This window comes from Suricata suricatta, chromosome 16, assembly GCF_006229205.1.
Source record: "Suricata suricatta isolate VVHF042 chromosome 16, meerkat_22Aug2017_6uvM2_HiC, whole genome shotgun sequence".
Lineage (NCBI taxonomy): Eukaryota > Metazoa > Chordata > Mammalia > Carnivora > Herpestidae > Suricata > Suricata suricatta.
In genome coordinates this window covers 11,691,685-11,801,728 of record NC_043715.1, presented here as the reverse complement: position 1 = coordinate 11,801,728, position 110,044 = coordinate 11,691,685, and the positions used below count along the sequence as shown (strand labels likewise).

The 110,044-nt window shown below is 46.0% G+C and overlaps 2 protein-coding genes and 1 pseudogene across 2 annotated transcripts in view; 1 reads left to right on the top strand and 2 right to left on the bottom strand.

Annotated features, from left to right (window-relative positions):
- RFWD3 (ring finger and WD repeat domain 3) overlaps positions 1-10,541 on the bottom strand; it is a 45,294-nt gene extending 34,753 nt beyond the window's left edge. The window contains exons 1-2 of the mRNA XM_029925780.1: positions 10,431-10,541; positions 5,444-6,017 (exon numbers count right to left, since the gene is read on the bottom strand). Coding sequence (XP_029781640.1) covers positions 5,444-6,015 — 572 coding nt within the window. The 5' untranslated portion in view covers positions 6,016-6,017; positions 10,431-10,541. The remainder of the gene's footprint in view (positions 1-5,443; positions 6,018-10,430) is intronic.
- Positions 10,542-36,874: 26,333 nt separating this feature from the next.
- FA2H (fatty acid 2-hydroxylase) lies at positions 36,875-89,115 on the bottom strand. The gene is made up of 7 exons (XM_029925321.1): positions 88,806-89,115; positions 62,015-62,107; positions 50,700-50,842; positions 49,791-49,897; positions 41,682-41,854; positions 39,980-40,232; positions 36,875-37,911 (listed from the first exon to the last, which is right to left on the bottom strand). The coding sequence occupies exons 1-7, from the start codon at positions 89,073-89,075 to the stop codon at positions 37,832-37,834; spliced, it is 1,119 nt and encodes a 372-aa protein (XP_029781181.1). The 5' UTR covers positions 89,076-89,115; the 3' UTR covers positions 36,875-37,831.
- LOC115281342 lies at positions 66,278-66,481 on the top strand (annotated as a pseudogene).
- Positions 89,116-110,044: the final 20,929 nt, after the last annotated feature.

The following is a 110,044-nucleotide window of genomic DNA, read 5'->3' as shown; positions in this document are numbered from 1 at the left end:
AAAAGTAAATAAAAAACATTAAAAAAAATTTTTTTTATTTTAAAAAAGGAAAAGTTTAAGTCTCCATTGTTGTCTTCTTTTGTGTTAAATATTTTCAAGTGCACCATTTTAATCCTCTCATTTCTTTTACTACATATTTTTAGAGTTCTTTTCTTGGTGGTTGCCCTTAGGATTACAATTAACACCTTAATTTATATGATCTAGTTCACACTGACACCAACTTCATTTCAACAACATACAAAAGCTTTGTTCCTATATAGTGCCAGTACCTCTCTATTTTTGCTGATGATTTATGTCCATCAACACAGACTTAGAGCTATTTCTTTATGATTTTTCTAAGTCAGAAAGAAAAAAAGAATTATAAACAAAAAATACATGTGTGTCACCTATTATATTTACCTACATAGTTATCTTTGCTAGTGCTCTTCATTTTTTCATGTGGATTCAATTTATTTAGATCTGGTGTGCTTTAATTTCAGCCTGAACAACTCTCTTTAGTAATTCTTGTGGGACAAGTTTCCTCTGAGGAAATTCTATTGTTTATACACACACACACACACACACTTAATTATAATTAATTTTAATGCAGGCTTCATGCTCAGCTCAGAGCCCAATGCAGGGCTTGAACTCATGACCCCAAGATTAAGAGCTGAGCTGAGATCAAGTCAGACGTTTAACTAACGGCATCACCAGGTGCCTGAAATTCTGTTTTTTTTTTTTTAATCCTAGAATGCTTCGTTGCGCCTTCATTTTTGTGGGATAGTCCTGCTTGACGTGAAGTTCTTAGTTGGAGTTTTTTTCCTTTTAATACTCTGAACTGGTCATTCAACTCTGCTGACTTCCACTGTGATGATAAATCAGCTGTCAACCTTATTGAATACCCTTTGTATGTGATAAATCAGTCACTTCTCTCTTGCTGATTTTAAGATTCTCTCTTTTCTTTTTGGCTTTTAAAGTCTGTACTAGGTGCGGACCTCTTTGAGTTTATTCTGCTTAGTTTGTTAAGTTTCTTGTAGACTAATGTTTTTCATCAAATTTGGCAAGTTTTTGTCATTTTCTTCCAATATTCTTTCTGCCCCTTTCTCTTTCTACTTACCTGCAAGGACTACCATTATGCATATTTAGCATATTTGATGTTCTACAGTTCTCTGAGCCTGTTCATTATTCATTCTTTTTTCTTTCTGTATTGGACCAGATAACGTCAATTCAAAATCTTCAATTTTGCTTCTTGACTATTCTTATTTTTGACTGTTCAAACTTGCTGAGACTTCTAGTGATTTTTTTCCCATTTATGGTACTTGTCAATTTCACCATTTCTAGTTTGTATCTTTTTATAACTCCAATCTCTTTATTGAAATTGTCTACTTGCTTTAGTTCTCTGAATAATAGTTAAAAAGCAGATTTAAAGTCTGTCTGGCAAGTCAAACATCTTGGCGTCTTCATGTACAGTTTGTTTTGGGGCCATATTTTCTTTCCACATCTTTTCATTTTTTTTCAGTTTCTTAATTTATTTCGAGAGAGAGCAAGCAGGGTAGGGACAGAGAGGGGGACAAAATCTCCCGATGTGGGGCTCGAACCCACAAACTGTGAGATTATGACCTGAACTGAAATCAAAAGTCAGATGCTTAACCAAGTGAGGCACTCAGGCACCCATTTTTTCTCGAAAACTGGACATTTCAAATATTATAACGTGGTAACTCAGGAAATCAGATTCTTCCCTTTGTCAGGGTTTGTTATTACTATCTCTTATAGTTGTTACTTTTTGTTTAGTACCTTTTCTGAAGCGATTCTATAAAGTGCCTTCTGTGTTGTATGTGGCTACTAAGTCTATCTGGTCAGCTAAGGGGTTCGTTCATCACTGGACAGAGATTCGCTTAACCATCTGGAACCAGTAAGTTTCCTAGTCTTTGCTGAGTGTGTAACTGTGTGTGCTGGGACACACTTTCAGTCATCAGCCAGGCAGGTGACAATTTTTCCTGCTTGTGCAGAGCCTCAAGGTCAGTAAGAGTTGAGAAATCAGTGCCTTCTTAGGTGTTTCCTGGGTGCTGGCACAGCTGTACACAGCCCCTGGCCTATGTGTGGCCTTCTAGATTTCTAAAAATATGTCAGAGCTTTTCAAAACCCCTACGATCTCATCCCTTAACTTTTCCTTTTAAGCTTGCTGGTTAGTTTGCCCCAATCCTTATGCACCACCTTGGGCGGCCTCTGGGGAAAAGGCTTTAGGCCTTTTAGAGTGGACCTAAGTGCTAAGTCAGCAATAGCCCTGCAAGTGGGATCTTCCAGGAAACCACCAAACAGGACAAAGAAAGAGAATTCTCTGGGAATGAGGCTTTGAAGGAGCTCCCATTGCATTCTACTCCCTCCAGGGGCTGCCAGGCCACTGGCTTTCACTGGGATGCAGGCAGCGGGTATTCATGTTATCACGGAGCCGCAGAGGCATCTGGGGACACGAATGCCTCGAAGTTTACTGTTCTCACTGACATTCAGCTGTTTTGTTTTCTTTTAATATTCACTCCATAAAAATGCCGTAAGTATCTGTTTAATTTCCAGAGTCCTGCAAGTTGATTCTGATAAATTTTGCCAATTGTTTCAGAGATCACCCATTTTTGCTGATGCCACTCAGGTTTTCTTTTTAAGAATGCTAATAAGCAAGTTTATCAACTTACTTTTGGGAACTGTGTGTGAACAGCAGCTATAGCTACCATGAGAAGATAACATAAGAACAGTATTTCCTAAGAACATTTTAATCAAATGAAATCCACACTAAAGTCAGGCTAACAGGCTACGGGCATGCATACTGAGCATTTTGCATAAAAACTGGTAAAACACTAAGTGATTTTAAAAAACGTAATAACATTGTTTTAAGATAGTAAAAGGCAATTCCAAGGTGAGATGGGGACACAGGAAAGGGGACCAGCATCATGAGGAAGTGCTAGGGTGTCTTTGGGAGTATAATCTTGAAACCCAAGAAGTCCTCTTTCCCTGCACTTACTGTCTCTGAATAAAAAACCAGCAGAAGAAGTTCCTGCCCCTTGCTTGCCCTCTGTCATCCCAGATTCTACACGCTCCATGCAAACAGGTGCCCTGATCTGTCCTGTTCACAATGCGTCTCCGAGGCAAAGTTCAGCCTCTCACAGAGCAGAGTGTTAGAAATATTTGATGAGTGAGTGATGACGTGGACAGCCAGAATCAGAACCAAGCGCCTCAAAGAAATAGGAAAGGAGTTTGTGGCCTTGGCTGAGAAGCATGTGGGTAAAATACCTCATTACTCAGCTTTCTCCGACTTTGGCTTGTCTGTGGAGTCTGAGGCAAAACTGCTCACTCTGGCCCAGGATCTCAGTACCTGGCCCAGAGATGGTCTGTCAGGCGGGTAAATGCCAAACACCACAGTGAGAAATTCATGTTAAGAAATTCAGAAGGTATAATAAGCAATCGGTCCCAGAAAAGCTCATATTTTCATGTGAATTGAGTGTGGCATTTGCTTACAACGCAGTATTCAGGGGAACAAAGTTTTAACCCCACGTTTATCTGGGTCCAGAACCCACGTCCTCTCCGCACGACCACACAGTCCCCGGTACCTTGGATTTATTCCCTCCGTGCAGACAAACGTGCAATTGTCAAAGAACGCAACTAACATCCTTCAACATCTAGATTCTGTAACCCAGTTCCTGAGCACAGAAGGAATCTTCTGATCAGAGTGTAGTTTCTATGTGTAAATACCTTTTAGGAGAATGATGCTAACTATGCCAGCAAGAGAATTTGGTCTCTGGGTTATTTCCACTTCTTTCTGTAAGTTGGCATCTGGTTTGTAAGTGTCACTCTCCTGTGAGTTGGTTAACACGAATAAGTATACCCCAAGAGCAACCAACTCTGCCCCCAATTCCCCTCCCCCAAGTGAGTATATGAACTAAGGCTGGGGAATGCTGTGAGGCCTCTTGGCAGCCAGCCAGTTCCTGGGGACAACACTCTCAACTCTCAGCCCACTAACTCTGAAAGGGTCCCCAAGCTGCACTACACGGTGCCTTCCCCTATGACGCAAACATATGAAATCTGCCTTCTGCCTTCACAATCAGCGGGAATGACACTTTAAAATAACAGTAACATGCATTTGAAACTCTTGTCAACACAAAACGAAGCACATCATCTCTGATGGGTCACCGAAAAGACCAGGCGCTCCAGAGACTAGATCAGCTGTAACAGAGGCACCCTCCCCTGACCCCAACACAGTACTGGCCAGAACCCACACAAAAGGAGGCCGGATCCAGGACCAGAAGACGCCATTCCGATTCCAGAGTTATCACGGTCAACACGCAAACTATCCCATCAGCTTCCTCATTTGTAAAGCATAGTAAACTGCTTGTTTCCATAATGTTACGAAAAAAAAAACGGACCTGACGAAAGCTTCCTCTGTCTGTCTGTACAGAAAACAAGTCCGATCAGGGTTCCAAAACCACCTCAACTTCACTCTTGCTGTAGCTATGAGACCCTGAACAAAACAAGTTTCCGTCTCATATAAGATGAAGATCTTCAATTCAATCTATGTGAAATAAAGTGTTTCAATAAAGGAGGAAGTTAAAAAAACAACCAAGGCGTAGACAATGGCTGCTTTTCATAATAGCCCTGTCAGCTAAGGTCTTCAAGAGGCAAGTTCAAACAAAAACTTATAAAAGAAAATTATTTCCAACTCTGCAACATACTCTCGGGTGAGGAGGGGTAAAATGTTTCCCCACTTGGTGAGATAAGTTCTAAACTGATTCACATTTTACTTTTCAAGTCTTCTTTAAATCCTGCCTGCCTGCCTTCCGAAGTCTACTACCCCATGACATGGAATGCCAATGAACAACAGACCCTGGGAAACTGAGGTGTGGACTCAGAAGTTAAAAAATACTTTTTCAGGGCGCCTGGGTGGCTCAGTCGGTTAAGCCTCTGACTTTGGCTCAGGTCAGATCTCAGGTTCGTGGGTTCGAGCCCCGCGTCAGGCTCTGTGCTGACCGCTAGCTCAGAGCCTGGAGCCTGCTTCCAGTTCTGTGTCTCCTTCTCTCTCTGCCCCTCCCCCTCTATGCTCTGTGTCTCTCTCTGTATCAAAAATAAATAAAACATTAAAAAAATAAATAAATAAAAATAAAACTCTAGTAGTCTTGATTTAAAAAAAGATACTTTTTCAATATGCCAGTGATCTGAAGAGCCAGGCTCTACAGAAGCCGCTGCCAACAAACCACCACCTAGTTTCCTAAGCACATCGGTATAACTCAGTCTCTCCATTACTCTGTGAAGTAACGGAGGCAAGCACTTTTATTTTCACCTAACTCCCGAGAAACGGGGGTTCAGAAAGGCTACCTGACTTGCCAAAAGATATAGCGGCAACCCTCAGCAGCACTAAGGGTCTAACCAACATTTCTAATTCCCAATCTGGCATGAATCCCGAGATTTACACAGATTTTACCTGGCACGGTCGGTCCTCTGAGACCCTCCGGGTCTTGACCTGCGTGAAGCAGACCCCCTCGTCCTCCTGGCTCTCAGTGGCCCCACAGTGTTGTCTGAAGGGGGCCTCAGGAATTCCAGCATGCCGTGAAGTCTCTGCAGCCCACTGATGAAGCTGTTCATGGAGTCCAATGACGACACTTGGACGGGGCGGTTAACACCAGATCCCTGCCCGTGCTCCTCTGCAATTCCTGGATTAATGTTCCCCACACCATCTCCCAGTAGCCCCACTTCCTCTGTCCGGTCAACAGACACCTGTGGAGCAGGATGGAACAGTGGCGGTCCCCCTTGGCTGCTGGCCACTTCAGCGGATAGAGGCTGGATCAGGGGCGGTCCCCCTTGGCTGCGGGCCACTTCAGCGGATAGAGGCTGGATCAGGGGCGGTCCCCCTTGGCTGCTGGCCACTTCAGCGGATAGAGGCTGGATCAGGGGCGGTCCCAGGGGGCTGCTGGCCACATCAGCAGGAGCAGGCAGTTCTGCAGCATGATGCTCTACTTGCATCTGAAGACTATACTCCATTTCTTCATGAGCCATCACTGAAGAAGTAATTTTTGTAAAAAGTATCAGTAAAGTAGAGAAAACATGTCAGGTAGCTGATATAATTACATCTAAGTCTTGTAGATCTTCTGTTTAAGATCATTCTTGGCAAAACTGAGAATCTTCAAGAGAAGATTTTAGTTACTTATTTTATGTCAGGAAGTATTCAGTAATCATCAACTCTTTTCCTCTGTAACATGTACTTAGGTAACTAGCTTTCCGGCTTACTCTTTGAAAATGTGAAGGCAGGGGTCACAGTACTATCTTCTAAAACAGAAACACCCATGAAATAAGGAGACTGAACTACCGTATCTGAACCTCCTGCAGTTCTTTGTCAGGACCTGAATACAGACATTTACCAAAACAATTGCATATAATGCTACATACGATTTTAGTAGGCAATATTCATCTTTCACACCACCAAGTTACAAAGGATAAACAGAGAAAGGACATTTTCACACTTGCGAAATTAACTCAATACGAACTCAAAATAGAAATTTACCGGAGTTCTCCAAAAAGGCTGAGCAACCTTTATTTGCTCCATCCTTGTCATTATTTTTGTTTCTCTTCTCTAATGTCATGTTAGTCCATTTAACAAATATTTATTAAGTGCCTGTCATGTCCCTTTCATTATTTGTCTCTAATTCCATTATGTTAATCCATTCGAGAAATATTTATTAAGCACTTGTTAAGTAGTCAGATATCCCACAGAGGTGATGACAAGATAAAACTGTATAAGGATAAAACTGTATAACAGAGTTTATATATCCTAGCAAATGTGAGGATAATCAATGTGGAAATTATACATTGTGATATTTGGTTTTGGGAACAGGCATCACGGAGTACCACTTCAGGCACTCTTCCAGAAAGAGTGAAAATTGAGCCCAGGCATGAAGGACTAAAAGCAGCCAGCCATATGAAGAGTCAGGGAAGAGTTTCAGAAGGAAATCCGCGCACAGGTCCCTGATGAGCACAGGTTTGGGAAAAGAGAGAAACCAGGCAGATGTAAGGAGCACAGTAAGGAAGAGTGGAAGTGTGCGATGAGGCTGCTGAGGGAGAACACTAACACTAAAGGCTTTAGTGAGGAGTTTCTTCTCTCTCTCCCTCTTTTTTTTTTTTTTTTTTTTGGAAAGAGAGAAAACACTAGCAGGGAAGAGGGACCGAGGAGAGAGAGAATCTCAAGCAGGCTCTAGGTCCAGTATGGAGCCCAACACGGGACTCAGTCTCACGACCCTGGGATCATGACCTGAGCCGAAATCAAGAGTCAAGTCGCCCAGGCGCCCCAGGAGTTTCTTCTAAGTTAGGAATGGATTGTAGGGGGAGGCAGATTGCAAGCAAGCTAAGCAATTTACAGGCTGCTTATGGGAGTGCGAACTAGTGGTCCAGAAGCTTGGGCAAGAGTGGCAGCAGTGGAGATGGGAAGCAGGAGACTGCTGTAAGAACTCTCAGGATAGACATGCCACTTAAAATCATACGTTAAACTACCTAAGAAGGAGAGAGAGAAGGAAAGGGGCCTTGAAGGACTCAAAACCGAGAGGTTACCATTAAAAGGTTAAGTTACAGGACAAAGAGCCCAGAACAAAAACTATGAAGGAGGAGAAAAGCTGGGAGAGCATGGTGTCTTGGAAGAATGTTTCTAAGAGAGAATGGTCAACTGTGTCTAGTGCAGAAGAATGGTCACTAGATTTAACAACGTAGTAAGGACACATAACCTAGAAAAGAGCAGTTCCCACAGTGTTGGGGCCGGAGGCCACACTGGAATGGGCTGAGTAAACAGATGAATTACAATAAACATGGTGGATGAAGCTCATGTATCTTCCTTCTTCTAGTTATTCCTGAAAACCCTTGAACACGACACCCCCCTTCCTACCAAAGGCATTAAAGGATAAATCACAAAGACAAAGCAAACTCAAACAGGCCTTGAGATAATGCAATTTTTATTGCAACTGGTAACTTCTTGGTAGAGCAGAAAAGATGAAACCTCAGCGACTGCAAAGGGGGTTATTGTGCGCCGAGAAGCAAGTGGACTCCTGAGGGGCTTGGAGATACCAGGCTCCGCCGAGGACAGTGTTGAAATATGGAGCTGAAAAACAGGATTGGTTGAAAGCCTGTCTCAAACGAACAATAGCCAGTCAAACACCCCTCCACCTCTGCCGTAGAAAACTGGACGTTTGCACCAGACAGGCTCGCGACCAGCATGGGTGACAGCCCAGCAGTGAAAATAAGCCTTTAAGTGAAAGTCTACAAACTGAACAGTGTGAGACTCTTCCAACTCTTCTCTTCACCTTTTGCCCCTGCACAAATCCAGGACACAAAAATCTGGTTTATATTCCTCCTCTACCAAAGCAGGAAATTAGAGGACTGTTCTCTAGAAAAAACCAGCAGAAGAAAAAAGTCCTAAAAATACTGACAGTTGTGAATCCCCCAAGAAAATGGGTGAAGCTCTGTCCCTCTATCTAACAGTAAAAGCCTATTGCTTGATAGCTTGATAGGATTCAACCACTCATAGAGTTTCCAAACAGCCTCATGGGGGAGCATGGGGGCTCTCCTTAAAAAGGAACAAATAGACAAGGATCAGTTGACATTCTGAGTAAAGCCTCCACACGAGGGAAAGATCAGAACTGATAAACAGAAGAAACTTGGAGGGGACAAAGGGAAATCAATGCAAGAAACTGTAAAAAACAAATGAAAATAAAAAGCAAAAAAAAAAAACAAAACCCCACAAAAACAAAACACACACACACACACACACACACACACACACACACACACAAAACTCCTCCTCAAACTTACAAGAAAAGAATGCCAGGGAAGAAAAAAAGGACAAATAGGAAAATGAGGAAGAGCTCTCAGAAATGAAAAATGACAGATAACAGCCAAAATGAAATATTTAATGCAGGTATCAGAAGATAAAATTGAGGAACTCTTCCAGAAACTAGAAGACAGTCAAAAAAGACAATAATAAAATTAAAATGCTAAGCCAGGATATCTGATTAACTGAAGTCCTGGACAGAGAACTTAGAAAGTGTTGAAGAAAGTAAAACAAAATCTCTGGTCAAGATGGGAGCATAAGCTCTCTTCCCATTAAGAACTTCAGCACAGTGGATTTTCTTCAAAATCGTATCAGACAAAAAAAAGCAGATTATAAAGGAACCCACAATAATGCCATTTTTAGGACAATGAAAAACCACACTACTATCTGGACTTCCAAAAATACAGTAGTAGTAGAAAACAAGCCTGGGCATGGAAAATATCAAATTCAGGAGAGTTCAGAGGCTTCAACTCTATATATACGTTTTTTATTTCTTAAAAAAAAAAAAAAAACAATGGATGCAATCACAGCAAAAGGTTAGCTGAGATGGTGTGAACGCAGGTTTTTATTATTCTTTGTACGCGTCAGTATGATTAAATATTACAAATGAAATTTCTTCCCATCTTGTGTCAGTTCTCATTAAAGAACAACCAGTTTTGATTAGAAAAGTAAAGCAGACAGCTGAATCCAACCGATTCATCACGGTATACTCCATCACGGTATACTCCGTAGCATCAAGTACACAGCAGGTGCTAACTACCTAGTGAATTATCCACCACACACCTAACTGGCAGTCTGGAGCAAAGCTTCCCAATCAGTGAGCGGAAATATATAGCCCCCAGCCCTTGGGCTAAGGCAGAAGTGACCAGAGCCAAAAAAAGAAAAGATAAAGCCACCCCAAGCCTTGAGCAGCCTGTCCTTGACCTCAGCATGCCATATAATGCCACATTTTCTATGTGTGACTTTAGAGAACGTTAACTTCCCACGTGTCATCTTTCCAAGCTTTGTTACCCAGATAAAAGTCCATAACAGGTGGGGCGTTGGCCGCCAACTACAGGGTAAGTCGAGCCGATCTTGGCTCAAAGCCCCGTACTACTGTGACACCTTAGGCGGGGTTCTTAGCCTCTCTGTTCAACTTGTTCATTTCTAAAACGGGGAATAACAAAAGTATTTACGTCACAGTGTCGTTGTGAAGTAAAGCTGGATAAAACCAAAGATCAGGATCCTCCCTAAACTTGAAAATAGGGCAAGTAAAAGGCGCCGAACGGGAAAGCACTTCTATTTGCACAAGAAGTGCTGGAGGCTCGGCACCCAGGATGGAGAACGGCCCGCGGCGAACTCGTCTCCTGCCTTCCCTGCCCCTCACGCCACCGCCGGCGCCTCCCCAAGCAAGCCCGAAAGAGGGTAGGTTCGGTGCCCTCAACCCCGACCGTTGGGGCAGCCGGGAGCTACCGAACCTTCCCAAGCCGCCGGGTTCTGGGCCTGCCCGCAGCTCCCCTCTTGCGGGCGTCTCCAGGCCCTGCAGCCAGGGATCCAGCCCGGGAAGTTATCCTGGAGCCAGAGCCCCAAGGCCTGGGTGAAAAGCAAGCGCTCGCCTTACCTAAGGCCGGGGGAGTACACTGTGGGGCTTGGAAAATCGCTGCGGTGGCGGCCGTTTCTTCGGAAGAAGTCACACGCACCCGGGCTAGCAGCCCCTTCCTAAGCAGCTCAAGCTGCCCGCCCGAGTTGCGAGCGCGGGCTGCTCCTACTGGACAGCAGTCTTAGATGGCAGCCAATAACCTCTCTTCTTCTTCCTTTGGTCTCCGCTGGCTGAAAAAGCGGCACTCTCATTGGCTGGTCCTTCGTAAACTGACTACGCAAGACAACGCAAGAGAGGACCTTGTACAATTGGTAGACACCTTCGTCCATCACCTCGTGCCCACCCCACAAAGAGAAGAACCCAACTAGGGTTTCCCCGCTCTTCATTTGAACTTTCTGGCGGGAGAAAGTTGTATGAAGAAGATCTCTCGGATCTTTCCGGAGCCTGAGGCGTGGGACAATCCCGTTCATATATAGACTTTTTTGAGGTTGAAGAGCTCATGAAAAAGAATTTGCCGGGAGGGGGGAAAAGAGGTGGTGGGGATGGAGGAGGGCACTTGTGGGGAAGAGCACTGGGTGTTGTACGGAAACCAATTTGACAATAAACTACTTAAAAAAAAAAAAGAATTTGCCAACACCATCTCTTAATCCCAAACCATTGCAATAAATTGCTTGCTAATAGTAGCAAACTACTGTAACTGTGTAACTATGGTCACATTATTTGACAGCAAACATTTTTGAAGAATCTCACTTAAAGTTGAAATCTCACTTTTTAGAAGAAAGACCTAAAAATCTAACCTTTGGGCAGAGACTGCACATTGCCAAAATTTTATTTACTCAGCTATCAATTTTCAGTGGAATTGGCAGAGGAGAACATAAATAACTGAAAGTTATGGATAATCCAAATGTTTTCTCCTCTGAACCTGTTAACCAAAGTCAGTATTAGCATTTGAATTTTTTCTTCTTTTCCTGCCACCTAAGGGAACTGCTACTGAGCTATGTAGCATGGCTGAAAAGAGGAGAAAGAAACTTTATTTTGTAAACAAACATGAATGAAAAACGTATGTACTCATATACATCCTTCATGTTCAATGCAGCAAAATTAAAGGATGCAGAGAAGCAAAAAAGAAAAATTGTCTCTATCCAGAGAAGTCAATTTTAACTTTGTTTAAAATTTTCATCTAAGTATATACACTGAGATACAGATGGGATAGTGTTTTAATCTTAAAATATATTTTTTGAATTGGTTGCCATGTTAATAAATACATAGGCACATCATCAAATACTGGGTGATTCTTTGAAAATTTTTTTTCCATAATATTTTATTGTCAAATTGTTTTCCACACAACACCCAGTGCTCTTCCCCATAAGTGGAAAATTTTTTTTAATAAAAATTAATAGGTAACATCACGTGATAAAATTTGGACAACACAAAGAGCTACTTAGTGAAAAGTATACAGAATGTTTCTAACTGGTTCTGATATTCATTCATGATGGCCTGCTGGCCATGTTTACTAGTTAGGAGAGAAACAATAAAGACACAAGTCAGAAATTTATAGTCTTGGGCACCTGGGTGGCTCAGTTCATCAACCATCTGACTTCGGCTCAGGTCAGGATCTCACTGTTTGTGAGATGCAGCCCTGCGTAAGAGGCTGCTTGGGATTCTCTCTCTCCCAATCTCTGCCCCTTCCCTGCTCATGCTTGCACTCTCTGTCTCTTCAAATAAATAAACTTAAAAAAATAAAGTGCAGCAAATCCATAAAACTACAATATGCTGCAGATTTCAAAGCAAGTTGGGAAAAAGCAATCTCCTTTACCAAATATTGACAACTAGAACAGTGTTAACCTGCAGTCCTTTTGCTAATTCCCATAGCAAAGAGATCATAGACTTAAATGTAAATTCTGAAACTATAAAACTTCTGGGAGAGAGCAGGAAAAAAATCTTCCTGACCTTGGGTTAGGTAAAGATTTTTTAGATATGACTCCCAAAACCATGATTCATAAAAGCAAAAATTGATAAATTGGTTCATATCAAAATTTAAAACTCTACTCTCCAAAAGACATTGTTTGGAAAATGAAAAGATGAACTGCATACAGGTAGAAAAAATTTGCAAATCATGTATCTGACAAAGCACTTGTATCCACACTATATAGGGAACTCTCAAAATTCAATAATTGGTAAAACAAACTACCCCACTTAAAATTTGAACAGACAGGGCCCAAGATTTGAACAGACACTGCATCAAAGAAGATATATGGTTAAATTAAATGAAAGAATCCTCAACATTACTAGTCATTAAGGAGATGTAAATTAAAGGCTCAGTGACATACCACTCATTATATAATTATTAGAATTGCCAAAATTTAAAATCCTGGCCATACCAAATGATAGATAGGATACAGAGGAACTGGAGCTTACACTGCTAGTAGAATGGAAAATGGCACATCCCTTTTGGAAAACAGTTTGATAGTTCCTTAAACAGTTAAATGTGATCATATGATCACATATAATCCAGCTATTTGTTTCTAGATATTTACCCAACAGAAAGGAAAGCATATATTCAAATAAAAGACTTGTACATGAAAGTTCGTATCAGCTTTATTTGTAATAGTCAAAAGCAATAAAGAACTCAAATTTTCATCAAAAGGCGAATGGATAGGGGCACCTGGGTGGCTCAGTCGGTTAAGCGTCCGGCTTCGGCTCAGGTCATGATCTCACAGTTAGTGGGTTCGAGCCCCACATCAGGCTCTTTGCTGACAGCTAGCTCAGAGCCTGGAGCTTGCTTCAGTTTCTGTATCTCCCTCTCTCTCTGACCCTCCCCTGCTCGCGCGCTCTCTCTCTGTCTCTCAAAAATAAATAAAAAACATTAAAAATTTTTTAAAAAAAGGTGAATGGATAAATAATGTGAAATCTATGGTGCAATTGTTTTCAACAGTCAGAAGGAACGAATTAGCAATATGCAAGCACATGGATGAATCTCAAAATAATTATACTGAGTAAAAGAAAGCAAACCTTTACACACCATATGATTTCAGTTATATAAAACCTTAAAATGGAAACGAATCTGTAGAGGCAGAAAGTAGGTCAGTGGTTGCCTAGGGGGAAAGAGGAGTGGTAGGCAGTGATTATGAGCATGAAGACTTTGGGAGTTGATGGGTATATTCATTATGTTGATTGTGGTGGTGTACACATACATCAAAACTTATCAAATTGCATTGGGGCACCCGAGTGGCTCAGTTGGTTAAGCCTCCGACTTCGGCTCAGGTCACGATCTCCTAGCTCGTGGGTTTGAGCCCTACGTTGGGCTCTGTGTTGACAGCTCAAAACCGAGAGGCTGCTTTGGATTCTGTGTCTCCTCTCTCTGCTCCTCCCCTGCTCACACTTTGTCTCTCTCTCTCTAAAATAAGTAAAACATTAAAAAAGTTTTAAGAACTTATCAAGTTGCACACTTTTAAGTATTACAGTTTATTGTATGACAATTATACCTTAAAAATGCTGCTAAAAGTCAAGATTATGGGGCAGGAGTGGATTGCATGGGCATAATGGAACTTTCTGGCATGATGATAATGTTTATAATCTTGATGGGGTTTGAGTTACTCATGTGTATACATTTGTGAAAACTCTTCACATGCTATGTTTAAGATTTGTGCATTTCACAACATGGAAAATTTATCTGCTCTCCCCCGCCCCCCAAAAAACCCTCCTAAACAAACATTGAACTCCAGTTCATGATAGAAATGCTGAAATGTTTAGAAACGAAGTATGCTGATGCCTGATATTTTTTAATTCATTAAAAAATAAGGATGATTAATGGATATAAAGATGCATGGTCATACGAGTATGTGATGAATATATATGTACATTGTTGTAGAATTTAGGTGATGAGTACACAGGTGTTCGGAGATAACTCTACTGACATTGTTGTATTGAAATTTCTCATAAATTGTGTTGGGGAAAAATTAGGTACAAGGCCTTAGAGGATATCCTGTGCCAGAGAGGGACCCAGAAGATTAAGTGTTATTAGTTTTACAGTGAATCCACTTCTTCCTGTGGGTCTGTCAAAGTATAAATAATTAATCTACAGGAAAAACTTTTTGTTATACCTCCCACAGCAAAGACAACAAAGGATTTTAAAGTACCTGATAAACTCTAGGAAAAAATAGTTTTTTTCTAATGTTTATTTATTTTTGAGACAGAGAGAGACAGAGCATGAGCAGGGGAGGGGCAGAGAGAGAAGGAGACACAGAATCTGAAACAGGCTCCAGGCTGTGAGCTGTCAGCACAGAGCCTGACATGGGGCTCGAACCCACAAACCATGAGATCACAAACTGCAAGATCATGACCTGAGCTGAAGTCGAAGACTTAACCAACTGAGCCATCCAGGTGCCCCTAGAAAAGAATAGCTTTAAAGGATTGACTTATTCATGTTTATTCTTCTCCATTTTTTTATTTATAGAAAAAATATGTTCTAGGTTTTTAAAGAAACAAAAATAAGTAAAAAGTAAAAAAAAAAAAAAAGAAATAAGCCATAAGTTTATTTCTCAGGGATGATTATTAGACTATAAGCTCCAAGTGTATTTTTCTATTGTCTCTTTGGTGTTTTGAACAATACCCAGCGCATTTGCTATTGAATGACTTGGGATGAGTTCTGGGGGGAGAAAAAAAGCAATATGTGGAGGTAAGTGTTAGTGTGTCCTAGGTAAAGCATACACCATGAGCAGAAATGTAAACATTCAGGACAAACGGGCCACATGCAGGAGACACAGTGCTGAGTCTGTCAGGGTTTAAAATCTTAGAACTTCCAGGCTAACATACTGTGCTTGTCCTCTACAGCACGAATTTTTAATAGATGCCAACCTTCAAAAAGATGAAAACTTTACAGAAAAATATGAATTTTCAGCACCTTTTTTTTTGGCAAAATGGAAAACTCTGGAAACACTGGAATCCCATTCCTATGTGATAAAAATAGGCTGGAGCAGAGTAGAGGCTGTCCTTCTTCACAAAGTTTATCTGTTTGCTGAAGTCCCCTCCAGTCCCAACTTAATGCATTTAGACCCCCCCCACCCCCACCCCGCCAGACCCTTTAGATAACCAGACTTTGCAATCTCTAGTAGGAGAGCTCTGGGACCTGATACTGGAAGTCAGGTTTGGGTCAGAGATACAAGACCATGGGTATCCAGTGAAGAGTTTGTACCTATTTCTATGGGCAAGAGGAAGGATTGAACAGTGTTTACTCAGTTAGTACCCTTTGAACTCTATAGTAACTTCAGTGGAAACACTTCATTAATCCAGGGATGCTCTTCTCTGTCTGGAGCTTTGTGGAAATTCTGAGAGATGTGGATCTGGAATGGGAGAAGGAGACATTCCCAGGGACGGAGATGGTGGGAGGAAACTACGGAAAAACACGATGAGATAAAAATCTGAGTAGGAGAAATTATCCCAGGGATACTGGAAAATGGAAGGAAGGAAGGAAGGAAGGAAGGAAGGAACGAACGAACGAACGAACGAACGAACGAACGAACGAACGAACGAAGGTAGGAAGGAAGAAGAGAGGGAGGGAGGAAAAGAGAGAGAAAGAATATAGACTGGAGTAAAGTAATCGTCCTTCCTAACTTTGAACTAAGCAGTGGCCTTAGGGCAGGGTTTCTGAACTCCAATCCTAATGATGTTTGGGCTGGATAATTCCCTGTTGTAGGGGGCTCTCCTGTGCACTATAGGATGCTAAACAATATCCGTCCACTAGATGTCAGTAGCATGCCCTACCAGGCCCCACCTCCCCTGAGTTGTGAAAACCAAAAATGTCTTTGGATATTGCCAAATGTCCCCCGAGAAGCAAAACCACCCCTGGTTGTGGTCCACAAAGGAAATCTTTCATAAATGTGAAGTAACACGTGTGGCTCATGTTCTTCAGACCAGAAGGAGCCCCACCGTTAACCGAGAGCCACCTGGAGGGCTCATATGCCTGGAATCATCAAGGATCTCCTGCAATGGGGAAGGGCAATCATCACCCAGTGGCTCCTGGTGCTGGTCCACAGATACCAGCTGGTAAATTCTAGAATCACAGACTGGCATGGAAACAATGACATGAGAGGCTTAAAACACTGCTCTGGCACTCACATACCTCTCTGGATGCTAATGGCTGGCATCAGAGCTAGGGAAGAAACAAGAAACAAGAGCTTCCAGTGACCCCACTGACCAGTCCAGGCAATGCCCACATTGAAGAATGGAGCTCCCAGGACAGCACTGATGGGAATCTCTAGTCCATTGAAAGGGAACCCAAACCCATGTGAGCCAGCCTTCACTCTGGTTACTTTCAAACGGGATCTTCCCAGTGACAATTGCCTAGAGGACAATTCCAAAGCCAAAAGAAAACCAAGAAACTGAACAACCATACAGTGTCCCTTTTGCCAAACCCCTCTATTTCCATAAACCTCTGAATTTTCTCATTACCACCCAATTCCACTCCAAAGAGTTGAGGTATGAGGGTCCTCAGAGGTTTGACTTGAGCTTTCCCACTCGGATCAGTGAGTTAGAATCTTCACAAGAACATGGACTTAGCTGTATATTTAATCTTTTATGGCATATCTATCATATATGTTTTCCAGTATCTGAGGTGAGAGGTATAGTGCAAAATTGACTCTTTTTGTCTTCTTTCTCTCTGTTTCTTAACTGATGGAAGTCTGTGATTTGCTCAATTGAAATCCTACAGGCTGGATTAGAAAGGTGACTTATGGACAGGAAGAAATAGCAGTTTGGGGTGGGGGGGGTAGAGGACAGGAGGTTGGGGCTACACATGATTGTCAGGGCATATTTCCAATGGTGCCTTCTACCTGCGTGGCTACTCTAGTAGCATTATTGGTTCCACTTACTCTAGTGCAGCAACCAAGAGAAACACAGAGGGGTTTCTTTTGTATAAAATGGGGCAATGCGGATTACTTGAGATAATGGCTATAAAGTACTTCTAAGACTCGGTAAGTTGTAGTTATCCTCACGTTACTCTGTTAGATACAAGATTTTCTCAGTTGAGGACTCAGCTCCACTAAGTGAAGGTGGATATGGTGCAGGGAGCCACCATATGGCTTGCTTTCTCTCTGAAGCAGATGAAAATAGAGTGTATTATGCTAAGCGAAATAAGTCAGAGAAAGACCAATATCATATGATTTCACTCATATGTGGAATTTAAGAAGCAAAACAGATGGACATAGAAGGGAAGGGAAAATGAAATAGGATAAAAACAGTGGAGGCAAATTATGAGAGACTCTTAAATACAGAGAACAGACTGAAGGTAGCTTGGGGTGGGGGATGGGCTAAATGGGTGACGGGCATCAAGGAGAGCACTTGCTGGGATGAGCACTGGGTGTTGTATGTAAGTTATGAATTACTAAATTCTGCTCCTGAAACCAATACTATATAATAACTAACTTGAATTTAAATTAAAAAAAAGATGATATGCCTAAACCAATTTTGCACGATGTTATTTACAGTTTGTTGCCTATTATAAAATTAAAAATTGTTGTTCTGCTTTCAAAAAAAAAAATCATGCCCTGCATCTGACTCCATGCTGACAGCTCAGAGCCTGGAGCCTGCTTCGGATTCTGTGTCTTCCTCTCTCTCCCCCTCCCCTGCTCCCACTCTGTCTCCCTCTCTCTCTCTCTCACAAATAAATAAACATTAAAAAACTTTTTAAAAAGCAGCAGATGAGAAAATGATGTGGGGGCATCCCTCATCCCCTCTGCTCTATCTGCCCCTATAGAATGGCCAGACTGTGCCTTTGGGTTTTTTTTAATGTTTATTTATTTTTGAGAGAGAGAGAGATAAAGAGAAAGAGAGAGAGAGAGAGCGAGAGGGAGAGGCAGAGTATGAGCTGGGGAGGAGCAGAGATAGAGGGAGACAGAATCTGAAGCAGGCTCCAGGCTCTGAGCTTTTAGCACATAGCCCAACATGGGGCTCGAATTCACTAGTGTGAGATCATGACCTGAGCCGAAGTCGGAAGCTCAACTGACTGAGCCACTCAGGTGCCCCGCCTTTGGATTTAATACGACAACTGTGAGTTATCCCATTGACCCTGCTTGGCCAACACCATGACTTTAAAGAAGCCACAGCACAACTGATGCTCCCTTTGCTCCATGCATGCTGGGCATTAGTGCCATGTGTTAGTGCAGCGGACTGCCAGCCCCAAACTCAGCCAGACATCCAACTCGAGGGGCAAGGTCAGGAAAAGGAGTAGACACTTAGATGGCTCATTCCCCTTTCACTCACATGTTTACTGAGCACTGACATCCTGATATCTAGCACCCCGCTGGATACCGGGAATGACAGGCTGAGTAGCTCATGTTTCAATCCGGTGAGGACCGCGAGAGTGGTGTAGGCATGGTGCTTTGAGAGCACTTTTATCGTACTGGTGAGGGTGAAAGGCATCCGAAAGTCAGGAAAGATCTATCTTGTGCTATTTAAGGGCTGGCCCAGACACTCATAAGGCTGGAAGAAAGAAAATCATCTGTGGATGACAAAGAAAATATTATTTTAGCATTTGGGAATTGTGGACATTGAGTTAACAAAACGCTTTCCTCTTCTGTATGAGGATCTGACTTTCAGTTAACTTAAAAAAATTTTTTTAATGTTTATTTACTTTTGAGAGAGACAGAGCATGAGCAGGGGAAGACAGAGAGACAGGGAGACATAGAATCTGAATTGGCTCCAGGCTCTGAGCTGTCCACATGGAGCCTGACATGGGGGTCAAACTCACAAACCATGAGATCATGATCTGAGATGAAGTTGGACACTTAACCAACTGAGCCACCCAGGCGCCCCTCAGTTAACTTTTTAGCTCCATTCCCCAGAGAATGTGATAAAGGCAGATGGCCATCTATGCACCCAAATAATATTGCTGATGATTAAAAAAAAAGACCGCTGATTGGTCAATCGCTTGTGAACGAGGGGTTGGGAAGGTATGGGAACTATAAAGAAATGAGGATGCTGGGCTCTGTGGCCACTCTCATTACTGACATGCCCTTTGTGGGGACACCTGAAGGCATGCCCATGGAGCTGTTACAAGAGAGTATTGACTCCTGTGTGTCACGAGGCTTCTAAGCCTGGCTGGCCCCTTGCCCACCAGTGGGGAACCTCTTTCTTAGCACCTGGGGTGAGAGCAAAGAGAACCCATCCTGGTGGCTGTGGGGACAGCTGTGGGGACAGCTGTGGGGACTCCCACTGGAGAGAGGGGTGCAGTGCTGTCCTGCTGCAAAGCCATGTGTCCTGCAGGTTATCCTTCGAAGTGACTCTCAATGCCAAGTGTGGCTTATGGTTGTCCCATGAGTCTGAATGCCTACTCGGATCTAGAAAGATCCTTCTGCAGGGACACTGCAGTGGTGTCCAGGTATTTAAGTGGAAATGACTCTTAGCCCATCCCTACTAAGCAGGTGGTGAGGGAAGATAGGCATCAGAACAGCAGGCAGGACTGAGCTAGCCTGTGGTGGGCACACGGAACACTGTTCAGGCAGGTGTAGAGGTGAGCCCCGTTCTAAGGTTAAGGCAGAGAAACAAACTGGCACACCCTTACCGAGAACCCGTGTCCCTTTCCCAGAATTAGTGACACGGGTTGAAATCAAAGAGTCCCTTGGAAGACTGCGCTCGCCATCACTTTGTAGTCAGCCATCACTGGGAAGCTCGAGCTCCTGAGGTTTCCGTGGAGTTCTGCAAGTGCTTCCAAACGCAGTGTGACACGACCAAAGGTATCATGTACTCACATCAGTTGTTTGATGGCTATGGACTGAGGGTGAGGGGCCCTGGGACAGGATATGTGGCTATTAAACTTTTGGGCACTTTCAGCCCTAAGTGCCAAGGGTCTTCAGGGCTCATGGGTATTTGCCTGTAGGTGGCAGCCTTGAGCTGTTAGCCGCAAAGCCTGCCGATAGGGGCTGAGCACGCAGAGCTGGTAGAGGCCCTGTGGATGAGGCAGTAACGGTGTCTCCTGCAGTCCAAAACCACCCCTCATAAAACCTGCTAGTTGTAGAGAGTCAAGAAGAATGAACTTTATGATAGCCACAGCAGTGTTGCCAAAAGTATGACATGAGAGAGATGCAGGATGACCCCGTGAGAAAGGTGTTCTTCCTTCAGTCGATCTCAGTCTCTCTGATCACATCAAGGTTGTAAAGTCTCAGGATGGTGTCAGGTGTCTTTAATACTTCTTTAAATGTGCTAGTATCTCCTTTGTATGAAGAGAATGTGGGTCTGGATTACGGACCTTTGGGCAGGTGGCATCATCAAGCCAGAATTTAGTAACATTGTTTTGATTTCATTTATGGTCACTTATTTGTGGCAAGTGATTTGGCTTCCCAATTTATGGTAGTAACAGAAAATGCCCTTTCCCTTTACTTAGGTTCTTAAAAAGTGAGCCAATTTAAAGAAACAAGGTTAAGTAAATCATACCGGGCAGTATGGTAGATACATTAAAAACCATGGAAGTGGGGCGCCTGGGTGGCTCAGTCGGTTAAGCCTTTGACTTCGGCTCAGGTCAGATCTCATGTTAGTGGGTTCGAGCCCCATGTCAGGCTCTGTGCTGACAGCTAGCTCAGAGCCTGAAGCCTGCTTTGGATTCTGTGTTTCCCTCTCTCTCTGCCCCTCTCCGGCTCGCATTCTGTCTCTCTTTCTCAAAAATAAACATAAAAACATAAAAAAAAAAACAATGGAGGAATAAGGTTACTAAATTTAAAAATAAAAAATCTTAAAATGGAAGTAATAATAGTCCATAAAGAAGGGGCCCGGGCCGGCTCAGACGGTAGAGTCGTGGACTGGATGTGTGGGTGGTGAGTTCACACGTTGGGTGTAGAGATTACTTAAATAAAACTTCTAAAAAATCCGTCAAGAACGCTAATGCCTTCTCCGCTCCAAAAGTCTTATCAGACATCCCTTTACTGAGGAGACATTTACAAATTTTACAAATTACTCTCCCCGTGCCTAAAATGGGCCCCAGAAAAAGGAAGAGGGCACTTGTCCAGGGCGACCCGCACCCCGATCCCCACTCCCCACCCCTCCCCCACCGCTCCCCGTCTTCTTTGGCAGAAGACGGACCCGAGCCGGCAGCTCCAGCATCAGAGCGGAGGAAGGGACACCACGTCGGTCCCGGGTTCCAGGAAATGGGGCTGCGGGTCCCTCCCGCCTTCCGTCCCCGCGTCTCCCCCTCACTGCCCAGGAATCCCGCTACGGCCGCCCCGCCCGGGGCCGGGACCGACCCGCCGACTCACCTCGTCCCTCCCGAGGGCGGAGGGCGTCCGATCTGTCCCAGGCACGGGTCAGGAATAGCCTCCGGCTCTTCCAACTGCCGCCTCCAGTGAGGCCGCCAACGAGGTTCAAGTTCCGGGGCCTCCTTCGCTGCGCGCCTTAGGGCCTGCGCCCGCGGCTGGTCGGGCGGTGACCTGGCGGTCAAGTTTCTCCCGGAACTTTTGTGCTTGGAAAATAGGCTGGTGTGGGTGTGAGGGAAGAGACACACACTTGAGGGTGGGTGGGGGAAGATCATTCCTCCTCTTATGTTGGTCCCTGGCTTTCTCTTATAGTGAGACCTGTTATATTGAAGTTACTTGTGTTTCCAGCTAGGAAGTCTAAATGAGGTCGTTCGTTTACTCATCAGACTATTTTCCTCTGCAGAGACACAATAGGATTGCAGCTTGGATCTGGGAAGGCAGAGGTGGAGGATGTGTGGGGTGTCTGTTTTTTCATCTATTGTTTCTATCTATGTGTCATCCATGTCCTTCTTATCTGAGGTTTCCTAGAAGCAGAATCTGAGAAAGAAACTCAGGTACCTGTGTTTATGGAAGGGGGCTCTCAGGATAGAAGTTAGGATATGGCTGGGGGGAAAAAGAAAGCTAACCAAGCATGCGGTCTCAGTGGAGACTAGCTTCAGTCAGATTCCATGAGAAGGTCTGGAGCCTGAAGCTCTTAAAACAAGAGACAGCTTCTGTTCTGCTCAGCATAAATCTCGTGTTAGGTTGCAAAAAGTCTAAACAAATGTAAGAAGATTGAAATCATACCAAGTATCTTTTCTGACCACAATGGAATGAAACTAGAAATCAGTAGCAGAAGGAAAACGAGAAAATTCACAAATATGTGGAATTTAAACAACTATTTTTTATTTTATTTATTTATTTAAATGTTTTATTTATTTTTAAGACAGAGAGAGACAGAGCATGAGAGGGGGAGGGGCAGAGAGAGAGGGAGACACAGAATCTGAAGCTGGCTCCAGACTCTGAGCTGTTAGCACAGAGCCCGGTGCAGGACCCAAACCCACAACTGTGAGATCATGACCTGAACCAAAGTTGGAGGCTTAACCGACTGAGCCACCCAGGTGCCCCTCAACTCTTTTTAAAAATTTATTTTCATTTTTTAATTTACCTCCAAGTTGGTTAGCATATAGTGCAATAATTATTTCAGGAGTAGAATCCACTGATTCATCCCCTATATATAACAGCCAGTGTTATATACTGTGTCCTCCTTAATAACACTTAACCCTTGTAACAAGTGTCCTCTTTAATGCCCATTGCCCTTATGGCCCATCCCTCACTTCTTTGGTTAGACTTATTCCTAGGTATTTTATGGGATTTGACGCAACTGTAAATGGGACCAATTCCTTGATTTCTCTTTCTGTTATTACTGGTGTATAGAATTGCAACCAATTTTTGTGTACTGATTTTATATCCTGCGACTTCGCTGAATTCATGGATTAGTTCTAGCAATTTTTTTGGTGGAATCTTTTGGGTTTTCCTCACAGAGATCATGCTATCTGTGAAAAGTGAAAAGTTTGACTTCCTCCTTGCTGATTTGGATGTCTTTTATTCCTTTGTGTTGTCTGATTGCTGATGTTAGGACTTCCAATATTATGTTGGATTACAGTGGCGAAAGTGGACATCCTTGTTGTATTCCTGACCTTAGGGGGAAAGCTTTCAGTTATTCCCCTTGAAGATGATATTGGCAGTGGGTCTCTCATACATGACTTTTATGATCTTGAGATATGACCCATCTATCCCTGCTTTCTTGAGGGTTTAAAAAATTTTTTTAATGTTTTTTATTTATTTTTAAGAGACAGAGAGAGACAGTGTGAACAGTGGAGGGTCAGAGAGAGAGGGAGGCACAGAATCCAAAACAGGCTCCAGGCTCTGAGCTAGCTGTCAGCACAGAGCCCGATGTGGGGCCCGAACCCACAAACCATGAGATCATGACTTAAGCCAAAGTCGGACCCTCAACTGACCGAGCCACCCAGGCACCCCATTGAGGGTTTTTATGAAGAAAAGATGATGTGTTTTGTCAAATGCTTTCTCTGCATCTATTGAGAGAATCATGTGGTTCTTGTCCTTTCTTTTATTAATGTGATGTAGCACATTGATTGATTTAAGGATATTGAACCAGCCTTGCATCCCAGGTATAAATTCCACTTGTGGGCATTATTCATGGTGAATCATTCTTTTAATGTATTGTTGGTTCTTCTTGGCTATTATCTTGTTGAGAATTTTTGCATCCATGTTCATAGGGAAATTGGTCTGCAGTTCTTCGTTTTAGTGGGGTCTTTGTTTTTGGAATCAAGGTAATGATGGCTTCATAGAATGAGTTTGGAAGTTTTCCTTCCATTTCTATTTTTTGGAACAATTTCAAAAGAATAGGTGTTAACTCTTCTTTAAATGTTTGGTAGAATTCTCCTGGAAAGCCATCTGGCCCTGGATTCTAGTTTTTGGGGAGCTTTTTGATTACTAACTCAATTTCTTTACTGGTTATGAATCTTTTCAAATTTTCTAATTTTTTCCTGTTTCAGTTTTGGTATTATATATGTTTCTAGAAATTTGTCCATTTCTTCCAGATTGTCCAATTTATTGGCATATAATTGCTCATAATATTCTTTTATTATTTTTTGTATTTCTACAGTCTTGTGATCTCTCCTCTTTCATTCTTGATTTTTTAAATTTGGGTCCTTTCCTTTTTCTTTTTCATCAAACTGTCTAGGGGTTTATCAATTTTGTTAATTATTTCGAACAATAATTGGTTTCATTGATCTGTTCTATTGTTTTTTTAAAATTTTGATAGCATTGATTTCCCCTCTAATTTTTATTATTTCCCATCTTCTGCTAGTTTGGGGCTTTATTTGTTGTTCTTTTTCTAGGTCTTTAAGGTCTAAAGTTAGGTTGTGTATCTGAGACCTTTCTTCCTTCTTTAGGAAGGCCTGGATTGCTATATACTTCCTTCTTATGACTGCTTGCTGCATTGCAGAGGTTTTGGGCTGTGGTGTTATTATTTTCATTGGCTTCCATGTACTTTTTAATTTCCTCTTTAACTTCTTGGTTAATCCATTCATTTTTTAGTAGGATGTACTTTGGTCTCCAAATATTTGTTTCCTTCCAAATTTTTTATTTTGATCTTTTTGTATTTGCTTTTTGTATTTGCTTTTTGTATTTGATTTGTGTCCCAGTATGTGATTTATTCTACAGAATGTTCCATGTTCACTTGAGAAGAATGTGTATCCCACTGCTTTAGGATGAAATGCTCTGAATATATCTGTTAAGTCCATCAGTCCAGTATGTCATTCAAAGCCATTGTTTACTTGTTGATTTTCTGCTTAGATGATCTGTCCATTGCTATAAGTAGGGTGTTGAAGTTCCCTACTATTATGGTATTATTGTCAATGCATTTCCTTATATTTGTGATTAATTGATTTATATATTTGGGTGCTTTCACGTTAGGGGCATGAGTGCACACTTGTTAGATCTTCTTGGTGGATGGACCCCTTAATTATAATGCCCATCTTCATCTCTTGTTACAGTCTATTTTAAATCCAGATCGTCTGAAATAAGTATGGCTACTCCAACTTTCCATGATAGATCGTTCTTCATCCTCTTACTTTTAATACGAAGGTGTCTTTTGGTCTAAAATGAGTCTCTTGTAAACAGCATATAGATGGATCTTATTTTCTTATCCATTCTGTTACCCTATGTCTTTTAATAGGAGCATTTAGTCCATTGGCATTTAGAGTGAGTACTGAAAGATATGAACTTATCGTCATTGTGTTGCCTGTAAAGTTGGAGTTTCTGGTGGTGTTCTCTGGTCTTTTCTAGTTTGTGTTGCTTTTGGCCTTTTTTGTTTCATTTCATCTTTTCTCCCTTCAGAGAGTCCTCCTTAAAATTTCTTGCAGGGCTAGGTTAGTGGTTATGAACTCCTTTAGTTTTTGTTTGTCTGGGAAACTCTTTATCTCTTCTTCTATTTTGAATGGCAGCCTTGCTAGATAAAGAATTCTTGGCTGCATATTTTTCTGATTCAGCACATTGAATATATCCTGCAACTCCTTTCTGGCCTGCCAAGTTTCTGTGGATAGGTTTTCTACGACACAGATCTGTCTTCCCTTATAGATTAAGGACTTTTTTCCCTTGCTGCTTTCACAACTCTTTTTGTCTGTGTATTTTGTGAATTTGACAATGATATGCCTTTTTAATGGTCAGTTTTTGTTGAATCTAATGGGAGTTCCTTGTGCTTCCTAGATTTTGATGTCTGTGTTCTTCCCCAGGTTAGGAAAGTTTTCCCCTATGATTTGCTCATATAAAACTTCTACCCCTTTTTCTCTCTTCATCTTTTGGGACCCTTATGATTCAGATGTTATTCCTTTTTAATGAGTCACTGAGTACTCTAATTCTTATATCGTGCTCTTTTGCCTTAGTGTGCCTCTTTTTTTTCTGCTTCATTATCCTCCATAAGTTTGTCTTCTGTGTCTCTGATTCACTGTTCTGCTTTATCCATCCTTGCTGCTATGGCATTGATTTGAGATTGCATCTCAGTTATTACATTTTAAATTTAATCCTGACTAGATTTTACTTCTTTTATCTCCTCAGAAAGGGCTTCTATGTTTTTTTCAACCCCAGCTAGCATTCTTACTATCGTGATTCTAAATTCTGGTTCAGACATCTTGTTTACATCTGTGTTGATTAAGTCCCTGGCTGTCATTTCTTCCTGTTCTTTCTTTTGGGGTGAATGTATTGATTTCATCATTTCAGAGGAAGAAAAAGAATTAATAAAATTAAAAAAGTAAATTAAAAAGATTAAAAACAACACCAAAAAATCAAATAAAGGAAGCTAGATCCTAGGTGTGTTTTGTTCTGGTTGTTGAATGAAGCTTTATAGAATAGAGAAGAAAGGGAAAAGAAAGAAAAGTAAAAAGAAAAGAAAAAAGTAAGAGAATGTTTAAAAATCTAAAAAAATGTATATAATGAAAGAATATAATGAAGAAAGTAAAATAGACCAAAAAATTTTACAAAGAATACAGTAGAAAAAATTAAAGAAAAATCTTTTTTTTATAAAAACGGAAAATAAAAATAAAACTTTCTCTTTCTGCATTCAAGAATAAGAAAAGGAAAAAGAATGAATAGATGGACCAGCAGACAGCATGAAATCCAATAGAAGTTACATCCAGTTTCCCCTAGAAGTGAAGCTATGAAGCACTTCATAGTCCATAAACTAAGCAGGTAGAGAGTCTGTTGGTGGTTCTCTAGGGCTTGGTTGGCACAGGTGGATGGGGCGAGGTGTAACTGTTCTGTTCTCTACTAGGTGACACTGCTTAGCTGACTGGAGTGGATCGACGCGGCTTAACTACACATGTATGCAAGACGCGAAAATGGCATCACCCAGCTCCCCAGTCTCTCGTAAACCAGCAATCAAGCATCCCTCCTTTGTTTCCAGCTTCTGTCCACTCCCTGCTTCTACACTGTCTGTGACCAAGCTGTCAGTCTGCCAAGTGGTACATTCCTCCTGAATTTTTTCTCAGATGGGGCTATTTCCAAACCTTTCACTTCTGAGGGCCCTGCAGTTTGGACCCAATCTGACCCTCTGGGAAAGGGTCTTGCCAATCAATGACTGGGTACCAGCCCATCCCCGGGGAATTCTCATGGGACTGTGCTGCTGAGAGGCCCAGAGACTGTGGCCGAGCGCCAGCCTGCCCCAGAAAACTTTCACATGATTGTGTAGCAGCAGTGGTTCGTGGACTATGGTAAATCACAACATACTTGGCACCAGGCTTCACCATACCCTAGTGTCCTTGTTCCAACACTAGCAAACATGGCTGCAATCTGGGGTCTGCTGGGACCTTTGCCTGGGGTGGCTGCACGGCCTTTATCAAATGTCTTCCCATGTGGCCTGAGGACCCCTCAGACCCCTGCTCCTGGGGAGTCACCCTTCCCACCAGGGCACCACCATGTACCAAGCTATGGAGTTTCCGACTCTGCTCCCCTGTTTACAGAGTCCAAACGGGATTGAAACCTTCTCCTTTCTCCTTTCTCCCTTTCTTGTTTAGTTCCTTGTAAGTGTTTCCACTCTTTCTCTTTCTCTCCAGCTGCTTTTGGGGAGGAGTGCTTTTCCTGTACTCTCTCCCCATCCCTGTTTTCTCTCCACAAACAAAACTGGCTCCCTACCCTCCTCGGCTTCTCTCTCCCCCAGTTTGCTTCTCTGTGCCTCATACCTGCTGTGTTCTGTGGCTCAAGTTATGCAGATTGTTGTGTTAGTCCTCAGATCAATTTTCTAGGTTTGCAGAAGGGTTTGGCGCTGATCTAACTGCATTTCAGGGATGAGAGAAGCAGAGAATTTCCATGCTGCTCTGCCATTTTGACTAATTTTTAAAATGTTTTATTTATTTTTGAGAGAGACACACAGAGTGAACATGGGGAAGGGGCAGAGAGAGGGAGACATAGAATCTGAATCAGGCTCCAGGCTCTGTGCTTACAGCTCAGCGCCTGACACAGGGCTTGAACTCACAAACCGTACGATCATGACCTGAACCAAAGTTGTATGCTTAACTGACTGAGCCACCAAGGTGCCCCTGTGGAAATTAAACAACTCCTGAACAACCACTGTGTCAAAGAAGAAATCAAGTCAAAAGAAAACTAGAAAATTCCTTGAGACAAATGAAATGAAATACAACATGCCAAAACTTATGGGATGCAGCAAAAGCAATACTAAGAGGGACGTTCACAGTGATAAGTATGTACACCGAAAAGAAAAAAGAATTCAAATAAATAAGCTAAGGAACTAGAAAAAGAAGCACTAAGGCCAGGAAGGAAATAAATATTAGAGGAGAAATAGATGAAATAGAAAATAGAAAAATAATAGAAAAAAAATCAGTGAAATCAAGAATTATTTTTTTAAAGAAAAGACAAACAAAATGGCAAACCCTTAATTAGACTAAGAAAAGAAGAGAGAAGAGTTAAGTAAATAAAATTATAATTAAAAGACATTGTAATTGATATCACAGAAACAAAAAGAATCATATAATACTATGATGAGCAACTATACACCAACAAACTGGATAACCTAGAAGAAATGGATAAATTCTTAGAAACAAACATCTCACCAAGACTAAATTATGAAGAAATACAAAAAGTCTGAACAGACCTGTAACTATTGAGATTGACTCAGTAACCAAAAACAAAGTAAAGTCCAGGGCCAGATGGCTTCACTGATGAATCTACTAAACAGTTAAAGAAGAATTAACACCACTCTTCAAATTGTTACAAAATTCATTTTTTGAGGACAGCATTACCCCAAAACCAAAGCCAAAGATATCACAGGAAAACTAAAGGAAATATACCTGATGAGTATAGATGTAAAATTCCTCAATAAAATATTAGCAAATCAAATCCAACGGCATAGTAAAAGGACCATACACCTTGGCCAAGTGGAATTTATTCCTTATGCAAGAATGGGTCACCATTTAAAAATCAATTAATGTGATATACCGATATACCACATTCACAGAATAAAAGGTAAAAACACATGACCATCTCAATAGATGCAGAGAAAACATTTCACAAAATTCAACACTCATGATAAAAACTCTCAACAAGCTAGAAACAGAAAGAAATTATCTCAGGGCAGCTGGATGGCTCAGTCAGTTGAGCATCTAGCTTTGGCATAGGTCATGATCTCACAATTCGTGGGTTCGAGCCCCGTGTCAGTCTCTGTGCCGACAGCTAGCTCAGAGCCTGGAGACTGCTTCAGATTCTGTATCTCCCCCTCTCTCTGACCCTCCCTTGCTCACAATGTCTCTCTCTGTCTCTCAAAAATAAATAAAAAACATTTTAAAAAATTAAAAAAAGAAAGAAATTATCTCAAAGACCATAGATGACAAGCTCATAGCTAACACCATACTCAATGGTGAAAAATTCAAAGTTTTTCCTCTCAGATCAGCAATAAGGCAAGTATGTCCACTCTCACCACTTCTATTTAACATTGTAATGGAAATCCTAGCTGGAGCAATCAGGCAAGAAAAAGAAATAAAAGGCATCCAAATGGGAAAAGAAGAAGTCAAGTTTTCTGTTTGCAGATGATATGATCTTATACATCGAAAACCCTAAAGCCTCCATTAAGAAAAACATTGTTAGGGGTACCTGGGTGGCTTAATCGGTTGAGGGTCCAACTTCGGCTCAGGTCATGATCTTATGGTTTGTGGGATCGGGCCCCATGTCGGGTTCTGTGCTGACAGCTAGCTCAGAGCCTGGAGCCTGCTTCAGATTCTGTGCCTCCCTCTCTCTCTGACCCTCCCCTGCTTGCGCTGTCTCTCTCTGTCTCTCAAAAATAATAAAAAACATTTAAAAAAACCAACACTGTTAGAAAAATGGATTTAGTCAAGTTGCAGGATACAAAATCAACATAGAAAAATCAGTTGTATTTCTACACACTAATAACTATCTGAAAAAGAAATTAAGAAAACAATCCAATTTACAATTACACCAAAAAAAATACTTAGGAATAAATTAACTAAGGAGGTGAAAGACCTGTATACTAAAAACTACAAAGTATTAATGAAAAAAATTTAACAAGACATCCTATGTTCATGGATTAGGAAACTTAATATTGTTAAGATGTCCATACTACCCAAAGTGATCTACACATTAAATACAATCCCTATCAAAACCCTAATGGCAATTTTTACAGAAATAGAAAAACAAGTATAAAATTAATATGGAACCAAAAGACCACGAATAGCTAAATTATTCCCAAGAAAGAACAAAATTGGAGGTATCGCAATTTCTGATTTCAAAGTATATTACAAAGTTACAGCAATCAAAACATGGTATTGACATAAAGGCCAACATATAAACCAGTGGAATGGAATAGAGAGCCCAGAAACAAATCCACACATCCACATCTGATCTTTGACAAGAGAGCCAAGAATACATTGTCGGGGCCGCCAAGTTTTCTGTCTGCCTCAGGCAAGGATTATCACTCCGTTGAGTGAGCCAGTAAACAAGATTTGCATCTGGAGGCTGGAGATTGCCATTTCCAGGTCAAAATAACTTTGGCGACTGTCTTGCTGAGCTAGACGTGAGTGGCCAAGGCACACAAAAGATCAAAACCGTATTCAGTGTTAGTTCTCCATCCCCCAAGATTGCTGAGGCAAAGTCGGGTGCTTCTTTGATATGCATTTGACTCTAGCCTGCCTAGGTCAGCTTGCCTTGTGTTCCCCCCCTGAAGACTATATAAAGAACAGTTCTTTGAATAAACGCTCTCTTTCACCTGATCGGAGAACCGTGAGTTCTGTCTTTACTCTTTGCGTCTCCCTCTCCTGCCCCCTTTTTCTCTCCCTCCCTCAGGAGAAGGACCCGCGACGATTCTCCGCCCTGCCGGTGGGGGCAGACAAAACAGGTACCGGCTGCGGCCCTCGGGTTACAATTGGCACCTCAACGCGGGGCTCAGTAAAGTAACGCGCGACCCTGAGCACGGGTTACGACAATACATAATAGGGGAAGGTTTGTCTCTTCAACAAATAGAATTGGAAAAACTGGATAACCATATGCAAAATAATTACATTAGGCCCTTATCTTATTACATCACAAACAAAAATCAACTCAAAATGGATTAAAGACTTAAACATGAGACTTGAAACTAAGACTTCTGGAAGATCTTGGGGAAAGTCTTTGTGACATTGATTCTGGCAATGATTTCATAGATATGGCTCCAAGAGCACAGGTAACAAAAGCAAAGAAGTAGGATTACATTAAGCTAAAAAGCTTCTGCACAATAAAGCAAACAATCTTTTCAGAAAATGAAATGGAGAGAAAATGTTTGCAAACCATATATTTGATAAGGAGTAAATATGCAAAATATACAAGGAATTCCTACAATTAAGGTAATCCGATTTTTTAAAAGTGGGCTAAGGACTTGAATAGACACTTCTCCAAAAAAGGTATACAAAAGACCAATCGGTATATGAAAAAATGCTCAACATTACTAATCTCAGGGAAATGCAAGGCAAAACCACAATGAGATATTATCTCAACCTGTCAGGGTGGCAGTTACCAAAAAAAAAAAAAAAAAAAAGACAAGTATTGGCAGAGATGTGGAGAAATTGGAACCTTTGTATATTGTTGGGAATGCAAAATGGTGCAGTCACATTGAAAAATAGTATGGAGGTTTCTCAAAAATTAAAAGTCGAACTACCATATGATGCAGCAATTCCACTTTGGGTATTTATCCAGAAGAATTGAAATCAGGATCTCAAAGAGCTAGAACTCCTACGTTCATGGCAGTACTATTCACAATAGCCAAGATATGAAAAAACTCTAAATGTCTATTGACAAATGTATGCATAAAGAAAATATGGTATATACTTACAACGGAACACTTTTTGGCTTTAAAAAATAAAGACATTTGGGGCACCTGGGTGGCTCAGTTGGTTAAGCATCCGACTTCAGCACAGGTCATGATCTCACAGTTCATGTGTTTGAGCCCCCACATTAGGCTCTACGCTGACAGCTCAGAGCCTGAAGTCTGCTTCAGATTCTGTGTCTCCCTCTCTCTCTCTCTCTCTGCCCCTCCCCTGCTCATGCTCTGTCTCTGTCTCTGCATCTCTCTTTCTGTCAAAAGTAAATAAAATTTAAAAAAAGAGAAAAATCTGCAACATGGAACAACATGAATAAACTTTGAGCTAAGTGAAATAAGCCAATCACAGAAAGACAAATACTGCATGACCCCATTTATATGAGGCATTTAAATAGTCACATTCATAGAATCAAAAAGCTGAATGGTGGTTGTTAGGGGCTGGGTTGAGGGGGGAAATGGGAAGTTACTAATTCAGGGACATAAAGTCTCAGTCAAGTAAGGTGAATGAGCCCTAGAGATGTGTTGTACAAGAGTAACATATTATACACTTAAAAAATTGTTAAGGAGTAGATCTTATATTAAATGTTCTTTCCACAAGAATAATAATAAAAAGAAATAAAAGGACTATAATATTATGAACAAGAGGGTGCAAAACAGTTAGATGACCTAGAGACACATATTCCTTGACACACAAATTACCTAACAGACTGAAGAAGAAATACAAAATCTGAACAGACCTATAAAAAAGTAAAGTGAATAAGTAATTAAAACTCTCTCAGTGAAGAGAAGGCCACATCAGTGACTTCACTGCTGAATTCTACCAAACATTTAAAAAACATTTAAAAATGAATTAACAGTAATCCTTCTCAAATTCTTCCAAAGACAGAAGAGAATACTTTATAACCCATTTTAAGAGACCAATCTTACCCTGATATGAAAGCCAGACAAAGACACAAGAAAGAAAACTACAAACCAATATCATTGATGAATATAGATGCAAGATTCTTCAACAAAATTTAGAAAACTGAATTCCAGAACATAGTAAAGGACTATATACTAATACCAAATGGGTTTTATTCCAGGAATGCAAGACTGGTTCAACATATAAAATCAATGAAATACTCTATATTAATAGAACAAAGGTAAAATAACTCACATGATCATCCCAGTTGAGGCAGAAAAAAAAGTTGACAAAACCTAACACTCTTTCATGATGGAAATATTCAGCAAACCAGGAATAGAAGGGAACTTCCTCAATATGATAAAAGGACATTTATTTTTATAGTTTATTTATATATTTTGAGAGAGAGAGAGAGAGAAAGGGAGAGAGCATGAGTGGAGGAGGGGCAGGGGTGCGTGTTGGGGGGAGAATTCCAAACAGGCTCTGTGTTTTCAGCATGGACCCTGATATGGGGTTTGATCTCATGAATCATGAGATTATGACCTGAGCTGAAACAGAATTGGATGCTTGATCAACTGAGGCACCCAGCCACCCTTATAAGTGACATTTATGAAAAACCAACAGCAGACATCATACCTAATGGTGAAAGACTGGAAGCTTTCCCCCTAAGGTCAGGTACAAGGGGCACCTGGTGGCTCAACCAGTTAAGTCTCAGACTTCCTCTGAGGTCATGATCTACCAGTTAGTGACTTCAAGCCCCACCTCGGGTTCTCTGCTGTCAGTGCAGAGCCCACTTCAGATCTTCTGTCCTCTCTGCCCCTCCCTTACTTGCCTTCTCTCTCTTTCTCAAAAATAAATAAACATTAAAAATTGAAAAGAAAAAGGAATAAGACAAGGAGGCTGGGCCTCACCACTGCTATTCAACACTTTGCCACAAGTTTTAGCCAGAGTAATTAGTCAAGAAAAAAAAAAAAGACATCCACATTGGATAAGGAGATGTAAAACTATCTCTGTTCACAAATGACATAATTTTGCATATAGAAAACTCAAAGAAACTCAGTCAAATCTCTACAGCCATCATATCTTCATAGAAAATTAGAACCAGAAACTCATGAACATAGTTCCAGGTTTCCCTCAAAAACACCAGATGAGACAAAACAGTAAGTCAAGAGAACACGTAAAGTGGGAAGCGCTGGAATTTTACAACCACTGACATCTGATTCGGACACAGTCACTGAGAAGGCAGTCATAAAAGGCAGAGCCCCATGCTGTCACCAGAGGGCAATAGAGGCCAGGGGACAGAGGGAGAAGCAAGGCTCAAACACTGTACCCCATCGTGATCGGACAGAGAGAAGACTAACATTGAGGCCTGTTACAAGTTGGGCATTGTGCTGGGCACAATAAGAAATGGTACAAAGTTCAAAGACAGAGAACAGGAGCCAGAGCCAATGGAGGAATGGAAAGGGGTACAATCAGGAGGGCAGCTCTCCAGGTCAGCCAAGAAACGCCCAAAGATGCATATCTACCAGTAGGGGCACAGTGCCAGAAATACATATAGTGACTACAGCCCTGTCCTCTGCCAGGGCTGCTGGCTTGTTGGTACAGAATCAGATAAGGTAAATTGCTCGGATCACTGAATCAGTCAGCCTGGGTATTTACACCAATCAGAATTTAAATGGCCCTTTGCCTGAGCAAACATTAAACTTTCTTGGTGGTTTTGTGTCTTCTCCCACTATAGAAATAACCACAATCATGTGCCATGAGTTCCAGGCTTTGTGATCATGCTAGCTGTGTTGGCATTTAGATAATGCCCCCTGCTTGCTTTAGAATCTGATCTCTGACTCGTGTCTCATGCACATGATGATAAATGCCCTACTCTACTAGTCTCTGAGTAGAGAATGCACCACAGGTGCCGGTCTGCTTGAGGTTAAGGGCCTCATAGCACTTATATATTTATTTTAAATGTTTTCTTTATTTTTGAGAGAGAGCGAGAGAGACAGCATGAGCAGGGGAGGGTCAGAGAGAAAGGATGACACAGAACCTGAAGACAGGCTCCAGGCTCTGAGCTGTCAGCACAGAGCCCGACGTGGGACTTGAACCTATGAACTGTGAGATCATGCCCTGAGCCGAAGTCGGATGCTTAACTGACTGAGCCACCCAGGTGCTCCATCACAGCATTTATATTCTTTTCTGTACAGTGAGGCTTACTGTCTTCCAAAGGCTCTGTGGAAATTCCTAACCCCCTGGAAACTTCTAGTGGGCACGGGAAGAAGCTCTGGGGGAGTCTGTCCAATGTTTGCTGAGTAGACCTTTTCCTTAATAGGTTGGCTTGGTTTTACTATTTTTCCCCCAAAACCTTACTATCATGCTATAAAGTCACTTAGATTTTCAGTGTTCCTTATGAGTTCTGTTTCAATCTTTTTAAATGAGCTTTTTCCCGAAGATATTTTTCTCAGACTTGCTCATCTTAGACTGTTCTCCGATGGAGTTGCATGTTTACACCTACGCAATCTCTTCGTCTGCTCTTCTGGTTTCTTCCTGTTCCTTGGGTGTGCTGCTTTGTGGTCGGAGGTCCACACCATTGAGGAAACAGGCCGTGATTGCTGCGGCTTGGATGGGCCTGATTCCAGGAGCTTGTGGGACGGGTGGCTCAGACAGCTCACACGTATCTCCGGCTGGGAGCCCCACGAACAAAGCCACTGCGTGGCTGCTGGAGCAGGGACAGGCAGCAGGGACAGGGGCTCTCGCCTTGTCACCAGGGTCTCACCAACATTAGCTTGCTTCTGCTTCCGCTTCTGCACCTTTAGGCAGGCAAATCCAGAGCCCACCCTGCCGGACCTATTGAATTAGACCCTGAGTGTTGAGGACTTGGATCTGTGCTTTGACAGGTTCTCCGGGTAAGAGCTGATGTGGCTGGGAAGGCATCCCAACAAACTATTTTATCTAGATCAAGCTGGCCTGAAACTCTAGTTCCGCTGTGGGCCTTTGTTGTTAGAGCCTCTTCCTCTTCGTTTTAGGAAAGTCAATTGGAATCTCAGTTGGGATCTGATAAGTTCCAGAACGCCTCCCCAGTGCTGTATCAGGGCAGCTGGTAAGAATGTCAACCCTCCAGCTCCACCCCAGGTCCCGGAAGTGAGGGGAGATGTGGTCTGCAGGGAATTTTAAAGCAGTAATACGACTGAATAAGAGGATAAGAGTTGGTAAGCTTTATGGCATGGAGCCTGCTTGGGGTTCTCTCTCTCCCTCTTTCTCTCTTCCCCTCCCCTGCTCATGCCTGCTGCCTCAAAATAAACAGAATAAACTTAAAAAAAAAAAAAAAGAGTCGTAAGCTTTTTATCATCAGTGTGTTCCAGTAGGTCTACACAGCCTGGTCAGTGATAACAGAAACACTCCGCCCTGCCGGACCAACTACCTCCGTGCCCTAGCCTGCCAGCTGCTCTCCTGCCCCCCTGCCCCCCCAGCCCCCCCCACCCCGCCAGCCATGACGTCTGGTGACGCTCCAATCAACAAGTGCCAACAACCTTATGTTGATTTCTTTTTCAATGCTTTTATTTTGTCAAAATATACAATTTATTTACACCTTTATTTCACAACTGTAGTTTGTATATTTATTCCAAAATCTTTAAATAACTCCACAGTAAACAGTACAAATCACAGGATCCCTCACGATGCTTCTCTTTAGCCTTTACACTCCTCGAGATTCTACAAAGTTTCAAGTAGTAACGGTTTGTGGGTAAGAAGGGAACAAAAATAGGACAAAATTTTTTTACATAAGCTTGACAGGTAGGAGTAGGTGGGGCAATCTGAGCAGCTACTCGGCGGGGGGCCAGACTCAGGGCAGGGCATTTATATAGTTTATAAATAAGACCCTCTCGTGAGCAGTGAGGGTTTTGGTTATGAGGAAGAGGGGTGGGAACCTCATCTGCTGGGGGGGAGGGGCAGGGAGGCAGTGGCGGGGGGGGGGGGGGATAAGGCACCGCATGAAGGCTCCTTCTTGGCACAAGGAGGGGCTGGCTGGAAGGGTCCTGAGTGAGGCGGCAGAGGCCGGCCTGTGACCGGGGGAGGTCAAGAACAGCCAGAGGTGGGCTGGGGCTCCTGCCCACAGAGAGGCCTCGTCAGCCTCCCTTGGGGGAAAAGCTTTGTGATTCTGAAGGCAGGTGGGGAGGCAGCTAGAGAAGCTGGCGGCTCTTCAAGAAAGGGGTCTGGGCTCCCGCCAGCCGCCTGAGGCATCTGGTGGTACACCTGGCATTTGTGATTCGCAGGGGACAAAGGCACTGTCCTGGGTCTGGAGGTGGCCTGTGGGAGGCATCATATTGTCTCTCTCTTTGTGAGAGCCCTTCATCCACCTCAGTGTTCTCCACTCATCAGGAGAACAGCCAGAGCCACCGCGCCCTCCCCAGGAAGGGAAGGGGAGGAAGATGAGGACCACGGGCCAACACACCACTCTTGGCTTTTAACACCAGCAGCTCCTCCAATGGGGGGGTTGTCTCCCAGGGAGCCCAAGGTGCTAAGACAAAGGTGGGTCACAGGCCTGGCCCTAGGGGTCAGTTTCCTTCATTCCCCTTGGGAAATTCCCCCTTGCCCAGTCCTGAAGTAGTCCTGTGGACTAAGGCTCTGGGCAGGGATGCTAAAGGAGGGTCCAGGATGCTCTAGGAAAAGGCTCGTCCCTGAGAGCCACTTGACTGCCTAGTGGACATGACCCTCCCGCGGTGGGTCAGGAGGGCAGTCTTAGGGTCTGTCTGAGTCTTCCAGGCCTCCCCAGCACGCCCCCACCAAGCCCAAAGGCTGGACAAAGCCTCTCCTGCCTGGCCAAGCAAACCTTCTTTGCAGGGTCTGGGTGAAGGGTAGGGGTGAGGCACGGGCCATGGCTGGGCTGAGGGCAGGATGGCGGGGTTGGGAGTTGTCACTGCATCTTCAGGTGGGATTCTTCCGGCATTAGGGTGTGGAAGAAGTGATCCCAAAATTTAGTGCTGATGCCAAATCCTAGAGAGGGAGACACATGGGCAGAAGATGAGGGACCAGTGAGGCGTGGGAGAAATTTCCATGGGAAGGGAGCCTGGGGAGGGCTAGAACGCAGGCAGGTTTGACCATCTATCCCTGCTGGTCTTCCCAGCTCTCAGGGCCATCCTGGCAGAGGTCAAGAGCAGAGTACTTGTGTTTCTAGTCTCCCAAGAATGCCCTCGGAATAAACCCACGTTCCTTATCCAGCCTGAGTTTCTGGAGAGCCTGCCCCCTGCCTGAACCTCTTCCCCCCGTCTCATACATCAGCTTCTTCCTTCTCTTTGCAGATGCCAAGTTCATTCTTCCTGCAGAGGCTGGAACAGAGGCTTTGCACCTGTTGCTCCTGAGGTGTTCTTTCCCCACACATTGGATGCTGGCCTCTCTTAGCTTACACCTCAGCTGTAAAGGCACCTCTGCAATGATACCTTCCTGGACCACTTTACCTGCGAAGTGCCATCCAACATGGTAGCCACTGGCCCGTGTGGCTGCTGAGCACTGAGAACTGAGCACTGAGAACGTGGCTAGAGCTATGGAGGCACTCAATTCCTAATTTCATTTAATTTTACTTTACTTTACTTTTATTTTATTTTTTAAGTGTTAAAAAATGTTTGTTTATCTTTGAGAGGAAGAGAGACCGAGACAGAGCACCAGCAGAGGAGGGGCAGAGAGAGAGGGAGACACAGAATCTGAAGCAGGCCCCAGGCTCTGGCTGTCAGTGCAGATCCTGACGTGGGATTCGAACCCACAAGCTGCAAGATCATGACCTGAGCTGAAGTCAGATGCTTAACCGACTGAGCCACCCAAGTGCTGGCCTTACCCCCACTTTTTTAAAAGTTTTAATTTCATTTTATTATAATTAACTTTAATTCCAACTTAAAAATGTATAGTTGATTGAGTTACTGGCAAACTTTTTAAATTAATTTACTTTTTAAATTTATTTATTTATTTTGAGAGACAGAGAGAGAGAGAGAGAGAGAGAGAGAGAGGCAGGCAGGCAGAGAGAGAATCCCAAGCAGGTTCCCTGCTGTCAGTGCAGAACCCCACATGGGCCTTGATTTCCCAAATTGTGAGATCACGACCTGAGCTGAAATCAAGAGTCAGACACTTAACCAACTGAGCCATCCGGGCACCCCTATTTATTTATTTTGGGAGGGAGACAGAAGGAGTGAGAGAGAGAATCCCAAGCAGGCTCTGCACTATAAGCATGAAGCCTGGCTCTGGGCTCAAGCTCACAAATTGAGATCACGCCCTGAGCCAAGATCAAGAGTTGGTTGTTCAATCAATTGAGGCACCCAGAAGCCCTGAGCTACTGGGAAACTTTTAGGCATGTTTAGGACAACTCACATAATATGAATCTTCTTTTTCAAATAGTCAATTAAATATATATCTTTATATCTATAAATATATATCTATATTTAGATCAAGTATTTCTAATGAGGGGCACTGGGGTGGCTCAGTCAGTTAAGCATCTGGCTTTGGCTTAGTTGTTTTTTTTTTTTTTTTAATGTTTCTTTATTTTTGAGAGGGAGAGAGACAGAGACAGAGACAGAGCCTGAGGAGGGGGAGCAGAGAGATGGAGACATAGAATCTGAAGCACGTTCCAGGCTCTGAGCTGTAAGCACACAGCCTGTCGTGGGATTTGTAACTCATGAACTTCAAGATCATGACCTGAGCCAAAATCAGATACTTAACTGACTGAGCCACGCAGGCGCCCCCAAAATATATTATTAAAACTAACTATATCTGTTTAATTTTACTTGTTAACATGGCTACTAGAAAATTTTAAATCACATCTGTGACTTGCGTTATATTTTATTAGACAGAGTCAGACCCTCCTCCACATCTTGTTGGTTTCTTTTCTTTGTGGCACTTAGCACTGTCTAAAATTATCTTTGCTATTTACCGATTTTCTTGTTTGTCCCCAGTGATAGGTAGGACCCCCCAGGCTTGCCTTGCAGTGTATCCCCATATCCAGAACGGTAGCGGCCCTTGGTAGGGGCTCAGATAAATAGGAGAACAAACGAGGGAGGCTGGGGGGTGGCGGCCTCACCTGACTTCTGATGTGCAAAGTGATGCTTGACGTGGTGGGCCTTCATGCTGTACAGGTAGGAGCCCTTGTGCGGTGAGCCGAAGTGCAGGTAGTAATGTGTCATGTCGTAGAGGATGTAGCCCAGGAGGCCGCCAGCGAACACGGTGCCCCCCACCGCCTCGGGCAGGAGGAGCTGCAGGCACATGTAGAAGAAGGCAATGGCCAGAGACGCGGGCACAGGGGGGAAGACCAGGCGGGACTCATCGAAGGGTGCCTGCGGATGGAGAGGCTCAGGCGTCAGCAGACGGCCGGCCCGCCTGACCGAGGTCACGGCACAGCAGAGGACAGGGCAGGGCGGCCTGCCCGGTCCGGCGAGGCGGCAGCCACCTGTCAGGCGGGCTTGGCACCTTTGGTGGCTTTGGGGAGGGCAGGCCACCATGCTTGAAAGCCCTTGAGAGACTGTCCTGCTCCCAATTTTGAAGCCAGGGCGGGCCCTGGAAACCTGTCCACGAACACGGTGGCGGATGTGCTGCAAGTGGCATGCTCTCGGCTCACGGGGCCACTTTGGCTCGGGAATTTGTTAGGTGCTAGAGAGGAGCCTGGCCACGAAATGCCAGGCAGGCGGCCTGGACGGAGGCCGGACGGTGTCTGGGAGGCCAGCGCACCAGCAAGAAGAGGTTAATGCAGGTTCACAGGGCACCGGAAGTGTTAGTGGCTCCCGTAGGTCTCCCCATCCCCACATCCTAATGAAAGCCCCTCTTTGTTCCAAGGGGCCGAGGTCACAGTGATCCAGGTAAGAGAGCCAAGCCTGAGACTCTGGAGTTCAACAGCCAAGGGCCTGGCAGAGAGGGAAGGTTTTAGAGACTGCTTGTGAGTGCTCTGAGAAGGGACAGACCCTCCCTGGGCTGGAGAAGAGAGACAGAAAGCAGGTGACAGCCCTAGAGCAATGTGCGGGTGTGAGCCTCCCCCAGCGCAGGTCCAGCTCCTGGAAGAAAAAGGCAGGAAGGGAGGGAAAGGAGAGGGAGAAAAGAACAGGATGTCCTGGGACAGGCTGAGACCAGCACAGCGCAGGAACAGACAGGCAGCCAGGGGTGTAGCATCCTCGGGCAGCCTTGGCTTCGACTCCTGGCCTCTGGATGACCTGCTGTCCCTGAAGCACCCCAGGGTGGTGGATGGTTGAGAGCACAGACTCTGGGGTTCACAGAATGGGGCCCAACATCCTGGCTGTACCAGGTGTGACTTTGGACAAGAGCTTCAGTTTCTTAATTTCCTAAGCCTCAGTTTGCGGCTCTGTGGAATGGGGAGAACTGCAGCACCATCCTCAAGGAACCTCCACCAGGACGGTGAATTTTTACTATTTTATTCAGTGGTGTCTAGAACAGTGTCCGCATGTACTGAGCACTCCGTGAACATCTACTGAAGGAAGGAAGGAAGGAAGGAAGGAAGGAAGGAAGGAAGGAAGGAAGGAAGGAAGGAGTCGCTGTGAGGATTTAAGATGACAGCTGAAATGCAGCGGCAGCGTGCCTGGTGTTAATAATGATGGTGTGCAGACATGCATGCTCACTCTGTCCACACCCTCTTCCAATTAGGACCCAGTCACCCCTCTGAGCAGCATCGACTGCCCCGATGGCCGCTTATTCCCAGCCTGAGTCCCGGAAAGATCAGCAGTTCCCCCGAGTGGGTCACAGTTGCCAGGCCCCAGGTGGGAGCCTGCCCCGCTCACCTTGTGGTGCTGGCCGTGCAGGACGAAGTGCAGCAGGATGAGGTAATAGCTGTCCCCAGGGGGCTTCATGTGGAACAGGAAGCGGTGGATGAGGTACTCTATGAGGCTCCAGAGGAGCAGCCCCAGCACGAAGAAGCCTGGGAACACGGACTTAGGCATGGCCACCGAGTACTCTGCAGAATGGCCGGACAGAGGCAGTCAGGACAGACAGTCGCAGCGGGCGGGGAGGCCTGGTGGCACCTGTCGTGCCCTCTCCCGTCACCTTGGGGGCTGCTGCTCTCCATCCAACAGCTATGGGGCCGGGCCTCACTGATGGGGCTCTTGGGTCAAACTGGGAAGGAGGCTGTGAGGATCTCCACGGGGCTCGGAGGGGTCCTCTTGGGGCACAATGAGGCTGCTGGCCAGAGGTCTGAGATCTTCCTTAGGGGGACTGAGGGGAGAAGCTGTTGACAGTGCTGGAAATTTCTCTGGTGCTATGGTCTGAATGTGTCCCCCTAAATTCTTATGAGAAACTTCACTGCCAATGTGATGGTATTGGGAGGTGACTGGGTCGTGAAGGGGGAGCCATGAACAGGACTAGTGTCCTCATAAAAGAGACTGTGGGGTGCCTGCGTGGCTCAGTTGGTTAAGCATCCAATTTTGGCTTAGGTCATGATCTCATGGTTTGTGGGTTTGAGCCCTGTGTCGGGCTCTGTGCTGACGGCTCAGAGCCTGGAGCCTGCTTTGGATTCTGTGTCTCCCTCTCTCTCTGCCCCTACTCTGCTCGTGCTCTGTCTCTCTCAAATATAAATAAATGTTAAAAAAAAAAAAAAAAGGAAAGAAAAAGAAGAAGAAGAACAGAGACCACACGGAGCTGCTTCCGTTTTTGGCCATGTGAGGAAACTACAAGACATCTGGGACCTGCAAGGGGGGCCCTCACTCGACCAAGCTGGCATCCTGATCTGGGACTTTAAGTCTTTGGAACTATGAGCAACAAATTCCTGTATTTTATAAGCCACCCAGGCTGTGATGTTTGGTCAGAGCCATCCAAATGGCTGACCTTTCTGGGAAGGGTGCCTTTGCTTCAGTGGCATAAGGGACAACCCCTATTAAGCCTGAAAAGCCAGGAGGTTGCTGATGAAAATTGTTAACAACCAGGGATTGGTAGTGGGGGGCGGGGGTAGGGCAGGAGGGACAGGAAACCCAAGCAGAGAAATCTTAACAGACAAGACCTAAAGTCACAGCACGTGAGAGAGACACGACAAAACTGAAGATGATTAGCCTGGGGACAGAAGACAGCAGAGATGTAACTGTCACCAGGTGTGAGTTCTCAACACCCAGCCGGCAGCCCCTGCGGGTCTCCTTTCCTTTCCCCATTCATTCTTTGACTTCATGTGACATCAGCTCTGTTCCCTGTTTTCTCCATGCCTCTCCTTACCCTCTTAGCTTTACTTTTCTCTACAAGCTACTGCTTTGGCCAGACTTCCTCTCCCTTTTTAAAAATAACAGCCTTATTGAAATGTAACTCACATACCATACAATCCACCCACTTAAAGTGTACAAGTCAGTGGTTTTTAGTGTATTCAGGATTGTGCCACCCTCACCAGTCAATTTTAGAACATGTTTATCACCTCCAAAGGAAACCCTGTATCCACTGCCGTCACTGCCCACTTACTGTCGCACCGCTGCTGTTTCTCGGCCCGTGGAAACCACAAATCTACCTTCTGTCTATGGATTTGCCTATTCTGGACAGTTCATATAAATGGACTCATAAAATACGTGGTCTTTTATGACTGGCTCCTTTTACATATACTATTTTGAAGATTCATCCATGTGGGGTTCCTGGGTGGCTCATTTGGTTGAGTGTCTGTCTCTTGATTTTTGCTCAGGTATTAATTTCACCGTGCATAGGATTGAGCCCTGCATCAGGCTCTCTGCTGACAGCACAGAGCCTGCTTGGGTTTCTCTATTTCCCTCTCTGTCTGCCCCTCTCTTGCTCTTGCCATCTCTCTCTCAAAAATAAAATAAATACAGGCACCTGGATGGCTCAGTTGGCTGAGCGTCTGACTTTGGCTCAGGTCATGATCTCACAGTTCATGAGTTCCAGTGCCGTGTTGAGCTCACTGCTGACAGCACAGAACCTGCTTTGGATCCTCTGTCTGTCTTTCTCTCTGCTGCTCATCCCCCATCAGAAATAAATAAACATTTTTTAAAAAGGTTCATCCATGTTGTAGCATGTACCAGGATTTCCTTCCTTCCTTCCTGAATATTTTTCCATGGTGTGGACAGACCACCTCTGTCTATCCATTCATCAGCTGACGAACATCCGGGTTATTTCTGTTTGGGGCTGTGATGAATAAAGCTTCCATGAGCATTCATGGACAAATATCCGTGTGGGCATGGTTTTAGTTGTCCTGGGGATAAACCTAGGACTGAGGCATTGGGTCATAGTGTTAACTATGCTTGCTCTTTTGAGGAACCACCGAATTGTTTCCCAAAGATAACCCATCTCTCTTGATCTTTTCTCCATCTCCCTTACCCATCCCCATGACCCCTCAGCCCAGGACGAGAACCTGCCTGTCCTCCCCATTATGCAAGCTGCTGAGCACCGAGGGAGAGCTGTGTGGCCACGTCTGGCACCTTCTGTCTCAAGGCTTAGATCCCTCCCTGCTGCTCTCAAACATTCCCTGCTCCATTCACCTAAGCCTCCTACTTTAGACTTCCTCCACTCCCTCCCTTCCACCTTTGACCATATCCAATTCTGCCGCCACCCTGGAACCCTGCTCCTCAGGGAAGAGATATGCACCCAGGCACGCGGGTACTGGGTGGTGGTAATAATAGTAACAGCAGGGGTATAATGATCAGAACCTACATGCCAAGTACCATTTAAGTGATTTACATGGATTACTTCACGTTTCCCTTCACTGCAGCCTTATGAGGGAAGCCCAGCATCGTCCATATGAGGCAGGATATGGAGATACAAACAACTTAAGTTACTTGCCAGGCTCAACCCACTAGGGAGTGCGGAGGTCACAGCTGGCTGGCTTCCTCCCTGAACCCCTCCCTCCCAACCAACCCCTCTCTGGGAATCTTCAACTTCTTCTCCAGTGGACTTTCCCATCGTAAACTCTGTCCCTTCATAGCCAAGCCTACAGAAAAGGCAGATTCGGCTCATAGCTCTCCTTGTTTGCTTCCCATTTGATTCTCAAATCCCTACCGTCTGTCTTCTGCTCCCAGCCACTAGAACTGTAAAGGCGATTCACGATGTACTTCTTGCCAGATCTAGCAAGCTTTTCAATTCATCCCACACTTGGCTGTGGCATATGATATTAGTGACCAGTCTCTCCCTGAATCTGGAACCCCGTGGGCTCCTAACAGGAGGTTGATGGATGCCCCAAGTCCTCAGCTGGATTCCAGGGTGTCTGTGAAGCTCCTGAAATGGTAACCCAAATGATGCCTCTTCGTATGATTTTTCAGAAAAGTGAGTCCACAGCTTCTTGGAATATCTCGAAGAATCTACGACCAGTATGGTTAGAATACACGCACAGCTCCTCTCCCTGTCTGCTGGGTCACTTGGCTTTTCTCCTCTTGTCTAGATGACCTTGTGGGTTCCATCATGAAAACGCTGCCTCAGCCCCCAGTGTCAAAGCCTTGCCCCTCTACTCTCCACACACTCTCTGCTTGCTCTGGGAAGTCAGCCACATCCCCTCTCCCCCGGCCCACACTCTACCCCAGCCCCAGACAGCCACTTGCTACAGGGGACCTCCACATGGCTGCCCACAGGCCCCCAAAGTCAACAGTGGCCTCCTCCTCTTCTTCCAGCCCAACCCATCACCCACAATGCTTCTCTCCTCTGCCAGGGGTTCCGATATCCACCACACACGACAAAGGCTTAACTTCTCCCTTTCTCTTGCATCCACCAAGGCACCAGGCCCTTTAGGCTCCCCTTCTTTAACATCTCTTGGCAAAGCAAAAGAAACCAGACACAAAAGCCCATGTTTGGTGTGATTCCATTTGTACGGAATGTCTAGAAGTGGCAAACGTGTAGAGAAAGAAGGTAGATTTGGTGGCTGTCAGGGGCTGCGGGGTGGGAAATGGAGAACAATGGGACTTCCTTTTGGGGTGATGAGAATATTCTGGAACTAGAGAGAGGTGGCAGTTGCACAATGCTGTAAATGTACTAAATGCCTCTGAATTGCTCACTTTAAAATGGTTAATTTTATGTTATGTGAACCTCATCTCAATTTTTACAAAAAGTATCTCTCTCTGGTCAGTTCTTTGTTCTTAATCCCTACCGCCTTATCACCTGTTACCCAGTGCCGGCATCGGGCTCCCGTGCCAGTCCCCTGCCTCCATGCACTGTTCAAACCCTTCTATGGCACCTCATTACTTTTAGGTAAAGTGCAAGTTCGCAGAGAGACACCCAGAGTCCCTTGAGACCCGTGCAGCTAGCCACATCCCTGCCTCGGGGCCCTGTTGCCAAATCAAAGCCAAACTGGGGCTCCTGCGATTTACCGTGTCCTCCCTGCTCCTCACCTCACCCCCAATTTTGTTCACATTTTCTTCACTGGGATTCCCTCCCTGCTCCCTTATTCTTGGAGACTCAGTCCTCTTGTCTCCTGCAAGAATCCTCCGCAGACCCCTCCGTCCCCACCTGGGCGGGATTCGAAGCTCCTGCCCGCCCTTCATATCACAGCTCTCATGCTGCACGGCGGCTTGCGGGTTTTACCATTTGCCCCCATTTTATGGGCAGGGGAGGCCTTTCATTTTATATCTCTAGTGCTTAACGCGGCAGGTGCTCGGACACTTGTTGAGGGATGGGTGGGTGGATGCAAGCCCCTCTGAAGGGCTGTACCCAGAGGAGGTTTGATCTGTGGCTTTCTAAGGGCAGAACCAGGGCCATGAGGAAGGCAGCTTCTGGTTCTGTTTAAGGAAGTGTGGATGGCCACAGGTGGCAGCTGAGGGAGGAAGAAAGCCCAGGAAGGCAGGGAGGAGGAGGTGAGCTTCTGCTCTTTGGAACAGAATCTAGGCCCAGCCCCACTCTGACAAAACAATGAAAGACTAACGTGAACCGGACCTTTTGTGCCAGACTGGGCTGAGGGATGGCGGGAAGGGTGGGCAATAATTATGAGGAGGCTTGAAATCTTCTCAGATGGGATGTATTGATGACTGCTGGCTCACTGGTGGTGGGGAGGGAGCAGTGGCTTTTTGTAACCCCTCCCCCTCCCCAGGGCCTACCAGCCACAGAGCGGTGGTGTAGAGCCAGCTCTCCCATAAACTGGCACTGTAAGGCTGGCTTCCCCTCGGTCCGCTTGGTCCTGACCTGAGCTCTGCAGGTTACTGACCCACTGTGGTGGCTCAGTGGGTGGAAATTTGTCAGCACGTCCACCTAAGCCGCATCCACATTTGGTATGAGGTGCTTGTGTAACACTCTGCCCGTGGCCGCCTGGCCTTGGCCGCGCTGCTGCGGTGGGTGAGGAGCCCTGCTTCCAGGGAGGCCCTGACACCTCGGGTCCTTCAAAACTCACTGCTGAAGTACAGAGGGCGTGGGCTTTAACTTTGCAGAGCTGGCTGCAGATCCTGGCCCTGCACCACCTACCTCGCTGTTTTCTCAACGTTAAAATATCCTACCCATCATGAAAGGCTGTTGTTAGGACGGAGGGAATGGAACACCTAATTATATGATAAACACAGGTATTACATAGTAAGAATAATATATCATTATATCAGTAATACTGATAATATAATGCTCCTCATATATAATAAATAAGTAGCTACTATAATATTTATTTATTTAGCTACTATACTTTTTAAGTGGGACCATTCACATTTAAATGTGAGGCAAAATACATCTAAGTTCTAAGTTGTGGGCCTACTGTACCCATCTTCTCTTGATTCTCCTTGTAGAGGTCTGGAAGGTCCCTGGTTGAAGAAGGAGTTCGCCAGCCCCCTGCCTCCTCCTGCCTAGAGTGCAGGAGCCCGCTTTGCTGCTTAGCCCTCCTGTCACCAGGGAGAGGACTGGACACACAGGAACATCCTGTGGCCACGAACTTTGGTCTTGACCATGGCTCAGGCTCTCACAGCAGAGCCCATTGGAGGCCTTCATCGCCACCTGGGGTGCTGCTGAGCAATGGTCCTGGCTCAGCGCTCAGTGTCATCTGCTCCCAAGAACAGTTCTAGGGGCCATCCGAAGTTTCCAGAACCCCTCTGTCCTTCAGAGCATTCTCATCCATGGATCTAGGAATCTCAGCATTGCACTGGTGTCTCTGTTCAGGTCCCACTGCCTCTGGGCGTCCCGAGTCTTCTGCCTCTATTCCAGGGCCCTCCGTCTACCAGCTGCACTGGGACATTGCCTTGCTTCATTTTTCTGGCTCTTAGTTTCTCTGCCGGTGGCCTGTGTCTTGCCTGACGAGCTGGGGGATGAGGGAGGGATGTGGACACATCTCTTCCATGTCGTCACCACTGGCAGCAGTGGTCACAGACTCTACACTGGACCTCTATTAGCACATCTCAGCTCTCTGCAGAGGTCTGCGTTCAGACCAAGCCCTCAGATCACCCTCCCTGCCACGCAGAAGAGTCCCCTCCTATAGGTCAAGTCTCTGCCCGCCCCCTCACCCCAGCATCACCCTGTCGGCCCATCAGGCCGGAGCTGGTACCGAGTGGCATCTCTGGAGGAATCCTGCAGAGGGACCTGGGCCAAAGCTCCGGCATCCCTTGCCCCCTCCGGCTGCCAGTCCTGGCGGCCCTGCCACTGTTGCTCATTGTTAGGGGAGCGCCGGCCGGACAGTGGGCGATTCAGTGAGCGGGCCTTCGGAGCAACAAGCCCTGTGCTGTGCCTGAGCTATTCAGCGTGGGCAGAAAAGGGTAACCTTGGCATGTGGCGCGTGCATATTAACCCTTGGTGACCGGGAGCAGTTTGGGACTCAGGAGGACTTCCTGTAGCCTGTTCATCCCCTGTCCCAACCTGGGCCAGCTGGGAAAACTGAGGCTCCCATCACTGTGGCCAGGGCCCCTCTCACCGAAACCATTCGGGCCTGCAATTTGTTCCCCCAGCAGCCATGGGCTGGGAAGCAACCCTGGAGTGTGGCGAGAAGGAGCCTGGGTCTGGCAGAGAGAGGGAGGCTCTGCAGGCTCATAATCAGGAATGTGAGACGTGTGATCAGGAGAGGAAAGCTTGCCTCACCCGCTCCCAGCACCCCTCCCCTGCCTGTCCCCTAACCTTGCCTGGGTCTGAGCCACCTGCCAGATGCTAGCACCTCCCTGAGGCAGGCTGTGCCAGGACACAGGACCATCTGTGCAGGTGGTACGTTTCTGGAGGCACAAGGTAGGCAGTAAGCTTGGGAGGCAGCTGGCAGAAGTGAACACCGCCAAACCTTAGAGACTCGGTCCCATAGGCTCTTGGGAAGTTGCCTCACATCAGCCCTCCCCTCTGTCCCTGATCCCCAAAGCTGGGGGGCACCTGACATCCACATCCTAGCCATGTGACCCTGAATCACTCACTTGACTTTTCTGAGGGACAATGTCCTCATCTCTAAAAGGGCATGATGATAGTACCTTTCTTACAGGGATGCTGGGAGCATTCAGTGCCGTGGTCCCTGAAAACACTAGGCCTGGCATGCGGTGGGTGTCTGGTAGTGGTTAGTGGGGCTGGTACTCCAAGTCGGAGGTTCTGTGGCATGAGCCTTTGCCCAGGAGACACTGTAGGACACTCCCAGATCTCTCTCTTCCAGGCTCTAATCTGTGCTGTGTTCAGCGGGGCATTTTGAGTTAAGCTCTCAGCTGTGCACCTAGTAAAATGATTTTCTTTGGTCGCTTTGACAATCCCAAGTCATACATTTTCTAGTATTATAGTCAGCAAGAAGCCCTCTCCTTCATTGCTTTGCCTCCTGATGAAATAATTTAGTTTCTGCTCACATGTTGCTGAGGGTTTTTTTTCTTTATCCATTTGGGGATGGGGTGGGGGGAGCCTGATGTTTTTCTTTGAGTCTCTTGCTACAGAGAGGTCTCATTTATAAATGTCTGTGATGTGGTTTGGGATTCTGTGTTCTTAGAAACTCAGGACCAGAGACACCACTGAAATCTCCTGCCTCCAGGAGCCAGGGGAGCATATCAAGAAGGAACCAACGTTACCTGTGGTGAAGGAAGCAAAGAGTTGAACGTTGCCCTGGGCAAAGATTCGGTAGTAGGACCAGCTGAGGTACAGCACCAGGGGTGTCCAGATGATGGGGACACTGTACCTGCAGGTGGAGCCACAGGGTAAGAGAAATACATGCACAGGGGCTCAACAGGGTTCTGCGTCCCCAGAGATGCATCTCTCAACTAAAGGAAGGAGTAAATCATACCAAAGCATGTGAGGAAAGCACATGGAGACATAGGGCCAAAGGGATACTGCTTTGGGGACTGGGAGAAGAAAAGAAGAGAGAGGCTTAGAGCCTCTCTCTTTCCGTCTCTGAAATGAGTTACTGGCAGAGAAGAACTGCATCCCTGTGGCCAGGCTCTGTGCAGCTGGATTGATACTGACCTCTTGTGGCAAAGGAGCCAATTGCAGGCAAAACTGTTCCCATGGGCTTTCTAGGCTGGAAAACCTTCCTAAGAGTCTGGAATAGGACAGGGTTTGGGAGGCTGGGTGGCTCAATTGGTTAAACATCCGACTCAGTTTCGGCTCAGATCATGATCTCATGGTTGTGGGATCAAACATGGTGTCGGGCTTAGCATGGAGCCTGCTTGGGAGTCTCTCTCTCTCTGCTCCCGTCTGTGTGCCCCTCCCCCACTCATGCTCACTCTCAAAATAAAGAAATAAACTTTAAAAAAAAAGAATGAGGTGACATCTAAAGTGGTTTCTGGCTACATGTTAGGTTGTCACTCACTCAAGGGACAAACCATGCACAGGAATGGATTGTGTCTATAGCATGTTCCACTATCCCCAAGACTTTACAGGACAGCTCTGGGGAGGGACCCAACTGTCCCTTCCCCTTCTGTATCTGACTGGCAGCATCAGGAGAGAGGGACAGCCCACCATGGGCCCAGAGCAGGGCTCACCAGGCAGTCTTGGAGAGGGCCTCGATGAGGTCGGAGTGGAAGAGGCGGATGGGCCTGGTCACTGGCTGGTGGACCCACTCATCATACTTCTCTCCCAAGTGGCCTACCTGCCACAGCAGGGGCTTCCGCCAGTCTACCAAATCCTGCAAGATACAAAGTCAAGTGGACTTGATATTCACACCTGTGCACATTCACTCTCCCATTTCCTGGTCACAATATCCCGATCCCCATCCTCCACCTAAGCTCGCATGATCTGTATCCACTCCTCCACCTCAGTGATCCTAGAACTGACCAGGCCACTCATCTCCGTCTCCCAGTCACAGAAACGGGATCCAGGACAGGTTCATGACCTAAGCTGGTGCAATGGACTGTCAGATACCTTTTCTTCGTGTTGAGGTTGCTAAGCTTGCATGGTAAGACCCTGGTGTTGCTAGCAGAGCCTACTTGAGGACTCAGTCAACACAGAGGATGATCAACTAGGAGATAGAAACACCGAATCTGGGTGGTAACACCTAAACACCCAGATTCAGCCACACCTGAAGACTGAGGTCTTGCCCAGGACTCTTTAGGTATAGGAGCCTCAGACAACAGGCCTGCACTCTCAGCTGAAGGTGGGGCAAAAAGTGCAGCAGCATCCTGAGGTCACGGCTGTGAGGATCCACACCCGCACTGTGAATGTTTAGGATCCAGGCCTGCACATTGATGAACAGGAGGTGACATGCTGTTGGAATTCTCCAGCATTAACTTTGGAACTCTGCACCCATTGGGACAAGAGTGGCTTGGAGCCTTTATGGTAAGCCACCAAGTAAACCTCACAAAAGGTCAAGGCCATTGGACACTATTTTGAAGGTCATGGCTAGCAACCAACACAGGTCTTTTCTGACAGGACAGCAGCGCTGAAGCAGGAAGCTGGAATGAGATTTTGGTATGGAGAGAGACCCTAAGCTTTCTATTCATCTTTGCTCTTCTCCGCTGTAATTTTCATTTCTTGGCACATTTTGAGTATGACCACTTGATGTAACATTGTAGCAAATGATGCATGAATTACCTTCCAAATCTAGCTTCAGTCCCTCAAACCCATGGTCATGTTGTAGGCATAAACTTAGATACGGATGGAAAATAAAATCTATGATAGGCATATAAAGTCTGCATTTTTATGAGGTTAGCTAGAGAAAATGTTTGGTCCCTGCAAAAACAAAAACAAACAATAAAAAACAAAACAAAAAAAAACTGTACTAGTGGGGCACCTGGGTGGCTCAGTTGGTTAAGCGTCTGACTTCAGCTCAGGTCATTATCTCTCAGTTCACAAGTTTGAGCCCCGTGTCACGTTCTGTGCTGACAGCTCAGAGGCTGGAGCCTGCTTCTGATTCTGTGTCTCCCTCTCTGTCTGTCCCTCCCCGCACTCATGTTCTGTCTCTCTCTCAAAAATAAACATTTAAAAATTTAAAAAAGACCTATACTAGTAATAAAATAGGCCTTTTCCTTTTTACCATGGGCTTTCTTCTTGATGTTGGCCTGGATGACTCATCCATTCACCCATTCGAACTATCATTCATTCACAAATTTGCTTGATATTTCATATGTGTATATATTTTTATGTAAGCAGCTGGGAAAAATAAATGAAACATAAAAAAACATTTTTGCTTTATATAGCTTAGTGCTAAATAAGAGTTGACTCTAGAGTCAGGCCTACATACAATTCCTGGCTCCATCACTTCCTGTGTGACTTTAGGCAAATTACTTGACTTCTCTGGGCCTATGAGATGGAAGTAATGATACCTGCATAAAGTATTTGGCAAGATAAAACACGCCGTGTGAGATAGTTTAGCGGTGATGCAAGCAGACTGAGATCAGAAGGCAGAATGATTGGTACCAATGCCTGGGTCCAGGGTAGAAGAGAAAGGCTTTGCAGAAAACCTAGGGTTTGGGTTAGAGCTCACAAAGCACGGAGGACTTAGAAAGAAGAGGGGAAGGGTGCAGCAGGAGATGTGGTGTTGAGAATGACCGTGGCCCATCTGGCACCTTGACACCAATCTGCAGGGCAGTAGGAAGAAATCTGCTGACAGTTGTGGATGACAACACCTCGTACCAGGCCCAGGAGTTGGCACTTCATCCTCCTGGCCAGCTGTGTCCAAGGTGGGGACGTATGCAACCCCTGGGGGTACTCAAGGCTGGTCCACAGATGCAGGGAGAAAATCTTAGAGACTCTTTATCTGTGATACATTTATCTCATCTTTAAACCACATATAGGTATTTTCTAATACAAGAATACATTAGCACAAGCAAATAATGAAAATAGACATGTAAGAGAGAATGTGCCCTGAATGTTTTACTCATAGGGATGCAAGATTAAAAAAGCTTGGAAGTTGCAGCTCTAGGAAATGCAAAGTCCTTGAAGATTTCTGAGGAGTCCATGTATTGAAGATTAATCTAGACCAAAATCAGTAAGCCAAATTGTAAGGAACAATGAACTTGTGGTGAGAGACCACTTTCACAGCCAGCCATGTATTTCAGCCATGGGCAAGGGGCTTTACTTTCTGGAGCCCTAGGCTCTCGCATCTATATAGCTGGGTGTGCCCTGGCCTTCCACCCACCGTAGGAGAGGTCAGTGCATGGTGGGTGTCAGTAAATCTCCAATATAAGGGAGTTAGGCAGCTGCTGAAGGGACGCAGTGTCAGGAAAGTGAAAGAGCGTGTACATGGAGGAAGGGCACTGGAGCCTGGGACAAGGAGTCACAGTGATTCCGAGACCTGCTTTCCCGAATCCCTGGCTGACTGTCACCCTTGCACAGGCCTCCGTGACAAAGCTGGTGTGGTTTCAGCAGATCTCAGCCCTGCCAGAGGTGAAACTAGTCCCGTTATCACAGCCTTGGAGCAGGGGCGTCGGCCTCACTGCCGGAAGGGAATTTACTGATTTACTGGGCAGTGTTTCTGTGACGGGTGGGGGGGGGGGGGGGAAGGCCCCGAACCTTTGTGGTTCCTGCCATGTGAACTTGGTAATTCCCAGGTGGTAGCTGCCTTCCTGCTTCTCAGGCTAGAAGATGACTTAGGTCAGCCTGTAGCCATCCATCCAGCACCAGTTCTACTTGGCAGTCACCTTGTCCAGCTCCCTTCCCATGTCTCCCTGACTTTCTCCCTTGGTTCTAGCAGCAAATAGATTCATTGGGTGCACACTGTCTCCTTTCTTCTTTCTGCCTCAGGTCTCTCTCTACACACACACACACACACACACACACACACACACACACACACCCCCATTACCTCCAGGGAAAAGAACTGGAGGAACCAGCTAGTGGCTTTTGTTTACACCTTATCTTGCAGCAGCCTTCAGAGCCCCACCTCAGAGGAAGCCAAGCCAGGGTCACGGCGAGAGCTTGAGGCTTTGTCCCAATTGCAATAACCTTAGAACTAACAGTCACAGAGCATTTGTCATTTGTGTATTTGTCATGTACTGAGCATGGTTCTAAATGCCTTACATGAGTTAAATAGTTTGATCCTTGCCATACCCCTAACTGGGTACCGACTATTATTATTGTTATTTTGGAGATGGGAAATGAAGCTGGGTTCGAAGCTGGGTAACTTGCCCAAGGTTTTTTATGAGTTGGCTCCTTTATCATTGGGAAATACCCACCTTGATCCCTTATCTGAAGCCCACTTTTGTATGATTTTAAGAGTCACACTGGGCTTTTTTATGCTTGGTGTTTGCACGGTCTGTCTTTTCCTACCCTTTTACTTTCCTCTTGCATATGTCTTTACATTTAAAGGCCATCTCTTGGGGCGCCTGGGTGGCTCAGCTGGTTAAGCGTCCGACTTCAGCTCAGGTCATGATCTCACAGTTTGTGGGTTTGAGCCCTGCATCAGGCTCTGTGCTGACAGCTAAGAGCCTGGAGCCTGCTTTGGATCCTGTGTCTTCCTCTTTCTCTCTCTCTTCCCCTGTTCATGCTCTGTCTCTCTCCTTCTACAAAAATAAACATTAAAGTGCATCTCTTGCAGACAGCATATCATTGAGTCTTGCTTTTTTATCTAGTCAGACAATCTCTGACTCTTAATTGGAGTGTTTAGTCCATTAACGTTTAATGCTGGGGGGTGGGTAGGTCTACTACCTTGCTATTTGTTTTCTATTTGACTCCTCCACTTTCCTTTCTTGTCTTTTTTACATGAATCAAGTATTTTAAAATATGCTATAATATCTATTGGCTTTTTAGCTATGTTTTAGTATTTTTCCCCCAGCTGTGCCCTAAGGATGATAATATGCATCTTGAATCTATCACCACCTATCCTGAATGAACCCCCTGGTTTTCATATGTTTCATTTTTGCATGTGTTTCATTTGTACACTTAATTCAGACTTAGCTACCTCAGACAATGAATGTTTCTAGCTATATATAACACAAGGGTGTGGCCAGGCAGGCCTCTCTCTCAGCCTAGCAGTGGTTTCGGCAAATTTTTACCTGTTGATCCATTTTGCCCTTATTTTATAAAATAAGTAGAAAATAGTAGAGGATTTATAAGCTTAATTTAGTTGAGACACAGGAAGAGTGTCTAGGTGAGCAGCAAGCTGGGAATCTAGCCTGAATCTTACACCCCCCTGCAAAGGGAACAGAACAAAAGGACAGAGCGGGTGTGGGGGGCTGGGTATTTACAGGTGCGGTAGACAGGGCCGGCTCCCTCAGCCCCCCACCCCTTCAACAGGGGCATCTCTTGTTTGAGGTCCTGTGGGCCACCTAGTTTTTGGACATGACTTTGGTTCCTCCCTGGGTAGGCCAGTGGGCAATGGCCGCTGTACAAATGGCAGATTTGCTATCTAGAGTTGGTCACAAGGCTGCCTCTGCCCTGCTCACCGGCCTTGGAGGGCCTCAAGCCTGGCTCCATGTCTAGCCCACAGTACATCTCTGTGAGGGAGCCCTCCTTGGTGCCAGGGAGGGCCATTTCACTCTGAGGGCGGAGGCACTGCCCTGGAAGAATCCCAAGGAGGCTAATTTTCCTCTCTGCAAACATTCCATTCCCCTCAGTCCTCAGTGGCCAACACCTATATTTCCACTACTGGAGCGTCAGCCCACTATTCCAGGGGAAGTAAAGCGAGGCTTCCGTGCAAGTACAGAAATCCAAGCCCGCTGCCCTCCTCCCCATTTTATGGGTAAGGGCATTGAACTCAGAGGGTACAAGTGACTCTTGAGATAGGATTGGTCGGTCCCGGTGTAGGGGTGCCCCTCCCATCCCCCCATTACCTCCACATCATCTCCCAGGAGCTGGGACATCACCATATGCTCAACCTTGATTTATATGTACATGCACTGACAGGGTGTCTTTCCTCAATTCTCTTCCAGCCCTGATCCCTGCTGGAGAAAGTGTCAGATGGGTCCTAACACCTCTCACTTACTGGGCCATTTCCAACATGGTAGCTGGCTGGGAACTGGTCTTGAGAAGGGAGGATGGTACTAGAAGGCAGGGAGAACAGACCACTGACTACACCTCCAGCTCCCAGGCATGGGGGGGTGGGGGCGGGGAGGGCTTCCATAGCAACCTTCCCAACAGCAAATCCCCCTTTTACAAATGCGGAACCTGATGCTCAGAGACAGCAAGTGATTCACTCAGGGGTGCCCAGCTAAAGCTGACTGCATGGATGAGGGTGAGGATGTACCCAGAAACTGCTTGTTGGGAGGGTCATTTAATGGACTCAAAAGTCCTGAGCTACAGGCTGGGCTCCAGAAAACACATGCAAATCAGAATCAGCTTGGCCCAGAGTCCCAAGCCCTTCCCCCACCTGTCTCTGCCCCTGACCCAAGGAAGGGGGCGGGTGCTCCCGGGCTAGGTCTGGAATGCAGCTGCTGCAAGGCCTGCAGGGGGAAAAGGCAGCCTGCTGCCCAGAGGGAGCCTGAAAAGGGCTTGTGTGCTGCCAGGGCTGGAAGGGGGCCCCTCTGCTCCCCAGGTCCCCCTCCACTCAGGCAGCACAGGGGTCTGGTGGCATAGAACTCTTCCCAGGGCCGGCCCCTGCTCAGGAGTGACAAGCCTGAATCCGCTCTTCCCCAGGCAGGGCACATGTGCGGGGGAGGGGTCAGCTGCTCCATGCCAGGAGCTCCTCCCACCTCTGCAGCCATAACCTAAGGCAATTGTTTAAAGAAATGTCCACTTAAACCACAGAGCTAGTAGCTCCACGGATGGCTTCTGAGCCAGGAAGGTGGGGGATAGGCTTCCAACCAGCAGTGGCCAGTGGGGAGGGGAGTGAGGACTAGAAGCTCTACAAGAATCCTGGCCACTATTTCTTTGTCTTTGTCACAGGTCCTTCATAAGCTGTGATTTTGAGAGCTGGGGCCTGAGATGGCCCCATTTTACAGGTGAGGAGACTGAGGTCAGATCCTGCTGGTGGGACCTGCACTCACACCAGGGCAGCTCCAGAGCCTGAGGTCTCAACCACAGGGCCAGGTGACCTCATATCAGCTGGCTCAGACCCCTTGTGGCTGTGAATTCCCCCGCACAGAGGCTTTGAGGGTCCCGTAGAGGCCTTTGGGGGTGGCTGGAGGCCTATCCTGTACAGTCTAACTGGGGGTTAGACAAGTTCAAATCCACAAAGGCAGTTCTGGACCACTCACCTCCTCCTTATACCCAGGGGAAGTGGTGGCCTCAGGCTTCCCCCACGAGGATTCAGAGATGAGAGTGGTTGGGGAGCAGGAGGTGAAGGGCCAGACCCCAGGGAGAGGGAAGGTTTGGCCATGTCACAGAGAAAGTCAGTGGGAACTCAATCCTCAGGACTAAAGAACAGCAGAGGGGACCTGCCTGCCCCCCCCCCATTCCAAAGGGAGGTAGGCTCTTCTTTTACCCTTTCTTATGATCTTTCCTACATCTAGACCCCCTAGGCAGTCCCACACAGTATGGGGTGGGGATAATTTCTTCCATCATAGGGATTCACAGACCTCGGCTGTCTGGGGTGTATCTCCTGTCTCCCAGCCCTGTCCACTGCCCTCTCAGGGACACAGAGGGAAGTGCCCATCCAGCCCACCTGCCTCATTTCTTTCTGGGGGCAGGTTTTTTGTTTTGTTTTTTTTTTAGCACTGCTGAGCACTTTGGAAGAGGAGCCAGGAGCTCTGGGCAAGTGGGTGAGCAGGGAAAAGACCTGGGAGATGCAGGCCCCATAGGAACAGCCTTAGGGAGGTTCCAGAGGGTCTCTCTGGACAGCCTGACTTTCTCAACGCCCACCGTGGGGAGGGTCAAGGTGAGAAAGGAGGTTCAAGGAGACCCAAGGTGACCAGGGGACAGAGTGGTGGGAGGTGAGCTAGGTCTGCACTCACAGCGTTGAGGTTGACCCTTCCCCAGATGTGGGCTGGTCAAGAGTGCCCTTGTCTAGATCTAGGGGCTACTGTCTCCAGTTCTCAGTGACTTCTCTGGGGGTCCTGAAAGGTTTAACCAATGTAGCCACCATCAACATCTTCATAGGCCCTGGGGAGCCCCGGAGCAGCCCCTGACGCGGAGGGAGGGTTACGTGTGTGGGGATCTGTGTATAGGGGACCTAGGGTTAGTGAGCCTCTCACTGCTTATTGCTTTGTAACACACCTAGATGGATTGTTCTACCTGTTTCTTAGGGGAAGAGAGCTGACCTCACCCCCGGTAGCCTGTGGAGCTAGAGCACTTCTGGCTCAGCTCCCAGCAAGATGGGGAAGAAGACTACACCTCCGCCTCCTCCCTCCCTTCTTTCCTCCCCTCCCCCGTACAGGCCTCAGGGCCTTACTCTTGGCCAGTTGTCAGGGTAGAAGGGGTCCAGGGCACACAGAAGGGACAGGTCAGGGGAGGGGGCTCAGCAGTAACCACGGGCAAGACCAGTAAGCGAACCAGCAGTGTCACTTGGGGCAGGAGACGTCAGCTCTTCCTCATTAGTTAAACCAGGATCATTTTTTTAAGTTTATTTATTTTGAAAGAGAGAGAGAAAAAGAGAGAGAGAGGATAGCATGACCAGGGGAGGGGCAGAGAGAGAGGAAGAGACAGAATCCCAAATAGGCTGCACACTGTCACCGCAGAGCCCAATGTAGGGCTCAAACCCACAAACTGTGAGATTCATGACTTGAGCTGAAATCAAGAGCTGGATGCTTAACTGACTGAGCCACCCAGGACCCCAAATCAGGATCATTCTAATTCTTATCTCGCTTGTCCTGGCATCAGATGATTAAATCAGATAATAGGCAATATATATAAAGTGTTCATCCCAGTCTCTGGCACCTGGTAAGAGCTCAATAAAGGAAGCATTAATTCAGCGCTAACTCCACTGCCCAGGGGGCTCTGTGGGGAACTTTCGCAAATCCCTCAAATCCTACCAGTTCTGATTTCTGGGAGGCTGGACCCCAAAGTGGGAAGGGCGGGAGAGGCTGGGGGTGCAGAGAGCCTGAAACAGTTGGGCAGTGAAAAGAGCCAGTGGAACAAATAAAACAGCTCCGGCCACCCATACCCGGACCAGCTCCTGGCTGGCTGGCTTCCAGAACACAGAGAGAGACAGGTAGGGCCTACGCTAGGGTGAGGAGCTACCGTGTGGTTTCTTGTCCCACAAGGAAGCTGGGTCCTGTGTGACTGAGTAATCCGAGGAATGATTTAGAAATTGTTCCAGTAAAATCCCATGTAGAGCCTGAAAGTCAAGAGGATATTGCACCTCTAGGCCGGGTGGGGCACCTTGGGCTTGCTTCCTGGCCCTTTCAGAACCTTCCACCTTTGCCCTGGTACCCCCATCTCGGTTTCCCCTCACTCTTCCCAATATAGCCTACTCTGTCCTCCAGCTTCTAGGCCTGGGGAGGCTGGGCCCTGGAAGCGAAGACTCCCCTCCTTAGCAGACCCTATAGGGGCTCCCTTGGATTCAAAACACAGAGTTAACTTTGGCAAGTCCTTCTGCCCCAGGAGTGGTGTGCAAGTCCATCTAGGCCCGGGGACCCCCTGCTGAGGCAAAGCTACTGCCCTCTTGGCCTCTCTCCCTAGCTCCTCAAGGTCCAGACCCAATGGATGCACCCAAGCCCCTGGCCTGGGGCAGAAACAGATGTAGGGTTTAAATCAGACCAGGGGCTTGGCGGCTCTCTGAGCCTCCCCTCTCCACCAAACGGGACTGGGATTGACCATGTGGTAGACGAAGGCAAAATAAGAAAAAGTGGGGTGCCTGGGTGGTTCAGTCAGCTGAGCGTTGACTCTTGATGTCAGCTCTGGTCATGATCTCATGGTTCATGAGATCTAACCCCGTGTGGGGCTCTGCACTGACAACGCTGAGCCTCCTTGGGATTCTCTCTCTCTCTCTCTCTCTCTCTGCCCCTCCTCAGCTCATGTTTTCTCTCTCTCTCTCTCTCTCAAAAGAAATACATAAACTTAAAAAAAAAATAAGTAAAAGCAAGCCAAGCACTGTTCACTCTCCCTGGGAAGCCCAGTTCTTACGCTGACCCCAATGTCGCCAGTGGGACTGGGGGCCCCTTGCCAGAGCAGGGCTCCGTGCCCTCTCTCAGCCAGGAGACAGAGGAGCAGGGGAAGGAGGAAGAGAGAAAGTGTACAGAAAGAGAATGACAGAGGGGCGGGGAAAGTGAGTCAGGCTGGGCTGGCAAGGAGCCAGGAGCAGGCCCTGGGAGGGGAAGAAGGAGGGAGGGCTCTCTTCCACTCTGGTGGGGATCGGGCATGTGCAATGGCGGAACGGGGCTTGATTCCCCTCCCCCTGCCTCATACAGTGACGTGGCTGGAGTCGGCCTTGAACCTGCAGCCTGCAGAGACCGAGAGGACCCTTCCCCAGGGCAGGCCTGGCAACACAGAATCCCCTTGTTCCCTGGGGTGTCTGGGTGGCTCAGTCGGTTAAGCGTCAGACCTCAGCTCGGGTTGTGTGCTCAAGGTTTGGTTCATGAGTTTGAGCCCTCCATTGGGCTCTGGGCTCATCATGCGGAGCCTGCTTAGGATGGGATTCCTCTTTCTGCCCATTCCCCCCTCTGGCTCTTTCTGTCTCTCTGTCTGTCTCTCGAAATAAACAAACTTAAAGAACCAAAGAATGTCCTGTCCCCAGCCAGCCTTCCGTGGCAGTTCCCTCCTTTCCAGGATCGTTCTTTCTTACCACTGCACTGCGGGGCTGCCCATATGCATCCAGCCCTGGTTGGCTCTCGCTTTACGGTATTGTCTTTCCTACATTCAATCCCCCAAGCCAAGCTCACAGACGTGGGCCCCAAGCACCCCCTCTTCATTGCTCCTTTCAGTGCCCCCCACTGGCCACTGAGCCCTAAGCTGGCCACCAGCAGCTCACTCTCCAGGCCTGCCCTCATCCCCACACCCTCCTCCCCTCCTCTGCTGCGCCTCCTTTTCCAGAATGAGGCCCTGACTTCACAGCTTCCCATTCAAGCTGGCTGTCCCCCCATCTGGCCCACATGCAGAGCAAGTCCAAGCCCCCAGAACTTCCAGAGGAGACACCCGAGAGGCGTCTTTGCCACGGGCTGACGGGCTCCTCCGAGGGCAGTGGCAGTCTGCATGTGACAGAAGCTGTATCCGAGTTCCTGGCATCCAGAAAGGGGCCCGGGAAACAATCAGCCTTGTGGATCCTCCCCACCTCTGGCCACCTGTGCTCTCTGGGTGCGCTTCTCACACCTCCCCGTGTTGTAACTGTTGGCTGGCATGGTCCGTCCACCCTAGCAGGTCGTGAGCTCCTTGGGAGCAGGGCCTGTCCTGTTCATCTCTTGTCCCTGGTGTCCAGCACCGCTAGGGGACATTCATGGATGTGCACAGTGGTGTCTATTCCAGGACTGGGACAGTTCCACAACACAGGCTGGAGGGAAATGGCGCTCAAGTCTATTTCCCCCAGATCTCCCGGGCAGGGCTGCTTCTACTACTGCTCCGCTGAATGACCTCACCTCCACCTGTGATGGGCCAGCTCACCCAGGAGTCCCCAGACCAGCATATGGGCTCTCCTTCGTCACCGCAGGAGGGATCGGGGGCTGCAGAAAGATGCCGTAAATGGTGCCAGCCGTCTCCCCGCCACAGCCCATAGGGGCGATGAGTCTTGAGAGTTTTTATTGGTGCCTGTGGGCAGCTCTGCCCTGCGGGCTGGTCAAGCTGGGTATGTCTGGACCTTCTGAACTTGTCACTGTGTTCTCCTCAGCCCCAGGCTCTGTGGGAGACCACCCTCTGGGGTGTTTGGTGCGAAGATCCCCTTTGTGTGCAGTTTCCCCACACCCACCACCACCTCGGCTCTGGTTTGCTTTCAAGCTTCCCCGTCTCAACCCTCCTCAGAAAATGTCATAAATAAGCACAGCCTTTGGCTCCACACACTCTTGCCTTGGCCCCAGGAGCCCTCGGTCATCACCCAGCCCTGCCCTGTGCCAGCTACCTTGTCCCAGTCCACCACTTGGAGCTTTGGCTCCATCAAAGGGTCTGTCTTCTGAGTGTTCACAGAGGCCACAGTCCCATTCTCCACGGAGCCCTGGGGAGAGAAGATACAGGCGATCACCTCTAGTGCAGGGGAGGGGGGTGGGAGGAAGGGTGCAGGGAGCTGCCCCGCAGCGAGGCAGCCCACAGTGCTGAGAGCCTCTTGCTGGGACAGGTGGGTGGAAATCAAGGACACTGAGTGCATTTGAAAATATAGACACTACTTGTGTTATTCCCTGCTCTTTTCTTCTCCTTAAAAAAAAAAATTTTAGAACAAGAGGTAGAAAGACATGGGAGAGAAAAAACACTGGCAGAGAGGCTGTAGGAAGTGAGAGCCATCCATGGGTATGTTGTGGGCTAGGGGGTTTCTGCCAGCCTGTCTCTCTCTAGGTCCCTGGCAGGTGTCAGGCAGAGGGAGGCACAGGGTGGCACCTTGGGCCCCTGGCAGGCTCACTGTGCCATTCTAATGACCACCCCACCTCCCTCCCTTCCCAGTAATTCCAGAGTCTGTGGGTCACAAGCTGGGCATCTAGGTCCACGTGCCCGTAGGAAATGCAACACAGAGAGGAAGAAGGTCCCTCTAGGAGCTCGCATGTATGGGTGAACAGCTGTACATTGGCCAGAACTGGCAGACAGGTGCCCAGATGGGCTCAAGGTGAAATCGAAGTCACGGAGAGGCCAAGTCAGAAGGAAATGGAATGGTGGAATGTACTGGGAAAGTCACATGGCTGCAGCTGGCCCTGACGTCATGGGGGCGGTGTGGGGAGGCTGGAGAGGGCAGGAGAAAGGTGGGGAGAGCACTGCCACCAGGAGGCCTGCGCTCAGACGCCCTGTGACTAGAGCAAGGCGTGGTGCTGGTGGTGGCGGTGGGGACCCCGGAAGCAGGGTACTGGCAAAGACTGGAGGAGCAGATCTCTGGGGTTTCTTTTGGCACAATTCTTACATTTTTGCTTCCAAATGAACCAAGAAAACCTGGTGGTGACAGTGATGCTGGCATTTTCTGGGGAAACGCATATTAACCCAAGTAAAAGAGGGCTTCTGTGGTCCTGGGTCACCTTGCTGATACCTGAGTTCCTCCCTCCCTCCTTCCTTCCTCCCTCCCTCCCTTTTCCTCTTTCTCTCTTCCTTCCTTCAACGTTTTAAACATTTATTTATTTAGAGAGAGAGAGCAGGGGTGGGGCAGAGAGAGAGGAAGAAAAAGAGAATCCTAATCGTGCACTGCACTGTCAGCACAGAGCCCAAAGGCCAAGGTTGGGGGGGGGGGCAGGGCTCAAACCCACGAACCATGAGATCATGACCTGAGCCGAAGTCAGACACTTAACTGACTGAGCCACTCAGGGGCTCCTGAGATCCTTTTTTAAAGAATTCAAGGGGTGCCTGGGTGGCTCAGTCAGGTAAGCATCTGACTCTTGATTTCGGCTCGGGTCACGATCTCACAGTTCATGAGTTCGAGCCCCACATCTAACTCTGTGCTGACCGTGCAGAGCTCGCTTCATATCCTCTGTCTCTGTCTCTCCCTGCCCCTCCCTGGCTTGCTCTCTCCCTTAAAAATAAATAAACATTTAAAAAAATAATGAAAAAGGATCTTGAATGACCTCTTAAGGACAAAGAAGAGTGGATTTTATAGCATATCATACAATGAAACTCCCTAAATATCCAATATAAATGTCACATAATAAACTTGTCCCTTCTAGTTCCATTCTTCCCTCGAAGTACCCCGGAGCACCTCCAGTCACCGAGCTGTTGATTCTCCCTCCCTCCCGGAATGTTATTTTCTCCTGGGCACCCCAAATCCTTTCTTAAGTTGGGTAATCTGATTCTTCTCTGCACTCCCACCCCACTCACTGCAACTCCATCTGTCTCTCTCCACAAAAGGCTCCTCTTGGGGCCCTGCACGCCCATCCCAAACAGGAAAGGGGTTAGCATATGTATTATCATTTAGTGCTTTTGTGCTACATTTTTCAGACAACCCTGCAGGGCAGACACAAATCCACCGGAACAACCACCGGAAGCAGAAGAAGGGGTCATCGCCTCACGGCCTTGGGCACAGAGCGCTCATCTGTCCAACCCGTGTTTCTGCTCACTCAAGTCTGGACTGTTTTCTGAGAGTTCCAGTCCTTGCAAAGTCTTCCTTCTGCCCATCTGGCTGCCTCCGACTTTTCAGGGACCACTCCTGGATCTTTCCCTCTGGTACTTTTTCCTTGTCACTTGCAGGGCTCACACCTCTTTGAGGACAGACCACGCCCTGCCCCTCTGTTGTCTGCTTTTCCTCAAGACCTTCCTAGCACATAGCAGGGTCTCTAAGCATGAGGACTGGCCCACTGTTCCTCCTTTAAGGTAGATGTGATGAGGGCAGTACAGAAGCCAGCAGGGCTCATGCCTCCCTGGTGTGGAACATCAGAGAAACGGAGTCCCACTGGCCCTTGGGGGCTGCCCTCCTGCGCTTGGATTCACTTCGCTTCCGGCCCCCTGAAGCCTTTTGTACGGATGCCTGCTGCTGGCATCGTGTGGAGAGCCGGTGTGGCCCAGGAGGTGATTTGGGCCTGCATGCCTCTTTACTGGAGGGCCCCCAAAAATGTGGGATTCGGGTTGGGACGCCCAGAACAGCGATGAAGGAGGGAGCAGCAGGCAGCAGAAAACAGAGAAAGCCTGAAAATGAGCCCCACAAGGGAGAGTTTCCGGGGACAGAAGCGTGGGCTCTCTACAAGCTTCCTCTCAGGGCCGATGGTCTCCGCGCGGCAGCACCGTGGCCTCTGCCTCTGCCCTCACACCCTTCCTCCCACGCGGCTCTCATGCACAGCCACTGCTTCCGGCCATTCATCCATCCACGCACGGGCGAGCATCCCTGATGTGCCACAGCATCAGCCCAGAAGCCTCTCCATCTCTTTTTCTCTGACCCCAGCCCCTCTCCTTGCCTCAGGAGAATGTTCCCACCTGCCCACATCACGGTCTGACCCCAACGCCCTGCTGTCCCCTCTGACACCACTTCCTAAAAGTGAACATACTACTACCCCCTGTAAATCAACTTACGGTTGACGTCCCTGTATTTAAAATCTTTCCCCTGTATTTCCAAACTCCTCTGCTGTTAAGCCCTTGCATTTAACTCTAGTTTTCCCCTTGAGCCAGCATTTCCCTTCTTAAATGTCATCCTTCCAGGCTGATGACAAAGATTAATATTCACAAATGCTTACTATGTGCCCAGCCCTTTAATCTTCAAAACAAGTGTATGAACAATTGCATGATCTCTTCATCTGCCAAGTTTTATTTTTTTATTTAAAAAAATTTTTTTTAATGTTTTAATTTATTTTTGATACAGAGAGACAGAGCATAGAGGGGGAGGGGCAGAGAGAGAAGGAGACACAGAATCTGAAACAGGCTCCAGGCTCTGACCTAGCTGTCAGCACAGAGCCCGACGCGGGGCTCAAACCCACGAACGTGAAATCTGACCTGAGCCGAAGCTGGAGGCTTAACCGACTGAGCCACCCAGGCGCCCCTATTTTTTTTTTTAATATTTATTTACTTTTGAGAGAGAGAGAGAAAGAGCAAGGGAGTGGGGGAGCACAAAGAGAGAAGGAGACAAAGACTTTCAGGCTGGTTCCACGCTGTCAGTGCAGAGCCCAACCCAGGGCTCCATCCCACAAATCATGAGATCACAACCTGAGCTGAAAGCATGAGTCAGACGCTTAAGTGACTGAGCCACCCAGGAGGCGGCCCTCATCTGTCATACTTTCCGTGTGACCCCCTGCCTCAGTCGGTATTTATAATTTCCTGCCTCTTGCTAGGGCAAGGTATGCTTGGGCAACTATATCGTGTGTGCAATGGAGCTAGAGATTCCAATAGGGCAGGATACGTTTCCCCTTTCTTAGGGTGCCTAGAATGGGCTCCTGAAAACCTTAGGTGCTCCACTCATTATTTCTTGAGTGGACCATGTTTCGACGTTCTTTGCAAAACAGCCAGCGTTCCCTGAGGCTCAAGCAGCGTGGGGGGCGTGGCTGTTGGGAGGCGTGGCTTCTGGGGATAAGGTCCTGAGGCTCCCTGGAAATGTAAAATAAACCTTCTTAGAACAGACAAGTGGCTGAGGACACTGAGCACACTCTCTTAAAATGCCACCCTGCATAGGGCAGTGCCCAGATATAAGGGTCAAAATCGCAATAATCTGGACCATGTATTCTTGGCGCCTTTTGGCCAAGTACACGGGATAAGCAGAATTAAAAGTGTATCAGACATCACTTCTCGGCCTTTTGGCTAAGATCAAGTGTAGTATCTGTTCTTATCAGTTTAAAAGTGCATCAGACTTATACAGGAGTGCTACTATTTTATTTTGCCAAATAACACTATTTTTTAGAGGCGCCGGGGTGACTCAGTCGGTTAAGCATCTGACTTTGGCTCAGGTCATGATGTCACAGTTCATGAGTTTGAGCCCAGCATTGGGTTCTGTCAGTGCAGAGCCTGCTTTGGATCCTCTGTTCCCTCTCTGTATGCCCCTTGCATTCTCTCTCTCTCTCTCAAAAATAAACATTAAAACAATTTTTTAGTACCATCAACAGCATTTCATAAATGAAAGAAAATTTCAACACCAAACAGGTAGGGAACATATACTTTCAGAATAAAAGACAGTACTTCCTAAGGAAAGGCATTTGGCAACTTTACATTAACTTTTTTTTTTTTTTACAGGGTCCCATTTATAAATATTTATTAAGGCAGAAAAATTACAACCTAAAATTGTGTTTTGTGAGCACTAACTGTGCATAATTATTTCCCTGATTCCAAGTGGCTGGTGTGGGGCTCTCTGATCTCCGTGCGATGGGAAGTGCCGCCAATGTCCAGTTGTTCCACTTCCAAGGTTTTCTTAAAAATTAGTAAAAACCCAGTTTCACAGACGGGTGTTGGCTTAACACGGAAACAGAACTTTTATGTTTCTGGTTTTTTTTTTCATCCAACTGGAACTATTCCAGGTGAAAAGAGGGAGGTGGGAGAGAGCCAGGCCGTGGGCCAGCTTGCGTGGCCAGCACGCAGTGGCTGGGTTCCCTCGAGGGGCGCCTGGGGGGCTCAGTCGGCTGAGTGCCCTCTTGACTTCAGTTCAGGTCTTGATCCCAGCGTCATGGGATCGGCTTTGCATAGGCCTCCGGGCTGAACTTAGAGCCCGCTTAAGATTCTCTCTCTCTCTCTGCGCCTCTCCCTGGCTTGTACTCTCTCTAAAGTAAAACAAAACAACAACAACAACAATAATAATAATAAAATTAAAAAGAAGACGGGCCCTTGAACCCTGGGTCAGGGCAGTGCGAAGGCGGCCTGAGGAGTGTGCTGCCCATGGAGCATGAGGGAACGAGGGAGGCGGGAAAGGGAGTGGGCACCGCTTCTTCCTGTCCATCTCCTCCCTCCTTATGGGGCCCCAGCTTAATCTCCACTGGAGAGTCCTGGAGCCACCAGGTAGCAATGTCATGGGCGATATGCTCTTGGCAAATAAGTTCCAGACTGACCATGTATAAGCAAGGTGCTCTCTGGGTGGCAGCCTCGGGACCACACCCCTCCCTGGCAGAAGCCCAGGCTATTAATCAATCACAAGACTGTACACACCTCTGCTCGGGGAGGAGACTTCAAGGAGAGTCAGGGCTTGCAGCACATTGGTACCGCCAGGAGCAGATACACTCAGGGACCAGGAAGTGTCCTCTAGTGTGTCTTTCATTGACTATTTTTTTTCAAGTCTACCTGGGAGACTTCCAAAGGCCTAAACACCTTCACCCCCACAAACAGAACAAAGACCTTCCTAAAAAAGGGCTTTCATCCCCACTCTGGAGGCTGCTCCCATCCAAACCCCGGGCACAGCGGTTCCAAGAATGGGTCCTCCTGGGAGCCGCTGCCCCGCATGCACTGATCTGGGCCACATTTTCCAGCCTTCCATGACCTGGTGTTTATTTTATAGTTGAGCCGGGCTCACCCTTGAATTCCACAGGCAAACACCATCCATGAATCAGAAGTGTGTAAAGGTCATTCCTGGGAACTAGGGTACAAGCTCAAGCTTTAAAGTATTTTTTTAAAAGGTTTCTTGTAAACTTCCACGATGCATTATTTAAAAGACTCTCCTGATCCTGGAAGCAAGCCAGAGAGATCTTGAAAAACCAAAGCGCGTCAGAAAGTGAAGACCACGTGCGTTCTTTTCCAGCATTTGGAAACCATTCTCCTTTGGGTTGAACAAGCTTTAGTGTTTCAGCAAAAAGGAGGTGAGAATTCTGTAGGCAGGCGCTCATTGGCTCTCGTGAGAATGGTCAGCACAAGCGCGGACGAGCGTAGCCTGACACGGGGTGTGCAGCCCACCTGTGCAAGGTGACAGCTTCCTTAGCGGGTCTCCCTGAAGGACACGGACGGATGTGGGGCAGCAAGAACGGAGCGGAAGACCCACCTCCTCGTCCTGGCATCCTTTCTACCCTGTGCAGGGCGGCAGGAGATACACTAGAAGCACTTTAGTGATCGGGCCCACGGCTGTTGGGACGAGCCTGATGACTGGCGCAGGGAGGTGCCGGGGCTGAGGGCATCTCGCTCTCCTTCTGCATTTCCCAGTGACGGCCTCCCAAGTTACAGCATGAGCTCCATGAGGGCAGAGATCTGCTGTCTTGCTCACTGCTAGGTCCCCGTAGCTGGCACAGGGTCAGTATTCATGCTGGTGGGATGATACATTAATGAATAGATCATGGCCTGTTGAGGCCAGGAGAGTCCACCAAATTGTGGGCGGGGAAGGTAGAGAGCTCCCCAGTGCCTTCCACAGCCTGTGTGTACTTAGAAAGAAAAGGTCAAAGCGCTCAAGAATGGCCAATGTGCTCTGCCAAGGAGACAGGGTAGGCAGGCGCCACCCATTCTGAGGTGAGAAATACTGAACGTGTTGGGAAATATGGCAGGGGCAGCAAGGAGGACATTTCCGTCTCCTCGGATCCTCCAGCCACCGTTCGAAGCTCCAAAGAGAGAAGCCAGTGGGAGAGTAGTGCCAGCCCTAGCTTCTCCCGGGGCAATGCCAGTTCTGGCTGGTCAAGAGGCTTTATGTCCAGGCCACAACTTCCTCTCATGGACAGAGTCCTGTGGATCCACTGCCCCTTGCTCTGGCTCCATCCTCTCTCACACTGAATTCAGTAACCTCAGACCCAGACACATAGAGAACCCAGGAGTCACTCCTGCCCGTTCCCCAAGGTTCCAGCCAGTGCCCTCAACACCCCTGTCTCTCAGGGAGGCAGCCCTGGGGGGCAGCCGGGGACAGGAGGAGCAATCTGGGGCCAGCCTTTAGTTCTAGAGGCTGCAGATTCACCTCTAGACTAAGGGACATGGTTCCAGACCAGGATCCATTACCGGTTTGCTATGTGACCTGGAGATCCTTCTCTCAGAACAAGAAATTTCTTATCCTGATAGGGGATCCCAAGTTCCTGCCTGTCCTTAGAGGCTGGGCAGGTGACACCAGTGGGTGAAGTGGGCAGAGCATGGTTCATATTACAGACTCATTTTGTTTGCATAATAATGTAGGAATATTCTTCACCTCCACAGGGGAAAATGCTCACTCTCATTTTTAAAACATGAGGTAATGGGGTGCCTGGGTGGCTCTGTTGGTTAAGTGTCTGACTTCGGATCAGGTCACAATCTCATGGTTTGTGGGTTCAAGCCTCGCGTCAGGCTCTGTGCTGACAGCTCAGAGCCTGGAGCTTGCTTCAGATTCTGTGTCTCCCTCTCTCTCTGACCCTCTGCTGCTCATGATGTCTCTCTCTCTCTCAAAAATAAATAAAACATTAAAAAATTAAAAATAAAACATGAGGTACCAAGAAACCAACCAACCAACAAAAACAAAACCATGAGGCACCCTTTTGCTAGAGATGAAATTAAAAAAGGAAATGCAACAGGAGCAGAAATCAATGATCATAGTCACTTGGTCTTGAACAGAGAGGCAGTGAACCAGAGGGGGTGCGCCCCATTAAAGGGGGGGTAGCCCTGACTCAGGTCCAGGTCAGGCACAGAAAGTGTTACAAACCTCCCCATTTCTAAGAAAAGTTGGACAACTTAGATTTTTGTGTGAAATTTCCAGATTTTAAGATTTATTTTACGTTTAAAACCAACAGACAAAGGATGTGGGCTAAACCAACCTGTCTGAGTGCAAACGCAGCCCCTGGTCTGTTGGGCTGAAGCGCTGGGTGAGCTGCGTCCGACCGTCAGCCTCATGGCACAGCCCCCGAGAAGCACGCGTGCGCGGACAGGCAAGCGCAAGGGGTTTGCTCTCCCGAGCAAGGCCCAGAACAGGGCGTCTGCACCCACACGGTGCAGGCCTACAGGGCCAGCTGTATCAGGGCCCTGAGTGGGTGGGGGGCTCTGGCACTGCAGGGTGACGCTCGGCCTCCTCCCCTCTCCAGGCTAGCAGACAGGACTGACTGTCTCTTTCCCCTTATGTGACTGGAAGGGAGACAAAATCTGGGATGGTGTGAAGGGATCACGGTGGAGACACAGGCCAGGCACCAAGGAGGTGACCTTGGGGCCTCACTTCCCAGCACAGAGGTCTGTCATGGGTTGAACTATCCCCCCCAACCCCAAATTCATATATTGAAGGGCTAAGCCCCAGTATCTCAAAACGTGACCTTACTTGGAGGTAGGGGCATTGTAGATGTGATTAGTTAAAATGAGGTCCTAGGGTGGGCCCTGATCCTGTAAGGTCTGTGTCCCTATAAAGAGGTGAATCTGAGGTGCAAGGAGGACAGCAAGTGAAGAGGACGGCAGAGATGGAGGTGAAGCATCTACCAGCCAAGAACCTCCAAAGATGGCCGGCAATCCCCCAGAAGCAGGGAGAGGCCCAGAACCCACACTCCGTCCCAGCTCGCAGAGGGAACTAGCCCCACTACTGATACCTTGATCTAGAACTTCCAGCCTCCAGAACCTCGAGACAACAAATCTCTGTTGCCTAAGCCACCCAGTTGGTGGGACCTCACAACCCTAGTAAACTAACACAAGGCCTGACCCAGGTTCCCCTGGGACCAAGACAAGGCCCCGGAAGGAGAAGGAATTCAACCAGAACACAACCGGGGAAGAGGCATCCCTGGACGTGTGGAGAGAGCCTGCCCCACGTCCCCTGCTGAGGAGGCGGCAAACACTAGGGTCTTGTGCCCAGCCCAGCCTTCGCGACAGACCTGCCCCAGCAGCTGGCGCAGAGAGCCCTCGGTGGGGGAGCCGGTCGCCCCCCCCCTCCACTTCCTCGCCCACTGTTCCCTGCCTGGCAGCCAGGGCAGGCCTTGTCCCCTTTCCTCAGGGCCTGAGAAGTCAGTCCTCGGTTTTCCCCACAGGGAAGAGGCAGGCCGAACTGGGGAGGGGGCAGGTGTTGGGCAAACTGCCTCCTTCTTTAGTGGAAACCTTGGCCAACATTGTCCCCTTCCCCCTCCACTGGGGCCTGTGGCTCTGGGACAGACGGGCCACTCCATGGTGAGCGTCATTCCCACCCCACGTGTGTGGCCAGCATCTCATTGGTATTGACACAATTCTCCCTGAGAGACAGGCAGGAGGGGTTCCACAGATGGGGGAAACAAAGGCACAGAGGGACCAAGTCCCTGCTTCCAGGAATCTCAAACGGCTGCTGGGACAGCCAGACAGGAACCCACGTCCAGTGCGGTCCCACGAAGGTTCCTCACACACTGCCCCCGCCTCCTCTGGGAAGGCTCACCAGGAGGCTCCCGAGCCCCCCTGCAGGGACTCTGCCTTAGCCCCCCAGACCCTGCTGTGTCCCCAGGGAGGGCTTGCCTGGAGGGTGCATGAGGCGGAGAGAAAAGAGAAGAACAACAGAAAGCCTGCGATCTGCACGGTAAACAGACAAGCCGACCCCGAGGCAGTGAAAGGAAGCAGTGTGCTGGGGGGGGGGGGGCGCGGGAGGAGGGGGGGTGGCATAAAGGAATGTTGTTCAGGAAAGCTGGGGCCGGGCACCCAGGGATGGACAGATGGCCTTTTATCCTGCAGCCCGGGTTTGGCCTGAAAACCCTTTCTCTAAAACGAGATAGTGCCCAGGCTCTGTGTCCAGCTGCCCCTAGCCTCTAGGGGCCCAAAGGAAGGCGGGGGCTCTAGTCCACACTGGACTCGATACGGTCCTGGGCAGGTAGAAGGGAGCAGGACAGAGGTGGGGGGCGGCCGAGCCAGAACCACAGCTGCACCAAGAGTCTCCCTTGGAGGGAAGCCTTCAGTGGTAACAAGCCCACCCAAGTCCTCTAGGAGACCATTGGTTGCTTTCAGTAGCCAGACATTTGGGGCTAAAAGAAAGGGTCTGCTTGCTTTCATTTCTAATGAGCTGTCCTCTGCCAGACTAGGTCCAAATCAGAAGCCAGGGGTAGCCAGGTCAGGGGGCCTATTCTATCCTTAAAGCATTTAAAATAAAGCCTTTCTGGGGCGCCTGGGTGACTTAGTCGGTTAAGTGTCCTACTTGAGCTCGGGTCATGATCACACAGCTTGTGAGTTTGAGACCCACATTGGGCTTTGTGCTGATAGCTCAGAGCCTGGAGCCTGCTTTGGATTCTGTGTCTCCCTCTCTCTCTCTCCCCTTCCTCTGTTCATGCTCTGTCTCTGTCTCTCAAAAATAAGTAAACACTAAAAATATTAAAAAACATTGGGGTGCCTGGGTGACTTAGTCGCTTAAGCATCTGATTCGGCTCAGGTCATGATCTCATGGTTGGTGGATTCAAACCCCACGTTGGGCTCTGTGCTGACAGCTCAGAGCCTAGAGCCTGTCTTTGGATTCTGTATCTCCCTCTCTCTCTGACCCTCCCCTGCTCATGCTGTCTCTCTCTCTCTCAAAAAGAAATAAAAACATTAAAAATTTTTTTAATTTAAAAAATTAAAAAATCTAAAGCCTTTCTGTGCAAAACCATAAAACAATAATAATATAAGTGACAAGAATCCCCCAACCACCCCCACTTCTTGCCCACCCACAATGGCTGCAAGGTGATAAACTCTACTGGCCACTGTCCCTGGATTCATGACAGGACAAAGAAAGGAAAAGAGAGAGCGAGCGGCACATGTATGCCTGGGGTGTGACCAACTTGTCCTGCTCAGGAGATGTGGGGGCACGGACAAGGCCATCCCAGCCTCGGGGGCCTTGACATCAGTTCAGCGTGGACCTGGTATTGCTTCTCCTCATGACCTGACTGCCCATGGAGGATGTGGCGACCCGCCTTGTCACCACGAGCAGAAGCCAGTGTAGGCGGGCAATCCAGGACATCAGAAAAGGGAAGCAGTGGATTAAAAACACTAAACAGCTACCCAGCTCTCTCCAGAATACACCTCCAAGTTTTCAGGTTAACTCGATTCTCTACTAGGCCCTGCCTGCTGTGGACCATGTGCATCCACGGGGAGTCTTTCCTCTCCACCTCTAACCTCAGATTAGGGCCCAACCCAGAAACGCACCAAGAGTCAAATGGACACTTTTTTTCTTCTTTTTCCAATGGAAGCCTGACTCTGAGGTTTGAGGCAGCTGGGAGCCCGAGGTTGCAGGGTAGGAGCGGGGCTTGGTCAGGGCGGACAGGGGGAGATCTCTGAGGCTCACCTCCTCAGTCCTGCCTTACAGAGTCCCTCCTGGCGCTACAGCACCCGACTTTCAACCCCAATGAGCAGTGTCCTGCAGGACTTGACAGGACATTTCTAGACCGTAGCTCTCCAGACTTAGACCTCAGGCAGGCTTACAGAATTTGCTCTGCACGAGGAAAATACATTTAAAACATGTAACATATATTATCTCCTCACTTGGCCCTACTGCTATGTTAAAATAGATTTCAGATTTATCATGCAATGCTCTACTCTGTAAGGAGTATCCTCAAAATACTATATTATCTGCTGTTTTTTTAAATTTTTTTAATGTTTTATTTATTTTTGGTACAGAGAGAGACAGAGCATGAGAGGGGGAGGGGCAGAGAGAGAAGGAGACACAGAACCGGAAGCAGGCTCCAGGCTCTGACCGAGCTGTCAGCACAGAGCCTGACACGGGGCTCGAACCCACGAACGTGAGATGTGACCTGAGCTGAAGTCGGAGGCTTAACTGACTGAACCACCCAGGTGCCCCTCTGCTTTTTTTTTTTTTTTTTTTTTTAAGGAGGCTTCACACCCAGTGCAAAGCCCAATGTGGGGCTTGAACTCAAACGTGAGATCAAGACTGAGCTGAAATTGCGTCGAATGCTCTACTGACTGAGCCACCCAGGTGCACCTATGTTTTACTGTTTTTTAAAAGAATGTTTTTATTTATTTTTGAGAAAGAGGGCACAAATAGGGGAGGGGCAGAGAGAGAGAGGGAAACAGAATTGGAAGCAGGCTCCAGACTCTGAGCTGTCAGCACAGAGCTTGATGTGGGATTCGATCCCACAAACCGTGAACTCATGACCTGAGCCACCCAGGTCCCCTTAATGTTTTGCTGTTTTTAAAAGGAGACACAGCACCATTGTTTACAAATTACCTCATATATCACTATCCCAGAAATAATGTTCCTAAAACTTTCCTTTTATGATCTGCTAGTTTGAGATAATTCACTGCTATTCCCATCATTGGTTACAAAATGGCATATGATTATATTGCTAAAAATAGAAGGCACTGAACTTTGTAAGCAAAACAAAGCAATAACAACAAAAACCAACCTGCCTTATACCTACTACTTTTAACGATTCCAAGATGCTGATTCAAACTACTCCCTCTCACGTGCCCCCGAGGTGGAATCTCCTCCCACTTACAGTTGAGGATGTTAGTTCTAGAACACTGTTGCATTCTGAGCCTGTGTCTTCTTTTCTCCTCTCATTTAACCTAATTCCAAACTCACTGGACGTCTCTTAAGTTAACAAAATTGCTGCAGTGAGTCCCGGAACTGGGGTCTCCTGGTGAGCCTCAGCCTGTCCTCCATGTTTCATGCTCACTGTAGGTCCTGTTTATACCCATCACTATAAGGTGCTTTAAGGGCTGATGTCCTTGAGCAACCCCAGGACAAACTGCCCTTCGGGGTGGTCAGCGCCTCCCTGACACAGCTACCGCTCAGGGACATGACTTAATACACAACCTGGTGCGGTCAAGGGCAAGAAGGAGCTATTTGTGAACAACCCAGCGATACCAGCTTCCTGGACAGGAGCCCAGATCAGGATACCATTATCCTAGAGAGAAATACCTTTCAACTCTGGGCCACAGCTCCAGACCAGGGCTGTCCCATAGAACTTTCTGCAATGATGGAAATGTTCTGGATCTGTGCTGTCCGATATGGTAGCTACTAGTCTTGTATATCGACTGAGCACTTGAAATGTGGCTCATGTAACTGAAGTACTGAATTTTAATTTTATTTTAATTAATTTTAAATTAAATAGCCACCTGTGGCAAGTGGCTACCATATTGAATGGCATAGCTCAGGACTTATGTATTCAGCTACTATTTAAAATCTCTACCTGAGTGTTTCCGTTTCCTCGGCGTTTCAGACCCAATGTGGCCCCAGTGGACTTTGATGACCCCCACCCAAATCTGGGCTTCCACCCAAGCATTCATTGTTTCCATATTTCAAAGCACCAGCTGTTCAAGTCACCTCGGCACCATCCTCACTTCCTTCCCTCACTCCCGGCATTTGGTCCATCAGCAAGTTATAGCGGTTCTGCCTCCAAGTCAATTCCAACTCCGAGCCACTTCCTTCTGTCTCAATGGGCACGCAGTCCAGGCAACCTCCCCCTGTCATCTGGACAACAGAGATGTCTTAGCGTTCTTCCTGCTCCCACTCTTGTCTCCCTTCACTCTTCCCTCCACACGGCAGCTGTAATAATCTAGTAAAATACAGACCAACTGTGTCAGTCTTCCCACTTAAAATCCTCCAGCCTATTCTGAAAATAAAATCTAACCTCCCTAACGATGACCATGAACTCTACAGAAGTAGGGCTCCTGCTCCCCTCCCCTCCCCACTCCACCTCACCCCACACCCTTCTTCACCTGCAGTGCTCTAGCAGCATAAGAGCCTCCTTTTGGATTTCTGATGCCACCAAGTCCTATCATACCCCAGGACGTTTACACTTGCTGTTCCCACTGCCTAGATTTTTTGCTTTTTTTATCCGGTTCTCCTTTATATCCTTTATATCCTTTGTATAACTCCTTTGTATCCATCAGATATCGGCTCTTCAGAGAAGACTTCCCAGACTACACCTGTCAGAAGCTGCAGCTGTTACTCTGTCACAGCCCCTGTTCTAAAATACATTATCTATTCTGTCATATAATATATATATTATATTGTATACAGTATATACACACATGTACATGTATACACACATAGACTATAACAGTCTATATAATATGTGATATTCTGTTGTAGCTCTTATCACCACCTATAAGTGTCCTATCTGTCTCCTCCCCTCCACTGGCAGGTATGCCCCATAAGGGCAGCGATCCGTTGTCTTTTGATCCCCAGCACGGAGCCCAGTCTGAGCATGAGGAGATATCTACTATGTTTGCACCCGAATAAGGAAGGAAGTGGCAGGCAGAGGAAGGTAGTCCTGCATGTCCCTGCGGCCACGTGGGGCTTTTGCCAGCCTCATCTTTGGAGACTGTCCATCCTGACAGTTAGTTCCCTGGTCCAGTTCACTTGTCCAGGTGAGGATGGACTGAGGGCAGCGGGTCGGAACAGACCCAACAAGCCCGAGCTGGGGGAAGGGACCGCACTGGGTGACTGGGATGTCACCACTCTCCAGCTTCTCTGGGGGTGGGGGGGGGGTGTGCGGCATTGCCCAAGAGGGTCTGAACACATAGCAACCCAGGTTCAGAAAACATCCATCTCTCGCCACCTAACAGAAATCTACCTTTTCTTGGCAGAAGCTGGAACTGAAAGGGATTATCATCTATTTTGGTTTAATCTACATATTCTGTTTTACAGATCTCACGTGATTTCACTGTCACCACACAAATCTGAGAGGGAGGCAGGGACTATGGGAACTGAGGCTGGGAGAGTCTGAACAACCCCTCCAGCGTCACACAGCCAGGGCACAGGTCTTGGGCTGCAGACTCCAGGCTCCTCCTCTTTCTGGACGGTGGGTGAGAGGGTGGCCTGTCTGCACAACTGCTCCGTGCCACGCCCCATGCCAGGTGCCGGGGCTGCAGAGTCTTTAGGAGTCCCAAGAGTCCTGCTCACTAAGAAACTTGCATGTTTCTAGTTTTCCATCCCTATTTCCCTCTGCCCTTAGCCTTCTAGGGCAGTGGGCTGCAAACTTTACAATGCTTCTGAGCCATACACAGTGTTAAAAAACATAGATTTCTGGAGTCTTGCCTCCAGAGATTCTAATTTTATAGATTTGGGGGGTGCCCCCAGGAGAAAAAATATATATAATATATATACTCATACAATTATACATTCTAGGATACTAAGTAATTCTTTGATTTAGTTTACATGCGTGTTTTTTTTTTCATTCAAATAAAACATCAAACTCTTCATACAAGTCTTCAATCTTTGAATCTGTTGCCACTAGAGTCATTCTCCTGCAGTCGAACACAGTCCTCCAGCGCACCCCACACTCACTTCCATCTAGGCTGCTCGAGTGGTAGAGTTGATCAATGACATCTACACAGGGTGGGATGGTGTCCCCTGCTCCCGCCACCCAGACCAAATTCATGTTCACCTAGAACCTGTGAATGTGACTTTATTGGCAAAGAGGGTATTTGCAGACGGAACCCAGTGAATTTAAGGTCCTACTGGCTTAAGGCGGGCTGTGACTCCATTATGACTGGTATCCTCAAGGGAAGAGGGGGAATTTGGAGATGCAGATGCAGAGATACAGGGAAGGACGAATGTGTGAGGGTGGAGGCAGAGACTGAAGTGAAATAAGCTACAAGAGAAGAGGTGCCCGCCCCGCCACAAGCCAGGAAAGGAATGGGGAACGGGTTCTCCTGCAGAGCCTCCGGGAAAAACCAACTCTGCCCGTGCCTCGACGTCAGACTTCCAGTCTCTAGAACTGTGAGATGATGAATGTCTCTGGTTTTAAGTCACCTAGTTTGTGGTACTTTGTTGCAGCTGCTAGAGGAAAGTAATACAATATTACTAGAAATGTAATGCTTTGTTGCACTTCCACGTGCATGTGCTGTGGTTTTCTTTTAGTTTTCCATTTATCCTTTAAGAACTTATCTCTGTGTGATGTCTGCAATGTAACTACTTAGTATTTTTTCCAATGTTTTATTATTGGAACAATTTAAACTGTAGTCCAGCTGAAAGAATCTCACGTGAACACCTGTATCCCCACTACCTAAAGTCCTACCGTTTACATTTACATTCTACAGCATCTTATTCTAGAAGCAATCTTTAAAGGTTTGTATATATCAACACCTAGCTCTTGTCATTATGAGGTCATATCTATAGTTGTGAGTTACTAAATAAGGGTTACATTTATTTACCTCCCTTTAAAAAGATTGGGTCTAATTCTCATATAGTAAAACACTACCGATCTTAAGTGTTAGTTAAGTTAGTTCGCTAAGTTTTGACAGTTACATGCCTCCTTGAAGCCAATGTCCAAGTCAAGATGCAGGACAGTTATCAGTCCAGAATCTATTTTTAATAAACTTCTCACTTGATTTTGAGGAAGGAAGGTGGGGGAATAAGTATCCAGTTCCCTTGGCCCTAGGGACGAGAAGTGTGAGATTTACAGCGCTTTGCAACAAAGACACCAGGTTCCCTGTTAGCAAACATGGCTGCTTCCCTGCTCTTCCAGCCTCCAGCCACAGGCTGTGGACACGCTGCAGGGAAGGGACACAGGACGCATCTGTGTGCAGAGCTCCAGTGGCCGCAAGGCTGCTTTCACTACACCCCTTCCCCACCCCCCGCCCCTGCATTCCCCGCTGAAATTGCTACCATTCCATGGCCGCTTGGACACCCACTTTGGATGCCCCCCTCCCTTCCAGCATGGGTGCCTGAGGCCTGTGGCCTGCGTGGGCTTCCTTGAGCTGCTCCCTTGAGGCTCTGGCCACACGACCTCAGGGTCCAGGGCATGCCAGGCAGCCCCAGCCCCTGAAAGTCAGACTGTCTGTCTCCCCAAGGCCAGCAACACAGCCCAGAAATGATGCTCAGCCGCTGTCCTGCCCTTCGCTTTCTCTGGTGGAGCAGGTAAAAGCAAAATCCTGGCTGGAATGGAACAAGGAGATAAAAAACCTCTAATGGCCAAAACCTAACCAAAAATGAGTGACTTCATTCACTTCAGAATAAACCCCCCAAATGGACCAAAGTATATCTGTGTGATATAGGTATTTTTGTGATGTGTGATAAAGGTATTTTTTCCAACCAGTGGGAAAAGCAATTATTCTATAAATCTCCTGGGATAACCAGTGGATCATTTGGAAAAATATAAACCTAAAATAACCTCTATTTTTTCCCGATACCAAAAAAATTTCAGGTAGATAATAAGTTTAGGCAAATACAAACAATAGCAAAAATGTTAAGCCTAACATTATTAGCAAGATACTAAAAATACTTTTATGTCTAAAATCATAAGGTAGAGGTGTCCTTTCTAAGAATAATAAAATATGTTTTATGATGTGGAAATTTTTAAGGTTTAAGTAGAGAAAAAACATTAGGTAAATCAAAAAACAAATAACTGAAGGAAAAATAGTAATATATACGATGGAAAATGGGCTAACATCCTTTATATGTAAGAAGTGATTATAAATCAATAAGAAAAAGATCCCCCTTGGTTTAATCTCATGCCTAAGATGTGTCCCTAATGCACGTGCAGTGGAAACGCAGGGTACCTGACACCAGCCACATTGCCCAATCTCTCAGAACCACAGGTTTCTCATCTATGAAACGGGAGAATGGACGTCTGCCCCACCTACCTTAAGGGTTCAACTAGAAATCAATGAGGAATATCTAGAAAAATGTAAATCGCTCTATACATTTGGATGTGTTACTATTAGCCCTACAGGGATCACTACTTTCCAAGTGTTCTTTATCTGAGTCCCTGAACATTCAAGTTGCAAAAGTCCCCTTAATGTATAACTATTCACAAGTCAACTGACCATTTATGAATTTGATTCCTGCTCAAAGACTGACCAGCGCCTTCCCCAAATCCCCACCGTCTACCTACGCAAAGTGATGGCTGGGGTTGCCATCACCTGACAACATGCAGTGTAACAACACGCAAGCTCACTGCAAAGTGAAATTGAAAATCAGTGCCAACATACAAAGAATTTAATAAAGTCGGTGAAACTGAAGAAAACTGTTTTACTTACAATTCTATTGCAAAATAAGGATTTGGCAAAGTTGGGCTGTTTAACACTGAAACACAGGCAAACAACAAAGGACGAGGCTCTTCCACAGAGAATGAGTGAACGGCCTGTTTATTAAGGATCAAGAGAGATCCTTGGCACCTAAATACTCTTGCTAAAATGACTCTCTTTACGACCATGCTGCGAATGGCCAATGTGAAGTTTGGAATGTCCCATCGTCACTTTCATACAGTTTTGTCAGAAAAACCACACATAATGCACAAAACCACCACCACTTGATTTATAATTTGCTCAACTTAAGGACCTGCATATGACTGCAATCTCAATTTTGCCATCAGGTTAAAATAAACCAAAACAGCTTTAAATTTCATTTTTATTTTTTAATTGTTCTTAAATTTTTCCTTTTTAAAAAAGTAACCTCTATGCCCAACACGGGGCTCAAACTCATGACCCCAAGATCAAGAGTTGCATTCTCTACTGACGGAGCCAGTCAGGCATCTGCTACATTTTGTTTGAAAAGATAATCACTTCCCCTCTTCTAAGCCCTTGCCCTGTTTTCTATGAAAGTTTGGTCTTCATTTAAAGTGGATTCATCTTGGGGCAGCTGGGTGGCTCAGTCAGTTAAGCATCCGACTTTGGCTCAGGTCATGATCTCACGGCTTGTGGGTCTGAGCTGGCATCGGCCTCTGAGAGCCTGGAGCCTGCTTCAAATTGTGTCCCCCTCTCTCTCTACCCCTCCCCTGCTTGGACGCTGTCTCTCTCTCAAAAATAAACATTAAAAAAATTTTTTTAAAGTAGATGCTTTTCAAGTGACCTTCTTTCCTAGGACTCAAGGACTTTCCCATGTGGGTCTGAGGAACAACTGAATTTTTTTAAGGCACCCTGTTTTCCAACCTGCAAAAGCCATTACACTTGACAGGCCAATGGGTCTTGCAGGGATAAGAGAAAGCAACCACGCAACCAGGGTAGGTTGACCTTTCTCTGGCCTGCGCGGAGTGGTGTACAGGATCACACAGAGTCTTGATTCAGCCCCGTATAGATGCTCCTTAATATTCCTCTATGGCAGCCAGTCTCACAGTGGGCGCCTTGAATTGACTTAAAGATGTGAAGTCTGTCTTTCATTCTTATGGATAAATGATGCCCGTTTCGTAGCCTTTCATTATTACATAACACTAAGGTTTAGATCTTAGCAACTAAGTGGGTTATTATGGACCCATAACACCTGGAACTTGTAAAACTGAAACTAGCCATTACTAGAGATCCCTAAAAACCCGATTCCATTTTCCAGTAGGAAAATCTGAGCACCATGCAATGCTAAGCAATGTGGAGAAGGTTCTATTGGGCACAGAAAAGGGTAGAGAACTAGAACTCTACTCCTTTTAAGTTATGTTCCCTTTAGAGGAGAAATTAAGACTACTCCATGTAGGTCATTATCAGTCCAGCTTGCTGCAAATCGCATGGTTTAGTCTATGTCTGTAGTCACGTGTTCTTTATGAATGGAATTTCTGGCTACTAGTGTTTCTGTGACAGGGCCTTATGGCATATCTATATGAATCGCAGGTCACGTACATTAAATGCCCCCAAATTTGCTTATCGGGTACTGTTATTTAAATGCTTTCCAATATACAATCAAGGCAAGAAAACAAAGTATTCGGAGAACTACACTTCACAACAAAAGTTTAGACATAATAACTAACTAGATTAGCAGTGATTAGAGAAGATTGGAAACTACTGTTCCGAGACACACGTTCTAGAGAAATGTGCGTGACAAGACCCAGAAAAGAGTAAACGCAACTGGAAATCCAGGCCACCTGGGTTCTGCCTGAGCACGTCCTGCAGGCCTCACGGCCACGCGGGGCTGCTGGCGGCCTGGACAGCAAACAAGGCTCTTGACTGACATTTTCTTTTAAGTTTACTTATTTATTTATTTATTTATTTATTTTATTTATTTATTTATTTTAAGTTTACTTATTTATTGAGAGAGAGAGAAAGAGAGCAAACAGGGGAGGGGCAGAGACAGAGAGAGAGAGAGAGAGAGAGAGAGAGAGAGAGAGAGAGAGAGAGAGAGAGAATCCTAAGCAGGCTCTGCACTGTCAGCACAGAGTCCCATGTGGGACACAAACTGTGAGATCATGACCTGAGCTGAAATGAAGAGTCAGATGCTTAACCGACTGAGCCACCCAGGTGCCCCTTGACTGGCATTTTCTATAGTTCACTTCATGTCTTGTAAGGGGGCTCATGGGCATGGGTGAACAGCAGTAGCCTGGTATGGAAGACATTTTGTCACCTCTGTCTGTCTGAGAATAACGGGGGGCAAAGGCAGAAATGAGTGACTCACTCGCTAGCCCTCCATCCTTCCCATCAAATCCCAAGTCTTTTAGCCAACAAAGAGGAACTGGAAAGAGACTCAACTTTGTAATTCTTAAAGTATCTTGTGTGTGCTAATATTACCACTTTCCTTTCCTTTTCTTTTTTTTTTAAGTTTATTTATTTTGAGAGAGAGAGAGAGAGAGAGAGAGAAAGAGCAAGCAAGCATGCACAAGTGGTGGAGGGGCAGAGAGAGAGAATCCCAAGCAAGCTCCATGCTGTCAGCATGGAGCCCAATGTGGGGTTCAATCCCATGAACCGTGCAATCATGCTGACCTGAGCCCAAATCAAGATTTGGACCCTCAACCGACTCAGCTACCCAGGCGCTGCTTTCCTTTTCAATTATGCACACACCTCAGTTTTCCAAGCAGCTCAGTCATTCATTTATTCAAACACTTACTAGTTCCTGTTGGCATTCGTCAGTGTGCTACTGTGTCCTGGAGAAACCCAGATGAGCCAAATGATTCCAGTCTTGGCAAAGGGGGGGGGCGGTTATATAGTTTAGTCGAGGAGATAAGACACATAGTGAAAATAGAGTAAATAAGGAAGAATATTATGAATGCTGTGACGCAGGTCAGGCAGTGTGGGAGTTCTGTGGAAGCAGCAGCATTGGACGTGGACTTAAGGGAGCGGCCACGGGGAGCCCATGAAGGCTTGGGAAGGCTGCTGTAACACGACAAAGTTCTCTTTAGAAAAGGTCCCAGGGAGTAGGATGCAGGACGTACTGGCAGGAAGAGATCCGCCTGGGAGATGGCTATAAGAATGAGCAGAGCAGGGCTCTGGCCAAAGCAGGGGAGTATTGGGGAGACATTCTGGAGGGAAGCTGAGGAAGTTCTTGAGGACCAGGGCATGGTCTGTGCAAGCCATGCACCCTGTCCTCCCAGCGATTCCCCGTTGCCCCCTTCTAGAGCCCATGGATTCTCTAGGGCTGAGTGGAGACCATTATTGTTAAGAGTAAGGAAAAAGCAGATAATCTGCTAAGTCCTAGTGGTGAGGAGAGAAGCCATCTAGCAGAGCACACATTGTATGATTCCATTTAAACTTTCCGAATGTGTCTGTGAAATGAGGAGCAAGAGAAACAAGCAATAGAGACTGAGAAGTAATAACTGGGGGGGTCCGGTGGTGAGGCAGGTAGAGTAACCCCTTGTCACCAGTCTGTGTCTCAATACCTGGAACCTGTGAATATGTTACCTTACATGGCAAAAGGGACTTTGCAGATGTGATTCAATTTAGGGCTTTGAGATGGGAAGGTTATCCTGGATGATCCTCGTGGGCTTAGTGTAATCAGAAGTGTCCTTAGAAGTGAACTATGGAGGCAGAAGAGTCAGAGAAGAAGAGACATGAGAGCAAAGGTTGGAACAACGCACTTGCTGATAGGGGGCCCTGAGCCAAGGAATACCCGCAGCTTCTAAAACCTGGAAAAGGTAAGAAAATGGATTCTTCCCTAGAACCTTCACAAGGAAGTCTGCCCTACTGACTCATTTTTGACTTTTGAACTCTAGAACTGTGATGAAACACATTTGTGTTGCTTTACGTCACTGAGTTTATGGCAACTTGTTACAACAGCCGTAGAAAATGATAGTTTAGCAGAAAACTAAGGGGTGTGGCATCAGGAAGCCACGTGAAGAAAGCGTACCAAGGAAGGAAAGCGGTGACAGCATCAAAAGTTGCTGCCAGGCCAGGTGAGGCAAGGTGCAGCCCGGTGACCGGGTTTAGTGAGGCGAAGGTCTCAGTGACCTCGGCAAGGTCAGCTTCATTGGCGGGGTGAGAACTCTGGGTCCTCCTGCACTTAGATATCCTACCCACTGAGTTACTCAAGCCCTGGAGCTCCGAACGGCCAGCTGCCACAGGCATGGCAGAATCTGAGGACTTCTCAGCCACTCAGAGATGCCCCTGGGGGATTAGGACTCGGCACCCAGAGATACTCAGACATCGTGGTGACCCGACAGCAGTGGCTGGGGAGTTGTGGTTTGCCTTCCTCCAGGGTCTTCTCTCGAGGACTTTTTATCCAGAGGCTCGGTCAGATGTTCACCTGCAGTAGGACCTCGGGGGTCTGTGGGTGTGAGATGGGAGGTACCAGCTGCCGTTTCCCAGCTATTAGCCCAGGCAGGCTCAGAGGGAGGGGAGGTCCTGGTTGGACTATTGTAAAAGCTGTAGCTCTCCCACTAAAAAAATGCACAATCATGTATATTTTATACACAAACTCATCTCTTTCTTCAGTTCCAGAAAATGATCCACAGAACCCCAGGTTTAAGAAGCTCTGTTTTGGGGGTGCCTGGGTGGCTCAGTATGTTAAGCATCCAATTTTGGCTCAGGTCACGATCTCATGGTTTGTGAAACTGAGTCCTGAGTCAGGTGCTAAGCTGACAGTACAGAGCTTGTGTGGGATTCTCTTTCCCTCTCTCTCTGCCCTTCCCCTGCTCTCTCTCACCCTCTCAAAATAAATTAATTAATTAAAAAAAAAGAAGTTCTGCTTTGGATGTTTTCCAAAGTATAATACTTACTCCACTGATGTACCCAAGATGATTTTAGGGAATACAAGTGGTAAACATTTCCTATCTTAATAGCTCTCTATTTTAAATTGCATGCAAATCATGTGTTTTCACTGGTATTACTGCCTAGGGTGAGTCAATGGCAAGATGAAAAGTGAGTCTACTTAAAGATAAATATTATGTATAATAGTTCAAGTGGTATACCAATTCAGAAAGAAACTTGACAGTGATTCATCGATGACACAAGTCTGGGAAACACAGTGTCTATGATCTTGGGAGGAGATTTGAACTCAAGAGTTCCTTCCTTTCCTACTTATTCCTTTTAAATGCTGGTTGCAGCGCAGTAAAGGGACCTCACCGCCCACTGACAACATGAGCTACAGTTGGAAGAACGCTGCTCTCACCTGAGCTTGGGGTGAGGCGCTTGGCCCCACCAGCCTCCAAGGGGCCAGGATGCGAAGAGGGCCCTCGTTCTCTACTCAGCCATAGCTCTCTCACTTGCCCAAGCAGCTCGGCTTCCTCAAGTCCAAGACCACAGCCACAGCAAGACTTTGTTTTATCCCCATAGTACGTGGGCTCAAACAAGTTTGACTTGTTTTGTGTGTGTGTGTGTGTGTGTGTGTGCATGCCTTTGTGTGAGTGTGAACGTGTGTGTAAGAGTACACACGGATGTGTGGCAAATTGGGGAGTGGGGGAAAGTAAAGGGAGCAGGACTTCCGCCTGGAGATCTCACAGCAGAGCTCCAGGACACTCCCCTCCAAGGACCCCTCCAAGGGGCATCGTTCAGAAATGAACACCAGGGGTGCCTGGGTGGCTCAGTTGGTTAAACTTCCGGCTTCGTCTCAGGTCATGGTATCACGGTTTGTGGGTTTGGGCCCCGCATCGGGTTCTGTGCTGACAGCTAGCTCAGAGCCTGGAGCCTGCTTCAGATTCTGTATTGCCCTCTCTCTCTGACCCTCCCCTGCTCGCGCTGTCTCTGTCTCTCAAAAAATAAATAAATAAAAGAGAAATGAACTCCAAACAAACAGCTAGGTCATGACATTCTCCTTTCCCATCCCCCCTCCTGGTCCTCACATTACTGGAGCGAGGCTCTGAGCTCGACAGATGTCAGCATCGCTGGTCTAGCAGGAGGAGAGAAGGGAGGTGAAGAAAAAAGAATAGAAATGTCTCCATTGAGGCCTTAAGTTTCTCACTTTAAAGACAACATTATACTAAACTAGTATAGAAACTAAACTAGTATAGAAATCTATAGACAAAGCCCACAGGCCACTGCCATTTTGGGTAAGTATGCCTCCTGGTCAAGTTTGAGCCATGGGTTTGTGAGGCGAACACGATAACCACTACACTGAGCCTAAAAACATGCTGCTTTTTAGGGTTTTTCCCACATCCTCAGATTGGGGCTCAGATATAAGGATGCCTGCAAGATGGCCACATTGGGATTCTTGGGGTACTAGGGGAGTGCAGGCCTAGGAAGCAAATTTGGTCTCGTCTTCTCTAAGTCCTCCCTGAGGGTCAGGTAAGGCAAAGCGAAGCAAAAGCATACCCACAACAGGTGGGTAGCAGAGTTGGGGGGGGGCCGCCTCGGGCAGCTGCCAGGGAGATACTAGGGTACTGGCAAGAGAAGCCACACCCGAAGGCTCCTGTTTCTAGAACACAGTTACAACGCAGGAGGGCTCCCCTTAGCCATCACAGGTCCGAAATCTCTAGTCTTCTGGTCCCAGCCTCTCATTGCCTACACGCAGCCTCAGTTATATCCATCGCTAACCCTCTGCCCCTTCAGCACGACCTGACACCAAACACCACGTTCTAAGCTTCAGTGGGGTTTCCATTGCAGAATGCTAAACCCTGGTGTTTCACCAGTGAAATCTCTCAAATTCAACCCCCTCCCCCCTTGGTCACAGGCACCAACATGCAAGCCACCTTCCCCTCATGGCCAGGCTATGCGGTAGCCTCCGCCTGGCATCCCTCAGGAACCCACTTGGGCTCCCTGCATTCCTTTTTGACACTGTAGCCAGGGTGATCTTCCAAAGATGCAAATCTGACCACACCACACCCTTTCCTGAATCCCTTCCCTGACTTCCTGTCATTCTTAGAATCAAGTCCCAAATCCTGCCCACGGCCTAGGAGGCCCTGCATGATGTGGCCCTGGCTGATCTCTGGCCTCTTCCCACTTCTCTCTCCTTGCCCGCCAGCCTCTGGCCACATTGCTTTTCTGTCCCTTGACTGTGCTGAACCTTTACCCTTTACCCTTCAGAGCCTTCTTTGCACATGCTGTTCCCTCCATCTGGAATGCTCTTCCCACCACACTTCACCAGGCTAATACCCTATCTATGGTTAGCTCTCAGAGCAAATGTTACTTTCTCAAGAAAGCTCTTCTTCAACTTCTCACTTCCAAATCTATATTCCGATGGCACTGAGTAATTAAATAATTACTATGTAATTAGGATATTTCCCTCCTTAGCCTGTTTGCTCTATGAAGACTGTATTGGTTCTGACTGTTGGCACCTCCCCAGTGCCTAGGTCAATGCTGATAACCATTAAAGGACCAAGCGAGTGAGTGATTAAGGGATTGAAGTATTAAATGAGATGGTCCAGTGCAGAGCCCCTGGCAACAGTGAGAGGCAAGTCCTTTTATTCAAAGATCTAAAACACTTGCTGGGTCCACCCTGAAACCAAGAGCTAGAAGTATGGAGCAGCTATCGGCTTAATGCCCAAGCGCGATGGCCCCACTGCCACCAGTCCTACAGCTGACCTGAGGAGGGCCAGAGGACTCAGCTGGCCTCTTGCTCAGCCCACCTGGAGCCCTGTGGATAGGGGCCATCTCCCATACCCAAAGATCCTTGGGCTGGAGATAGCATCGATTTTGGAGCCAGGTACATTTGTCTTTTGCACTAACTAGCTCTTTGACCTTGGACCAATTACAGAGCCTCCTTGAGCCTCAGTTTCCACATCGTGAAATAGGGAAATCTACCCCAGGATCAGCTGGCGGCTTAACAACCATAACGAGGCTGTAGAGAGACGTGCAGTTCACAGTGTGAATCCCCTCGTCTCTAAAAAAGTAGCTCTCTCCTGTCATTTCGATCTTTTGGGCACCCATGCAAGATAAGAAATCCTAAGGATGAGAGGCCATAGTCCACCCCAAACACTGCCCTAACCTCTAGCTACCCAGGGAAGCCCTAGTGCAGAACAGGGCAACACCAGGAGATCCAAACTGGCGAGTAAGGGAACTGATTTATAGCTTTTGGAAGCAGGAGCAGGGTGAGTGGGGAGGGGAGGACAGGTGAAGTTGAAGCTATTAGTCAACAGAAATGAAGAACAGATGCAGAGAGGGAGAGGCCCATAAGGAAACAGGAAAGGAAGGAAAGACTGAGAGTGAGAGGGGCTGGTAAAAAGTGATCCAAATTGTCAGATGGCAGAGGCTGCAGACGGAACAAGTAGGAAAGAGGGAGCAACCTGGGAGGTGGCAGAAGTAGCAGATAGAAGCCGGTCAGGGGACATGCTGGAGAGCAAGTCCTAGCGAGGGGGACCGGTCGTGACCTGTTACCTGGAGAGAAGGGGGAAGCGAAGGTGAGGCCGCAGGCTGTCACCTTGGGTCCTCCTAGAGGGCAGGTGAACCTGGCTTGCCCGTGAGCGGAGAGTGAGGGACCGGGGAAGGAGAGTAGAGGGGGGTGACCCCGGGCGGGTCTGTACCTGAGGGTCTCCTTGCAGCTCGCCTACGTAGTACTGCTCGAGCCAGCGGCGCGCGTTGGCCGAGTGCCGGTGCGGCGGCCCGTCCAGGTCGGCGCTAACATCCTCGCCCGCCCGCGCCCGCAGCAGCTGCTCGCCCCCCGGGTGGTGTCGCACGAAGCCAGTGAGGTCGTAAAGGCGGGCCCCGCAGCGGACCCAGCAGTCGCCGGCCGCCAGGCGCCGCTGGACCTCGGCGGGTGAGAAGGAGGCGGCGGGGGGCGGAGCGGGGACCATGGCGGGAGAGCGGAGCTCGCAGCTGGAAGCCCGGACTTGTGCTCCGCGACCGCCCAGCCCGCTTCTAACATCCCCGGAGCCGCTGCCGCCTCGATGGGCCGGCCGCCACCGCACCTGCTCATTTGCATGTCGCGCTCCCATTGGCCGCTCGGCGGGCGCTGCTCGAGCCCGGAGGCGCCCTCTTCCCCATTGGCCGGCAGGAAGCACGGGCGACCCGTGGGGATCTGGCCACCCGCTGCGGGCCCCCACCCAGGTGGCCCTGGGCAGGTAGAGGGCGCGCCACCCAGGTGTATCTCGTCGCAAGAAAGCGAAGGGGACTGGCGGATGCAGGTGGAGCAACTCTTCCTATCGCGGGTGGCTGCCTGGACGGACATTCTCGGTGGCGTGATTGGTACTGGAATAACTCTTCTGCTGCTGCCTTTTGGGAGAAATTTACAGTTTTAGATTCTTAGGCTCCTGGAGGGGGTGAGGCTTGGGGGAGGCAGGGCGAAGACTAGAGTAAGGCGAGTGAGGCTCTGGGCTTGGGAGCCCCCAAAGTCAGTAATCACAATACATAACATTTTAATGTAATATTTTAAAAATATTACACAACGACGTGAATGTACTACTTAATACCACTGTACACTTAAAATGATTAAAATGGTAAATTTTGTATTGTGTATATTTTATCACAATAACAATATACAATAAAGACTTTTTAAAATCGTGTTTTTGTAAATAAAGTTTTATTGGAGCCAGGACTAGTGAGGCGAGAGAAGCAAGGTAGAAAAGTGGAGGACTGGCTTTTGTCTTCAATATTTAAATTTTTGGTATTGTGCTCACCACGGATTTTTTGCATTAATTTCTAATTTTAAAAACACTGTATTAAAATATTCTTTATCTTGATTATGAAGTTTTTTTGGCCCAGACTGTCGGCCTCATTTAATCTTGTCCTGGGGAGAGGGGGAGGATCCTGAGGGGAGAACAGAGAATCCAGCTAGCATCTCTCTCTCTTAGAAGTTATCTTCAGGGTCACCTTTGTGCTCTTCTGGGCCTGGGCACCTGTGCCCATCTGGCACTGTGAGAAAGCCTGGCATCTGGGCCAGCCCAACAATAGAGGTATCCAAGGTTAGGACACTTGCCTGTTCCTTCTCTCCCTTCTAGTTCTCTCCTGGTGTATTCTCAGGGAGTAGGCAAGAGGTGAGTTTAGTCTGGATTGAACTGCTGTCCAATAGGCCTAGGGGCCTTAGGTCACAAATGTTTTTCTCAAGTGGTGAATACATAGTCACCCTCACCCCATTTCCACACCTCTTGTTTCAACTGCCTTGCATGTGCAAAAGCAGTCTGTGGGACTTCCCTATTTGCATTTTGCACCATTGCCTTAAACACCTACCTGAAGTTGAACAAGTAGCTTAAGGCATCTATTCAGAGTTGTAAAACACCCCTTACCATAGTAATTCCAATTTTAGAAATTTGGCCTTATAGATACACTGTATAAGGATGTATATGTAATAGTATTAATTGCAACACTGTTTACAGACTAGAAACAACTCCAATGGAGGACAACTCATCATAATGGAGGACTAATTAAATAACTAATGGTGCATTCAGCCTGTGTGTAGCCATTAGGAAGAACTACATAGATCTGTATGTACTGATAGGGAATAATCTCCAGGACATTGTAAGTGGAGAACAACAATAGTGTGCATGCTAACCATTAGTTTGCTATTTTTAAATCTTTAATCTTTAAAAATATTCTGAGGGGCGCCTGGGTGGCTCAGTCGGTTAAGCCTCTGACTTCAGCTCAGGTCAGAGCTCACGTTCGTGGGTTCGAGCCCTGCGTCAGGCTCTGTGCTGACAGCTAGCTCAGAGCCTGGAGCCTGCTTCCGGTTCTGTGTCTCCTTCTCTCTCTGCCCCTCCCCCTCTCATGCTCCGTTTCTCTGTATCAAAAATAAATAAAACATTTAAAAAAATTAAAAAAATATTCTGAAAGCAAACAAAAGAGTCTTTGTACATTTCAAAGCAAAAATAGTATATTCAACTTAATAAATTTGCCTTCTAATCAGGAGTTGGGACATTACCAAAAACCTGCACCTGCCTCTGTACTCCAAAACTTCCATCTCTTTGCCTCTTCCCAAGAGGTAAATATGGTCCTAACTTTTGTGCCTATCCTTCGTTTTTTATTTTGATATTTTTATCACAACTGGGGCGTTTGGGTGGCTCAGTCAGTTATGCGTCTGACTTCAGCTCAGGTCATGATCTTGTGGTTCTTGAGTTTGAGCCTTGCACAAGGCTCTGCCCTGACAGTGTGGAGCCTGCTTAGGATTCTTTCTCTCTCCCTCTCGCTGTCCCTTCCTCACTCTCTCTCTTTCAAAATAAATAAATAATCTTTAAAAAATATTAAAAAATTTTTGTCACATCTAAGAATATGCGTATACAATATATTACTTAGATTAGCTTTGTTTTGAGTTTTATGAAAATCACATGATACTGTATTTTACTGCATGTGGCCTTGCATGTTTGACTCAATATCATTTTAAGATTTATCCATGTTGTTGAGGGTCACTGTCACTATGTGAATTTATTTACTGATTTTCTTTTTTTTAAATTTTTTATGTTTATTTATTATTGAGACAGAGAGAAACAGAGCATGGGTGAGGGATAGGCCGAGAGAGAGGGAGACACAGAATCTGAAGCAGGCTCCAGGCTCTGAGCTGTCAGCACAGAGCCCAACACGGGGCTGGAACCCACAGACCGTGAGATCATGACCTGAGCCAAAGCTGGAACCTCAACTGACTGAGCCACCCAGGCACCCCCCATTTTCTTGAGGGTTTTTTTTTCTTTTTTCTTTTTCTATTATGAGCATTCTTAAGGGTAAGAATGAGGTAATGGGTAAGAGTTTCTATAGCCTGTGGGATCCAGTTGCTGAGTCATAGATATGCAAGTGTTCAAATTTACAAGATAATCTAACTTAACTTCTAAGTGGTTATACTAGTTTACATTCCTACGGGAGACACGTGAAAATCCCTAACCTGTAGTCTGGGATTCCCACTCACACCACTCCTATTCAACACTGTATTAAAGGTCGTAGACAGTGATAATAAGGCAGAAGAAGAAGAAGAAAAAAAGAAACAGAAGTACAATGAGCAGAGGTGACGAGTCAAAAATCTTTCTACTTGCAGATAACAGCATGGTTTACACGGAAAATGTCAACTAATTGCAAAGTAACTAGAACTAATAAGTGGATTTAACAAGTCCACAGGCCCCAAGATCAAAATACAAAAATTAATGTGTTTTATACTTGCTGCAAACAATCGCAAAATGAAAAATTTAAATCCCATTTATAATAATGTCAAAAAGCACAAAATATGTGAGAATAAATTAGACAAGAAAAAAAAAACCTAAGGCCTCTAACTGAAAACTACAAAACACTGCTGGGAGAAATGAAAGAGTTCACAAATACAAAAAGTTCCAAGTTCATGGGCTGGAAGACTCACTATTAAGATCTCTAGTCCTACAACTGGTCTGAAAATTTAACACGGTTCCTATCATAATCCCACCGGGGTTTTTTCTCCTTAGAAATTTATAATCTATTATATAACTGAAGCTTACTAAGAGTGTAGACCTTAAGTGTCCTCACCAAATAAATGACAAGAAAATAAAAGGAAAAAATTGATAAACTGATAAACTAATTTTAAATTTATGCAGAAATATAAAGAATCTAAAATATCCAAAGCAATATTAAGAACAAAGTTCCTGGAATTAGACTTCCTGACTTTGAGATGCAATATAAAACTACAAATTCAAGGGGTGCCTGGCTGGCTCAGTTGGTTAAGTGCCCGACTTCAGCTCAGGTCATAATCTTGTGGTTCATGGCTTTGAGCCCTACATTGGGCTCTGTGCTGACAGCTAAGAGCCTGGAGCCTGCTTCAAATTCTGTGTCTCCCTCCCTCTCTACCCATCTCCCCCTCAAAAATGGATAAACACACATACAAATTCAAGACAGGGTAGTACTCACATTAGAAACCACAAATAAATCAATGGAACAGAAGGGTCCAGAAGTAGATCCAAACATATAAGGTCATTGTGCTCTTTTATTGAGATCTAATTTATATACAGTAAAATTTGGCCTTTTGTAATGTATAATTACATGAGTTTGAGCATCTCCTATACAATGGTAATGTTCAGGTTTGTCTCTCTCTTTGCCAATATCACACTATTTATTACTACAGCTTTACAAAAATCCTGTTTACTCATACCCTGTTCTCTTTGAAAAGTGTCTTGTTTTATCTTGTATTTAAGCTTTAGAATCATTTTGTCAATGTCCATGAAAAGATCCTATGGGGATTATAAAAGGAATTGCATTGAATCTATAGATTAATTTGGAGAGGATTAATATATTTGCAGTACTGAGTCCTCCTATTTACAAACTTGAGCCAAATCTCTACTTTTTCAGGTCATATGTAATATTGTTCCAAAAAGTCTAAAGTTTTTTGCGTATAGGACTTACACATGCATGCAAATAAATTCCCGGGTATACCTTATAGGGTTTTTTCCTTGCTGTTGTAAAGTTTATTTATGTTTTGAGAGAGAGAGAGAGAGAGAAACAGAGCATATGCAGGGGAGGGGTAGAGAGAGAGGGAGACACAGAATCCAGGCTCTGAGCTGTCAGCACAGAGCTTGATGCGGAACTCGAACTCACAGACTGAGAAATCATGACCTGACCCAGAGTCAGACACTTAACCAACTGAGCCAACCAGGGGCTCTAATTTCTTAATTTATTTACAGTTTATTTTTATTTCATTTTGAGAGAGAGAAAGAGAGAGAGAGAGAGAGGACACGCGGGGAGGAGCAGAGAGAGAGTTAGACAGAATCCTAAGTGGGGATTCTATGTGGGACTTGAACTCATGAACCTGAGCCAAGAAATCAAGAGTCAGATGCTTAACAGAGGCAGCTACCCAGGTACACGAAAATGGCTTCTATTTAAAGTAAGCTTTCTGTTGAAGTGTGACATCCATAGAAAAAAGTACCTAAAATCCTAAGTGTGCAGCTCAATGAATTTTCACAAAACGAACATACACGAATCAGAAGACAGACACCAGCAGCACTCATGCCCTTTTCACAGTTACAATGTTTTTCTTCCCTGAAAGAAAATCACCCTTTTGTTTTCAAAAACGGTATTGGTCCGCTTTCGAGCTTCATATTCATGGAATCACACTGAGTGTGCTCTCTCTCTTTCTCTCTCCTTTTACTCGAATTATGTTCGTTAGATTCATCCGTGTTCTGGGGTGTAGTGATCATCTGCATGCTCTTATTGCTGGACGCTGTTCCCCTCTGTGAAAATGCCACACTTAGCCACTCTGTTCCAGATGGCTCGTTGGGCTGCTTCCCTCCTGGGGCCGCTAAGGGTACTACAGCTACGAACACTCTTGTGTGTGTCTTTTGATAAATATTTGACTGTATTTCTGTCAGGTAGATACTCAGTAATAGACTTGAGTGTGTTCAGCATCAGTAGATACCGCCAAGCAGTTTACCCTCCAAATTACCCTCCCACCAGAAACTCCAATGTCTCCACATCCTTGCCACACTTGGTATTATTCATCTTTAAGAAATGTTTTTATTAAGTTGTTCTGGTGGGTGTGATTTAAATTTGTATTTGAGATTGAGTACTTAAATTATTGGTTCTCCTGTAGTCCATTTTCCTACTGAATTCTGTGTCTTTTTTTTTTTCCAGTTTATTTATTTATTTTGAGAGAGAGAGAGAGAAGGGGAGGGGCAGGGAGAGAGAGAGGGAGAGAATCATAAGCAGGCCCGTATTGCCATTGCAGAGCCCGCTGTGGGCTCGAACTCATGAACTGTGAGATCATGACCTGAGCCGAAATCCAGAGTCAGACTCTTAATCGACTGAGCAACCCAGGTGCCCCCAAATTTTATGTCTTTAAAAAATTAATTACATGAGTCTCTTTTATTCTAAAGAGGAGTTCTTTGTCAGCTATGTGTATTGCAAATAGTTTTTACCAAGAGTGCCTTACCTCTGTTTTTTTTCTTAATGGTGTCTTTTGAAGAACATGAGTTTTATTTTATTACAAAGTAGATTGACTTTAATTTTATTATTGGAGCTTCTAGTGTCTTCCTTAAAAATATTTGCCTGCCTCCAAATAATAAATTCTATATTATCTTCTAGAAGCTTTGTTGCTCTACCCTTCATATTTAGATCTACAGTCAAATTGAAATTGATTTTTGAGGATGCTGTAAAGTATGGGGTCAAGATTCATGTTTTTCCATATGGACATGCAATTTGTCCAGCAATGGTTATTGAAAAAAACAGCCTTTTCTCCACTTCTCTGTGGTATCAGTTTCTTGGGTCTCAAATCTGTGCCATTAATATATTTTGTCTATTCTTGACCCAATACTGTACTACTTAAGTACTACATACTTTTAATACATCGTAAAATCCGGTATGATGAATCATTCAACTTCGTTATTCAAGATTAACTTGGCTGTTCATGGCCCTTTTAGTTTCCATGTACGTTTTAGAATTAGCTGGTTCATTTTCACCTTAAAAAGCTGATGGGTGGGGCTCCTTGGTGGCTCAGCTGGTTAAGCATCTGACTCTTGATCTCAGCTCAGGACTTGATTTTAGGATTGTGAGTGCAAACCCCGTGTGGGCTCCATGTTGAACCTGAACGTGAAGCCTGCTTAAAAACAACAACAACAGCAACAATGACCAGGCAAAAAACAAACAAAAAATAGCAAACCCCGGTGATGGGATTTTGGTTGGAGTTGCATCAACTCTATACATCCCGGAGAATAGACAATTTTACATCATTGGGTCTTCTCCTCTGTCGGTGTGGCGTATCCTTGCAATCACATGAGGCCTCTTTAACTCACCTCAGGGTTTTCCGCAGTTTTCCATGCAGAGGCCTCTGTATCTTCTACTAGGTTTATATTCAGGGCCACCTGGATATAAACCTAGTAGAGTTTATATCCAGTTGAGCATCCGACTCTTGATTTCAGCTCAGATCATGACCCCATGGTCATGGGATTGAGCCTACTTAAGAATCTCTCTCTCTCTCTCTCTCTCTCTCTCTCTCCAGCTCACACTTTCTCTCTTTCTAAAATAAAATTTTTAAAATAGATTTTCCAGGAATTTCATGTTTTTTATGCCATTATATATATATATATATTTGCTACTTTATATATTATATAAATAACAGCTAATATAGCTATACATAAAATATATTGCTACATCTGAAATATATAATACATATAAACTAGCTAATATATAATATACAGCTATATGTAACAATATATAATATATAATAGCCAATATTATAAATATATTATGCTATTATAACAATCTGCTATTATTATTTCCAATATTGGTAACTTGGCCTTCTTCTCTTTTATTGATCAGGATTGCCAGTGGTTTATAGCACCAAGTTTTTGGCTTTCTTTTTTTTTTTATTAAAAAATTTTTTTTAATGTTTACTTTTGAGAGAGAGAGGAGGGGAGAGAGGGAGACACAGCTCGAGCAGGGGAGAGACAGAACCAGAAGCAGGCTCTGGGTTCTCAGAGCCTGACATGGGGCCCGAACTCACAAACCATGAGACCATGACCTGAGCCCAAGTTGGATGCTCAACTGACCACCCAGGCGCCCCTGTTTTTGGCTTTCTTGATTTTATAGATCATACCTTTGTTTTTCATTTCATTGATTGCTGATTTTATTTTTATACATTTCTTTTCTACTGTTTTGTGTTTGCTTTGGTGTTCTTTTTCTAAGTTCTTGAGATGTATACTTAAATGATCGATTTTCAGCTTCTGTTCTAATATACACATTTAGGCTGTATCTCAAGATTTTTTTTTTTTGAGAGGTGGGGAGGGGCAGAGAGAAAAGAAGAGAGAGAATTTCAAGCAGGCTCTACGCCTAGCATAGAGGCTGATTCGGAACTCGATCTCACAACTCTGAGATCATGACCTGAGCAGAAATTAAGACTCATGGACACAGGCTGACTGAGCCACGCAGGTGCCCCTGGGCTATAGCTCATCAAGGGAAATTGGCAAAATCTTCCACCATCATCCAGGGTTGTCTGTGTCTCCTGTGGTCCTATAAATATTTGTTTAATATATTTTGAGGCCATATTACTAGTTGCAAAAAAAATGCAAAATTGTGATACCTTCCCTGTGAATTTAACTTTCTATCATTACAGAGTAAACCTGTTCATCTCAATGATTTCTGCTTTTCTGTCTATTTAATATCCCTCTACCAGCTGTATACATATTTTGGCAAGTACAAGCCTAGTATATGTTTGTTCATGCTTTTTTTTTTTAACTTTTACTTTTTCCATAATCATATGTTTAGGTTTCTCTCTTGTAATCAGGGAATAGTGTGTTTTTAAAATGTTTTCGACTAATAGCTTTGGTCTTTTAAAGATTGGGAAGCTTAAAAAATTATTGCAAGGGAAAAGTTGAATTCAGCTTTCCCTTAGGTCAGTAGCCCCTTCCAGAATGTCTTATTTGTTTAAAAAGTTTTTAAAATGTTTTTATTTATTTTTGACAGAGAGAGGGTGGGGGGAGAACAAAGAGAGAGGGACACACAAAATCCTAAGCAGGCTCCAGGCTCCGAGCTGTTTGCACGGAGCCCGATGCTGGGCTCAAACCCATGAACCATGAGACCATAATCTGAGCTGAAGTCGGATGATTAACCAACTGAGCCACCCAGGCACATGATATTACCATTCACCTAGCCCCAACGTTTAAAACGTTAAAGTCACCCAACATCAATGCCACAGCCTCCTCCTTTAAAAGGCATCTCCTATTTTTCCTTTTATTTTTTAATGTTTATTTATTTTATTTAAGTGATCTCTACATCCAACGTGGGGCTTGAACTCATGACCCCGAGATCAAGAGTCGCTTACTGCTCCAACTGAGCCAGCCAGGCACCTCTCATTTCCTTTTCATTTTAGAAATGCTAAAGTTAAGGGGCGCCTGGGGGGCTCAGTCAAGCCTCTGACTTCAGCTCCGGCCATGATCTCATGGTTTGTGAGTTTGAGCCCTGCATCGGGCTCTGTGCTGACAGCTCAGAGCCTGGAGCCTGCTTTGGATTCTGTGTCTCCCTCTCTCTCTGACCCCACTGATACTCTGTGTATGTCTCTCTTTCAAAAATAAACATTAAAATTTCTTAAATGAATAAACATTAAAATTTTTTTTTAAAAAGAAAAGAAATGTTAAAGTTAAAAATGGCCCAAGAGAAGGACTATGGCTCAATCTTATTCTTTGGTAGATGAGAAAAATGATCCCACTGCTGAGAAGTACAGCGAGGAGCCAGGTTCTCCTTCACTTTAAGGTTAAACGTTCGTTCTTCCATCACCACCGGACTTGAGCAACTCAAGGGCCCATCTTGCCTATGTGGTTGTTGCTTTGCTCTGAACAGAGCTGCGGACACTGGAGGTGCTCAGTAAATATCTGCTGAAACTGAACTTCACTAGCTCAGATGCTGCCCTCACGCTGAGACTCCCGACAGTCTCTCCTCCACCGAGCTCCACCCCTTCGTCCGCCTTCAGCACCACGAAGAACAGACATTTCACTCAGTGCCTGGTGTCGCTCTGGTCAGACATCGCCAGAGGTTTCCTCTTGCAAGAACAACAAGATACAAATTCAACTTGGGAAGCAAGCCCCAAGTCCCTCCTCTAACTCCCCTCCTGCTCCTTCAGATGCAGAGATCCTTCTGTCTCTCCACCTGGCTGGTCTGACCCCGAGGTTCAAGGGCCACCTGTCCACAGAGCCTTCTCAGCATACGGTGTCCTGTACTGCTGCCCAGTCCCTAACTAGACGGGTCCCTAACAAGACAGGTCCCTAACAAGACAGGTCCCTAACTAGACGAGTCCCTAAGTAGACGGGTCCCTAACTAACTAGACTGGTCCCTAACTAGACTGGTCCCTAACTAGACGGGTCCCTAACTAACTAGCCGGGCTTGAGGCCAGGGAATGTTTCGTATGTTAGTTTGAATCTCCAGCTCTCAGCACACAGGAAAAATCAGCAAATACCTTCTAACAATTATACCAGTAAATATAAACACACATTTGCCTCTAGCATGCGTGCACACACAGAAAACATCCAGACACATACCCATTTTAAGCACTCATCTGAATCCTAAACATTTTGCTGATATTAGGATATCTTTTTATCCCACGTGTCACTGAATATGTGCCTCATTCACTGTGGGACAAACCCGAGGTTTTTCGTTGGCTGATTATTTGGTTTGCTAAAAGGCAGCGCTGTGTTAGATGAGGCACTGAGTTTGGGTGTTTGTTTGCTTTGTTTTAGTTTTACTGAGGTATAATTAATACGCAGTTCTGTGTGAGTTTAAGGTGTATGATCTCACTTACCTATAAAATCCAGAAAACAGCCCAAACCTAGAGGAAAAAAAGATCAGATTTGTGGTTACCAGAGGTGGAAGCATTGATTTGTGACCCAGAAGCCCCAAGTCTACTTTGGTCCTGATATTGGCCCCAGTGACGTTAGCAAGTTTCTTAAGCACTGATTTCTTTCTTTTTAAAAAAAAAATGAATTAGAGTTCACATAACATAAAGTGTATCATTTTTAGTATTTTAACATGTGCAATTCAGTGGCGTTTAGTTCACACCATTGTATAACCATCACCTCTACTGAAACATTTTCCAAGAGGAAAGTCCGTGCCTGTTAGCAGTCACCGCCCCATTTCCTTCTGCCCCCCCCCCCCCCCTAGGCCCTGGCTACCCAGTAATTTGCCCTCCCTGTGGACTGGCCTGTTCTTGTATTTAATATAAATGGAATCATACAACATACAACCTTTTGTGTGCTTACTTTTACTTAAGCATCATTTTCTCAAGGTTCATCCATGTCGTAACATGTATGGGCACCTGAGTCATTTTTCAGGCTGAACAATCTTCCCCCATTTTTAAATGTTTACTTGTTTTTGAAATAGCGAGCGCCAGCAGGGGAGGGGCAGTGAGAGAGGAGGACAGGGGACCCCAAGGGGGCTCTGTGCTTACAGCAGCAGCGGCGAGCTGGATGTTGGGTTTGAACTCATAAACCAGGAGATCACCACCTGGGCCAAAGGCAGATGCTCCACCAAGTGAGCCACCCAGTGCCCCCTCATCTTAACCACTTTGAAGTATACAGTTTAGTAGTTTTAAATACACTCACAATGTTGTGCAACCATTGTCACCATCCGTCTTCATGCCTCTTTTTTTCTTGCAAAACTGAAGCTCTATATACCAGGTAAAAAATAACTCCCCATTCCTTCCCAGCCCTAGCCCCAGACAACCACCATTACACTTTCTGTGATTTTGACTACTCTACGCACCTCACGTAAGTGGAACCACACAGCAGTTGTCTCTTTATGACCGGCTTATTTTGCTTTAGTATAACATCCTCAAGTTTCATCCACGTTGTAGCCTGGGTCAGAACTTCCTTCCTTAAGGCTGGATCGTACTCCCTGTGTGTACTACATGCTGCTTGCCAATTCCTCTGTTGACTGATAGCCATCTCTACCTTCCCATCATATCCCTTCTTCAAAGGAAGACTAGAAGGCAACCTCCTCAATCTCCTAACAGGCATCTTTGAAAATCCTACGACTAACATAAAACTTAAAAGCAAAAGTTGAACACTTTCTCCTAATGTCTGTAGGAATGCAAGGATTCCACTGTTACCACTTTTATTCAACATTCTACTAAAGGTTATAACCAGGGCAGCCGACAACAAAAGGAAATGAAAGGTCTCCAGATTGGAGAGGAAGTCAGATTGTCCTCGAGAGATTACATGATGAACAAAATCCAATGGAATCTACAAAAAAAAAAAAAAAAAAAGCAACTAGAAGTATTATGTGAGTTAAGGTTACTGGGTATAAGGTCAATGTACAGAAATCAATTATATTTCCATATGCTAATAACAAATAGGTTGAAATTAAAAAGCAATACTGTTTACAAGGCATTTAAAAACATGAAGTAATTAGGAATACATCTGACAAAAGATGTGTGAAACCTGCATCAGGAGAACTACAAAACGTTGTGAGAGAAATTAATGAAGAACTAAATAAAAGAAGACACACTATGTTCAAGAATCGGAGGGCTTAGTATTGTTAAGATGCCAGTTCTCCCTAAATTGATCTATAAATTTAATGCAATTCTACTAAAAATCCAGCAGACTATTTTTATAGAAATTCACAAACAGGTTCTAAAATTCAGTGGAAACCCAAAGGACCTAGACTAGGCAAAATAAATTAGAAAAAGAACAATTTGGGGGACTTATACTACCTGATTTCAAGACTTATTATAAAGGTCCAGTAGTTGAGGCAGCATTATAATGGGGATAAAAAATAAATAGACGCTAAACCAGATTCTAGAAATAAAAAACAAAAAAGCAAATAGATATATTCAAATATGTATTTTAAATAACTTTCTTGAGACCTAATCCACACATCGTATAGTTAGTCCATTTAAAGTGAATAATTCAAAGGTTTTCAGAGTATTCACCAAGTTTTGCAATCAACACTACAATCAATTTTAGAACATTTTCATCATCCTGAAAAGAAACCCAATATCCTTTAGAAGTAAATTTCTGTTCTTCTCATTACCCTCCCCTAACCAGGCCTAAGAAATGATTACTTTACTTTTTACCTCGATAGATCTGCCAATTCTATTTCCGCTTCCTATAAATGGAATGGTAAAATATGTGACCTTTGGTGTCTGGTTTCCTTCCCTCAGCAGATTTTCAAGGTCCATCTGAGTTGTAGCACAAATTAGTATTTAACTTATTTTTATTAATGAGTAATAATCCATTGTATGGATAACACATTATTAATCCACACATTACTTGATGAATCTTTAAATTGTTTCCCCTTTTGGGCTATTATGAGTAATGTTGCTATGAACATTCATTACAAGTTGTTTTTTTAATTTTTAATGCTTTATTTACTTTTGAGAGAGAGAGAGAGAGAGAGAGAGAGAGCATGAGAGGGGGAGGGGTAGAGAGAGAGGGAGACATAGAATTTGAAGTAGGCTCCAGGCTCTGAGCTGTCAGCACAGAGCCCAACGGGGGGCTTGAACCCATAAACCACCAGATCATGACCTGAGCCGAAGTCATCCGCTCAACCAACTGAGCCACCCAGGCGCCCCTCACAAGTTTTTTGTAGATATACATTTTTATTTCCTTAGGGGTAGAACTGTGTCAACTCAATATTTAACAGTTTGAGGAAATGTCAGACAGTTTTCCAAATTGGATACACAATTTTCCATTTTCACCAGAAGGGTATGAGGGTTCCAATTTCTTTACATCCTCACCATCTGTTATTGGCTGTTGTTACCATCCTAGTGGTGTGAGGTGGTATCTCATTGCAGTTTTCATCCTTACTTCCCTGATGGCTGATGATGTTGAGCATCTTTTCATATGCTTATTGGCCATTTGTTTTCTTTGGAGAAATGTCTATTCAGATCCTTTGCCCATTTTGAAATTGGGCTATTTGTCTTTTTATTATTGAGTTGTAACTGTTCTTTATATATTCTAGATGCAAGTTCTTTATTAGATATATAATTGCAAATTAAAAAAATTCCTTTAATATTTATTTATTTTTGAGAGAGAGAGACAGAGTGTGGGCAGAGGGCAGGAGCAGAGAGAGAGGGAGACACAGAATCTGAAGCAGGCTCCAGGTTCTGAGCTGTCAGCACAGAGCCTGATACAGGGCTCGAACCCACATACTGTGAGATCATGACCTGAGCTGAAGTCGGCTGCTTAACCAACTGAGCCACCCAGGTGCCCCTATAATTGCAAATTTTTAATTTTATTCTGTGAGTTGTCATTTCACTTCCTTAATGATGTCCTGTGAAGCACAAAAGTTTTTTTTTATGTTTATGATATCCAATTTATTTCTTTTTTCTTTTGTTATTTGGGCATTTGGTTAAGTCCCTGACTCTTGATTTCAGCTCAGGTCATGATCTCATGGTGGTGAGATAGAGCCCCACATTGGGCTCTGCACTGACGGCATGGAGTCTGCTTGGGATTCTTTCTCTCCCTCCTTCCCTGTCCCTCCTCCACTCTCACTTTTGCTTTCTCTGTCTTAAAGTAAATAAACATTTGGGAAAAAAATGTCTCTTGTGGACAGAATATAGTTGAATCTTCTGGTTTTTAAAATATCCAGCCCAAGTGCTGCCTGGGTGGCTCAGTCAGTTAAATGTCTGACTTTGGCTCACGTTATGATCTCGCCATTCCTGGTTCCTGTCTTTGAGCTCTCTGTTGGGCTCTGTGCTGACAGCTCAGAACCTGGAGCCTGTTTCATGTTCTGTGTGTCTCTCTCTGTCTCTGCTTCCCCCCGCACTTGTGCTCTGTGTGTGTGTCTCTCTCTCAAAACTAAATAAACATAAACAAATTTGAAATATCCAGTTTGACAATATCTGCCTGTTCATTGAATTGTTTAATCCATTCACATATAATGTTATTTTTTATGTAGTTGGAATTAAATGACACTTTACTTTTTGCTTTCTATATGTTTCGTGGCTGTTTTGTTCCTCTATTTCTCCTTTACTACTTTATTTTGCATTAAGTGAATATGTTTTAGTGTAACATTTTATTTCCTTTAATGATTTTTTTTCCCACCAGATTTCTTTGTGTTCTTTTTCAGTGGCTGGTCAAGGGCTTACATATACATCTTAACTTAGGAGAGTCTACTTCAGATTTATATTAACTTAATTCCAGGGATATGTAAGAATATTAATCTTATATAGTTCTATTCCACTTTCTTATTTTTAGTGCTATTATTATATATATTATCTCTGTATGTGTTACGTACAGAGATGTAACCCCTACATAACCCCTACAATACATTGTTGTAATTACTACTTTATATAATTTTGTCTACTGAAGAAGCTGACAAAAGAAAGTATGTTTATAGAGCTATAGTATTTATAGAGCTTTTTTTTAAGCCATTAAAAATTTTTTTAATGTTTTATTTATTTTAAAGAGAGACAGCGTGAGTAGGGGAGGTTCAGAGAGAGAGGGAGACACAGAATCCAAAGACAGGCTCTAGGCTCTGAGCCGTCAGCACAGAGCCCGACTTGGGGCTCAAACCCACAAACCATCAACCTGAGCTGAAGCCAGCCGCTCAACTGACTGAGCCACCCAGGCGCCCCGTTTTTTTTTTTTTTTTTTTTTTTTACCATTTCTCATTCTCTTCATTTGTTCCTGTGGATTCCAATTACTGTCCAGTATCATTTCCTTTCTCCAGGACAGCTTTGCTCCTATCTAGCTCCTTTGGACTGTCATTGTCATGTACATTTCATTTCTATATAAGTTCAATCATATACATATTATTTTACAATCACATGATACAATCATACATATATATGTACGTATATATATCAATATATATATCTATATCTCTCTCTCTCTCTATGATACAAAGGAGAGAGATGGCCTGCAATAGGAGTAAGGATGGTTCATACATGGCAGAGAGAGTCTGGAATGCAAGATGATTTCGATAGCGTGGATACAGAGTCATGTCTAACACTGCTATGTTCTCAATGAAGTCTGAGGCAAGGCCCCAAGTATCAGTAGAGCTTGGAACCAAAAGGAAGGGTCATGTTCCTGATGGTACTATTGATAACAGGCCACCCAGCTGGGCAGATCTGTATAGCTGGCTGCTGGAGATGCTATTGGTTGGGTGCAGTCCCAAGCTTATCAGCAGGTATTACACAGATTTAAATAATCACAAGTAACACTATGTTTATACACACACACACACACACACACACACACACACACACACGATGGTAACTTTAATCAGAGACAAACCCTCAACTATCCAGAAAGTCTGTGACTTTGGTAGCACTTACCAGTGACTGACCCAGTAGTAGCTCTAGGAATGTTATTAAGTGGATTTAGATACAGAAAATACATTTCCGTGCCTACAAAGAGAAACTTCTGATGGACTACCAGAAAACATAGATTTGAGGATGTATTTCTAGAGGTCCAAATAGCTTTCGGGAGATCTGTCCACATACTCTACCCAAAATTTGTAGCACAGAGTAGGGACACAGCTTAGGTAATCAAGCACAATCAATAGAAGGGCAGATCTAAGCTAAGTGGATTGAACCCTTAGCCTGACCCCCCTTAGTTGTAACCAGCTGTGCAGATGCAGGCATAAACATCTGCCTACACAGGTATACACAGTATTAAAGATAATGCAAGATATTAATTAAAGCAGTAAAAACAGAATTTATTCCATAACTATTGATGGTAGGGGAAATGACTGAGCCCCATTTTGACTTGTGCAGACATGACCAGATATTTTATTATTTTTTTAAGTTTATTTATTCACTTTGAGAGACGGAGAGATTGAGAGCAGGGGAGAGTCAGAGAGACAGAAAGAGAGAGAATGTCAATCTCTATCCTGTCAGCACAGAGCCTGACATGGGGCTTGATCCCATAAACTGTGAGATCATGACCTGAGCCAAGAGTTGAAAGCTACCTGACTGAGCCCCCCAGGCACCCCATCATGACCAGATCTTTTAAAGGGAGAAAGGAACAAGGAGGGGAAGAGAGTGAGGCTCTAGTGAAAATTACAAGTGGTTGGTCAGTGTACATATGATTAGGCTAGCTGTGTCTGTTAGCTGGCAACTATTGAAGTTAGGACCCCATCTTCCCACAGAGACCTGGAGGCAGAGGAATGGCTTTCAGGTCTTTGAGAAAGACACTCCTGACTTGTAGGAGATACATATACATCTCAAAAGAAACAGAGGAAGGATTCACTATTCTAAATAAACAGACTGTAAGCTTGGAACACACTGTAAAATTTTCTGGCAGACTTGAGCTTTCGTAGGCAGGTATTTCATAGAGCGGAGTTAGGGAGGTCATCCTAGGCACATGGCCTTAAACTGCTGAAAGCCATTCCAGAAGTTAGATGGAGTCCTGATGGGGCCAGAGTTCTGCAGTTTTCAACCCACACCCACACCCACACACATCCATTCTCGTTCGGTACCTTAGTTCACCCTAAGTTCTACCAGATCCATGTTGAAATTCTTTCTCTTTGGAAATCTGGTGGGCAAGTCTTGAATGGAGTAGTCTATAGAGCTAAATCCTGGCACAAACTGTAGGGCAGGGACCTGTGGAAGGACACGATCTGCACAATGAACTGTGGGAAGGAGGCCTAGAAAGTTCTCTCCTGTCTGCTACCATACCCATCTTTGTAGCTTCCCTGAGTCCAACCCCACAGCCAGGGAACATACCAAGTGGTTTCTAAGCTTCAGCCCAGGAAATGGACTTGTAGGTTTACTTGGTGAAAAGGAGAAGCCCTCCAAAATTCCCATCGATAGAGCCCATAAATAACCCATCCCTCTAGCTCTCAGGGCACCTAACCCAGGACCTGGTCTCTTTGGCCAGTCCCTCAAGGTGCTACTTCTGAATGTGGAGATGCCACCAGCTGCTCTGCTTTGCTCCCTGTATTCCCCAAAAGGTGAGATGATTTCACCACAATAACAGTGAGTGGCATAGTAAGAAAGCCATTTCTTTGTCAATTTTCCCTTCGTCAAAGAGAAAGCCTCTGGAGGCACCTGGGTGGCTCAGTTGGTTAAGTGTCCAACTGGATCTCAGCTCAGATCTTGATCTCAGAGTTGTGGGTTCAGGCCCTGTGTTGGGCTCCACGTTGGGCATGAAGGCTACTTAAAAAAAGAAAAGAGAGAGAAAGCCTCTATTTGACGCCACTAAATCTTTAATAACTTGCTGAAGATTAGTCTTTGGAAGCCTACCAAAACCTAGCTAGATTTATTAACAATAATGTAATACTTTTGTTTTTGTTCTGTTTATCTTAAAAAATTTTAATGCATATTTATTTTTGACAGAAAGCCTGTGAGCAGGGGAGGAACAGAGAGAGAGGGAGACACAGAATCAAAAAAAGGTCTTGCCCTGTCAGTGCAAAGCCCCTCTGTGGGGCTCGACCCCTTGAACCATGAGATCATGACCTGAGCTCAATGGACTGAGCCACCCGGGGGCCCCTGCTGTTTATCTCTACAGCTACTTTATATTTTTGGCAAGAGATATTGGGCTTTCCATCCATGATAGTGGTGTATAGTTTTCTTTTTATATAAATTTATTTCAGTAAAAAATTGAGTCTATTAAAGAAAATTACTGCATAGTTATAACAATGGGATGGCAAAATTCATCGGGGTGGTAATGACTGTGTTTATAGAGTTCCGAAAGCAAGGAAGGCCACTGTCCATGCCCCTGGTGAGGGTCCCCACCCCCTGCATATGCCCCTGGCAAGTGTTCCCACCCACTGTATATGCCATGGGCCTGTCCCCAGCACCCTAAAAGCTTTCTGGGCAGAAAGGCTTTGTGAACACACACCAGGTTAGAAAGTTGTGTTTGGAGGACTGGATGGGAATGTAACCCTCTCTCTGACTCATGACCTTGGGATGTATCCCTCTCTGGGGAGATCCTCCCCTGCCGCCCCGTCCCTCTGCCCCGTCTCCACTTGCCCAAGCCCACAGAGCATCATCTATAAAGCCTCCCACGCTGAAACCTAGAAGGACGTGCAGAGGAGAACAAACATTTAAACCCGGGGCCCTGCGGATGTGTGTGGGAGTGTGTGTCAGGGGTCATCACCATCTGGCAGCGGATGTCCAGCCTAGTGTGGGCGCGGGACCTCCTGGGGGCCGGGTGCAGACATATGGTTTGCTAGACGCCTTTGCCTCTGCTCACCACTAGGTGGCGCACTCGCCTAGGCGAGGCCTCGCATCTGCCCTTGTCAGCGCGGGCTGACCTGCCCAGGAGGGGCGCGCGAGGAGGTCAGCGCCATTCCCTCTGAAAACCGAATCCCAGACAGCAGGAATGCACCTAGAGGATATTGTGCTAAGTGAAATAAGTCAGACTGAGGAAAACAAATACCATATGATTCCCCTCATAAGTACAATTTAAAAATAGACCACACGTGAACAAACAAACAAAAGCAGAATCAGATCCATAAATGCAGAGAACCAGCTGATGGCTGCCAGATGCCAGAGGGGAGGGAGTGGTGGGGTAAGTAAAATGGGTGAAGGGGAGAGGGAGATACAGGCCTTGGGGCAGAATGAGGAAGTCTCAGGCATAAAGAGGCAGACCACAAGGAGTACAGTCAATGATACTGTAATAGCGATTTAATGGGACAGGTGGCAGGTACATTCGTGGTGACCACAGTGTGTTGTAACTTGTCAAATTACTATGTTGTTCACTAAAAACTAATGTACCGTTCTGTGTCAACTACTGCAAATAAAAAGAAGAAAATTAAAACAAATAAAATGAAACAGAACAAATAAACTAGAAGTAATTCCCAGAACCACCCGGGGGACCAGAATATGAACATGACCCCCATCAGGGATCCTTCACCCATTTCTGTGCTTGCCATAATTTGTGGCACCCACTGCAAAATAAAAACGCAGGGCTCCTTGTTAAAGAAATTAACATTAATAATATAAATTAATAATAATTATTAATAATTTCCCCCTTGTGATAAGAGCCTTTAAGATCTGTTCTCTTAGCAGATTTCAAATCCACAGTACAGTATGTCACCTATGGTCGCCATGCTTTGCATCACAGCCTCGAGACTTTTTGTCAACCTTGTAACTGGAAATTTGTACTTTTGACCACCTTTACTCATTTTCACACACTCCCCCCTCTCCTGCCTCTGGGAGCCACCGAACTGTTTCCTCCTTTGTTTGCTTTTGATCTTTGCCCCACTCTATCTCATTTGGTCTGAACTCTGAGAAGTGTTTCAATCTTTAGCAAGATAGTCAGGGTCCATCCAGGAAAAGGGCAACCACAATGGTTATCTTAACAGAGAGAATTCACTATGCAGAATTCAGCAGGTACTGGAGCATCATACAGGCAAAAAAGGGATGCTGATGTAACAGACCTTGTAACTTTAGGAAGCATCTCCCACCCCAAGGGCTGGGATAACAATGGGGGGATGTTGGGTCCATTGGAATTCAGAGGATTATAGGAAGGAGTCCAGGGTGCTACAGCTTAGACCTCTGGGGAGAAGTCCCGACCAGGTTAATGTGGTACTTCGGAAGGCTAAGGGACACACCCTCCAGAGCTGGACCCCCAGTTGCCAAGGAGTGGGCACTGCTTGGCTGTTGTCTTGAAGGAGTTGATGAAGTTGGTTTGGGAAGTGCAGAAAGTGCCTGGCAGGGCAGAGCACGCTTGCTGTGGGGAGGCTGGTAGGAAGAGAGAGTGAACCGGATGGAGCAGCTCCCTCCTCCCCTGACCCCACCTTTCCTTTCCTTTTGGCACCATTATTTCCAGAGCTCAGTGTGGAGCCAGCTGGCAGAGCAGAGATGTGGCTATCGGAGTCTCAGCCCAGCACCGTGAGGCAGAGCACAGAGGGTAAGCTGGAGGAGGAGAGACAGTAGACTGGACCTACCAAGTCAAAGGTCGGACAGGCCAGGGCAGCCCTTCGTAGGATGGAAACGGTACACCTGGACCTGAGTCCATGAAGAACCAGGGGCAAAGTAAGCCGAGAAGGCAGGTAGCCCAGACTCAGGTGCCAGCCACCACAGCCACAAGGGTCCGAGCTGTGGCGCCCTGAAATCCCTCACTGAGTGTCCTGAGGTCATGCCTGCTGTGCTCCATGCATGGCATGAATACTAGGGCAGCCCTGTTCCTAGGAGACACAGGACTCCTCTGACAGCCAACTTTGGCTCAAGCACTTCCCAGTGGCTTGGCTAAACCTTCATTGGATGCATAGCAGCCTAGAATTCTTCCATCCATCTCCCTCTCCCCACTTGGGCTCATATTTACATCAGGGTCTAATGATTCCCTTAGCCTCTCTATTCTCCCTCATACAGGCATTTTTCCCTTTTATTAATTTTCTTTGGTCAGGTACCCAAGTTAACAAATTCACAATAAAATGCTTCTTGGAGCATTTGAGTTTCTCAGGAGCATTTGAGTTTCTCAGCATTGTCAGAAACAAATCCTCAGGACAG

Bases quoted from the DNA above. Each gene is read 5' to 3' on its own strand.
- FA2H (XM_029925321.1), bottom strand. From the start codon at position 89,075: ATGGTCCCCGCTCCGCCCCCCGCCGCCTCCTTCTCACCCGCCGAGGTC. The intron at 62,108-88,805 runs GTACAGACCCGC...TTCTCTCCCCAG, and splicing joins AGCTGCAAGGAGACCCTCAG to GGCTCCGTGGAGAATGGGAC. The intron at 49,898-50,699 runs GTGAGCCCTGCT...CTCCACCTGCAG, and splicing joins GCCCTCTCCAAGACTGCCTG to GTACAGTGTCCCCATCATCT.